General features: G+C 36.4%; 2 protein-coding genes across 3 annotated transcripts; one reads left to right on the top strand and one right to left on the bottom strand.

The window, feature by feature from the left end:
* Nucleotides 1–14,403: 14,403 nt before the first annotated feature.
* On the bottom strand, nucleotides 14,404–52,689 carry LOC106874294 (dol-P-Man:Man(5)GlcNAc(2)-PP-Dol alpha-1,3-mannosyltransferase). Its single transcript, XM_052970613.2, has 9 exons — nucleotides 52,455–52,689; nucleotides 42,453–42,552; nucleotides 40,730–40,877; nucleotides 28,019–28,179; nucleotides 23,665–23,785; nucleotides 22,322–22,527; nucleotides 20,302–20,364; nucleotides 18,183–18,311; nucleotides 14,404–14,758 (listed from the first exon to the last, which is right to left on the bottom strand). Exons 1-9 carry the CDS (start codon nucleotides 52,663–52,665, stop codon nucleotides 14,563–14,565), a joined length of 1,335 nt encoding a protein of 444 aa, XP_052826573.1. The 5' UTR covers nucleotides 52,666–52,689; the 3' UTR covers nucleotides 14,404–14,562.
* A 240-nt stretch (nucleotides 52,690–52,929) lies between these two features.
* Nucleotides 52,930–99,059, top strand: LOC106874288 (uncharacterized). 2 transcript variants are annotated; one of them, XM_089357425.1, is made up of 8 exons: nucleotides 52,930–53,374; nucleotides 80,721–81,213; nucleotides 85,831–86,006; nucleotides 88,607–88,741; nucleotides 91,464–91,591; nucleotides 93,132–93,216; nucleotides 93,947–94,049; nucleotides 96,367–99,059. In XM_089357425.1, exons 1-8 carry the CDS (start codon nucleotides 53,267–53,269, stop codon nucleotides 97,053–97,055), a joined length of 1,917 nt encoding a protein of 638 aa, XP_089213551.1. In that variant the 5' UTR covers nucleotides 52,930–53,266; the 3' UTR covers nucleotides 97,056–99,059. The 2 variants fall into 2 exon arrangements, with proteins under 2 accessions (XP_089213551.1, XP_089213552.1); XM_089357426.1 differs by lacking the exon at nucleotides 52,930–53,374 and adding an exon at nucleotides 69,819–69,890.
* Nucleotides 99,060–113,238: the final 14,179 nt, after the last annotated feature.

Here is a 113,238-nt window from a genome sequence, read left to right on the forward strand (position 1 = left end):
TTGAGGGGGTCTTGTCTTGCAAATTGCTTAGTGACCTCAATAGGGTTAGTGCCATGAAAAAAGCACTCAGTAAACTGGTTGGCATTAAGAAGTGTATCCAACCATCGAAACCATACCAAAGCAGACATTAGAGCTCAGCACAGTCCTCTGGTTTATTAGATCCTCTTAAATCATTCAACTCTTGCTAACATAGAAAACAAGTGTTAAATGATGATGATGACTAAGCATTGTAAGAACAAGAAATACAAATTATATAGTTATACTTTCATGTGTTAATTAACAACTTAAAATTTAAAAACAACTTTAACGTAAAATATATTACACAAAATGTGAAGTGTAAATAATTGAGAAATATGAGTTTGGTATAGAAAAGAAACTGTTTGGATTCTACATGTGTGTTGATAACACCATTCTTAACTGGATTAATACACTGGAATCAGTTGCAGCTATTCTAATGGTCATGTATAAAGTTTCCTATTGAGAGGACCTCTACTTGGTGGCTTAACCTACAAGAAATCAGATGTGGTATGTGCCTATTCTGGAGGAAGTGATGAGTGTTACGGGATGAAACCTAAACCATCATTGCTGCCCATCCAGAAAAATTTGTATCAATGTCTCTTGTCCACAAGCAGTTTAGCTGAGGCCCCTCTCCATTGTTCCTCATGCACACAACACACATCTACATACCACTGCTCAAGCATTTCAACAATTTCACCAGATCTACTTTTCATTGTGGCAACACCAAGCTTGTGAACCTGGAAAGCCTGGGAGGGGATTTGGAGGATGTTATCAGCATCTAAATAGATCTTTGCAGTTACTTGTCTGGAGGCAGTGGATCCTTGTGCTTAGTGTAGGTAGGTACAGGTTGCAGCATGAATTACAATTTCAGTTTGAATTTCCTTCAGTCCAGTACTGGGGTGGGGTGGGGTGAGGGAATAGATAAGGTTGAAGGAGGAGTTTTTTTCAGTATTATCAAAACAACAATTAGTTTTTGGCAATGCAGAAGGAGCCAAGCACACTGTGATAATATAGCCTTTTAAATTATCATCATCATAGTGTAAACATATATACATAAACACACACACATACACATAAGCACATACTTGAACAATGCATCACATATAAAAACATGTATGTATGTCCCCACAAGATGCTTATATACATATAATTATGTGGTGTCATCTGCAATGACTATATATATATATATATATATATATATATATATATATATATATACACACATACATATGATTATGTGTACATAAGCACATTCTCATATGTGAGCAGATGTAAGCAAAATATACAAGCAGTCATATTTGTGCATGCACTTGAACTTCCTTCGCAAAGGTGGCAATAAGGAGTGGGAGAAGTAACAATAGAATTGAGATTATATAATTAGACAGCCCTCTGAAAATTTCTGACAGAAATTAAAGTTATTCCTTGTTGATAAGAAAGCCCCTATATTTAGTACCTGTAAGAAAGATAGACAGATCGGTAGATAAAGACATGTCCATATCACAGAAAGAGAGAGATGATATTATTACTATCCTTAAGAGAGACTTCAAACAGAGAAACTGAGGTGGAGAGAGGCTGTAGGGACTAAGGAAAATTTTAACGTAATTATACGGTCATGTATATAAAAGAGAGCAACAAATTTGGAAAGGCTGAATAAAATAAAATAAATTAGTTTGCTTAGCTTTAGTTCAGGTAGCAACTCAGTATGACAGCTCAACTGCTACAAAGTAAATTGAGACCATGTTTAAGGTTTTTTATGATATTCTGGGATCCCCCAAAACACAGGAAAATCTACAAGTGTTGGAAGAAACTATTATTTGCCATTTTACTGACAATATTATCACCATCATCATCATTGAGAATATGTAAGAGTGCTAGAAGAACTATTTAACCATTCACCACTGCCATCATCAACAAGATCACACATCTACCAAATATATCCTTTGTGATCTATATGGGAGTTTCTGACAAATTGAAAGTTCTTTGCCTATCAATATAGAACACCTATTATTTAGCACCTGTAAGTAAGATAGACAGATCACTAGATAGAGACATGTCCATAATACCACAAGGGGGAAAAGAGCAAGAAGTGAGAATGAAAGTGATGTTAGCCTTATACCCTAGTCTCAACCATTGTCTTTCTTGATAATAGAATACCAAGGGGAGAGCATACTATGGGCTGTTTGATTCTTTGTATCCCTTTTCCTATTGTTATATAATCATTTAACATCTGTTTTCCATGCTGGCATGGGCTGCACAGTTTGATAGGAGCTGACCAGCTGAAAGGCTGTTCAGGCTCCATGTCTGTTTTGGCATGGTTTCTACTGCTGGAGGCCCTTCCTTATGCCAACCACTTAATGTGTATATGCTTTTTATGTGGTACAATCACTTACGAGGCCCCAAGATTAGGGGTGCTCAGCTGGAGAGGGTTGCAAGTGATGAGCCTGTATGCAAGCGTAACTGTGCTTTTATGTAGCTTCAAGTGTCTTTTCAAGCACAGCAAACCGCTGGGAGTCTTGGTCCCCTGTCATCCCCTCTGTGAGTCCCAACATCTGTGTGTATATATATATATATATATATATATATATATATAGTTTTAGGGAAAAGAACCAAGGTTCATGAACTCATTGATGAAAATCCACTGTCACATATAGAAAAATTAATAAGTAAAAGCACAATAAATAAGTATAATATAATACAAAGTAAATATCATAAGATAATGATAATAAAACGACTACACGTGTTTCATAACCAATTTTCAAATAGAAAGAAAATTTAAATCAATTAAAACTATCAAAAATCAATTCTATTCAAAAATATAGCTAATCTTCAGGTGAAAATACTTGGTTATACTTGAGACTGCTCCAATCTGGCCAGCCCCAAGGAAAATCTAAGTTAAGAGCACTAGATTCCTTGGAAGAAAGCAGCAAATGTACATGAAATCAAGGACAGAAAAAAACAGAGAAATGGTACACAAATACAAATGCAAACAACAAGGCATTAACAACAGGTGTCTTTCAACTAAGGACGAATTAAATTAAAAGTATGTATATATAAAGTGAATCCAAACAAAAAAGAACAAACAAGAAAAAAACAATAATGCAAGAACGTGATACAAGTACTGTATTATCAGATGCTCAGGAAAGGAAAGAAAGAGGATTTAATGTTTCGAGCCTTGCTCTTCTTCAGAAATAGAGTAAAGTCCAAAGGAAGGAAAACGGAGGAAGAAAATCGCCAATGATACACATGCGGTTACATTTTGAAATAACCAGAAGGGAATGGGTGAAGAAAAAGTTCTTTCTGACAGGAGAGTGCAAGAGAAGGAGATATGTATGTGTATGTGTGGGTATGTGCGTGCGCAAAGGTTTGTGTGTGTGTGTAACAATAGCAAATGTATGTGTGCATGTGTATGCGTGTGTGGTTTTGGCTGTTTATATGTGTGTGAGTGGACTTTGTGTCGTTTAATGTAGGAAGAATTTACAGTGGGAATTTTAGGTAGGAGTGGCTGTCTTTTGTGTGTCTCCTTTCACATGTGCATAGGAGAATGGTCAGTAGAAATGTAGTTTGAAGTATGTGTATCTGTGCGTGTATGTATATGTTGTGTGTGTTTTGTGTGCAGTGTGTACCTGTGTATGTATCGGGTCGTGTGGGGTTGTGCGTTACTGTATATATGTTTGTGCGTGTACGTGTGTGCGTGTGTATATCCATGTATGTATAATTGTGTGCGTGTATGTATGTGTTGTGTGTGGGAGGTATGTGTGAGTTTATTTGCATATGTATGTGTATATGTATCTGCATGTGAGTGTATGTGTGTGTGTACATGTGTGTGTGCATGTGTATGTGTGTGTGTGAATGAGGGGTTGTGTGTAAAGGTATATGTGCACTTTTTTGTACATGTATGTGCATGCATGTGTGTGTGTGTATATGTACGTGTAGTTGTGTGCATGTATGTATTTATGTGTGTGCGTGTATGTTATATTGTGTGTGTATGTGTGTGCATGTGTGTGCGCATGTGTGTTTATGTATATATTGTGTGAGTGTGTGTATGTGTATGCATTGTGTGTATACGTGTGTATGTGAGGTTCTGTATGTGTGTGTTCGTGGGGTTGTGTGGGGGTATATGTGCGTTCTGTGTGCGTATGCTTACGTGCATGTATGTGCATGTGTATTTATGTCCATGTGTGTGTAATTGTGTGCATGTCTGTATGAGTGTGTTGTGTGTGTGGGTGGTATGTGTGTGTACATGTGCGAGTGTAAGTATGTGTGTGCGCGTATGCATATGTGCATGTGAATGTGTGTGTGTGCGGGTGTGTGTATATGCGCATGTGCACGTGTGTGTATGTGCATATGTGTGTGTGAACATGGAGATGTGTGTCGAGTTGTGTGCATTTTGTTGCATGTATGCATGTGTGTGTGTATGTGTGTACGTTTGTGTGCATGTGTTTGTGTATATAGGTGTGTGTCTGTGTGTGTGTGGGGTTGTATAGGTTAGGTATATGTGCATTTCTGTGTGTGTGCATGTGTGTATGTGGGTATATGTGTGTATGTATGCATGTGTGCACGTGTGTGTGTGCACATGTATGCGTGTGTATGTGCATGTATGTGTGTGGATGTATGTGTATGTATGTGCATGTATGTGTGTTGTATGTGTGTGGGAGGTATATGTGTGTGGGAGGTATATGTGTGTGCATGAGTGCATGTATTTTTTCGTATGTGTATATGTACGTGTGTGTGTGCATGCGTGCGTGTGTATAGAAATGAAATAAGATATAATAAATTATAATAAAAAAGGTTGATAGGGGATAAAGAAGTTAATACTATATAAAATGGCGCAATAAAAACAAAAAATGAATGATGAACAAAAAATGAAATTAAGTTTATTTGTTGTAGGAGGTTGTAGAGACAGTCATTAGGAGGAGAGGGTTGTGTTTAGTCTGAAGGGGATAGTTGTTCATAGATTAAAAATATAACATTGTTTCAGGTAAAGTCGTGAGTGTGTGGATCCGTGGTGTAGAGTGAGGCCAAAGATGGAGATGTTAGAGGTGGCCAAGCGTAAGTGATGAGCGACGGGGGTGTTCGAATATAGCTGAACATCCCTTAGATATTCAGTGAACCAGTTGGCCAGCCGGCGGCTGGTCTACCTACATAAAGTTTACCACAGAGGTTGCATCTAATACAATATATGAGGCTAGAAGAGGTGCAAGAGAAGGAATTTGTGATGTGAAGAGTGTGCTTGATGGAACCAGTGAGTGAGGTAGTGTTGGTGATGAAGGGGCAGGTGTGGCAGTGGGATCTGGGGCACGGGAAGGATCCAGGTGGGGCTGGGGGGAAGAGGAGAAGGTGTTACAGACTAGATCACGTAGGTTCTGGGCGCATTTAAAGGAGGATGAGTGGTTTGGGGAAAATGGGGCAGGTGGTGTAATTGAGCTGGAGACAACGGAAGGCGTGTAGGATCCTCTGATGAAGGGGTAGGGTGGAGGGGAAAGGGAGTGTGGTTAGGGGATTAGTGTGGGGAAGGAAAGAGGGCAGTGGTGTGATCGATTCGACGAGTGTGGGCAGGGGCGGTTTGGACAAGGGTTGAAGGGTAAGGAGGGTGCAGGAGGGAGGGGCAAATGTATATCTATAAATGTTTGTATGTGTGTATGTATATATATATATATATATATATATATATATATATATATACTTACGCTTGGCCACCTCTATATCACTTACGCTTGGCCACCTCTAACATCTCCGTCTTTGGCCTCACTCTACACCACGGATCCACACACTCACGACTTTACCTGAAACAATGTTATATTTTTAATCTATGAACAACTATCCCCTTCAGACTAAACACTACCCTCTCCTCCTAATGACTGTCTCTACAACCTCCTACAACAAATAAACTTAATTTCATTTTTTGTTCATCATTCATTTTTGGATGCCGAGGCTGAAGTCTGCTTCGGCTTCTCATCAGCTCTTAAGACAAATGCTATGAAAGGAATCGTTGAATAAAGGGAAATTACTCCAATAGGCTTGGGGAAAGTAATACTTCATTCATAGAATCTACATATGCACATATATACACACACACATACACGTACGTGCACACACACACACACACACACATACATGTATGTATATATATATATATATATATATATATATATATATGCATACTCACACAAGCATGCACATATATCTGTAGATATCTACAGATAGCATTTCTTTATTAGAGGAATTAGGCCTTGAATGATTATTATTATTAAACCTTGACGGTTTATGTATTGTACTAATAAGAGCTTTCCTACTTGTACGGATATTTCTAATTTATTCCTATTTTATTTTATTTGTATTATTTAAATAGTAGTATATGTTATTTGAATTTATAAAGACCTGAAGAGTGACTTCATTCTGAGTAGAATTTATCTTGATCGATTTATTGTGAATTGTACAGATTTTTCTGCTATTATGGGGCCACAAAACGCGCATAGTCTACAATTCACTTTCTTTTTTATCAGCTTACTAAACTGAATTAAATTTTTAGTCAAGTGTTTTATAGATTTTTATGGATTATAAACTTTTCTTTTAGATTTTATAGATTTTTAAATTAGTATTTTGTAGAGTACGTTTTTCTTGATGGTGCCATATCAATGTATAATTTACCAATAGCAGTTGTGGTTTTTACAATAGCTCCTAGAGATAATATAGTATAGATTTCCATTGTAATAGAGGATTGTTTATAACTTATCAATATCAATATTATTAATATTATTGATAGTATTATGAGGGGTTGTCTCCCTTAATGGACCTTTGTTTAAGAAGGAACTTATTTAATGAGTCATTTAACGGCAAATTTGAATATGGACTGGACTTAGAGAAGATGTCTTGGTATTTACCTCTTGTTCTTGATTTTTTGTTTGTTCTTAAATTTATTGATTTCCCTGAAGATGTGTAAGGCAAATTATATGTTTGACTTAAATTTGACAGTCAAATATAGCTTTATACAGAAATGTTGACATAGGAATAAATTTCAATAATAATGGATATTAGCATCAAAACTCTCTTTTAAATTTAAAACTTTGGATATATAACCAAGGAGAACGATCCTTAAAGCGTCTACTTTAGACTTTTTTGCGGTGAAATCTCTTGCTATATTGGTAACGATTACATGTTTTCTATGAACACACACACACATATATATATATATATATATATATATATATATATATATATATATATAAATCTATGTATATATATATATATGTGTATATATATATCATCATCATCATCATCATCATCATCGTTTAACGTCCGCTTTCCATGCTAGCATGGGTTGGACGATTTGACTGAGGACTGGTGAAACCGGATGGTAACACCAGGCTCCAGTCTGATTTGGCAGAGTTTCTACAGCTGGATGCCCTTCCTAACGCCAACCACTCAGAGAGTGTAGTGGGTGCTTTTACGTGTCACCCGCACGAAAACGGCCACACTCGAAATGGTGTCTTTTATGTGCCACCCGCACAAGCCAGTCCAGGGGCACTGGCAACGATCTCGCTCGAACATCCTACGGGAGCCAGTCAGGCGGTACTGGCAACGGCCACGCTCAAAATGGTGCATCTCATGTGCCACCCGCACAAGAACCAGTCCAGGGGCACTGGCAACGATCTCACTTGGCTTGCCAGGTCTTCTCACACACAGCACATTTCCAAAGGTCTCGGTCAGTAGTCATCGCCTCGGTGAGGCCCAATGTACGAAGGTCTTGCCTCACCACCTCAGCCCAGGTCTTCCTGGGCCTACCTCTTCCACGGGTTCCCTCAACTGTTAGGGTGTGGCACTTTTTCACGCAGCTATCCTCATCCATTCTCACCACATGTCCATACCAGCGCAATTGTCTCTCTTGCACGCCACAACTGATGCTTCTAATGTTCAGCTTTTCTCTCAAGATACTTACACTCTGACGGGTATTCACATTGACATTACACATCCAACGGAGCACACTGGCTTCATTCCTTGCGAGCATACGTATGTCCTCAGCAGTTACAGCCCATGTTTCACTGCCATGTAGCATTGCTGTTCGTACACATGCATCATACAGTCTGCCTTTTACTCTGAGTGAGAGTCCCTTTGTCGCCAGCAGGGGTAAGAGCTCTCTAAACTTTGCCCAGGCTATTCTTATTCTAGCAGCTACACTTTCAGCGCACCCACCCCCACTACTAACTTGGTCACCCAGATAGCGGAAGCTATCGACTACCTCTAGTTTTTCACCCTGGAATGAGATAGAAGTTGTTTCCTGTTTGTTTACAGTCTTTATTGCACCTGAACATCTGCCACAAACAAAAACTAACTTGCTAGTTAACCTGCCTTTGATGTTGCTGCACCTCTTATGTGTCCATAGCTTGCACCGGGTACATCTTATAGAGTTACTACCTACTCCTTTTCTACATACTGAGCAGGGCCATCTACCTGAAGGGGTTTGTGTTTTATCTACCTTCCTACTTATTAGGATTTTGGTTTTAGCTAGGTTGACTCTAAGGCCCTTCAATTCTAGACCTTGCTTCCACACCTGAAACTTCTCCTCTAGTTCTGATAGTGACTCCGCAATTAGGGCAAGGTCATCAGCATAGAGGAGCTCCCAGGGGCAACCTGTCTGGAACTCCTCTGTGATTGCCTGGAGGACTATGATAAATAAGAGGGGGCTGAGGACGGAACCTTGGTGGACCCCTACCTCTACCCGGAATTCATTGCTGTACTCATTTCCAACCCTCACCTTACTGGCAGCATCTCTGTACATGGCTCGCACAGCTCTCACTAACCATTCTTCTATCCCAAGTTTCCTCATTGACCACCAGATAAGGGATCGGGGGACCCTGTCAAAGGCTTTCTCCATGTCAACGAAAGCCAGGTACAGAGGTTTATCCTTAGCTAGGTATTTCTCCTGCAACTGTCTCACTAGAAATAAGGCATCAGTAGTGCTTTTACCTGGCACGAACCCAAACTGCATCTCATCTAAATTGATTCGCTCCCTAATTAGTTGGGCTATGACCCTCTCTGTAACTTTCATAACCTGATCTAACAGCTTGATGCCTCTCTCTCTATATATATATATATAAGGTTGAGGAGGGTATTGGATTTAACCAAACCCAGGAGGATACAACCTTACCTTTGCTCTCTTTATCTTTTTGTTTTTATATATTTACATATATATATATATACATATAAATGTATATATGTGTGCGTTTGAATCCCCACCACCACTTGACAACTCGTGTTGTTTGTTTATATTCCTGTAACTTAGCATTTCTGTAAAAGAAACCAATATTTTAAAGTACCAAAATGAAATATTAGGGTTGATCTGGTCAGTTAAACCCTTCAAGGCAGTATCCTAGTTTGGCCGCAGTCCAATGAGTGGAACAAGTAAAAACAAAAGATAAAAGATATTTCATTGTAAAACACTCTAGATATTGTACTCAAAATCTGAAAAATGCCTGATGTTCAGTAATTTAATGGTGCTATGTAGGAGCTATTTCTCATCAAACTATCAAAATATGTTATGGGAGGGAATGAAATAAATTGTTTCATACAAAACTGCTTTGCATGACTTTAAGATATATCATCACCACCATCGTCATTTTAACAATCACTTTTTCCATGCTTTAATGGGTTGGATGAAATTTTGTTGAGGTGAATCTTGTATGGCTGGATGCCTTTCCTGTTACCTGTCTCCAAGTAAGGTAATATTCTTCTATTAGCAGACATGTTATTGGAAACAAAGGACACTGCTTACATTGACTACGACACTGATTTACAACTGTCACATGATGTGAAGATAAGACAGTAACACACATGTATATATATATATATATATATATATATATACACACACACATACATGTAATGAGCTTCTCTCAGTTTCTGTCTACCAAATCCACTCACAAGGCTTTGTTCAGGTCAAGACCATAGTAGAAAAGACACATTCCCAATCACACAAGGGGACTAAATCTGGAATAATGTGGTTAGGAAGCAAACTGCTCCCCACTCAGCCAAGCTGGATTTCTACAGTTGGATGCCTTTCCCATTGCCAGCTATCACTTGTTTTCATGCAAGGCCATTTTTATATTCTAGTGTTGGATATATAATTTAATGAAGTAGGTGGAGAGAGAAAATATTTACATGACATGATACGCTCACAGTGAACTGCTTACCTGAACTACCAATTGCTCATAGTTCTTTATTTTATAACAATGAGTCTCCCCTTTTTAGAATTAGTATCCCGTAACTTCTCGCCTTTTGAGAATTAAACTCTGCTCAGAGTTTAATATCTCTTATGCTTAGTGTTCAATTCTAGTGTTTCCATTCTTTCTGGTTTTCTGGTGCTAGAATGTGTAGCTTCAAATTATTTGGGGATTTCATTTCTTGTGACTATTTTTCCCATCAATCTTTTTTTAAGTTGTTATGTTCAACATTTTTTCCTTTTACCAAGAATAACATTCTTCCAATTTGTTTAGTAATTACACCATCCTTCCAGTTTTCTTTACCATAGGTTTTTTCATAAAATGTAATGTCACTTATCAATTCACCCTTAAAATATAATTGTTTTCCTGAAACACCATGGGCAATTTTCGAAGTTTCTTTTAATCTAGGTCTCATGATTTTTTCCATGTCTCTGTGTTAATTATCAAGATATCACTGCCCATATCCAATTCTAACTTTATGTTTGTTATTAATTGTTACATACACAAATTTTCTTTGAGGCTCATTCATACTTCTTGTCATTGATAACCTGTCTACATGATTTTTTCTGTTGAACTGTTTTATAGGTTTTGTTTTAAAGTGTGATTTTTTATGACCTATCTTACCATACTTGAAGCATTTTATATTCTTATAGTTACTTTTAAAATGTAGATCACTGCACCCATAACATGGATTTGGTCTTGACATTTTTTCTCTTTTTTCTTATTTGTTACCGGTTGACGTGCCTGAATATGAGTGCAATCCTTTACATCAATTTTATTTGCATCATGTCTAAGATTATTAATCTGATATTCTTCAGTTACTGCCTGTAGAGTTAAATTTTGGAGCTGTTCTAATTTTGTTAATATCCGGGAACATATATCTGCATCTCTGCTTGCAGTAAGCCCTTGAACAAAAATTAAACACTTGAACATGTCTAGGGTAAACTCATTCAATTTGAATTTGTCACACTCTCTAGCATAAGTGACAAAATCTTCATCTTTTTTGACCAAATTTAAACATTACCAGTGAGTATTGAACAGGGAACTTCTTACACTGAAACTTTTCAATAAATTGTTTCATTGAAACAAATCTCACCTGGTTTCTTCAGCAGAATACAATTACTATATTTTTCATGTTCAGCAGGGAATAACTTTCTTAAAAGTAGTCATACTTTTTTCTCATCGGGCCAACTTTTACATTCTTCTTTAAAGATTTTTTGTATCTTTGAAAATATGCAGAGAAAGTAATCTCTTCTGGATTCTAACTTCAAGTGAGTTTGCTACACTGTATTTTCAAACTTCTTCAACATTAATTCCAGCAACTGTTGGTTTTGTTGTTGTAACTGCACCACAGAAGCCAATAAATATTCCATGTTAAAACGATTTTTTCTTTGGTTTCATACTAAAAAAAGATTTTAAATGTCCAGTACAAGCTTTGAACAACTCGTCGCCACTTTTATATCCTAGTGTTGGATATATAATTTAATGAAGCAGTGGGGAAAAGAAGTATTTACACGACACAATGCAATCACTATTACATGAAGCTCAACGCTCTCAATCACGGCTCACAGTGAACTGCTTACCAACCCTAACTGCTAATTGCTTGCAGTTCTTTATTTCATAACAATGAGTCAGTTCACCTTTAGTCACTTGTTGGAGTGGTCGGAATCCTTCCACAACAGTAATGTTACCCCAAGGCCAGATATGTTTCCATAGAAGACTGAAAATGAAAGATAATGGTTTAATACTGTTGATACTCATGATGCTAAGACAAGTAAACATGTACACACACACATACATACAGATGCGACAAGCTTCTTTTAGGTTTTTGTCTACCAAATCCACTTTCAAGGCTTTACTTGACCTGGGGCTGTAGTAGAAAACACTTGACCATAATGCTATGCCAACGTACTGGATCCGAAACCACATGGTTGAAAAGAGACCTTCTGAAACTACACAGCCATGCCTGCACCTACCAAAGCTAGCTAAAACCAAAGTCCTAACAAGTAGGAAGGTAGACAAGACACAAACCCCTTCAGGTAGATGGCCCTGCTTGATCTGTAGAAAAGGCATAGGTAGAAACTCCATAAGATGTACCCAGTGTAAGCTATGGACACATAAGAGGTGCAGCAATATCAAAGGAAGGCTAACTGAGAAGATAGTTTTTGTATGTGGCAGATGCTCAGGAGCAATAAACACTGAAAATGTGCAGAAAACAACCTTTGCCAACTCCAGGGAGAAAAACTAGAAGTACTTGATAGCTTCCGCTACCTAGGTGACCAAGTTTGTAGCGGGGGAGGGTACACTGAAAGTTAGCCTGGGCAAAGTTTAGAGAGCTCTTACCTCTGCTGCTGACAAAGGGCCTCTCACTCAGATTAAAAGGTAGACTGTCTGACGCATGTGTGTGAACAGCCATGCTACATGGCAGTGAAACATGGGCAGTGACTCCTGAGGACATGCGTATGCTCGCAAGAAATGAAGCCAGTATTCTCCGATGGATGTGTAATGTCAGTGTATATACTCCACAGAGTGTAAGTATCTTGAGAGAAAAGTTAGACCTAAGAAGCATCAGTTGTGGTGTGCAGGAGAGACGATTGCGCTGGTATGGATATGTGGCAAGAATGGATGAGGATAGTTGTGTGAAAATGTGTCACACCCTAGCAGTTGAGGTAACCTGTGGAAGAGGTAGACCCAGGAAGACCTGAGATGAGGTGGTGAGCATGACCTTCGAACTTTAGGCCTCACCGAGGCAATGACCAGTGACCGGGACCTTTGGAAATATGCAGTATGTGAGAAGACCCAGCAAGCCAAGTGAGAGCATAATCTGTGATTTCTGCCAGAAGTGTAGCCAGCTCACTTATTCGTATCTTTACTTCATTGAACACTAAAAACTCTGCTTGCAAAGACCTGTTGAGGCAAGTGAATTTGGAATTTGAAATTTGAAATCTGAAATCGAAATCGAACCGAATCCGACGACTGGCACCCATGCCAACCTCTCCTTCAGTGGACACTAAACTCTACTTGTGAAGACCTGTTGGAGCAAGTGAAATCGAAATCATAATTGAACCATACTCAATGACTGGCACCTGCGCCAGTGGAGCACTAACAGCACTGTCCGAGCGTGTTCATTGCCAGAGCAGCTGTCTGGCTTCCATGCTAGTGGCCCGTAAATAGCACCATTTGAGTGGAATCGTTACCAGTGTCGCCTTCTAGCACTTGTGCTGGTGGCACATTAGAAAATCATTTGAGCGAGGTCGTTGCCAGTGCTGCTGGACTGGCATGTAAAAAACACCTTTTTGAGCTAGGCTGTTGCCAGTACCGTGTGACTGGCCCTCGTGCCGGTGGCACGTAAAAACACCCACTACACTCTCGGAGTGGTTGGCGTTAGGAAGGACATCCAACTGTAGAAACTCTGCCAGATCAGATTGGAGCCTGGTGCAGCCTACTGGCTTGCTAGTCCTCAGTCAAACATCCAACCCATGCTAGCATGGAAAGCGGATGTTAAACGATGATGATGATGATGATGATGATGATGATAGAGATAGATATAGATATATATATCATCATTTTAACATCCACTTTTCCATGCTTGCATGATAGTAACGTTCATTTACAACTATCACATGAAGCCAAGGCAAGGAGACAGTAACACACACACACACACATGGCATGCTTCTTTCAGCTTCCATCTACAAATCTGTTTTTGCATGTATGTATGTATAAAGATGTGTGTAACATAAATAATTCTAGGAATATAAAAGCAAAGTTTGCTGATTTTTGTGTTACTGAAACCCAGTTAATAGCAAAGGTCAAAACACTATTGCAGAATAATATTCTCTATTTTGTAAAAAAATGAATATGTCATTGTAAGTAATACTTTTGCGAAGTTTAGTTTATCTCAAAGTCTAGTGTTGACAGATTCTGTGGCTGGGTACCACTGTTTATCATTAGTAATGTTAAGATTTCAGACAAGGCTGCTGAGATCAGTGAATCAACAAAAAAGTCTTTTGATATATTTTACAGCACTTAGCTTTGTTCCTTTTTAGTTAAAATCATTTTTTAGATTTTTCCAGAGCTAGAGTAGAAACAATAATTATTGGGCTTTGATTAGTCAATAATCAATATGAAAAATATCACTTTGGGTAGTGGTAATAAATACACTCAAACATATTTTTAATAAAATATATTTTACAAACAAATATTAGTACATAACAACTCACACTAAAATTTTCAAAAAATTAGTTTTGCTGTCACTGCAAATTTTCAACGGTTTAAAATGATTGTTGGAATTACAATATGGTTTTCTTTTACATATATTTTTTCTTTATTATTTTGATTTTTTGGACTGGTTCTCTTTCACACTGTTACAGTTACAGTTAATGTGGAAGCACATAGGGTAATAAATTGAACTCTGCCACATTTGATATAAAAGTATACAATGGCATAAATGAAGAAGACCACTACTCCAGTTAGTTGAAGGGTATGTATTCCAGCAGAGCTCAATGATTCCAAGAATAAGTAATCTGAAGTTAAAAAATTGAATTAAAAGAAAAATTGTATTGATATTTAATACATTAAAACATAAGGAGAAAAGAAATTTGACAGAATTTTATTTAACCCTTTAACACCAACTCACCTAAAACCACCTCTGGTTCTATGACAAACTTTCTGCTTTAAAGTGACCCTAAATTAACACCTTCCATCAAAATCTCATATCAATTTATGTTACAAACACCAGCTTAATAATGACAAAGTTATTTTTACTAAATTCTTCATTATTTTCAGAACTAATTAAAACAAAGGCAATGGTTTTCAACAGAAATATGGTAACAAAAGGGTTAAAGTTACAAAAAAAAATGTTTCTTTAATCAGACTGAAACTGAAATTGTAAAGGGACTTGAAAATTTATATTTAATCATCTCTTGCACACTAACAGATCTTGATGTGATATTTCTTAATTAGAAAAATCAAAGGAATGTTGTTTTAAATAAGATAGTTTAGATTGGTAATGAAAAGTGCAGTTTAGTCATCAAGATTACTTATTTTATGTAAAATGATTTTAAAAACATTGATATCTGTTACACTGGGAAAAAAAGTCTATTTGATCTTATTAATAGCAAATTTATTTTAGGTGAAATTAAAAACAAGCTTAAAACATGACAGATCTTATAAATTTCACTAAATTAGAATTCTAAGAGAGAGGTATGGCCATGTGGTTAAGAAGTTCACATAAAAACCATGTGATTCCATATTCATTCCCATTACACAAGTTCTTGGGTTATAGTGTGAAGTCGACCTTTGCCTTTTGAGTAAAATTTGGTAAAAGGAAACTCTTTTATTATCATAGTTCTGTTGAAACACACTCCTTTTATTTCAATTAATTTTTAAGATAATACCCTTTACTCTTTTACTTGTTTCAGTCATTTGACTGTGGCCATGCTGGAGCACCGCCTTTTAGTCGAATCAAATCGACCTTAGGACTTATTCTTTGTAAGCCTAGTACTTATTCTATCGGTCTCTTTTGCCGAACCGCTAAGGTACGGGGAGGTAAACATACCAGCATCGGTTGTCAAGCGATGTTGGGGGGACAAACACAGATACATACGCATACATATACATGACAGGCTTCTTTCAGTTTCTGTCTACCAAATCCACTCACAAGGTCGGCCCGAGGCTACAGTAGAAGACACTTGCCCAAGGTGCCACGCAGTGGGACTGAACCCGGAGCTATGTGGTTGGTAAGTAAGCTACTTACCACACAGCCACTCCTGCGCCTAATGAAGAATTTATTACAATAACTTCCTCATTATTGAGCTGGATGCCTTTCCTGTTACCAACTCAACATGAAATTTTGATTGAAGGCTTTAATTTATATAATTTTAAAACAGGGAATTCATGTTACAGTGGTGGTCTCAGGTAGGTTGGTATCAAAAGGGTTGAAGGTACTGCAGGTAATTTTGGGGAAATAGGTTAACTCAGCCAATCAACAAACAATGATGAATGAAAATGAATGCCATACTTTTGGGGTCAATATAAATTACTGACTAAAGGCAGTGCCCTAGCATGGCCATTGTCCAATAACAGAAAAACAGTAAAATAAGAAAAAAAAGCTGTTACAGGGTTCTAGATATGAAAAATGATATAAAAGCCTTAGTAATGTAAGTGCAGTGAAATCTGTGCATCAAGTTCAAAGGGGAGATTGCTCTACAAACTAGTCCTCATGCCATCCATATTTTAACAAAGAATGATTCATTCATGCAAGAGGAGGGAAGTAATACTCCACTCTCAGTTTGACCTCTTCAGCAAAAACGTAACTTTCACCATATTTGCTTAACCCTTTAGCATTTAAACCAGCCATATTTAGCCAAAATATGCTACTTGTTCTATGTTCAAACTGGCCAGATATGGCCTCTCACACCCACTCTACAATGTCATTCTAAAAATATACAATCACATCATCAAAATCTCGAAGCTATGAGATAATGTATGATTAATTCAAAACAGTGTGAATTAATAAGGATTACATTTGACAGAATAATCTGAATGCTAAAGGATTAAATAGTAATGAAAAAATTACTAAGTAAATATACAAGATGATGCATTGGTTGGTTTAGGAAAGTAGAATAGTTTAAAAATTTGATAATTCAGAGATGCCATTCACACAAAAAATAGCAGTTAAGTTCGTTTTAACATATTAAATGCAGAGTACTAAAAATTATATTAATCTATCACTAATATGATAGACAGGTGTGATGAAATTGTCAAACATAAAAGGTTTATTTTGATTAATCTTGTGGACTGTATATAGATTTTTTAGCCTTCATTGCTGTTTTAATGCGGTGGTTAATCATATATTCTTTACTGTTCACAATGTGAGGTAGATTCCATGTGTAAACAACGACCACACTAAAGTTAGAGTTTCCAAATACTTTTTTAACCTGTATTATTTTACAAATATATTTAATATAATTTAATGGAACAACGTTCAATGAACATAATAGTTAGGAATCTTCTGTATATAAGTTGCAAAATATTTTCAAAATAGTGAAAGGAATTTAAATCACTGTATATATAACTGATGTGCACTACTTGATACTTCAAGTTAAAGTTGGTACCTTTTGTTGAGTATGTTACATAAGGGAAATGAAAGACAGGGAGAAAGACCAACTCACTACAAGTAACATAGATTCCATGGTATGCCTTAATGGCTCTCTGGCCTGAGGTTGTATTTGTCAGCTTTTATAGCTGTAAGCCAGCTTCTAGAAACTTTTTAGCAGGAAAATCTGCATTACTTTGCACTTTATCGTGTTAACCATATTAAGTCCACCAGTACATATTCATCAAGCCATATTCTTGTATTTTTAATATCATTATTTAGAGATAAATTAATTCATGGTCTTAGACTGAGAAAATCTGAGCGCTATGGTTTAAATCTCAGATGGGGTCATGCTACATCGTCCTCCTTTACTTAATTTATTGTTCTTTTCTGTCTCCTCATTTATTCTTTTTTGACAAGTTGTAGGGCATCTGAAAACTGTATACAATAAGGTCATTATTATTACAAAAACTGAGATTCAGGATGAGAAAATACTAGTTTTAGTGTTTATACTCTTTGCAAGGATCTAACAGTTGCAAATAAAATAGCTACAACTGGGATTCAAAGCAGACTGGGAATGGAACACTACTACAAGAAATAATTCATTTATTAGTTCAGCCTATGCCCGTATGAGAACTGAACATTAAATGATGTTTTTCCCTATACTCACATCATCAGACATACTTCTAAATGCAGCATGAAACATGTAAGATGTCAATTATCAGTGATTAACTTTGCAATAAATTGTAATATGAGGAAGATCTATTCACAAGTTTATTTTCTTAGTTGTTGTTTTTAGTAATTAGATTGTTACTCAAGTTAAGGTGATTGAACAAAATGGAAGTACTTACTTGAATGGTAACTTAATGGCATAAAGTAAGTAATGGAGAGTATGGAAATACCAGACATAGAACTGGTAATGGAGAGATCGACTGAAACACATTCCTATGAAATTTGCAGAAAATAAAGGAAGAATGATCTGTGGGGCAAGTTAAGGTCATTTGGCAATGTAGAAAGTATCAATTTATAACAGTAAAACAGGATAAATATTTGCAGCAGGAGAGCCATTATGTGACATTCACGCCTTTCTCAATAGCTGTTGAAGATATTAAAATTAGATAAAGACTTCATGTCAAATTAGGATGTTAAATGATTTTAGACACATTTCAGTGTCTTCTTTTGTTATCTACATAGATTAATGCACACAAAAGTGGTGAGCTGGCAATCATTAGTATGTTGGAGAAAATGCTTAGCGGCATTTTGTCCATCTTTATGTTACTGAGTTCAAATGCCACTGAGGTCGACTTTGTCCATAAATTTTTTGCAATTAATGAAATAAGTACCAGTTAAGCACTGGGGCTGATGTAATCAACGACTTCCTCTCCTCAATATTTCAGGTCTTGTGTCTATAGTAGAAAGGATTATTTTTATCTAGACATATTGGAATCTAACATAAACTACTGCTGCTGTTATACCTATCTACATATATATTCTAATCCACACACAAACAACTGCTGCTATTATTCTTATCTATACATAAACTGCTGCTGTTGTTATTCCTGTGTACATATAAACCACTGTTATTATTACATGCAAATAAGGCAGTGAGCTGGCAGAACTGGATTAAATGCTTAGCAGCATTTTGTCCATCTTTACATTCTGAATTCAATTTCCGCCAAGGTCGACTTTGCCTTTTGTCCTTTCAGGTCACTGAAGAAAGTACCAAACAAGCACTAGGGTTGATGTAATCGACAATCCCCCTCCACAAAGTTTCAGATCTTGTGTCTATAGTACAAAGGATTATTACATGCAAATAATTCTTTTTTATTTCCAACACTCAGGTCACCAAACTTCCATCACTTTCTTATGTTCCTGAGATAATTCCCATCACTACAATATACAGCATAAAAATACTGATACTTGTAAATATATATATATATATATACATACAGGGTGCAGTGATTAAATTGTCATCTAAATTATGTAAAAGTGAAAATAACACTGACAACTCATTTCAACAGATATATTTACCAAAATTACATAAAAATATCTTGAAATACTAAAGAGTAAATTTATTCAATAAAATTACCATTGGCTTCAACCAATGATCTCCTTGTTTAAGTTGGTGAATGCTGCCACAATGGTTACTTTCAGTTAATCTTTGGTGCTGCAAAGAGTTTTGTTGGTTCTCACTCAACTGTGCCCTACACAAAATAATCAAAAAGGTTACAGTCTGGGGAGTTAGGTGGCCGGATGTTAGGGGTGATGTGGTTGCAGAAATTGTCCGCCAGCCATGAATTGGATTCTTCTACTTGTGTGGCATGGTGCAGAGTCCTGTTGCCAAAAATAGGGTCTACCAGCAGCCACCCTATTGACCCAGGACATGTTGTTGACTGGATGTTTGATTTTTATCATTCTCGGTACAGTTTTGGGGACACGGCAAACCAACATCTGATCCTGGCAGAAATTTTTCTCATCTGAGAAAAAACAAAACATGTTCAGTTGTAGGGGATGCTTGAGTCTGTTCAAAAGCTTTGTAGTTTGGTCTTTCATCTTGTCCTTGATGGCTTGGGATAAAAATTAGCACTTTCTCAGCAGTTTTGGTAAAAAAAAAAAAAAAAAATTGCTAATATTTTTAGAGGGAAAAGTGAGTGATTTAAGGGCGATTTGGCTGTTGTTTCTAGCACATCCAAAGTCAACCCTTCTCATTTATTTATCACTTTCGCATGTATTGATGTTTTTCAATATTTTCCCCCCATAAATACATTTGAGAAATTATGACTTTTTTGCAACCTCACTCCCCGCCTCTGATTGTTTCTGTTCTAGATACACTGTCAGAAAACAAAAGACGACATGGTTAGAGCTGGAAATACCTTTGATCGTAGTTCTGCTATATCAGAGCTAGACAACAATAATCATTATGTTGCTCAGTTTAAACCAAGTTTTCATTTAAAGAAAAGGAAAAGGATATGATTTGGTCCAAGATTTTTCTGTTTCTTTGAGGATAAAGTCCAGTTTATTGGTGGAATCATACTGAAATTAAAAACAATCTAATTAATTATAAGCAGCAAACAAGAACTGTAATAGGATATTTTCCCCAAAGTTATGAATTATATGTGGGGTAACTATGAAAGCTTTGAAGTGAAATGAATACTGTCTCTTCAATAAATTGTATTCCTTGGTAGTTCATCTAACAATAAACCATAAATGTTTTACATTCGTAAACAAAGTGAAACATGCTAGTCTTTTTTACATGAACACTTACATTTGAAGACACATGCTAATCTTTCTTATACAAGTACTTACATTTAAAAGGAGTACACATGCTTTGTTTAGAAATGTAAGTATCATACATGTTTCTGGAGGAAACAATGTGTTTGAAACCTGAATGTTCTTTCACTATTTGTTCCTGTTAATCAGCTTTATAAATATTTCTGCCTAAAGTCAAGTTGATTAGAAAAAAGACTGATTCTAGTTGATAGAAATCAGTGGTTCTTAACTGTGGTAGTAGCACACTCATAGGAGCAACATATGTCAAGGGGGAACAACTAGAGATGATGGCTGTTGAGAGGGGTCATGATTTTTCTTAGAAATATATTTATCCCTTTTGTTACCAAATTTCTTTTGAAATACACTGCATTTGTTTAAGTTAATTTTGAAAATAATACAGAATTTATTAAAATATCTTTGTCATTATTTAGCTAGTGTTTGGAACATAAATTAGAATGAAATTTTAGTTAAGCCCATTTTGAAACAGGAAGTTTGCATCATAGAAGCCTGAGCAGTTTCAGATAATTTGGCATCAAAAGGGTTATATTACATACAATACATTTTTCAAAAAAATCTTTGTTGTGATTAAAATGTAAACTGGACATTTCATTATCAATGAGCAGAAGGTCCAATATATTTTGTTTTTTAAAGTCTTTGCTTTCTCAGTAATTTCCATAAAAATTTAACATAGAGGAGAATTGGCTCATGAAGCCTCTAAAAAGGGGCTTGTGTTGGATGAATTAAAATAAGAAAATATAGATAATATAGGAAGGGCATCCAGCTGTAAAAACCTTACCAAAACAGACACAAAAATCTGGTAAAGGCTCCTGCTTGGCCAACTCCTGTCAAACCGTCCAACCCATGCCAGCATGGAAGGAGGACACTTAATGATGATGATGATGATGATGATGATGATGATACTGTGTAAAATTAGCTTGTTTGATTAAAATAACCCAAAGAAATACTTCTGTATTTGGAACAGTGTGTTCACTTTAGTCTTCAGCATCCAAGAACAAGATCTTTTATATAACTAGTGAATACTCCCTCACCTGTATACATCTTTTCTCTTCATGTAATTTCTACATGGGTTTTTCTGACCCTTTAAACTAGTTGCTTAACTCTAACATGTTTTTCTGACACTATACTGAGTGTCTCAGAATTAACTATCCCATTTCAATGAAATCGAGCAAATTTTTTTAAAAACTGACAGAATTTTATATTTATTACTTAATTATGATACCAAAACAAATAGACTTGTAAATCTTATATCAAAACTTTATTGAAAATTTTTAAGATATGCTCTGTCTGTATTGCAGCAAACTTCAAATGTATCCTTAGCATTGCAAAATACATTTTGAAGCATTTCAGGAGTTCTCTCCTGCACTGCTAACTGAATGCATTCTTTTAAGTTCAGCTAACTGAATGCATTCTTTTAAGTTCCTGGGGATGGAGGTAGAGAAAAAAGCTGGATCTAATAGGAATGAAAATAAAATTATTGAAAAAAATAAAATTATAAACAAAATTAATAATTCATACACTTTATACATATATTAAACATGATAAATATAAATAAAAATGAGTTTTAAAAATAAATTGTTCGATTTCACTGAAATAGATAGTTAATAATCCAAAATACAAAACCTCAGAATAAGTTCATTACTTCATGCTTTCTAAAGTAGACTTTCTTAATTAGATATAAACAATTAAAAGGATTAATTACCATTTCCAGCGATATTGTATAAAAAGAAGTAGGACACAAATGTGCAAGACAAGGAGACTTAAATGAAAATAACGATTCAGAAAGATATCCTCTGGTAGAAACCTCCAGTTGACAGTCCATTGAAAGAGAAATTGCCGACCAAGGTCAAAAGAACGCACAATGTACCCAACAGGATTTTTTATGAGGAATGGTAGCGCAAGTATGATCTGTAAAAAACAGAAATCAAAAATTCAAACAATTCAAGAGATGAAAGGTGTTTTTTTTTTTTTTTTTAAATAAAAAACTAGAAAGGTAAAAGTGCAAGTAATTTAAGAATGAAAAACAGGAAGAAAATAAATTTGTCCCTATTTCATCTTTAACAACTGCTGCTAAGCTTAAGCCAAACATTTGAAATGTAAAAAAAAAAATAAATAGATATAATATAATGTTAATATATACATATATAATATAATGTTCATATTTATAATATAATGATAACATATATATAATATAATGCTAACATATTATGTAATAAATTCAAATTACGATAAACGTAAACAAACAAACGAAGTTTGCTTTAGAAGCGTTGAGATGTCTTAGAAAGTTAAAGAAGTGACTTTAAATTCTCAAACGCAGGATAATGCAAATAATATAGCCTGAACAGGATAAGCTACCCCTATTTTGCAGAAAAAAGTGTTGGCAGCCAGCCAATAGGGGTAGCTTATCCTGTTCAGGCTATATTATTAGCATTATCCTGCGTTTGAGAATTTATATTATGTAATGTCTATATATAATATATAATATAATGTCATATATACTATAATGTTAATACAGAGATCATGCAGTCTATATAAACTTGCTACATTTCACCCATTCCATAGAGAACAATATCTAATCTCTGAATTATTTGTAGAAATAAATTAAACATTTTTTTTTTGTCACTTTCATTAGGCCTTTGTCTGTAATTTGGTATGGCATTTAATTAATGGAACATCACTTTAAGACTTCACCTTCAATACAAGTTAGTCTGACAGAGCTAATTACACTTTTAGGAGGATTTGGGGGTTTTTCTGCTTATGGTGGCAAGCTGTGTTGCTCTATTATACACATTTCTAACTCTGTGAAGCAACTATTTAGGAGTTAACTGTTTTAATCATGGACTTAATGTACATTAGAGTTAGAGCAATGATAAACCTAAAAAGAAGATATGAGCACCTGATGTGTCAAGTCTGCTACCTGGTTTAGATTTCCAGTTGTCACTCTTTCACAACACTAAAATAGGGCTTTTGTATAGCTAGTAACACAAAATGGGTAAAACATTGTCAAAAATGTGAAGAGATGAAAATGTAAGTAATATCACAAACCTGAGGAAGAGCACATATTATTAAATGGTAGATAGTTTTTAAAATGCCATGCCTCACCAATAATAGGAGAAGGAGAGCCGGTGAAAAGAGAAGTATGTTCATTTTGACTGAAACACCAAAACTACAATAAAATAATAAATATAATTAATAGAATATTGATAATTATTATGAAATGATAATAATTAGAGAGGCATAAATGAAATGTTTCCCCGACTTTGCTTCCTTTCCTTTTATTTCTTTCTTTTTTTTACTGACTGTTTTTCACAGTATTTCAGCCAAACCTCAGCCAGTTTCATTTTCTTTTCTCTCTGGAACACATTAATTCTTACCCAAACACAACTGAAGAGATCAACTTTTGCTTTGTACCCACTGCATCACTACCACTGCTGTTGTCACAGCTGCTACTACTGCCACTGCTGCTGCTTCCACCTCTGCCAGCATCATTTTACATCTGTTTCTTACTTTATAATGCTTGCATGTGTTTCACTGGTTTTCTCCAATACAGTGCCTTGTCACCTGTTGCAGTCTCTTCATTACATTTGTGAGTTTCAGCATTCTAAGATCATGTTTTCCTTTGTCTTCCTCTGTCTTACTTTTCCACAGGTCCCTTCCATTTGAATTAATTAACACTTCTTTATGCAACTGTCATCATTCATATGCTACACATATGTACTAGCATACACTCCTCTTTTGTATGCTACAGCCGATTCTTCTTATGTCCACATTTTCTTTCAGCTTATTGAAACTTCTATCAATCATGTACATAAACATTACATGTACAATGAAGCATGCTTGTATAATTTCTTTCCAGCCTTTACAGATCTTCCATATTCAGTATTTATGTTTCGTTACTCTGCAACATCATACCTTGAACACAAACATTATATAATCTGGCAGCAAGCTGGCAGAAACATTAGCGCGCCGAGCGAAATGCTTAGCGGTATTTTGCCTGCCGTTACGTTCTGAGTTCAAATTCAGCCGAGGTTGACTTTGCCTTTCATCCTTTTGGGGTTGATAAATTAAGTATCAGTTATGCACTGAGGTCGATGTAATCGACTTAATCCCTTTGTCTGTCCCCTCTATGTTTAGCCCCTTGTGGGTAATAAAGAAATAACATTATATAATCTACACTTCACATGGAAAGAGAATCCTTTTGTTTCCAGCAGATGTAATGCTTCACTGAATTTTTTACAACTTGTTCTGCAACTTGTTTTACAACTGGTTACTATACTTTTGGAATACCTACTTCCACTTTTGATCACATAGGAAACAAAAGCTGTTAACTATAGGGTCACCCCATAAATAATACATTTTTTTTCAATTGTATGAACTAAAAGTTGGAAGGGGATGGAATAAACTGCCTGCATCAACTTGCTATAAAAGCAGGTAGTAATTTTACCTTGTACTTATTCTTAGTGTAAGTTTTGAAGAGTGCAGTTCGATTTTAACAGTTATTTTTCAAAGCTGTAATGGAAGTGACAAAGGAGCATATTCGGCATATTTTGCTTTATGAGCATATTTGCTTTATTGCCGTCAATAAAGGCAATAGCGCAACAGAAAGTGCAAGGAATATTAATGCAGTATATGGTGATCGGACAATAAGTGTAAGCCAGTTTCAACAGTGATTCCAGAAATTTCAAGCCGGAAACTACAACCTGGAAGATCTGTAGAGCTTGATGAGGATGTCCTGCAAACCTTGGTGGAACAAACTTCCACTACAACTGTTGAGGAACTAGCAGAGAAGCTTAGATTTGGTCATTCAACCATTCATCAACACCTGTGTGCCATCAGAAAAGTCAGTAAATTGGATCAATGGGTTTTTTTGAGTCTAATTATGTGCAGAGAATGAATGTGTGTTCTTCTTTACTGTCAAGTCTCATGAATGAACCTTTTTTGGATTGAATAGTGACTGATGACGAGAAATAGGTTACCTATAAAAATGTGAAGCATCGAAGACAGTGGGTAGGAAAAGGAGAAACACTGGCACCCCAAGCTAAAGAAGGTCTTCAACCACGTAAGGTGTTGTTATCTGTTTGTGGGGTATGAAAGGTTTAGTCCACTTTGAACTTTTAAACCCAAACTAAATGATAACAAAGGAGATCTACTGCGAGCAACTTGACTGGCTTAAGTGAGCGTTAGAAGGAAAACGACCACCTTTCGTTTGAAGACGAAAAGTGTTCATCTATCAGGATAATGTTAGGTCACATACAGCGAGGATGACATTCTAAAGGCTGGAGCAGTTTGAATGGGAAACGATGCCCCACCCACCATATTCACTGGACATTGCCCCCATCTGATTATTATTTATTCCGCAGTCTTCAAAATCATTTAGGCAGAAAAAATACGAATTCTGTAGATGAGGTCAGAATATTACTGGAAGAGAATATTTCATTGTGGACAAATGGATTTTAGAAGAGGGGACTTGCAAGTCTACCAGATAGACAGAAGAGCATTGTAAACAATGAAGGAGAGTATATTTTAGATTAAAAAAGAACTTTGTTTATCTTAATTTTGAAAGATAAAAGCAGTATAAAAAAAACTGCATTATTTATGGGATGACCCAATACTTCAGTGGCACTTTCTGAGCATTTAAAAGAATTTATTTATTCTATGGGTATTATTGCTGCTAACTAGCGCTGTGCATCTGCTCCATACAAAGTCCTTTTTTTCTATCAATTTGCCTGTGATCTCACTTTATTATTTGTTCACATATAGATTTAATTCTTCCTGCATATATTATCAGTACTGTGAGGGAGGCTAACTGGGAAGATAGTTTTTGTATGTGGCAAATGCTCAGGTGCTATAAACACAGAAAATGTGCAGAGAACAGCTTCTGTCACATTCCAGGGAGAAAAACTAGAAGTAGTCGATAGCTTCCATTACCTAGGTAACCAAGTCAGTAGCAGGGGTGAAAGTGTAGCTGCTAGAATAAGAATAGCCTGGGCAAAGTCCAGAGAGCTCCTACCTCTGCTGGTGACAAAGGGCTCTCACTCAGAGTAAAAGGTAGACTGTATGAAGCATGTGTGCAAACAGTCATGCTACATGGTAGTGAAACATGGGCCGTGACTGCTGAGGACATGCGTAAGCTTGCAAGGAATGAAGCCAGTATCCTCCGCTGGATGTGAAATATCAGTGTGCATACACAACAGAGTGTAAGCACCCTGAGAGAAAAGCTGGATTTAAGAAGCATCAGATGTGGTGTGCAAGAGAGACGACTGCACTGGTATGGTTGTGTTGCGAATGAATGAGGACAGTTGTGTGAAAAAGTGTCACACCCTAGCAGTTGAGGGAACCTGTGGAAGAGGTAGACTCAGGAAATCCTGGGATAAGGTGGTGAAGCACGACCTTTGAACATTGGGCCTTACCGAGGCAATGAGTAGTGACCGAAACCTTTGGAGATATGCTGTGCTTGAGAAGACCCAACAAGCCAAGTGAGACCATAGCCCGTGGCCGATGCCAGTGGGTGTAACCAGCCCATTTATGAATACCCCTCATTCATTGGACAATAAACCTTGCCTGTGAAGACCTATTGAGACAAGTGAAATCAAAATCGAAATTGCTGATGTGGCCGACAACAGTACCACCTGATTGGCACTCATGCCAGTGGAACATTAAAAGCACATCCGGATGTGGGGTGTAACCGGTCCACTTATGAGTACCCCTCATTCATTGGACAATGAACTTTGCTTGCGAAGACCTATTGAGGCAAGTGTAAACAAATCAAAATCGCTGATGTGGCCGATGACAGTACCACCTGATTGGCACTTGTGCCAGTGGAACGTTAAAAGAAGCATATCTGAGCGTGATCATTGCTAGGGTCACGGATTGGCTCCTGTGCTGGTGACATGTGAAAAGCACCATTTGAGCATGATCATTACCAGCGTCGCCTTACTGGCACGTGAAAAACAACATTCGAGTGTGGTCGTTGCCAGTGCCGCTGGACTGGCTCCCTTGCACGTAGCACGTAAATACACCTTCTGAGTGTGGTCGCTGCACGAACCCTCATTCTGGTGGCATGTAAAAAGCACCCACTACACTCTCAGAGTGGTTGGTGTTTGGAAGGGCATCCAGCTGTAGAAACTTTGCCAGATCAGATTGAGCCTGGTGCAGCCTCTGGTTTACTAGTCCTCAGTCAAACCGTCCAACCCATGCCACCATGGAAAGCGGACGTTAACCGATGATGATGATGATGATGATGACGATGATGATGTAAAACATCAAGAAGTTGACAAAAAAGAATTTCATTGAATAAGAAAAATAGCTTCAACATCTTACTTTTACTTTATAATTAGTTTTCCCAAGCAAAACCAAAATTTGATGAGAACCAATGGGAAGATAATATAGTAATACAAACCTGTAGAATAAACATCCAAGACCCCAGTAGTCTCTGATGAAAAGGGAAACAGAGATAAAGAAAAGCAACATGGCAATTGGGTCATTGAAGAGACGAAGCACATAGATGGAGTGGATTCGATAGGATGCACAACACATGAAGAGGAAAAAGTAAGGAGCAATCTGTAGTAAAAAAATAATGAGAGAGAAAGAAATAAAGAATATAAGGAGATTCATAATTTTACCATCACAAACAATATTAGAAGAATGGGGGTATCTTCTACATGGTCATTTGACTTACTAGAAATAACAGCAAAATTTTTCTCAAATCACACTTATTGGACAATGTAGCTTTAGATACATAGTAACTTGATAACGATAACAACAGCCTAAAGTATCTGATAATAAATCTACTTAGTATAGGGAAACAATGCGATCATAGAATAGACTGGAACAAAAATATCCAAAGTACTGAACCAGTAAATGGTGGTTCCTAAACAGTTAACAGGTCACTTTAACTCTTTCATTACTATATTTCTGTTGAAATACAATGCTTTTGCTTCAATTAATTTTGAAAATAATGGAAAATTTTGTAAAATTATTTTATCATTATTAAGCTGGTACTTGAAACAAATTAACATAAAATTTTGATGGAAGGCTTCAATTTAGATTACCTTAATCCTTTTGTTACCATATTTCTGTTGAAACATACTAATTTTATTTGAATTACTTTTGAAAATAATGAAGAATTTAGTAAAATAATTTTGTTATTATTAAGCTGGTATTAAGAACAAATTAACATGAAAAACAAGTTTATATCATAGAACTAGGGACGGTTTCATGTGAGTTGGTAGCAAAAGAGTTATAAAGAGTGAGTCAAAAAGATTAATGATAGCAGAATTAACTTCTGTCCTCATACAAAATGTTTATTTGTAAACAAAATACAAACATTGGTACATTGATATACAAGTGTGGCTGTGTGGTAAGAAGCTTGCTTACCAACTATATGGTTCTGGGTTCAGTCACACTGCATGGCATCTTGAGCAAGTGTCTTCTTCCATAGCCCCAGGCTGACCAAAACCTTGTGAGTGGATTTAGTAGATGGAAACTGAAAGAAGCCCATTGTGTATCTGTATATATATATAATGTGTGTGTGTGTGAGTATATATATATATATCCACATGTGTGTGTGTGTCTTTATGTCTGTGTTTGTCCCCCATCACCTCTTGACAACCGGTATTGGTGTGTTTATGTTCTCATAACCTAGTGTTTTGGCAAAAGAGACCAACAGAATGAATACTAGATTTTCAAAGAATAAGTCCTGGGACTGATTTCTTCAACTAAAACTCTTTAAGGTGGTGCTCCAGCATGGCTGCAGTCAAATGTATTTCTGTTGAAATAAGCCCGTCGTATATATGTATATATATATATGTTTGTGTGTCTGTGTTTGTCCCCCCACCATCGCTTGACAACCGATGCTGGTGTGTTTACGTCCCCGTAACTTAGCGGTTCGGCAAAAGAGACCGATAGAATAGGCTTGCAAAGAATAAGTCCTGGGGGTCGATTTGCTTGACTAAAGGCGGTGCTCCAGCATGGCTGCAGTCAAATGACTGAAACAAGTAAAAGAGTAATATTTAGAAAATAGTTAAGGCAGCAAGCTGATAGAATCGTTAACATGCTAGGCAAAATGCTTAACAGTATTTCGTCCATGAGTTCAAATTCCACTGAGGTTGACTTTGCCTTTCATCCTTTCAAGGTTGATGTAATTGACTTAACCCCTCCACCAAAGTTGCTGGCTTTTTGCCAAAATTTGAAATGAAATTGATATTTAGAAAATAGTTAAGGTAGCAAGCTGGCCAAATTGTGGGCATGTTGAACCTGTCTTTATGTTTTGAGTTCAAATGCTGCCAAGGATAACTTTGTCTTTCATCCTTTCAGGGTTGATAAAATAAGTATCAGCTGAACACTCGGGTTGATGTAATCGACTTACCCCAATTCTCGAAACTGCTGGCCTTGTGCCAAAATTTGAAACCTATTTTTAGAATAGCTTTCAATATTCAAACATCCCCATTTTGACAATGCTTCACAATTTAAAGTTGCCTTGGCACCGTAGACAGGAGTCTTCTGCTATAGTCTCAGGTTAACTGAAGCCTTGAAAGTGGATTTAGTGAGTGGAAACTGAACAAAGTCCATTACATATATATATATATATATATATATATATATAGGTTCAAAAAACACAAAAAACAACAAAGTGAGGATGTGATACGGATAGTGTTATTGGACGCTCAGGAAAGGAAGGAGAGAGAGTATGATGTTTCGGGCGGAACCCTTCGTCGGAAAGACAGAAAGTTCGGAGAATGGAAAACCGGAGGAAGAGCAAAATGGCACCGATGCCCACGAGGTTACATTGTGAAAGGACCGGAAGAGGAGGTGGTGGGGGTAAAGTTCTTTCTAAGACAGGAGAGTGAAAAGGGAGGTGAATATCTGTGCGTGCGCGAGAGTCTGCGAGTGTGTGTGTGATAACAGAACGTGTGCGTGCGTATGTATGTGTGTGTGTGTGTGTGTACATGGTTTGGTGGTTTATCTGTTAGTGTGTATGTGTGTTTGTGTGTGTGTGACGTAGTGGAAGGAATTAGTAGCAGGAATAGTTAGTGGGTGCTTATGGACAATAATAGTTAGTGGTGGGTCAGCAGGCAGTTATTGAGTATGTGTGTTCGTGTGTGTGTTTGTGTGGGGTTGTAGGTGTTGGGTACGTGTGCGTGTGTGTGTGTATTTTGTACGTGCGCGTGTGTGTATGTGTATGTTTTTGTGTGTGTTTGTGTGTATGTGTATGTTGTGCATATGTGCGTTGCTGTGTACGTGTGTGCGAGCGTTTGCTATTGTATGTATGTGGGTGTGTGCGTGTGTGTGTGGGAGGGGTTGTGAGTGTTAGGTACGGGTGCGTGTGTGTGTATGCGCGTGTGTGTTTATGTGTGTCTGTATGTGTCCGTGTGTGTATATTTTTTGTGCGTGCGTGTCTGTGTATATTGTGTATGTTTTCGTGCGTGTGTGTGTGTTGTGTATGTGAGTGAGTATTGTGTATGTGAGAGGTGTGTGTGCGTGTGTGCATGTGTATGTGTGTGTGCGTGCGTATGTGTGTGAGAGCGTAAGGATGTGTGCCAGGTATGTGTGTTATTTTGTGTGTGTGTGTGTGCATGTGTATGCGACTGTGTATGTACGTGTATGTAGGCGTGCGCGTAGAGAGAGAGAGAAAGAGAGAGAGGAGGGAGGGGGAGAGAGAGAGAGAGAGAGAGAGAGAGAGAGAGAGAGAGAGAGTGGGAGAGAGAAAATATAAAAGGGATAAGTTATCCTGGTGGATACTGTATTGTCTCTCAAATTGGTTCAGATGCTGGTTATCCACAATAGTCCATTATATAGTACTAAAACTTAGAAAAAGATACTTGACAAAATTGCAATGACTAGAATGCATAATTGCATACAATGCAATGTGCAGTCACTGCAGTCGAAACACATGTAGGTTAGATGTATATGCTGTAGAAAACATTTAAATAAAGAAGTTTTGGGATGTGAATAAAATCTCCACTCTCCTCTTTGTTATCAATGTTATCAGTGGTGGGTAAACTTTTCAGAGTAAGGGCCACATCAGTGGACCATGAAAATCAAAGGGCCACACCTTTTAAAATCATGTGGTGCACTTTAGAATAATGAAACATACAGACATCATGGTTAATAAAAACAAACAAATTCATAATCCAGCACAAGCAATTTGATGGGGTAAATGTTTCTGGTCACAATTCTGCTTTACAATTCTTTTGAAGTCTGGCACAAGGTCACTGGTAGAAACTCTCATTACAGCATTTGAGTTTGTGTCTGACACCATGGACCTGTTCTTGGACTTATTTATCTTCATGCAGGAAAAACTCTGTTCACAGATGTAAGGGAAACCAAAAATAAAGAATAATCTGGCACCAGAATTTCTTAAACACAGAAAGCATTGAAAAGAGAGTGACTTGTAAAACTCTACTAATGGTAGGGAGTGAAAGAGTTCCTTCAATGAATGATCTGATTGAAATGTCTATCAATTCAAGCTGTAATTCATCAGGTGCTGCATCAATATCAGCAGAAAAAGAAGTTAATAAGTTGAATTTAAGTTCAATCTGTCTGAAATCCTCAAACCTTATTTGAAACTCTTCAGTCAAACTTCTCAATTGATCTTTAATTTTTGAACACACATTTGCAGGCACTTTCTCCTTTCCCAACAATGAAAAATGGGTGAACTTGTCCTCACTTGCTTGCCTTGAAAACAAGGATAATTTTGCTTGAAAAGATTTGATATGCTTAAATATTTCATGAGTCAAATGTTCCTTTCTCTGCAATTTCACATTTAGCTAATTCAACTTTTCAAAAACATCAGCTGCTAATGAATAACATACAAAATCTATACTTGCATCCCCCAGCTGTTGAGTCAATTCCTCACTGATTATTTCTGTGTCACATGACAGTCCTCCTTGATAATGAAATGTGTTTGAATCTACCTTTCATTTCTGGGTATACAACACTTGCACAATCCATTATGCATTGTTTTATTAACTCGCCATCTGAGAATGGTTTGTTATGTCTTGAAATTTGGTATGCCACCATAAAACTTGCCTTCAACGCAGTATTGTAAATTGATGATTGCTTCTTAAATAGAGTTTGTTGCTTGTTCAATTTTGCAACATATTCCACAGCCTTTTTCTTCTGTTCTTCATTGGTTATGTTATGTCCAAGATCCCCATGTTTTGTTTGATAGTGCCACTTCAAATTGTACACCTTTAACACAGCAGTTGTCTCTGCTTTATTCTTAGAACTGATGAAGAAATACTTGTGTATCCATTCTTCATTAAATGCATGGCACTCATCCTCAATTTTACATTTTTTAGGAGGCATTATTTGTAGGGTGGAGAGATCACGTTGTTGTGCAGGTGACTATCAACAATAACTGCACATGCACAATATCATATGCATGCGCAAAAAGTATGTAACCAGTGGAAAATGGGGTGGCACTGAAAAAATTAGCCTAGGTTCAAGCACAAACATGTTGACTTTCACAAAAATTTATTGATTTTTTTTCCTAATTTGCTGCAGGCTTCCGCTGGTCACACAGAACCCCACAAAGGGCTACAGTTTGCCCTGTTCTATATCTATAAATTTCCTCTATGCATGGCCAAACCGCTGGATCAATCTGTAACAAATTTGGCATGAAGGTTTTACATTACTCAGGGAAGGTTCTGGAGCGGGGACAAATTTTAGCCCTTGCCCATATAGGAGGCTATAAACCCCCACCCCACGACCCTTCTGCATGTTCTCACCCGGCCACCAAATTTTAAATTTTTAACTTTTTCTCAAATTTTTATTTTCAATCTATGGGGAAAAATATTGAGATTAAGAATATGGAAAAAACAATTTTTAATTTCAAATTTTCAATGAAGAACTCCAAAACTGATCCATACACCCCTTGCCACCCCATCCTGTTATCTAAAACTGAAAATGAACTAGTAAAATTCACAGCTAAATGTCTGGAAAATTTCTGTGTTTGTGTGTGCGCATGCACAACTTCTACAGCTTATGCAAATGAACAGAGAAAGTATATGTCAGTTTTGTTTTTTTGCTTTAAAGGTAAATGATTCTGATAGAAGCAAACATGATATTGAATAATTCTCCGTCATACATCTATGACACCACCTCTTTTTTTTTAATTAAAGGTAAATGCTTTTTAATTGTGATAATGAAACAAGAGGTTTAGTCCTTACCACCAAAATTAATTTCTCTTGCAAAAGAGAGGGTGGCATTTTCTGTTTCAATATTTAATTAGAAGAGAGAATAAGTTGTTACCAAAAAAGCTTAAAACTTTACTAACTTCACCGATCTGTCACTGAACCAGGATTTTAATTTCATTTGATACACACTTTCCTTTCATTTATATGGAGAATTGCAAACATGGCATATAAAGATAACTTATTTTAATAGAATTTTTATGAGTACATTTCCGTAAATAGTTTTTTTGCGCACTACCCATCCCCCTGACACCTACACATATATGCACATGGACGAAGTCCCATATTGGAAGTATGTATTTTTTTATTTTGGAATGAAGAACACAAACATAGGTGCTGAGCCAGTGACTAAACTTGTGTGATATAATATTGTTTCACTTTTATTCTTTCACTTTTAATTCTAATGTGATAACACTAAGATCATCTCATTTTACACATTTACCGTTCAATTACCAGTTAATAATTATTGCAGCAGTTGCAAGGCTGTAAGATATTTACAGTTACATATTAATCTTTAAATTAATATTTAATATATGTGCTTAATATATATATATATATATTAAGAAATTTATCTATAACTAGCATAAATACCCGGCATTGCCCGAGTTAAAGAGAATAATGAAATCTAAAAACGCTGTCTAGACTACGCAACCTTCAACTGTTAGTAGCTACGATACAATATTTCTACATTAATAACTCTCCAATCCATGCCAGCATGGAACATAGACATTAAGTGGAATGCTAGAAGAAAGTTTTCAACTCATATGTATATAAAGTAAATACACGTAATTCAGAAACACGTTTTGTGTATTTTATTTCGTAACCACACAAACAGGTACAGATTATAAATAATGAAAGGCCAATTTTGGTGATTCATTTGACAGAGGTAGTAGAGAGACAATGCGATGATAAATCTGAGGTTGGATCTTGAAAGTTTGGATGAATGCTGCCTCAGTTAAATCTCTTGTGGTTCCAAATGATGTCATCTGTAGTACAGCGTCGTATTGTCTAATTTTGTTTTGCAAATGTTAGGAGTCTTGGTCAGTTGATGATAACAGTTTCTTCAATAGCTCTGGAGGTTGGGGATTGTGGAATTGTTGGGAATGTTTTTAACTTTGGTGTTATATGTATTGCTTGAATTTCTTTGACATATGAAATATATGCATTTTCACTGGGTTTGTAAAAGAGGGTTGTGTAGTTCTCGAGTTTTAGGGATTCACACAGACACACATTCTCATCTTTATATATAGATATATATATACACACCCAAACACACGTATATATATGTATATCAATATAAATATATGAAAGTCAATGAAGTTTCGTAAAAGAAGGTGATCATGTACATACTTTCTTGCTGTTGTGATTATAACACCTCGTTGTAAACAATGTTCCTTGTTTTCCCTTGTGGAGCATATGCAAATAGGTTTTTTTTGCTGCCCACTCTTGAGCAGCTAACATACAGTTGTCCATGTGAGAAGCAGGGCTCTTCCAAGAGAAGACCAGCTACAGACAGTGCTCATCTGTTATGTTCGGGTTAAAATTTCATCAACATCAAAAATATATGAATTTTCATGGGAGTTATGGCCGTTATGCATAGAATATAATTTCCAAATTGCAGACAAAATTTACAATCGATAAATGTCTTAGAACAACCAGTCTCTCATCTGGGAAGGCCTTGAAATCAATGTTACCAACTGGGGACTATGTGTGTCGCAATGATAATAAAAAGACTCAAAGGAGGTTTGCAACGAAATAATTTTACTCAACACTTTGCAAGTGAATCAGTGGAGACAAAGATGCGTCTCATTTACTTGACAATTTATGCACCACATTGCAAAATCACAATGTAAGTATATCTGAAAGGGTAGTCTTACACTGTTGTACCGTTGAATTACAAATAATGCTCATCTGTTATGTTCGGGTTAAAATTTCATCAACATCAAAAATATATGAATTTTCATGGGAGTTATGGCCGTTATGCATAGAATATAATTTCCAAATTTCATAAAGATCCATTCAGTACTTTTGACGTAGTTTTGGATAAGAAAACAAATTACTAATGTGTGTGTTTGTGTGCATGTGTATGTGTGTGATGGGTGTATATATGTATAGATATCTGTATGCATGTATATATATGTATATATGTGTACATATTACATGTACATCTATATATATATACATCTACACATATGTATATATATATATATATATATATATATATATATATATATATATATATACATGTATGCATATAGATCTATATGTATATATATATCTATACATATACGTGTACATATACATCTATATATATACATATACATCTCTCTCTCTCTCTCTGAAAGTATCTGTCATTACAGTATCGAAATGTGATTGTTTCAGTTGGTGGAATAGTTTCATTTTGAAAGTGAAAATATTTGACATGAGTGTATTTGTTTCACTTTTGACACGTAATACTTAAATAGTGGAGGAGATATTATGTTGCCGTGGGCTCGAACTCTGCAAGAAGTTAAAAATTTTTTTGGACTAAAACACAACTGGAACCCTAAGTAAGGCATCTGTAAAATTTGAATGAAATTGGTTGCGTAGTTCTCGAGTTTTAGGGATTCACACACACACACACAGACAGACACACATTCTCATTTTTATATATATAGATAATTATTGTGGCATTTATCATTAAACTAGCAGTTCGTACATGTGCTTCTAGTTTGTTAATTTGCTTATATTTGGTTCATTTACACTGCATACAATAATAAAGACATGCAACTGTTTACAAAATAGAGATTAATGTATAATTTTTTTAACTCACTTTTATTTATGTTTATCCTATTTGATATGTGTTAAAAGTGTATAAATTTTGAATTTAGTTTATAACTGTATAATTTTTGTCTGTTTTTTTAAAATTTGCTCAATTTCATTGAAACAGATAGTTCATTCTGGAATACCCTGTATGGTGTAGCATTGTTAGTTGTTGTGTTGGTCGAGTAAATATTAAAATCAAAGGTCTTCTCACTGTAAACATCCCACCTTTTGGTTAAGCATATTGTATCAAGGAGTATATTATCCAAAATGTATCTGTCCTTTATGGGCATGGCTATGTGGTTGAGAAGTTTGCTTTCCAACCATGTCGCCTTGGGTTCAGTCCCATTGTGTGACACATTGGGCAATTCTCTTTCATTACAGCTCTGTGCCAACCAAAGCCTTGTGTATTACATAATTGCCATTACTGTATTGATATATAAAATAACACATGCAACTCACTTATTATTGTCATCTATACATATAAAATTCTTTGTCTCTCTGTTTGTCTGTTTCCAATGCATTCTCAAATGGCTCCACCATATCAAATCAAATTTTACAAGGTAATAGTATCACACCCGAGTGTCAAAATGTAATTTGTTTTCATTTCCATTAAAACAACATAACCTTTTATAGAGATAATCTTTCTATAGTCAAATATAGTACAGGATATTTTATACCATGACCATGACATCACATTCTACATATGAGTATGTATGTGTCTGTCAGTGTATGAGTGCGAGTGTATGAGCGTGCATGTGTGTTTCCGTGTTTGACGACAACATCACCTTTTGTATATGAGTGTTTATGTGCTAGTATATAAGTGTGTATGTGTCTGAGTGTGTGTGTGTGTTTAATATGTATGAGATAGTAAAGGACATTTTATACCACGATGACATCACATTTTGTATATGAGTGTGTATGTGCCTGTGAGTATATGTGTGTGGGTGTATGAATGTGTATGTCTCTGACTATGTGTGTGTGTTTCTGTGTTAGGTACGTCATTAAACAGACAGCTACATCTACACATACATATACACATGTGACGACTGACATGTGTGAATGTATGTCTTTTTGTGTCTCTCTTACTATATGTGACTGTATGTGAGAGTGTATGTGTGTGTATCATTACATTTTGTATGTGTGTGTGTGTGATTGCAGCCATGCTGGAGCACCGCCTTTTTTTAGTCGAGCTAACTGACCCCAGGACTTATTCTTTGTAAGCCTAGTACTTATTCTATCAGTCTCTTTTGCCAAACCGTTAAGTTACGGGACGTAAACACACCAGCATCGGTTGTCAAGCGATGTTGGAGGGACAAACACAGACACACAAACATATACATAAACAAATACACACACACACACACATATATATATATATATATATATATACATATATACGATGGGCGGATCTTTTTTAAAACGGGGGCCACATTTTTCATTAACGAAACACTTTGAAACTTGGAACACTGGTAGAATGTGTCATATAAAACATCTTTTTCTCTTAGTCTTCTTAAAAAAAACAGAAATCCATAAGTTATTCCATGTGAAAGTTGTCGTATTTCTGTAATTTCAACCAATCACTGACGTCCATTCAGCCGATATACATTAAGTGCCGACTACATAAACAAACGATTCTGAAACAATTAACCCTAACCCTAACCCTAACCCTAGGGTTAGGGTTAGGGTTAGGGTTAAAGCAAATTTAAAATGAAAAAAGCAAATAAAACGAAGGTATGGAGATTACGCTTTACGTTGTTTAATCACCCAAAAGAGTAAATATAAACAACTGAATACTTGTCAGTGATTGGTTGAAATTATCGAAATAAGACAATTTTTTACATGAAATAAATTCGAATACAAAAATATTTTTCTGTTCTATAACACAAAATAGATAAGTATACGAAGTTTGAAAGTCTTTCCGTACCAAAAACACTACGTAAAACATTAATGAAAAATGTGGCCCCCGTTTTAAAATAGATCTCAATGGGCTTCTTTCAGTTTCTGTCTACCAAATCCACTCACAAGGCTTTGGTCAGCCTGAGGCTATAGTAGAAGACATTTGCCTAAGGTGCCATGCAGTGGGACTGAACCCGGAACCTTGTGGTTGGTAAGCAAGCTACTTACCACACAGCCACTCCTACGCCTATGTATGTTATTAAACACACACATACATATACATGTGACAAGAATGGCTGGAGGTGAAACTTTTGACAAAAAACAATTAGGTGGCAGGTCCAAGGTATATCAAAATACACATCTACCATTCAATTAACAGTTCATAATTATTGCAGCAGTTGCAAAGTTGCAAGGAAGTTACAATTTGCTTATATTTGGTTAATTTACACTGCATACAAAAATACAGACATACTACATACATACAACTGCTTACAAAATAGAGATTAATGTATACTTTTTCTATGTTCAAAATTTTGAAAAAATTATGCCACCAAAGAAAAAATGTAATCTCTCCAGAAACACCTATAGAGCAAGGAGGAGTGCAGAAAACCAAAGGCAAGAGTCTCAAGAGATACAGAACATGAGACTTTCTCAAGATCAGCAAAGGCATGCTGCAGCACGTCTGATGGAGTCTCAAGGAGAGAAGGGACATGACACTTTCCAAACACATGCTGCAGCATGTCAAATACAGTCTCAAGAGAGAAGGGAGAGGAGACTTTCTCAACATCAGCAAAGGCATGCTGCAGCATGTCTGATGGAGTCTCAAGGAGAGAAGGGAAATCAGGCTTTCCTCAAGATCAGCAAAGGCATGCTGCAACACTTAATGCTGAATAATTAAAACAACATTTAGCATGCCAGATTACACAGAGGTCCAATAGAAAAGCTCTCAGAAACAGATCATGTACAAATTTGTTCTTCATAACACATAGTGCTTCTTTCAGATATGATCCATCCCATTCTTGTAAAAATGATAATTCTGTCCAAATTGGTGTGCTAAACTCAAATTGTCGTTTATGCAAAGCTTTAAAATTTACTCCACAAATGTTTTGTCATTAATGCTGCACTTTCCTGTATCACCTGTTTCGACATAACTGTAATATATATTTTATTTTATTTTACTTGTTTCAGTCTTTTGACTGTGGCCATGCTGGAGCACCACCTTTTAGTCGAGCAAATCGACCCCAGGACTTATTCTTTAGAAGCCTAGTACTTATTCTATCGGTCTCTTTTGCCGAACCGCTAAGTTACGGGGACATAAACACACCAGCATCGGTTGTCAAGCGATGTTGGGGGGACAAAGACAGACACACAAACACATACATATATATATACATACATACGACAGGCTTCTTTCAGTTTCCGTCTACCAAATCCACTCACAAGGCTTTGGTCGGCCCAAGGCTATAGTAGAAGACTCTTGCCCAAGATGCCACGCAGTGGGATTGAACCCGGGACCATGTGGTTGGTAAGCAAGCTACTTACCACACAGCCACACCTACGCCTATATATATATATATATATATACAAACTATGCCATTATTAATCCTAAGCAATGCCGGGTATCTCTGCCAGTTATATATATATATGTGTGTGTGTGTGTGTGTGTGTGTGTGTATGCATGAATGTGTGTGTGAGCTTTACTGTCACCTTGTCTTGACATCAAATGATAGTTGTAAATGAGCATCAGTGTCATACAAGCAGCATCCTTCATTTCCAATTTTCTTTGAAAATGTGTCTGGCTATAGTGAAATATTAACTGACTTGGAAACAGGTGAGGGTTGGCGACAGGAAGGGTATCCAGTCACAGAAAATCTGCCTCGACAAATTCTGTCTGACCCATGTTAGCATGGAAAAGTGGATGTTAAAACAATGATGATGATGATGATGATATGATGATAATAATGATATGATGATGATGATGAAGATGATGATTGGTTGAGGTAAAAGTGAAATGTTTTACTATATTTAGTTTTCTTTAGCCTTCAAATTTTATACTAGGGCAATTCAGTTGTTCTTCTCTCATATAAATGGTTGTTAATTTAAGCTAGTCTTAGAAATTCTATGTCCGAATAATTTTACTGTAAAAAAACTCCAATAAATTGGGTAGAAAAGCTACACACATACAAAAACATTTATATAAAATCTTTACTCACTCGTTTTGATTGCCTGTAGATATCAAAGACAACAAGTAGTGTAACTAGATAAATAGCAGCAAATATATACTGTGCCAGACGGATGTTAGTCCCCTTCTCTGTGAGGTGATATAACCCTAAGAATATATAAACAAATCCAGCAGGGTATCTGAAACACAGATAAACATTTCTATGTTAAAAGCTATACAAAATACAAAATAAGAAATGAAAGATAATTATATACAGAATACTAAAAAAGTTAAAGGATGGACTGACTTAGAGGAAGAGAAGGTGACAATGACTCATACTAGGTTTACTGGCAACATTCTTAGCTATTATGTAGAATAGTGTTGTTGCATAAACTTTTTCTGTCATTTTGGCCGTTGATAAAACTTTTTGATGATCTCAACTTCATCAACTCTAACAAGATCCTGAGAATTTTCTTTGGGATTAAATTAAGTTGGCTAAGTTTACTATCTGTGGCCTTCATTCAGGAGGATCCAGTCATATTTCATGGTGCTTCTGACTTGTACTTCTTAGGCAAATGCTCTACTTTTTGGTATCTAGATTGTTTGCAACTTTGCATAGCAATCCAAACCTCTGCACAGCTCTATTTCAGATGGCAAGGATACATCCTGTCCACACCAGTTTGTGTCCATGGTAACACCCAAAATTTTAAGTTGCTTCTTCATAGACAGTTTAGAATTGCAAGGGTTAAATTTAAAGCTGAATGAACTTTTTATTGCTAGCTTACACTTTGACGGTTCAAATGTCTTAGATATAGTATGCCTTAAAATATATTGTGTTGAGATGTAAGTAACCTAGCATTCAATGTAGAGGCCATCAAGTTGCACTGTCTGAAGCCATCTATCTGCCAGTTCTTTGATCCCATGTTGATACCAGTTCTTGTCCTTTGTAGCAAAGAACTCTTTCACTGAAACCTCCACCTGCTCTTGGTTGATGAAGCATTGTGAATGCAAGCAGTGAGCTATGGATCAGAACAAGTAATAATCCAAGGGAAATATTTTTCCACAATCCTAATGTGCATAAGCAGTGGTTAAGCAAGGACCAGCTTCCAGAATCTGTTGCCAAGCACGGGTGTTTTGAATACATGGTGAAGCTTTGCATCTGGTGGAATTATGAAGGGATAATTCACTATGAGTTCATTCTGGATGGTCAAACTATCAATGCCAACCTGTGCTCCAAACAACTGGAACAGATGTATGCCACTGTGTGGCAAAAATACCTGGCATTGGTTAACAGAGAGCAAGTTCTTCTGCAGCAAAACACAACCTCTCATAACTCTTGAACAACCCAGAATAAACTCCAGGAATTTGAGGGAATGGAAATGATACCACACCCAGCATATAACCAGGACCCGGCTCCCTCAGATTATTACTCATTCCGATCCATAGCTCACTGTGTTTGCAATGCTTCATCAACTAAGAAGTGGAAACTTTAGTGAAGGAGTTCTTTGCCACAAAAGACAAGAACTAGTATCAATATGGTATCAAAGAACTGGCAGAAAGTGGTGCAACATGATGACCTCTACATTGAATGCTAGGCTGCTTTTTGTTGTAAAATAATGAATAAAGCAAATAAGTTATCAAAATATTGCTAAACTTTTGACTCAACACAATAAGATGAAATGAGCACAGGTTTGATCTAGATTTACTTGAGCAGTTTTGACCTGGGGCTAAGCAACAACAAAATAGATATCAGTAACATTTAGTAAAGAACTTACACCAGAGGTCCAGTGTCCCCTTTTAATTTTGTATAGTCATATGTGCCATTTACAACACCTTCAACTTCTTGCATATATGCTCGCCAGTCAATTTCTGTATCTGAAGTAAATTAGAAATAAATGAATAAATACTTCATATTTTGCCAAAATTGTAATTATGCTAAGTCATTTTTGAATAATAGCCCAAATTGAATACTCATACATAAACCAAAATTATCCACCATATTTCTAACAACAACTTTATCATGCTTTCAATTCAATATCTCAAACACTCAACATGTTTATAAAACTAAAAAACAAAACAAAAGAAAAAACAGCACAGTGCCCATGAGTGTTGGAAGTTTTTCTCATGCTTGGAAATGTTGAACCATGGAATAAGCTACCTGTGTTTGTTGTTAACTGAGAAAACGGCATCCATTACGAATTCCATGCTTCCTGAAATTCACCGACATTACTACCGATATGCCTATGCACCCTTGTTCTTTATGACTCTTTTATGTTCGCTTTTCTCCATTTTAGTATTTTATTCTGTGTACTCTGCTTTCTAGCTTTTATTGTTGTCTTTCTCTACTTGAATTAGGCTAAATCTTCCAAGTTCTTTTACAGGGCTTAGAAAAACTGAAGAACCGCTGCAATAAATATCTGTGAATCTGAGAAGGGAATATGTTGGACAAAATCTTAATTAAGTGATCCTTGTGTATTTTCTTTTACTCAAAGCCAGGAACTTTTCAGTACCCCCTCATAAAGGCAACAAACTTTAATGGAAGTATGCAAGCTACCTGCCAAACAGTTGGGGGGAACATTCTAGGATGGTTAAAAGCTATAGAATGGTTGGCAAATTGAACCAAGTCATCTGCTAAGTCATCTAGGAGAATCTATGTTGTTTGTCTCAGTGAGTTGTTCTCTCCTACTCTTTTACTTTTAAGTAACACGTTTATGTCATACTTGACAAAAGGCACTCACCTTAACTTGTAATGTCAAGTAAAGCACATTAATTATATAGCCTCGGGCCGACCAAAGCCTTGTGAGTGGATTTGGTAGATGGAAACTGAAAAGAAGCCCATCGTATATATGTATATATATATATATATATATATGTATATATATGTGTGTTTGTTCCCCCACCATCGCTTGACAACCAGTGCTGGTGTGTTTACGTCCCCATAACTTAGCGGTTCGGCAAAAGAGACTGATAGAATAAGTACTAGGCTTACAAAGAATAAGTCCTGGGGTTGATCTGCTTGACTAAAGGCGGTGCTCCAGCATGGCCACAGTCAAATGACTGAAACAAGTAAAAGAGTAAAAGAGAATGATTTAAATTCTTTACACTACTTTCATATTATCCACTTTATATATAAAGTTATATACAGAAGATTACTAACTGTTAGTTTGTTGAAAATAATTCCATTTATTTATTGGATCATCATCATTGTTTAATGTCCGCTTTCCATGCTAGCATGGGTTGGACGATTTGACTGAGGACTGGTGAAACCGGATGGCAACACCAGGCTCCAATCTGATTTGGCAGAGTTTCTACAGCTGGATGCCCTTCCTAACGCCAACCACTCAGAGAGTGTAGTGGGTGCTTTTACGTGTCACCCGCACAAAGGCCAGTCAGGCGGTACTGGCAACGGCCACGCTCAAAATGTTGCATTTTATGTGCCACCCGCACAAGAGCCAGTTCAGGGGCACTGGCAACGATCTCGCTCGAAAATCCTATGAAGGCCAGTCAGGCGGTACTGACAATAAACTATTAGCAAACTTAATCAAACTCTAGTGTGGTCATTGTTTACATGTACAACCTACCTCACATTGTGAATAACCTAAGAAGAATATATGATTAGCCATCATACCAAATCAGTAAAGTGGACTGAACACGTGAAAGTAATTATTTTGACTGAGAATACAGCACAGCCCCAATACCTCATTGAATCAACCAGCTATGATTCTCATTAAATTTCATTTCATATTTTATTTTCTGTCTTTTATCTCCTAAATATAATTAAGTGTAGGCATAGTTCAGTAGTTAAGAAGTTCATTTTGCAATCAAATGCTTTTGGGTTTAGTATCATCAAGTGGCACATTGAGCAACAGTCTACTTTTATATCCCCAGATTGTGAGAGTATCTGATAGACAAAAACTGTAAGGAAGCCTGTTATATGTATATACGTTCATCCATACATATGTACATACACAATGTGTGTGTTTGTGTGCATGTGCATCTTTGTCTCTCACTGCTCTCATTGGCTTTGGTATATTTATGTCCCTGTGACTCAGAGGTTTAGCAAAATAAAACTGATACAATAAGTACAAGACTTAAAAATAAGCACTAAAATTGATATGATTGAACTCTTCGAGATAGTGGCCTGCAATCCAGTAACAATATGGTCACAGCCCAATAACTGAAACAAGTAAAAGAATAACAATAATTTTATTTGAAAAATTTTGTATATAAATCTTATTCAGCTATTTAAATTCAGTTTGCGTATTATCACTCATTTGCATAATGAGTGATTTAGGTCATGGATCAATAATATAGTGGAACCTTATTGGGATAACAGTGGCAACACAAGAGAACAACAGAAGTAGTTACATGATTATGACAATTCACAAATGATTATAAAATAACGAAAAAAATTAATATAATTGATTCTATTTGATGCTGATGATGATGGTGGCAGCAGTGGTGGTGACAGTGATGATGATGAAGACAATTATGATTTAAAAAATTGCTCATTATCATAATTAAAGCACTTTGTAAATTGGGCAACAGTTGATAAAAAACTTCATTCTTTTGCTTTGCAACAATATCAGGGGCTTTGTGGAAGCCTTCTTACATAGTCTGTAAATAGTTGTTTTACTTTTTATTTTGAGATATAATCAACAAGGTGTTCAATATTTTAAAATTTGCAAAAGAAAAATCAATAGCAATTAGATGTTACCCATTTTATGATGCATCTGCCATATTTTCTAAATATATGAATGAATTTACTTACAATTTCTGACTTAGTAAACACAGTTTTAAACAAATGAACAAAACTGATTGGTTAAGGTGCAGGCTTGGCTGTATGGTCAAGAAGCTTGCTTTGCAACCATGTGGATTTGGGTTCAGTCCCACTACATAACACCCTGCGCAAGTATCTTGTGAGTGAATTTGACAGTGGAAGCCCATCATATATGTGTGTGTGTGTGTTAGTGTTTGTATTTGCTATCCTCCACCCTAGCTAAATAATCAGTGTTGGTTTGTTTCTGTTGTCATAACTTGGCACTTCAGCAAAAGTACCAGGCTTAAAAAATGAGTACTGGGGTTCATTTGTTTGACTAACCCTTCAAAGCAATCAGTACCCTAGGATGGTTGCAGTACAATAAGTAAAACAGGTAAAAGATGAAAAACATTTTTTTAATTTAAGGGTTTCCAACAGAGCAGGACAACTTTAACACTTTAGCATTTAAATGGCCATATTCAGTCTCTCACACCTACCCATATTCAGTCTCTCACAACCTATCCCGAGAGGATGTAAAACGATTGTAATTGACAGCATACATGTGGATGGTAGAATTGACAGCCAGAAGTGTCACCTTGTGATTGATCTGGCCTCGGAGCAGACTTTTGTGAGATCCGAGATGTTACAGCATCAAGACCTACCAGAGTCATCACAGCAGTTGTGTGGTGCTACCAGGCATTGTACTGAACTGAGAGAACCGGTTGATGTCCTGATTGAAATTGCAGAACAAAAGGTCATACTTCCAGCATATGTGGTGGAGATGGAGTATCCTTGTCTCTTAGGTATGGACTATTTGGCGTCTACAGGGTGTCAACTGGACTTCTGCTCAATGAAGCTTTGGGTGAAAGGAAGATTAATCCCTGTCAAGGAGGTAGAGTGGACTATTGCTGCTGGTGAAATGAAAGTGTTACGAATGACAATGATCCCACTGAAATTGGAACTGCTGCTCCAGTGTAGTGTGAAGCACTGTATTGACACAAGAGATCATTGCCCAATCGAGCAACCAGCTCGGAGGATGGCACCAGTGCAGCACAAAGAAACGGAACATTCTGAAAGAGAAGTCAATACAGAAAGATGTCTGTGAGATAAAAGAAACAAGTCAGAATTGCAAACTGTTCGCCAAAACTTTGTAGGGGAGACCAAATCTTTCCACAAAGTCAGAGAAAAGTATACACAGCAGTTTCAGGAACATGATAGGAAAAAACTTGAACCAGAAAATTGATCTTTTAATGAAATAAAATGGGAAACTAAAAGAACAAGTGTTCTCACTGAACAGTGACAACAATCGACTGTCAGAAAGTAAATTTCAGCTGATCTGGGAAATTAATGAACTAAAGGCAAATATGTTACAAAAAAGAAAAAAAGACCCAAGAAATTAACAAACTAAAGGCGAATATCTTACAAAAAAAAAAAAGAGAGACCTGGAAAATAAATGAACTAAAGATGAATATCTTCCAAAAAAAGAATGAACAGGATGCAAATTTGAACACTGCTCTGTGGTTTTGCAAGCAAAGATGAAAAAGATAATTATTTGTGATCACATAACTGTTTATAAAGCATAGGCAGTATAATTTTCGTGTGCTTCTTACTGTGTGAGTGAACTATAAATACTACTATTGAACATGTGAGTTTAGCTTTTATGTAGCCAAAGAAATGGTAAGTAAGCCCGAAGATTGACTTTAACCCAAAATATCTCAGTTTTTTGAAAAGCAAACTATACTTTATTTGTGTTCAAATGAAAGATCTCCACCAGATATATCTTTTCTTGCTGACCCCATAAATATATATTAAAGAGAAAACAAGTTATGCAGCTTTCAATAATTGTCAGTTGTAAATATGTCATGCAATTACAAAGATACTTAAATGATAATTTGTCAATACAAGGCAAACAGAAAATCCAGCCTATAATTGTTTTGTTTCTTAGTTGACCTTTTCTCCTAATTCATTTGGTTCCTCATTGCTCATAGTTAGTGCTTTATATTTTTTTTTATTATTGCGCTCTTTAAAAAAAAAAATTTTTCTGATAAATGTTAATTAAAAAATTATTTCTACATAGGCAGATTTCATAATACTCAATGTAAAGAAAGTGCCATTCAATTTACAATTTCTAACGAAAATGAATAGGCATCAATTATTGATCAATAAGAAATGAAATATAAAAAAAGTAAGCAAAATTTATTAGAATAAAAAGTGCAAGCAAGGAATAACATTATTCTTAAGTATTTAATAAACCTGGCAAAATACAGGATAAGAAGCAAGCCTAAAATAAAAGAAAAGAACTTAAAATATTGCCGCTAAAATAGAATTTGAATGGGTTGCCAATTAAATAAAGTATTCAAATAAGCAAGCCATTCAATATTGATCAATCATCTTTCATCCAAATTATTTCATTATTGCTAAGCTTGACTGTAAATAAATTTTAAATTATTTCAATATATGAAAATAAAGTGATAACTGCCATAATATTTTGTAACATTAGTAGTTAAAATCTTTTTTATATTTACTAAAATTTTTTACAAATGTAAAGAAAGTAGGTAACTAAATTGTCTGACTATAGTAAAATTTAAGCCTGTTTAAGTAATTGAATGTTTTCTTTGTTTATTTTTGGCAAATTATTTTACTTTACTTTAAAAATTTTAATTTTTAGTTAGTTAACTGTTTGTCAGTTCATTTTCCTGTTAGGTAAGTCGAAGTTTCCCTCAAATAAATGCAGATGTCATAGAGTTAATCATAATGAAAGAAAATAAAGATCATCTTTATAATATTGTATAAATAATAAGCAAAAATAAATCTCAATGTATCAAAAATCTTAAAGCAATTTTTGATACATGGGAATTTATGATAATACATCAGATTATTTTCATTGAATTTTACATTTACCTGCAGTATTTTAAAGCTCTTTTCTTTTATTTTAGGCTTACTTCTTGGGTGAAAGATGGTTGATCAGTATTGAATGGCTTCGCTTATTTGAATATTTTATTTAATTGGTAACCCATTCAAATTTTATTTTAGCTGCAATATTTTAAGCCCTTTTCTTTTATTCTGGTTACATATGTGAGACTCTACCATATATGTATTTCACATGCAGAATGATCCAGAGTTATTTTTCTTCTGCCATATTATTGGCATACATAATCAATGTTACTACATTCCTGCTATTTCTCTCTCTGTATATATATATTCCCCGATTCAGCAAGATACCTGCTCCTGTCCCCCTATCATACTTTCATATCCTTCATTACTATACTCGACTCAGTTGAGTAGTCTTGTTTTGTGAACACTTGGTGACCTCACCAGTGCTGGCTCATGGAATAAAGCACCCAGTATACTCTGTAAAGTAGTTGGCATTATGAAGGGCATTCAGCCATAGAAACCATGCCAAAGCAGACATTGGAGGTCAGCACAGTCCTCTGGCTTGTCGGTTCCTGTTGACCTATCAAACTGTCCGACCAATGCCAGTATGAAAAGGACATTAAATGATGATAATATCAAGTTATAAAAACAGTTTAACGTTAAACTGAAAAATTGCTCAATACATTTTAGTATTTATTAACTTTTGAAGTAAAAGGCTGACAGTAACTGTAAATTTTCAAGTTGCTCACTTTCATCAGACAGTTTGATAAAGACAAACTGAAACTTCAATGTCACTGTCAACTTTTTCCTTGTAAAATGAATACGTTTGTATATATATGTAAAAAGTAGGTCAAATAAACTAGAAGCATCACATTTGCCAGTTGACTCAAAAGATGAGATTCACTTCCACCTACACTGTCTTATTTTATGAAAATTTTGATCTTATTTGAATCATTTCAATGAAATTTAATTGATTTAATCTACTGTGACAGCTTTGTAGAATATAGTTATATCCAGAGCTGGATGTAAGTCTGTTAATCTGTTAATTAACAAAGCTGACATTTTTGTTAACAATTTAACTTTTAAGTGAACTTTTGAAAATCATTATCTGTTACATTTAACCCAAAAATTTCATAAAAAACAGTAAACATTTAAGAGTTTCTATTGCTTCCAGATTGTCTTAGTATATTGTATGTGTCGTTCTTTCAGCCTTTTTTAGGCTCTTTAAAATTTAAAACTATAAAATAAAAGACAAAAAACCCCATAGCTTTTGGGTTCTAAAGCCCTCAAAAAGGTCAAAAAAGCTGATTTTATAGTTTTGGCACTTTTTAACCCTTTAGTGTTTAAATTGGCCCAAACCTGTTTTATCTAATTCCTCTATGAAATCTTTAGAAGAATAAACGAATCCTGTTAGTGAATTCTCGTAGCTTTGAGATAATGTGAGGGCTATTCTTCCAGAAAGCACAGAACTGGAAGAAAAGCAAAATTAACTGGGGTAGATGTCAACAGAGAAAATATTGACTTCCATAAAGTGGAAAAAATAAATGGAGGGAAAAAATTTGTAAATATTTCAGTGTGAACACAAATAGCTGTTACGTGGTAGCAGGGCATGCTAGAAATAACAGCCAAATCTTTCCTTTTCTGGAAAAAGGAGCTGTTTATGTGTGATTTCGACATCAAATTTGATGAACACATGTAAAATAATCTGGAAAAGAAAAAAAGACCTGTTAAACAAAACCCACTTGATGGGAAAATTCGAGGTCCTCACCACCCTTCCCACCTTTCTTGTCCAGAAAAAAGTGGCTTGCATTGGGTTTAAAGGTCAGATACATTGAATGCACCTGAAAAAACTGTGGAAAAAAAATTATTCCACACCGAGGAATAAGATCTTGTATTGATTATACCTGTATTTCAATTAGTTCAAATTAAATTACCTCATCTTGAAAAGTGCAAAATTTTTGTTTGTTGCCATCTGGAATAATTTCAATAACAAATCAAACAGATAAGATGCATTAAGAATGTCAATTTTAGTGTTTATCCATAATGCACCTGTTAATTAAATTTATATGCCCATAAAAATCAAATTTACTCTACAAGATCAGCTAAAATTACATAACTACAAACCAGTGGTATATAAAGCACCCACTGACAAAATTTCAAATCTGTATGTAAAAAATTTTCAAAGTTACAAATATTGTGGACACCCCTCTTGAACCTGAATAATTCAAAATAACATGAACAAATAAGCATTACATTTGACAGATTAATATGAACACTACAGATGTTTTTAGGTGTCTTTTTTCTTACACACATAACATGGCTTTTGCTTGGTTGAGACGACACGTGTGTTACTTTGACATCATCATTTGATAAAATTTGTATATGGGGAGAAAAATATCAAAAAATGTGAGAGTGAGAACGAAACGAGGAGGGAAGTTTTGGGATGTGCTAGAAGCAACAGCCAGGTCTCCCTTCGATCAGACATTTTCCTCTGAAATTAACAATTTTTTTTTAAAACCGAAAATGTTTCTCACGGGTTTTAAGTGCGTAGTGAAAAAAACCGTCAAAATCATTTTGGACTGGGGTGGTAGGGGATTGGCAGGAGTGAAAAAAAAATATTTATAATTTTTTCCTTTTTTTTTTCATACAAAGATGCTTTCTGAAGACTGGTGAAAAACACTGGAAAAAATCCCCATCAAAATAGAGAAACTCCAACTTATGTGGGCCGTCTGGTCCGAAACTCCGCCCCTTCCAAAAAAGTTTGCCTACAAATTTCTTTTTAATCGTAATCTACACCGTTTGAAAAGTATTTCTATAAAATTTCATTAAACAATACCTATTTTCGAGAAAGTTACGAAGGGGAAAATGTTTTTCAACAAATCTTCATATACACTCAAGCTACAGGATATAAGCGATTATTTGGTGGAAGTTTCGTTAAAAAGGGTAATATTGTAAACATTAACCCATAATATCCATTTTTCTGGAAGTTATGAGGCAACAAAGTAAATGGGGTATTAAACTGTAGTTATGCCTTTTTTCAATAAAAGTTAACGTTAACTTCGGTTACATTTTCAAAGAATTAACGGATTAACAAAATCAACTTTTCGATTAACGGTGCCCATCTCTGGTGATATCCCTCTACATTCAGCTTTCAAATCCCACTGGAATCAACTTTGCATTTCATCAATCCAGTGTAGATAAGACTAATTATATGCTGGGAGTGATTTCCAATAAATATGAGACAAGGTAAGAAATTACTATTAGCAATAGTAATTTTGCATCGTTGAAGCCAGCATCTTTAAATAGGCATGTGATGCCTTTTGAAATGAAGCGCCCCATTTCTACCAAGAGTTCTAAACTTCCCTTTAAAGGTATATGGCTCAGAGAGAGAGAGAGAGAGAGAGAGAGAGAGAGTTCTGTTGGAGTATAAAAAGGGCACCGTGCAACAGGATTTTTAAACGTCAGTTAGTCAACATAACTCATCATTGAAATGAATTAAACGTTTAATTTTTTTTTCCTGCTATTATGTGGGAGCAGGTAAAACCGGATCGAGCACACCTATGATGAAAGAAAGTACTCAAGCGCCACTATCCCATCCTATATTAAGGCATGTTGCATGTAGGACAACACTGAAGTGTACACGTCTTTTTCCTTAAAGTAGGGTGATGATATTTGAGAGCGATTTGGCTGCTATTTCCAGCAGGTCGAGCTATCTTGTTTTCTCTTTGTAAGTGAGAGAGGTTACCCCTTTTTGGGGCACTTTGATGTCTCAAACAGAATTTTCGAACGAATTCTCGATTACCAATTTTCTATATTTCTTTTGCCGAAAACTTGAAACACAATTCCCCAACATCCTTCAAACTCTTGAATTGTTATTGATAGCACTCAACCTTTTTATGTGGGGTGTAGAATTAAAGAATTCGCCAAGCATATTTACAGATAAATGTTATCACTACCCTTCAGCTCTATTTCAACATAAAACAGAATGGTATTATTCTGGGTTCACTTTATTATCATCTGTGGTATCTCATCATGTTAAAGACAGTGAATGCACATCGCATAACTAGGAAGCAAAACAGTTAAAAAGTACACAAACCATATTTACTGTTCCACACAATCAAGAGAGAGGAGGCAAGCAACTTACATTTTATTCGGTTTATAATAAAGTAATTAACGACGATTTCTGCCAGGATAAGACAAAACATGATTGGCAATGGAAAATGTGGATCATAGAGAATTCTTTCCACAAGGGCCGGCAGTCGAGCCACGTGGGATCGAACTTTCACCCACTGCGATTGTAGCATGACGATAAAACTTCTGAAAGAAGGAGAGAACGGAAGAACATTTATCGACATCTGGCGGCCACTAATTGCAAGCGAAGAGGAAATAACTCTAAGTTATCGCATAGCAACCAAACCCATTGGGATCGCTTTTTAATGAAATAAGTCTATAAATACATTTATAAACATGTCTATAAATAAATCCCTTAATAATCTTCGCTAATAAAGATTTTCCGTTTACTAAATCTACCTTATCTATCGGACAAATATAAGTTTGAAGTATTTTCATCAATCACCTTTGGTGACTACGTAGTTAACGAGATTTGTTAAGGAAGAGCCACGTCATCGTCAATCTTGCTGACAGTTGCTGATGTGTCACAACACTGTCTCTTGTTATTGTTGTTCAGATCAACACAACTCTTCACGATGAAATGATGAACACACAATGAGTTCACAAATAGTAAACATTTACTAATTTACAATGGTACTCTTACGAAAACACTTTTTCTTGCTAAAACTAAACAGATTTCAAAATACTTCGTAACACCTCAGACCATATCAGAAAACTAAAACTTCATCTCATCCGGACTTTTCAATATTGTTCACTCCCACGGTTACATTGTTTATCTGTCAGTTTATGTAATATTTTGAAGTAACCCATCATTGCTGTCACAAGATGAACGAAGGTCCAGAAAACGAGCGGCTTTTGGACATGTTATTTAATACGAACGACGGAATTCTTAAAGACGAATTTCGTTCTGATCCTTTCGATAACATGGATTGGGTGAGTAACTTTTATTTTGTCTGTTGATAACTGTGTGAACAATGGACAAGTAGTCGATGTTTTGCTTGACCCAATCTGTCATATTTTCACTTGGCGGAAATGTTGCATCATCCAGCTTAGTCATGTAATTTGTTAGCCAGGCACATGATACTCCCCGGCTGTCATCAACGAAGCCAATCTGTTCTTTTGTTTTAATGCCACCAAACATTAACAATTTATTTTACTTTTATCACTATCACGCTGTTTTTTTCTCACGTTTTCAATCACACGGATATGAAATTATTGTTTCAGTTTCACTTGTCTAAAGAGATGGACTTCAAGTATTTCATCATTTCCCTATCGGACTCTTCATAGTTAGTGACATTACTAATGTCATATGCAGCCAAACTTAAAATATGTTGTTTATTCTTTTAAAAAATTATACAAATTCAATCTGTTTATATTTAAGATTGTATTTTCATTTCAGTTTGTCTTAAAACTTTTTTGTAAAGTATTCATATCAAAGCGTTGTTAGAACTTTTTATCCACCTCTAACTTTTGTTGTTTTAGCCCCAGGTCACCTCCAAGCCATGTCATGGTACACCATTTATGTCGAGGCAGTGTATATCCAGTATCATATAATCCAATGTGTCCTTCCTAGTAGGATGTAATCTTTGGTAGATTCGACTACTATTTCTAGCATATTGGGCTGGCGTGTTAAGATTTCTGCCTTGAACTTTCATCTAATTTTTCTAAATCTTTCTGTTAAAATTGTATTGAAACCATTTGTGGGGAATTAGTACACATTGGATGTTAGAATATAGGATATTACTTCAGACCTGAAATATGATTATATGCTGCATGATTATAATCAACATCATTTGACGCCCGTTTTTCTAGCCTTTCATGTGTTGAACCTATCATTACAACTATGTAATGTTTAGGGGTTGTATTCCGGTTATATAAGATGTAAACTTTTGAAAATGTTTATAACTTAAGTCCATGCTAAACTTGACGATTCCACACAAATCTCAAGTTCTTGTTAAAACGTATTGACTATCTTGAATGAGTATAATGTACTTTTACTGAAAGGTTATTTTGTTTTGGAGAAGTTTTTTTTTTTTTCAAGTCTGAGTATTTTTAAACTTGAAAAGAATGTAAAAAAAGACCCATATTTTCTCTTTCAAAATTCTAAAAAGACATTTGTTCAACGTGCCAGATCACAGTAAGTCCCTCTTTGGAACTGAATCCCACCCAGTATGAAATAAACTTTGGTAACATCTGTTAAGGTACAATAGTGTTTTTCAAATGCTAACTATGCCTTCCTTTTTTACACACACAGTTCGAGTGGGCGGGGATTGTATTGTTTATTAATCATTATTTATGTGAGCATGTTTATTCCGTATTTGGGACTTCTTGCTTATTTTATGTCATACTCAATAGTTTTGAATATTAATAAAATTTTATCAATTCGTTTCTATTGAAATTTGATGAGGTTTTCGTTCTAAAGTAATGTTTACATGCAATCCTATACACACGCACACTGTGTGTGTGTCCGTCCGTCCGATGTGATTATGTTTCTGCTAAGACCGGCGACATGTAAAGAGGAATATTGTTAAACTACACGCCACATTAAATCAGCATACCTTAAATTATATCCAGTACATTAGATAGAAATATACAATGTTTTATTTAGAAATAATATCTGCGGAACTTTTCTTCTCTTCAGGAGAGTATGTGTATAGATATTTGAATTAATACGCCTCCCATTACCTTTACATAAAGACCTTTCTTAAAATCGCATGCCATCAATCTTTATTTACACGGCTACACGTGTCTATTTCCATATGTAAGTATTTGTATATACGCACGGTAGCATGTTCTGAGAACAAATTACAAAATCATGTTGTGTGCGTGTGTTGAATACACACCAACATACATGCACGCACGGCTAGCTAGATATTCATGCTAAGAGATGTTACGACAGGGTCCATATGGAATGTCAGTGTATGTCTGTAAGGACTTAATACTATTGTTGTTCTCTCGATTTTTACAATTAACGATGTAGGAACAATAATTTCTGATGATCTGAAATTTGATATTTATTGTCAAGAAGTGTTTTAAAAAGCTAATTCTATATCTGCAATGATTTTCTAAGTTTTTTTTAATAAAAATACACAATCCTACTTTACAAAACTTATGCCAGACTTATAGAACTTATGTATATGTGTCTGTGTATATATACATATATATATATATACACACACACACACACAGAGTAATCCCTCGACTATCGCGGGTGTTACGTTCCGAACCCCACCGCGATAGGTGAAAATCCGCGAAGTAGAAACTACTGTACTGTATATTTTTAAAAATTATTTTATTATTTGTATATATGTATTTCATTATGAATGCAAAACAACGCCACAGAGGAATCGACGTAAGCTCAAATAATAAACCGCGATATGGCGAGGGATTACTGTAATGTGTGTGTGCGCGCGCACACACACACACATACATGACAGGCCATAAATAATGGTCATATTTTTCATTTATTGGAGTAAATTTGGCTTACAGCTGTTTCCAGCAGTATTTATAGATTCGTTACTGATAGCTTTCCCAATTGGTTTATTGATCAATTGAGAAAAGCTGAACAAACTTAAAAATTAATGCTACTTTCGTCAGAGCTATTTCTGTTTATAACAAAGCATATACATTCATATACATGCATATACACGCACACTAAAGCATATTATGGAAGTCTTTAACTTTTTCTGTTTGAAGGGTCGTTTAACCCAATACAAGGTGGTATCAAAAAGTTCCCGGACTACTTCTGTAGTGCGCCAACAGATGGCACCACATGGTTGCGTGCTCAGTGAGAACTAGCAGTGACCTTTATGAGGTAGTCTGCTGTGTTTACTTCGCAAGATGTGAAATTTGTGTTTTTGTGATCACGTGTATGTTGTAGTCTGCAAGGATCCTTCTGATTTGGCGGGCGCCACTTGTTTTCTTAACGAAACACTTTCAAACTTGGGACACTGGTAGAATGTGTCATATAAAACATCTTTTACTCTTAGTGTTATTGATAAAATTTTATCTTTTTAAAGTTATTTCGTGTTAAAATTCTCGTATTTCGGTAATTTCAACCAATCACTGACGTCTATTGAGGTGAAAACAATTACTGCTGTGGATTGTCAACAACACGTTGTGACGGTGTAATGAGATCTTTTCCCTTGAATAAAATTAGTACCGTTGTTTGTCTACAACAACTATCAGTGGTACTGTTATTTATGACATCGTTCGTGCGTTTGTACTGGTTTTAGCTTTAGGGTTTTAGGGTTCGGGTTATGAGTATTTTTGCAAAAATACTCATGACCCCAACCCTAAAGCCCTAGTGATTGGTTGAAATTTTTTCTCTGTTCTATAAGACAAAATATACAAGTATATGAAGTTTTAAAGTGTTTCGGTAGAAAACACACTAAATAAAACAAATAAAAAGTGGCGCCTGCCAAATCCGAAAGATCCGTCTGCGATTTTGTCATGGACAGGAACAAAGAGCTAACATGAAATTTTGCGTTGGAAACACAGGTTGTATGTATTTACCTACTCCATTTCCTACACCCAATGATATATATGCGTGTGTGTGTGCACGCGCATAGGCACACAAACAAGATATATTGGGTTCCTGTGATGCCAAATCTCAGGATCGTCTGACTGAACACCAACTCTTGAAGAGTGCTGAGCAATTTATGAGTTGATCTTCATGTATAAAATCCTGATATGATAACAGTATGATATCACATCCATTTTCTAATGTCTTTACTTATCTCCCACACATCTAATCAATGTATCATCTTTTTCTAATGTAGGTGTAATAAAGATATTTAACAACATTTTCCTCTTAATATCAATTCTTCTCATCTAAAACTGACTTATTCTCCTCAATTTTTGAAACTCATTCTTTTTCGGTCACTTTCTTAAGATCTGCCAACAGAAAGATCCTAGTTGGCCAACTAACTTTGCTGTTCCTTTTTTAATTAAGATTATAGCACACACGTGTTTGTGTGCTTGGGCTACTTTCAATTGTGTCCATCCAAGAGTTGTTTTAACCTAACATTCTACACTTATAGTGTTATTTACCTTTAGTTCCAGCATAAAAGAAATTATATGATATATATATATATATATGTATGTCTTCTACTATAGTCTCATATATATATATATGTGTGTGTCTTTATGTTTGTCCCCTACCACCACTTGACAACTAGTGGTGCTGTGTTTATGTTCCCTGTAACTTAGCAGTTCAGAAAAACAGATCAATAGACTAAGTACTAGGCATACAAAAGAAAAAAATAATGAGGTCAATTTATTTGACTAAAACCCTTCAAGGCAGTGCCCTAGCATGGCCACAGTCAAATGACTGAAAGAAGTTGCAGATGTTGGTGAGAGGGATAACTTCCCTTGGCAAACAGGACACAGTCGTGTGTCGATAAACCAGCTGGAGGAGATGTCCTCCTGGGGCTAAAAGCAACAGTAACATCCACCCCTAGGGGTCAGCCACACTTAAGTGGCAATATACTACACTTTATCGTGCAGTTACTGTTAATACTTCATTTAGAGAATTAACATTGCTTGTTTTCACCTTTTCGACATCAGTGAAGAATTTCACTTGAAAAGAAGATATAAGTTTGCCAGGTTTTTTGTCTCTCTCACCAAGGTCAGCGGCTATCGGACGCCGACGAAGGGAAATAACCCTGAAATCCGGATCCGTTCGTGCTGCAGATGTTGGTGAGAGGGATAACTTCCCTTGGCAAACAGGACACAGTCGTGTGTCGATAAACCAGCTGGAGGAGATGTCCTCCTGGGGCTAAAAGCAACAGTAACATCCACCCCTAGGGGTCAGCCACACTTAAGTGGCAATATACTACACTTTATCGTGCAGTTACTGTTAATACTTCATTTAGAGAATTAACATATATATATATATTATATAACCAGTATATATATATAGAGAGAGCTGTAATATTTAGAAGGTTGTTTGTTATAGCTGGCCAGAGAGTGACCATTGGTTTTGCACCTATAAAGCACTTAGCCATATTGATGAATCACCAGATTCAAATGGATGTGTCTCTGGCCATTTGAGTCTGATGAGCTGCCTATATGGCTAAGTGCTTCATCAGTGTGAAACCAATGGTCACTCTCTCCAGCCACAACAAACAACCTTCCAAATCTATCTGTCTGTCTGTCTCCAAATGTTAATGTTCAACCATATGACATTTTTTAAAACCCAGCACAAGTTTTAAATTAAAGAAAAATATCAAAATTAGAGAAAAAAATTAAAAAATTTACATACCATTCACACACATATATATAGCTTTAAAAATAGAATATAAATTTCACAAAATTATATAGTAATCAAATATATATATATGTTTATATGTTTTAATTTTTTGAAATTTTATATTTTGTGTATGTGTATATGAAATGTCATTTAAATTTTTTGACTTTTTCTCTAATTTTCACCTTTTCCTTTAACTTAAAACCTGTACTGGGTTTTAAAAGAATTATACATTTGAACATTTGCTAGATATAAATAATTAATAGAGCACTGTTTTAAATGAATTACTGTATTTAGTCACCTTTAGCCCTTATCAAGAATCCTCATCTATAGTCAAATCTCTCAACATTCTGAGGGGATTGAGTTTTCTTTTTATGCAACATAAATCGATGAAATAAATTCATTAAAAAAAAAATGGACTGGCTTGTGCGGGTGGCACATAAAAGACACCATTTCGAGCGTGGCCGTTTTCGTGCGGGTGACACGTAAAAGCACCCACTACACTCTCTGAGTGGTTGGCGTTAGGAAGGGCATCCAGCTGTAGAAACTCTGCCAAATCAGACTGGAGCCTGGTGTTGCCATCCGGTTTCACCAGTCCTCAGTCAAATCGTCCAACCCATGCTAGCATGGAAAGCGGACGTTAAACGATGATGATGATGATGATGATATAATCTTTTGTCTTGTTTAACATCACCAGCTGGTCTCTGAGTGAATAGCATTTACTAATTTGAAAGCATCCAATCTAAGTCTCCTGATTGTGTACTGGTAGTCCCGATGGATTTAAGTTGTTCAGGAAATCTTGCAGATATTGATGGTAATTTTCATCGTCTACAGTGTCTGAATTTAGATATTCCTGACTTTTGAATTTTCCGAAGTCTTCTCCCTCCCACCCCCCATTGCTTTGCGCACATTTTTTTTCATATTCGTTTCCTATACATTGTTTTACACCTATTCCAATATTTTTTTTGACTTTCATTTCCTGGTCAAGATGTAAACATTAACCAAATTTTGGGTTACATTCTAATTAACGTGCAATATAATGCACGCATATCATGTCATTCACTGTTTTATACATCGTAGTATGATACAAAGTAGGAAAAGTTACCAGAGCAAAAATCCTAAGTGTTGACTGTAGACGTGCTCCTTCGCAAATGATGAGCCATTATTTTGTAAACAATGTTTCGAAATTGTTCATGTGTTCAAAAGAGAGATCTGACTCTCACACTCAGTATAAGAGGCCCAGATTGCCAAAGTTACTTCATTCAACAATATTACTCAATGGAGGGAGAAGGGGTTGGGTGGGCGGGGGCAGGAGGTTGGACTGATCTCTGTGGGAGAAGGTAGGCCTCTCTATTCCTCTTTCAAAACTTACCTTCAGGTGCCAAATTTGTCTCAATTGATGGTATTACTTGGGCAGGGTTGGTGGTGGGACAGGGACAAGGGCAGGGGTAGAAGGAGGAGGTCAAGCATGTCGCTTTAGGAGGGTATAGGCCACCCTATTCCTTCTGCCAAAGTTATCTCCGAGTGCCAAAGTTATCTCCGAGTGCCAAAATTACCTCAATTGATGGAATTTCTCTGAAAATAGGGGGTGGGGAGGGACTAAACCTATATATAAACCACCCTAGAAACCCCCCGAACACCCCTACAAAGTTTCATGCCGATTGGCCCTACCGTTTGGCCGTGATGTGAGTACAGACAGATGAACGGACATTACACCCATTATAGTATGATACGCAGTGAAAGCCAAACAAATATCTATGAAACAGCTGCAATGAGAACAAATATTGCTCAGTTAATGATGATGTTTTACCATTTTCTGTATGGTTACACCTCTCAATAATTGAAGGAATATTTAATTATTTCTAGCTTGTTTAGATCTCCAGCTATGAAGAAGGCGGCAGGTTAGCTGGTGAGACTTACACACCTACAGTAACTACATCTCTGGTTATCTGACCACCTAGAAATTGCGGCCAAATCTCTCTCAAATCACAGCTTACTATATTAAAAAGGGGAGGAGACATTGCATAATGAAGTTGTTGATAAATAAGGTGAAATGATCACTGCCTGTCTATGGACATTACTTCACAATGGATAGCACCAGTAGTTCTACTTGAGAAGATTGATTCTTTGAGCATTGAGCATCACTGGAGTGATGATACAAACTTGAGGAAAAACAAAAGGGTTATGTGAATATTCATCAACTAGAACTAAAAGATATTTGTTTTGAGATACTGATTCTTGAAGTACCATAACATCATACCACTCTTGGAACCATTGCAAGTTGTAAAATTTTAGTTTTAGTTTGGAGTATCATCATCATCATTGTTTAACGTCCGCTTTCCATGCTAGCATGGGTTAAACGATTTGACTGAGGACTGGCGAACCAGACAGCAGAGTTTCTACAGCTGGATGCCCTTCCTAACACCAACCACTCCGAGAGAGTAGCAGGTGCTTTTACGTGCCACCGGCACAAGGGCCAATCAGGTGGTACTGACAATGGCCACTCTCAAAATGGTGTTTTTTACATGCCACCTGCACAGGAGCCAGTCCAGCAGCACTGGCAATGACCTCATTTGAATGTTTTTTCATGTGCCACCAGCACAAGTGCCAGTAAGACAACACTGGTAAAGATCCCACTCAAATGGTGCTATTTATGTGCCACTAGCACGGAAGCCAGACAGCTACTCTGGCAATGATCATGCTCGGACGGTGCTGTTAGCGCTCCACTGGCACAGGTGCCAGTCATCGAATTTGGTTCAATTACGATTTCGATTTCGATTTCACTTGCCTCAACAGGTCTTCGCAAGCAGAGTTTAGTGTCCAATGAAGTAAAGGTACGAATAAGTGGGCTGGCTACACCTCTGGCAGAGGCCACGGATTATTGTCTCACTTGGCTTGCTGGGTCTTCTCAAGCACAGCATATTTCCAAAGGACTTGGTCACTAGTCATTGTCTCGGTGAGGCCTAATGTTCGAAGGTCATGCTTCACCACCTCATCCAGGTCTTCCTGGCTCTACCTCTTCCACAGGTTCCCTCAACCGCAAAGGTGTGGCACTTTTTCACGCAGCTATCCTCATCCATTCTCGCCACATGACCATACCAGCGCAATTGTCTCTCTTGCACACCACAACTGATGCTTCTTAGGTTCAACTTTTCTCTCAAGGTACTTACACTCTGTCGAGTATGCACACTGACATTACACATCCATTGGAGCATACTGGCTTCATTTCTTGCAAGCTTATGCATGTCCTCAGCAGTCATGGCCCATGTTTCACTGCCATGTAGCATGGCTGTTCGTACACATGCTTCATACAGTCTGCCTTTTACTCTGAGCAAGTATGTTTATGAATAATCTTCACTACAAATGAAAGTCACATAATTCGACAATTTTCTCAGAGCTGGTTGATGCAATTTATTGAGAATATATGGGAAAACATTGTGATTTGGCTTAGCAGAAAACATCAAAAATTATAAGATCAGTCACTTCTAACATTTTGCCATTCTTTATTTTACATTTATGGGATTCATCAAATGTTAATTAGTGTTTAACCCTTTCTGTACCAACCTGCCTCAGACCATCACTGTTTCTGATACAAACTTCCTATTCTAAAGTGATCTAAATTGACACCTTTCATCAAAATTTCATGTTAATTTATATCCCAGCTTAATAATGACAGTTATTTTACTAAATTCTTTATTAGTTGAAATGAATTGAAACAAAAGCAATGTCTTTCCACACACATGATAACAAAAGGGTTAATGAAGGTAAAGCATTGAGGCAAGTGTGGGCATCTATGTAAGCACTTACCAATTGCAGTTGCTTCTTTCTCTGCAGAAGAATAAGGGACTTTAAGAAGGAGCATCAGAAGATGCTCTCCCTGTCAGATAGTTACACCTAGAGCAGTGATAACTTGATCTCAACTAAGGATGGAGTTGTCAATAGCTTGGAGACAAGCATTTTCTATCATCATCATCATCATCGTTTAACGTCCGCTTTCCATGCTAGCATGGGTTGGACGATTTCTATGTGAACTTTAATATTTTTGAAAGCAGTAACTACTTTTTGGAATAGGAAACATGGTACATTTCATTCAGGTCTTTTATTTTATCAGAAAAATGTACCAATCATTTTCTGTAATAAACTAGCAACCTGTAATTATCTTTCATTTTTCATTTTAGAAGTAGGAACTTTAAGGTATTTAAGATGAACTAACCTATTAGGATCAGGTCTTGTTTTGCGATTTTAATATAATAATCAAATAAATTGTTGCTTGTTTTACTAAAAATGCATATTTTACTAAAATATGTTATATTGAGATCTGTTACACCCTAACAGATATTATTGTCATCATCACCATTTTTTAATGTCTATCTTCCACATTGGTTTGGGATGACTGGTCTAACATGTCCAAGGACTGCATTGTGTTCCACTGTCTGTTTTAGCTTGGTTTCTATTGTTGGTTACCCTTCCTAACACCAACCACTTTACTGACAGTACTGGGTGCTTTGTCCATAGCACTAGCTCTAGTGATATCTCCATGCTGGTTACAAGACTTTGACTGAATGAGGCTACAGTAGCGAGGTGGGTGTCTCTGGTCTTCAGTGGAGTTACTGTGTACAATAATAACATTTAAATAAGATTAGGTAGATTCAAAATTCTGCAAAATAATCTTGTTCATCACTCGTCACAGCATTCATTAATAGAGATAGAAGCTCTGTATAATGCTGCAATTTTATGACTTTAATTGTCAGTGGGTGGTTGTTGATAATAAGTTTCTTACCAAGTTTGCTAAAATACCAATTTTGATATATAGTTTTTCTTAACTCATCAATGACAGGCACTAGAATAAGTGTTGAAGTGATTCTGAAATCAGTGACACAGTACCATTTGTGATTTTCTTTTGTTACAACAGCCTTAGACCTCTATGGTCAGTTACTTGGTTCTATGACACCTTTGATAAGGTAGCTTATGTCTTACAGTTGTCCACAGAATACCTTCACGTCAATGCAGTAATAAAGGGAGTAACAGGTGGAATCTTCAGGCAAGCAAAATTGAATAACACTAGAGCTGTTCAAGGGCCATTGCCTCTTTTGATATCAAACTGCCCAAGGTTGCCATGGTACTATGATACAAACTTCCTGCTTTAAAATCATCTAAATTAAAACTTTTCATCAAAATTTCATATTAAATTATATTTCAAATACTGGCTTAATATTGACTGTTATTTCACTAAATTCTTCATTATCTTCAAAATTGATTGAAATAAAAGTAGTGTATTTCAACAAAAGTATAGTAACAAAGGAGTTAAGCTTAAATACCACTTAAGAATGCTGAAATCTGAAATTTTATACTTGTATTATGTCCAAATAGAGATAACTTTGCTTAACTAATAGTGTGGCTGTTGTTTGCACACCTTTCCAGTATACCAAATGTCATCATTGTATATTCCTATATTCAGGAAACTAAGCTGTGTTGACTTAGCCAGTACAACATTACCTCTGAATAGTTTTATGAGTAAACCTTTTGCCGAGGGGTATTGGATGAGATAAAATGGTCAGTGCTTTCACTGTCTACTAAAATTTTCATTGATCTATGGTTAATTACAATATTAACAAGTGTATAAGACAAAAGATGTTTTAATGAAGCTGATAAACTTTAAGTTGTTTTATTATATGTGTTACTTAACCTTGTGATATCATCACATGGTATCTCTTGATAGATATTTGTGTAGTCGTGGATGTATTCCCACTTTCCCAAAAAGTTATTTCTAAGAAATAGCTGTTGAAATAACTTCCTGCTCAGTGACCTCCTGTAACAGTAGTAATAGTATTGGTGGTAGGAGAAGTAGTAATATTTATGAGGATATCCTGGTTACAAAAGCTAGCTTTCTTTTGGCCTGTGTCTAATGCTTTGGTTTGTGGGACTGTTGCTTCTAACTCAGCATTTCATTTTCCGGTTGTCTGAATCCTAAGCTAGTTGAGATTATTCCAGAAATAAAAGTAATCTCTTTCAAATTTTTCATATACAGTTAAGTTAACACTGCCTTGAAGTTGCATCCTTTAGCCAAGAGTTTTAAGACTTGGAATAACTGATCCAAGGATTACCTTGGGTGGTTGTGACTGATGAGATGATGTCCCACATGAACCTTAGTCATTAGTTTAATCATCATTATCATCATCATCATTATCATCATCATCATTATTTCCATACTCACTTTTCCACACTTCCATGGATCAAACAAAATTCATTGAGGTAGATTTTCAATGGCCAGATGCTCTCTTTGTTGCCTAGCTTCACTTGTTACCAAGTAAGGTAATTGTTCCTCATGGCCAGACATATTTTCATAGAAGTTTAGAAATGAAGAACACTTGTTTGTCAGTGGCATTCATTTACAGCTACCACACGATATGAAGACAAGTAGATATCAACACACACACACACACACGTGCATGCACACATGCACATGCACATATATATACAAAACGGGCTTCCTTGAGTTTCTGTCTACCAAATCCACTTGTAGGTCTAGAAAACACTTTCCCAAGGTGCCATGCAGTGAGACTTAACCCAAAGCCATGAGGTTACGACACAAATGTCTCAACCACTCAGCCATTCCTGTTTATATAATGTACATATTAAGTATTTTATGGCATAGCTCTAGTGGTCACAATGTGTTGTTCCATTTTAAGGTAGTATTTAGATTTAGCTGCTATTTCTAGCAAATTGAGTAGTTTTGTAGATGCACTCTCATTGGCTTATGAACAATTAGTAGATAACGAAGTAACTCAATTATAGAACATATTTGATGAGCCAAAATAGAGTTTCAAATTTAAAACACAAGGCACCAAACATATGGTACCATTAAAACACATTTTTTGGCTGTTAACAGTTTGTCTCAATCCTATATCCTTATACTCAAGCACACACACACACTGTACATGTTGTATGCATGTATATATGCCTGTTTGTATGTATAAGCACTCAGATGTGTATGCTTATATATAGATTTTATGTTCCCTGCATGTGTGTAGTTTGACCTAATACTTCTGCTGTTAAGAAAATCTACCAGACTCTACATCTGTAATTTATTTCTTGGTCAGCATTATTTTATACTAACTTGATGACCATGCAAAATTTCGAAGCATCCACTTAAACAAAAATGTTGTTTCCTTCCTCCTCCCATTCACTCTTTCTCTTTCTGTCTCCTTTCTCTATTTATATATTTAGCTGCTTAGTTTTCTCATTGAAACATTTATACCATTCTTTTATCAGCAGAAATGATCTTACTGACTTTCTTCATCAGTAAGCAGGTTAGCAATTGCAAAAATGCTTATGAGATATTATTTCTCACTGTTAAAGCACTAACTTTGAGATTTCCCATCTAATTCTGTTTGTCTGTTTAATCATCATAGAGCAGCTGTACTGATATCTACAGTGGTACCATTGAAATTGAACAGGGACAAGGGAGCTTCTACATTGTTGCTCAAGCTGCTAGAAATAGGAGTTAAGTCTTCCTCAAATCACAAATTAACTCTTAAAAAGAGAACACATTGAACTATATAATATTTGAATAAACAAAAAGGAATGTCTTTCTTCTAGGATTTGCTCAATTAGGGCTGACCTGGGGCTAAACAATAATAGGGAGACTGCTGCATGACTGCTCAAACTGCAAGATTAGCCAAATCTTAAAAAGCAAAATATACATTTAGTAATGTATTTGTAGATTCACCATGCCTGAAATATACAGGATGACCACATCTGGAATACTTTTGATAAGACTGATTTGAGGTTAAACAACAACAACAGGTGTATCAATACTTAGTCAATGTCTACTGGCTGTATTTATCTCGTTGTGTTATATCCTGATAATGCCGTTCCCCAGTTGACACAGCAAACCGCTGACAACCTCTGTAGATGTTACATAAGCTTCAGTAGAAGCTTATGTAACATCTATAATTGATGCCTAGATTAAATTTTTCTGCTAAACCATTACATGTTGTGTTTTTGCAAGACAGACATCTGTGAAGAATATTAATTTTATTTGCTAAATTAATTTCTGAGATGTGAGATTACTGAATATTTTATTCAGTTTCAGCTTATTTGTAGTGTTCTGTACTTCTTTAAAAATATCCTGACACCCACTTAACTATATTTTATCTGGCAGATTTGGCATCCCAGTAGTATTAAATTTCTAAATAATATTTAAAAAAATTTTTTCACTATAAAAAAAAGAACAACATTCTGTACACAATTTCTTTATTCTTCCTTTTCAGCAAGATTCAGTGAGTTTATATATTGCCGAAACAAATCTACAGTTCTGTTATGTATTAGTCAGATAAGGATGGGGAAATCTAATAGCAGTCATTGCTTTCTAATATTTGTTTACTCATTACATATTTTACTTTATATTGTTAATGCTCTATGCATCCATCATCATCATCATCATCATCGTTTAACGTCCGCTTTCCATGCTAGCATGGGTTGGACGATTTGACTGAGGACTGGTGAAACCGGATGGCAACACCAGGCTCCAGTCTGATTTGGCAGAGTTTCTACAGCTGGATGCCCTTCCTAACGCCAACCACTCAGAGAGTGTAGTGGGTGCTTTTACGTGTCACCCGCACGAAAACGGCCACGCTCGAAATGGTGTCTTTTATGTGCCACCCGCACAAGCCAGTCCAGGGGCACTGGCAACGATCTCGCTCGAAAATCCTACAGGAGCCAGTCAGGCGGTACTGGCAACGGCCACGCTCAAAATGGTGCATCTCATGTGCCACCCGCACAAGAACCAGTCCAGGGGCACTGGCAACGATCTTACTTGGCTTGCCGGGTCTTCTCACGCACAGCCCATTTCCAAAGGTCTCGGTCCGTAGTCATCGCCTCGGTGAGGCCCAATGTACGAAGGTCTTGCCTCACCACCTCAGCCCAGGTCTTCCTGGGCCTACCTCTTCCAGGGGTTCCCTCAACTGTTAGGGTGTGGCACTTTTTCACGCAGCTATCCTCCTCCATTCTCACCACATGTCCATACCAGCGCAATCGTCTCTCTTGCACGCCACAACTGATGCTTCTAATGTTCAGCTTTTCTCTCAAGATACTTACACTCTGACGGGTATTCACATTGACATTACACATCCAACGGAGCATACTGGCTTCATTCCTTGCGAGCTTACGTATGTCCTCAGCAGTTACAGCCCATGTTTCACTGCCATGTAGCATGGTTGTTCGTACGCATGCGTCATACAGTCTGCCTTTTACTCTGAGTGAGAGTCCCTTTGTCGCCAGCAGGGGTAAGAGCTCTCTAAACTTTGCCCAGGCTATTCTTATTCTAGCAGCTACACTTTCAGCGCACCCACCCCCACTACTAACTTGGTCGCCCAGATAGCGGAAGCTATCGACTACCTCTAGTTTTTCACCCTGGAATGAGATAGAAGTTGTTTCCTGTTTGTTTGCAGTCTTTATTGCACCTGAACATCTGCCACAAACAAAAACTAACTTGCTAGTTAACCTGCCTTTGATGTTGCTGCACCTCTTATGTGTCCATAGCTTGCACCGGGTACATCTTATAGAGTTACTACCTACTCCTTTTCTACATACTGAGCAGGGCCATCTACCTGAAGGGGTTTGTGTTTTATCTACCTTCCTACTTATTAGGATTTTGGTTTTAGCTAGGTTGACTCTAAGGCCCTTCAATTCTAGACCTTGCTTCCACACCTGAAACTTCTCCTCTAGTTCTGATAGTGACTCCGCAATTAGGGCAAGGTCATCAGCATAGAGGAGCTCCCAGGGGCAACCTGTCTTGAACTCCTCTGTGATTGCCTGGAGGACTATGGTAAATAATAGGGGGCTGAGGACGGAACCTTGGTGGACCCCTACCTCTACCCGGAATTCATTGCTGTACTCATTTCCAACCCTCACCTTACTGGCCGCATCTCTGTACATGGCTCGCACAGCTCTCACTAGCCATTCTTCTATCCCAAGTTTCCTCATTGACCACCAGATAAGGGATCGGGGGACCCTATATGCTACAAATGCTGTTGAGGTTAACTTTGTCTTTCATCCTTTCAGGTCAATAAAATAATATACCAGTCAAGTACTGGAGGTTTATTAACCAAATTGCTCCCCTCCCCTCAAAATTGCTGCCTTGTGCCAAAAATTAAAAAGAGTTATTTCTTTATTCTTTGTTGAGTTATAAATAGAATTTAAATTTTTGAAAACCTATTTTAAAGCATATCATTTCAGGTTTAGATTTTACACCTTTTATATTTTGTATCAAAATTTGAGGGCAAACTTCAACATTTGATGACTTCATAAATGATATTGAATTTAATAGAAATAGTTCACTTGGCTAGGAACTTTAAGAAATAGCCATTTTAGATATCTTCCCCCAATTCTATAAATTGTAAAGTCTAATCATCATCATCAACATAATCATCACCATCATCATGAGAAAGCATGATTCAGAGTAAAACAAGAAGTTTGTATAGATTAGAAAAGTTAGAAAATACAGCTACCATTTTGATGATATTTTAAAATTTATTCCTGGTCTAACCACCTAACCACATAATATCTTGTAGATGATTGATACATTATATGATTTTCTGTAAATAATAAATTAAAGTATTTTTTTGTTTTCTAACGAGAAGATGTATCTCGATCTATTTGAAAATAATGACATCTCCAAGAAGAATAATTTGCAAATAGTCTGAAGTTGTAAATTTTTACACTGCCAATAGATTCTTGAAAATGAATTTATAAAAAACAAAAATGTAATTCTTGTTATTTTTGGATGCTATTAAAGTAACCTAGCATTTTTATTGTAACTATAGCTTCAGTTAATGACAGCTGACAGTAGGGATTACGACAGTATTCAGGAAATTAAACATTTGATAGCATGAATTCATTTGAATGTTTTATTAGGAACTCATTGATAATTAGTTGTATTGGTCATCAGCTACACACAGAGTGGAGTTTGTTTTCACTGTCTACTCTAGCTGACATATTTGGATCACAAGAAGGCCAGCAAAGCTTATTGAAATACTTTCACTTAGATAGAGATCTGACCACAACATAAAGTGAGAAAGTTGATAACTATATTGTTTTCTTATTTATTATTTTTTAATAGGTAAAGGTATGATTGGTTAAGAACCTCACTTTACAACTGTGTGGTTTAGGGTTCAGTCCTGTTGCATGGCACCTTGGGCAAGTATCTTATGCTATAGCCCCAGACCAACCACTGCCGTGTGAGAGAATTTGGTAGACAGAAACAGTGTGGAAAACTATTGTGTGTGTGTGTGTGTCTTTTTCGTCCATTTCCCTTGCTTTCAGCCCGTGTCTATGTGATAAATAATTTTAGTCATTTGACATTTAGCATGTAGCTCTACCATGTAGTTTGCCCCTATTATGATTATTATAAAAAATTATATACTCTGTATTAATTTATACCCAAAAGGTTTTACATGCTAGCTACTTGATAAAATCCTATATAGATTTTATCCTTGATTATAATAATAATGTATATATATATATATATATATATAAAAGATATTTTTGCCCTTCTGTTCATGATGGGACATGGTTATCTCTTCCTACACTTGATAGCCTCACTGATAGCAAAACTTGATTCATGTTATGGCCTTACTTTCTTTGTCTTCTCTTACTTTCTCTTCCTCTCCTTCTTTCTTTACCTTCTTCCTCACTACTGTGACACAACAAACAATGCAGGGAATTATTTCTGAAAGAATCAATTATTGATTGACCCTATTTTGAGCCTGGCTTATCAACATTTTGCTAAGACATGTTTGTTTATTATTATTATTATTATTATTTGTAAATTAATCTTCTTATTGTCTATGACCTTCTGCTTTTTTTTTTTAAGTTGTCTCCTTTCTAGCAAATATTAGCTTATTAACACCCATTAAGCACTGATGTAACTTAAACTATACTAATGTTAGTGCTTGTTATTATTATTATCATTTTCATTATCATCTTTCAATTCTGTTCCCATTTCTTGCCAAGTGTCTTCTTGACACGTAGAGAAATGCACTGTATACATTGGTAGGCCATTCAAATAAACACACCAGATTGTTCATTTATAAACTCATGTGATAGAGAACAAGGGGAAGACAGTGAGAAAAAGGAAAAAATAAAAAAGTAAACAATTATTATTATTATTGATAATAATAATAATAATTATTAGTATTATTTTCTCAAAATCGCTCAATGTCCACATCAAAAGTCAACCAATCAATAATTTACTTATCTCATGCAATTGCTTGATCTCTCCTAATCAGAGATGTTAATCATTGGTAGATTAGTTATGTTTGAGGGTAATATCTATTTCTCCTTCAGGAGTTTATAGAAGAATTGAAACTAAAAACAGTGTAATGAACTAACAAATCTCTTTACAAACCAACAATCAATATTCCTTGTGAACTAACCAACTGACACCTTCTGACTTCACTGTGAACTAACACGAACTTCTCTGAACTCTGAACCTTTGAACTCAGATTGTTACTATCTATACTTTACTTGGACCAGTCCATCTCTCACAAGGAGGCATTGTAACTCTCATCACATCTCTCCTTTTGAGATTTTGACTACTGTGAGAAAGTGGAATTTCTTTAATTCTTTCCTCTTTCCAGCACCTTTCCTTTTCTTTTTTAACTGTTGTGTCTTAATTGCCCAACTTTTAAGGTAGTATTATTCATTGCACACACCACTTTTTCTTTCTGTTTTACTGAGCACACACCACTTTTTCAAGCACCTTGATGGTTTCCTGCAAGAGAAGGAGTTCAAAAATCAAACCGATGCTGAAAGTGCATTCAAAGAGTTCATCAGTTCCAGAAATCCAGATTTTTATGTTAACAGAATAAACAAACATGTAACTCGTTGGCAAAAATGTGTTGATTGTAATGGTACTTATTTTGATGAATAGAATTTCTGCATTGGTGAAATATATTGTGATGAATTTCATGTTTCAAAATGTAGCTTACTTTTTACTCAGCCTGATACATCTGTGTATCTCTGGCTACTTTATATAGCCATCCACAACGATTAGATAGTATGTACCATTCACTGGTCCAGTGTAAATATGTATCCTGGACCATGGGCACTTAGTCTCTGGCCATGATTGGTATTTTACTGTTCGTGTTTTGGTTGCCAACACGCTACCTCTACATGCTTTCATCAATTTCTTATTTCTTAATGTCCCTGTCCATAGTTGATCAGTATACAAAGCTCTTCATTAAAGCATTCATTCTAGACATCCCTGGGTGCCCACAGTGGAATTGATGCAACACTTATTTCTGTGGTGCATTTGGTACTACTACTCTCTGTGCATACATTGAGACATCATTGCATAGTGAGAAATTATTTGAATTTATATTTCTTTTATTCTTATTTTTCAATGTTTCTTTCATTCTTGTAATGTAACTATCCTCTACGGATTTCATTTTTATACTATGTGCTGTTTTTATATCATGCTGTCACTAGCAGTTCCTAGATTACATTACACACAATACTTCTTACTTCATTTTCTGACTGCAATAACATTATCACTGTCTCTTCTAGCAGTTCCATGCTCTTGGGAATTAACCTCAATAAGCAGTTTGCATGGCCAATTTTCTTCGATGGAATATACTGTGTCTTAAAATTGTAGTTCAGCAATATTGTACTCCAACATTGTAGTCGGCTTGCTGTATGGGTAGGCAATCCATTCTTTGATCCAAAAATTGACAGTAATGGTCTATGGTCAGTTTGTAAGAAAAACTTCTACTACATAGAAATTTGTGAAATTTTTTTACCACAAAAATAATCGATAGAGCCTCCTTTTTTATCTGACTATACTTTTTTTCTGCTGCTACCAGCAAACATGAAGTATGAACTACTGGCTTCATATTTCCATCTTTATTCTTGTGTAGCAAAACTGCTCCTATTCCATATTCTGAAGCATCAGACGCTACAATAATGTCCATTCTAGGATCGAAATGTGCTAGTTACAAGTCAGAAATTAGTATTTTCTTTATGTCTTCAAATATGTTTTGGCACTTTACTGATCAATTCCATTTTACTTCTTTTTTAGTAAATCATTTAATGGTGCTCTCAATTTATGTATATTTGGAATGTACTGTTGATAGTAATTTACTAGGCTAAGGAAAGTTTGTAATGTTATACTTGTTGGAGGAGGTATCTTCTTGACTGCGCTGCCCTCAATGGGTCAGGACGTCTTCTATTCTTATCTGATTTGATTTTAGGCGAAAAAATTCACAATTCTCTTCACTGAGTGTGAAACCATAATCCTTAATTTTTTTAAAGACATACTTCACATGTTTGATATGCTCACTCCGGGCAAGGGGGCATCATGACTCTCATCACAACAGATTAGTAAACTAGCACTTTAACATTACTTCATATTACATATTTCATACCTCAAAATTCCGAAAATTTCAGTGGGTCTATCCATTGTTCATTGCATCTCAGATATATCTAAAATACATGTGGTGGAGATGATAGTAAGTAGTAGTCCTTGTAGAAAGCATCTCTGGGCTGTGATGGTTTGAACTGTGTTTGAATACAGTCCACTTGGCTAGGAAATATAAACAATCAGCATCTTAAAAACTCCATGATTATTCAGTCAGTTCAAGGTCTCTAAATTATGTTGACCTACTTTGTATGCAACATTCCAAGTTGGTAAACTGAAAAAAGTAATGTGTCATTGTAAATATGATACAATACACTATTCATAACTCATAAATTAAGTGTATGGTATTCTATCTATTTGGTCATTACAATTAAATAGTAGAACTCTTGATGTAAGGGTGTGTCCATGAATGAATATGGGTGTGTGCATGTAAATATACATATGTACATACATATATATACACACACCTTCATTGTCAGATAAAACATATCACACCCTGCTTCTCCTTTTTCTAATAAAGCATAACAAAATTTTTCTCTTTATATTGTCATGGATCATGGCATACAATTAAATCTTTCAGGATAAAGTAGTAAAGAGATTTTGATTTGTTTTTTTAATGGTTTACAGCGCACAAGGTGCATTCCAGAATTTTGAGACTTTTTCAGGAGAGACATTAAGTTCAGAGACATTTATTAAGTTCAAATTGCTTTTAAAGAAGGATTCTATGACCTCAATGCACTTGTTATAGTACTCCATCCACTTTGTGAATATCCCATGGAAGTCCTCCAAAGTGAAGGTGTCCAGGACCCTCGTCACAGCCTCCTTCATTTCCTCAATGTCTTCAAAATGACTGCTGCTGAGGTTCTCCTTCAGCTTAGGGAACAACCAAAAGTCGAATGGGACTGTAAGGAGAGTGAGGGACAGTTTTGATGTCCATCTTTGTCAAATAGTTTATTACCAGGATGGAACTGTGGCCTGATGCACTGTCCTGGTAGAGGTATCAATGATTCAAGTGGAAGAGCTCTGGCCTTTTGTGACAAAATCTCTGTATGAAAACCTTCACAATGTACTCTTTGTTGACTATCTGACTAGTGGGAACTCAGTAGATGTAGATGATGCTCTTGTTGTTGAAAAAAGGTATCATCATGAGCTTCTGGGTGGACTTGCTTTGCCTGGCCTCTCATGCCAGCAAAATCAGATGTCCAGCTTATACAGGTTAATCCATAAACAGTGTGGAGCATTTCATAAATTTCTGTCGTATTTTTGCCCAGTTTAACATAGAACTTTATTGCATTGTGAGCTTTCAAATAGTTTTCACGTTCTGACTGCATTGCGACAAGTAGTGTCAGCTGTGACAAGTAGTGTCTAATAATAGGTGTTCAAAGTGCTGTTACAGCCATCTCCTTCAAGCTGGAATAACAAAAGTCGGCAGGTCAGCATATTAGATGTATAGAAATAATATACTAAAATTATGATAACCTCGAACAGTTATAACTGCCTCTCCTAAAAAAATCTCAAAACTTATGGAATGCACCTTGTATCTATACTGATGTATATTTATATTGTGTTTATATTTATTATGGAGATCTGTAGCCATGGGAATTACTGCTGGACAGTGTGATTGATAGATCATTTATTAAAGATAGTCTTGTGTAATATCTGAGAAAACAATAACTTTCCTGTGGTTGGTCAGACTGATTGTAATTAATGTATACTATCTCAAGGTTCTTTTTAGAACATATATCTACAGACACATCTGGACTAATCATTATATATTAGCCTTGATCTGACAGACCTTATGATGTATGATCAAAAGGACTATCCTATATTTTTAGGAGTATCTAGAACTACAGGACTACTTTTTATTTTGTCTTTTTCTTTTCTTTTTTTTAAAGATGGTAAGATGTGGTGGTGGTGGTGGTGGTTTAACATTCGTTTTCCATGCAGGCATGGATTGGATGGTTTGACTGGGGACTGGCAAGTCAGGAGGCTGCACCAGGCTCCAATCTGATCTGGCAATGCTTCTACAGCAGGATGCCCTTCCTAACGCCAACCGTTCCAAGAGTGTAGTGGGTGCTTTTTACATGCCACCGGCATAGGAGCCAGTCAGGTGACACTGGCATTGGCCATGTTTGGATGGTACTATTTACGTGCTATTGGCACAGGAGCCAGTCGGGGCAGGGCGGGGGGGGGGGGGCTGGCATCAACCATGTTCAGATGGTACTTTTTACATACCACCAGTATGGGGAACCAATCAAGCGGCACTGGCAATGACCCATGCATGAATAATGCTTATTGCATGCCACTAGCATGGGAGCCAATCAGGCGGCACTGGCATTGGCCACAACTACAATTTCCATTTGATTGTGATTTGATTTGGTTTGATTTTGATTTTGATTTTACTTGACTCAATAGGTCTCCTCAAGCACAGCATGTTGCCTGACGATTCAAAGGTACTTTTTAAATGGACTGGTCATGCGACACTGGTGTAGGCTATGGCTGTGATCTCACTTTACTTGCCAGGTTTTCTCAATCACAGCATATCTCCAGAGGTCTTGGTTTTTTGTCATTCATTGCCTCTGTGAGGCCCAACATTCAAAGTTCATGCTTCACCACTTCATCTCATGTCTTCCTGGGTCTCCCTCTTCCACAAATTTCTTCCACTGTTAGGGACTGACACTTCTTCACACAGCTCTCCTCATCCATATGCAGTACATGACCATACCAGCGCAGTCGTCTCTATTGCATGCCACATCTAATGCTTCTTATGTCCAACATTTCTCTCAGGGCACTTACACTCTGTCGTGTGTGCACACTGACGTTACACATCATACTAGTTTCATTTCTTTCAAGCCTACGCATGTCTTCAGCAGTAATGACCCATATTTCACTGCTGTGTAGCATGGCAGTTCGCACACATGCATCACACAATCTACCTTTCACTCTGAGCAAGATGCCCTTTGTCACCAGTAGAGGTAGGAGCTTTCTGAACTTTGCCCCAGGCTATTCTTATTCTAGTGGCAACGCTCTCCAAGCACCCACCCCTACTACAGACTTAGTCATCTAGGTAGCAGAAGCTATCAACTACCTCTAGTTTCTCCCCTTGGCATGTGATGGAATCAGAGCATCTGCGGTGTTTATTGTCCCTGTGCATCTGCCGCACACAAAAGCTATCTTCCTGGTTAACCTTCCCTTGATGTTACTGCACCTCTTACGCATCCATAGCTTACATTGGGTACATCTTATGGAGTTTCTACCTACACCTTTTCTGAAGATTGAGCAGGGCCATCTACATGAAGGGGTTTGTGATGTGTTCGCCTTCCTACTTACTGGGACTTTGGTTTTTGCAGCATTGACTCTAAGGCTCTTTGATTCTAAACCTTGCTTCCACACCTGAAATTTCTTCTAGTTCTGGTAGTGATTCCGCTATGAGAACAAGGTCATCAGCATAAAGGAGCTCCCAGGGGGCAACCTGTCTTGAATTCCTCTGTTATTGCCTGGAAGGCTATGATGGATAGGGGGGGGTGAAGTCTGATCCTTGGTGAACCCCCTACTTCTACCCGGAATTCTTCACTATACTAATTGCTGACCCTTACCTTACTAACGGCATCCCTGTACAGCTCTTATTAACCACTCGTCAATCCTCAGTTTCTGCATTGCCCACCAGATAAGAGATCGGGGAACCCTGTCAGGGCTTTCTCCAAGTCAACAAAAGCCAAGTATAGGATTTCTCTTTGGCTAGGTATTTCTGCTGCAGTTGTACCAGGAATATAGCATCAGTGGTGCTTCTATCTGGCACAAAACCGAACTGCATCTCATCTAAGCATACTCTCTTCCAAATTAGTTGGGCTATGACCCTCTCCATGACCTTTGTCACCTGATAAAGCAGTTTCATACCCCTGTAGTTATTTCTATCTAAAGCATCACCTTTACCTTTGTGGCAGTTGACTATGGTGCTGCTACGCTAGTCATTGGGAATGACACCTTTGTGAACTACATGGTTTACAATACAGGTGACTAAGCCATAACCTACACCACCAGATATTTTAAGCATCTCAGCAGTGATTTCTGACAGGCCGGGGGCTTTTCCTGATTTCATATCCTTAGTTGTTTTATCTACCAGGGTGCTATCTATTCAGGTAGCTGGTCCCTCTACTGGGTCAACATTTAGAAGGCTCTCCTCCTCCTATTCATTCTCTACATTCAGCAGTCTTTCATAATGGCTTCTCCAAGCCTCTTTCTTTGCAGAATCATTAAAAGCAAGTGCATCATCATCCATGCGGACACATTTCTCTCCTGTGACATCACAATTTTCTCTCATACACTGTCTTGCAATCCAAAATACTTCAGTTCTTTGATCCTTACTTCACTGAACATTGGCAAACTTCTTTTTTGTTTCTTCCTTGGTTATGTATACCTGTCGCCCAGCCTCCCTTCTGGCTATCTAGTACATTTCCCTGCTAACCCCACTCCACTCTTCCAGGCTTTTCAGACCTGTTTCTTTGCTCTAATGGCCTTATCTACCGTATTATTCCACCACCATGTTACTCTAGGTCTGGAAGGGATTTTGCACAAGCTGTAGATTTGGTCTGTGGCTCTTGGTAAGCTGTCCCATAGGAATTTCCAAGTCTGTAGCTCCTCGTCCCTCTCATCAAATTTCTCAATGAGGATGTCCCTAAATCTCTGACCATGTGAAGGGTTCTTTAGCTTCCAAAACCTTCTTTTCTGGATTGGTCTGCTTCTTGACATCCTTCTGGCCTCGAGTCTAAAGTCACTAATAACTAGTCTATACTGGGGAGTACATTCTTCACCAAAGAGGGTCTTTTTATTTAAGAGTAACCTTGCATCCTGCTGTCTGGTGAGGATGAAATCAATCTGGCTAGCAGAGTCACCCGATTGATAGGTTATCAGGTGGCTGTCTGGCTTCCTGAAGTTAGTGTTGCAGATTAATTGGTTGCATGCATCACAGAACTCCAGTATCCTAGTTCTCTCTTCGTTTCGGGAACCAGTTCCATGGTCCCTGTGAGCACCATGGAGGATACTGGATTGCCGTCTGACATGCCCATTAAAATCTCCAGCTGCAAAAATAAGGTCATTGCCACTTGCCTTTGAGGTAGCCTGTAGAAGGGTGTCATAAAAGTGGTTCTTCTGATCATTTGGTAGGTCTGCTTGTGGGGCGTAGGCAGAGATAATTGTAGCTATACTATTCTGCAGGACTAGCTTGAGCTTAAGTACTCTATCGCATACCCTGACTACCTCTATGACCTTATTCACCCATTTCTCCGCAAGGAGTATGTCTACATCCCCTACTCCATCACTGTTACCTTCCCAGAAGATTTTATACCTGTACCTTGCCTGTGAGGACCCTGGCTGATGCTCCTCTCCACCTTACCTCTTGTATGCAGCATACATCAACACGTCACCATTCAAGCATCTCTACAATCTCACTAGACCTACCTTTCAATGTGCCTACATTGACAGTGCCAACTCTAAAAACTGGGAAAGGAATGTGGGAGGAGGCATGAGGAGGGGTGATGTTATTCAGTCCCTGAAAAGAAGGTTTCATGTTTGTTTGATAGACATGCTACACCTGTTCTCATCATTCAAACATTCTGGCGTGTTAAGATTCTTGCCTCTACTAGGGGTAGGAGTAGATGTTAGTGGCGTTGTAAGTATAAGCATTATGGACATTGTAAAAACGTAAATTTAAGCATTACTGGTGTTGCAGATATAAGTAAGTAAATCAATAGAGATAGATAAAGCAGAATATGAATATCAATATGCCAAGGTTAGATTAAGAAGGTGGGCAGCTAAACTAGTTGCATTTGTCCCAGGAAAGAGAGAGAGAGAGAGAAGAAATTGCAGGTATGATAGAAGATATCACCAGTGAGGGAGGGAGTTTCTGGTGAGAGAAGAGAGGAACAAGCACGCCCATACACACACACACAAGAGCAAACACATGCATGCACACGTGCACACACACACACACGCATACAAGACAAGCACGCACACAGACAAGAATAAGCACACACACAGAGGAACAAGCACACATGTACAGCCCATTAGCTTTCTCTTTCTACTTCGATACATCCATGGAAATTACCAAGTAGTTGACAAATTTCGATTCGAAATGATAGATAGCCAATTAAGTAGGTGGGCAGCTAAACTAGTTGCATTTGTCCTGGGAGAGGAGATTGCAGGTATGATAGAGAATACCACCAGTGAAGGAGGGGGTTTCCTGTGAGAGAAGAGAGATATCTGGTGATGGTGGTGGGAGAAAAGAGACATCCGGTAATGGTGGTGGAAGAAGAGAGAGATATTCGGTATTGGTGGTGGGGGTGGGAATGGGTGTACGCACTGCGAACAAGCAAGGGTTAATTTAGAGAGATGGTACAAAAAAATATGTAACCAACTTGAGAACACAGGAGGGAAGGAGAGATTTCATTTAGAAAATTGCATGAAGAATTAAGGTGAAACACAGGCTGAGAAAGAGAGATTAGAAAGTTTCAATAATTAGCTTACGAAAGTAGATATTAGTAAATAATACATATTAAAGCGAATGGCGAATGAATGCGTGAAAAGATTGGAAAATGAAAGAATATCTTAGCTTAGCAATGCATAATTGGGCATCCAAGAACCATCTATGTTGGAATGAGTTGCATGAAAAACAGGAGGGATATTTGGCTGCTATTTTCAGTTTGAAGATTTCTTCATTAGCATTACCATATACAAACAATGAAGACGGTATGAACAAGTCCTGTGGAAGTGGGATGTGATGATGTAAAGTTATTGTGAGGCATGGTCCAGACATATGTGCTGTTTGTTATTGTTAATCGGTTATACAAATATTAGTACAAATGGAATGATTGGATCTTCACTTCAACTAGACTGTAGATATTTTATTGTTGTGTGGGACACTTAATTCTCTTGTCTCAGTTCACCTTTATCTGCCATACCTCTTTGGAATGTTACCATCACATACCAACATGTTTCAGCAACTAGCTAAAGCATGTGCTGCATCCTCTCCAGCCATCTTCTACTGCAGCTACAACAATCCCTGCTCCTCTGAATATCCTAACTGCATACCACTTCCACTCATGGCCATCTGGTAACATATCTGACTTGTTGAGTATAGAGCTCCTCCCTTGAGACACATAATCTTGCAAGCCGTGTGGTAACATCACTAGTGCTGGTGGCACAAAGAAAAAGCACCCCAGTAAGCTCTGTAAAATGGTTGATGTTAGGAAAAAACATCCAGCTGTAAAACCATGCCAAAGCAGACATTGGGCATGATGCAGACATTGAAACCATTGGATTCTGGCAAACTGTCCAACCCATGCCAGCATGGAATATGAACATTAGATGATGATGATGTGAAAACTATATTTTTAATGACCTTGTTTATACCTTTTCTTTTAATTTCGTTGAAGAGAATTTCTAAAATATATACCTACCAATTTGTATTTGCGTACTGAATGCTCTCATTTTTAACATCCTTACAATCAAGCTGTGGTAAATAATAGCTGTAAAATGATATTTGTATTAAATAGCAAATACATCCTGTATTTTTCATACATGTTACTTATTTTTTCCATTTTATATCTTTCTAGCCTACTTTGGATATCAATGACAATTTAACATTTGATACAGAGTTTGAAGATCTGTTCAGTGAAATCATGGAGATTGCCATTCCATCAGTATCCAGTAATCCAGTTGACTCATCACCAGATTCATGTTCTCTCTCTCCTATTCCATTGGCCACAACCATCACATCTAAAGAAATTGAGATGCAGACAAACCAGGAAATCACAGAAGCCATCTACTCTGACCATGACTATGTACAACGTTCACCATCTTCTAGTGACTGCAGCATCTCTCAAAAATCATGCTCATCACCAGTTCCACAGTCAGTGGAGAGTGAAGAACTCAGTCCCACTTCTTACATTAGCAATGCCGGAGAAGGAGAGGAAGAGGAGAAAGAAGAAAATGAAGAGGAGTTAGATGCAGAGCTTGCAAACCCAGAAAGCAAAGACTCATTCTCTCAGAGCTACAGCAATATAAACTTGAATGACATCAGTAATTTAGGATTATCCATAGAATTAGGTATGTTCACATTTCAAAATATTTCCAATAAAATAGTTCTTAAAACAAATAAAAAAAAAATACTGATTGCAGTTAATGTTATTGTATTCTAGAACTCATAAGGCCAGGGCTTAATCTGGTTTCCATGATGTACAAGTAATTGAAGTTACAACATTCCCCACTGAATAGGATGCCAGTCCATCATATGGTTAACTTTATTGTTGGAACTCATTTTCAGCTGAATAGACTGAAGTAACATAAAATAGAAGTGTTTTGCTCAAGAGCACAATGCACCACCTGGTCTGGGAATTGAAACCACAATCTTATGATCACAAATGCAACACCCTAATTACTGAGCCACAGTGATGAAAATATTAAAAAAAATTGAATGACCTAGAGTAAATGAAAAGTAAAGGAAAAAACTACAAAAGAATATTCACCTAACACATAATTAAAACAGACATTAATTTTGACAGGCAGAATGCACGAGTTTACTATGAATATTTGTAATATGTTACACCTGTTGACAATCATCAGCTGTCACTATTCATTTAGCATTATACTAACAATAGTTGCTAACCATTACCCTCTAACCATTACCAATGTGTAACTGAGCTGTTAGCAAGCAGCACAGCAAGAGGCTGTTGGCAAAGTTTAGAAAGTAAAACCAACAGACTACTACTACTATTACATCATCATATAGGTTGTACACTATTTACAATACGGTGGCACTCATTTACAACAATCACAGAAAATCAAAGCAAGGATACACTAACACACCCACATGTGCACACACACACACACACACACACACACACACACGTATATACATACATACATACATATATATATATATATATATATATATATATATATATATATATAAAATTTCTTTAGTTTCTGTCTTACAATGTTTTGGCTGGTGTGGAGCTATAATAGAAAACACTTGCCCAAAGTGCTATGCAGTGGGACTGAACCTGCAACCAGTAAGCGCAAAAACTAACCAGTGAACAAGCACAAACACTATACCAAAAGATCTAAAATACACTGTCAGTTCTGATTAGTAACAGTTCTTGCCTGAAGATTGCAATGGCATGAAACTCAAGTTGCCAGACAAATTCTTAGTTTTAATTTCAATAAAAAAAAAACTACACCAAGACTTGTTTCTATCTCTCTGTCATACTCTAACTTCTCAACACCTTCTACAAAGCCATCTTCTTCAGTACTACACCCCTTAAGTTATGTGACCCCTGTACACACTGACATTAGGAAGGGCTCTAAAAACTATACTTAAGCAGACAATAGAGGTTGGCATAGTTCTCTTGTTCATTGTTAAACCATTCAACCCATGCCAACATAAAAACAGATGTTAAATTGTGATGATGATAAGGATGATTTTACATATATATATATATATATATATATATATATATATATATATATATATATATATATATATATATAATATCATCCAGTTAATAACCTTATAATGTGCATTTCAAAGTTCTACAGTTATCAGCTACCATATGCTATCATACAGCAGGAATACTCCTTTTACTGGACATACATGTGGAAATCCATTAGTGTATGCAGAATTCATCTTAAACAATATATAATTCAAGGAAATAGAATGAACAGGCTTTAATCCACATCATAACAATTGTTTCTGTGCATTAGCAACAGGTGTTAGTTGCTGAGTGTTTCATATATTATACATATTATTATATAAGTATTATATAAATATGATCCAGCAATAACTGTGTGCTCAGTATTTATATATATATATATATATAATATATTGAGCTCACTTCAATGGTTGTGTGGTTAAAGCTATAAATTATGGCAACGAATAAAAATCTGACTCTGTCATTGAGCAAAATAATTAGGTCTGCTTTATCCATTCTTCCTGACTGATATACCCTCCAGCCTTCATCAGGTGTCTTGGGGAAATTTTGAACCTGGGTTCTCATTCCTAAGGTATTTTTTGATGTTATTATTATTATTATTCAGGTCACTGCCTGGAATCGAACTCGGAATCTTGGGGTTAGTAGTCTGCGCTCTTAACCACTACGCCATATGCCTGTGGGCAATTATGGAGTGAATTTTAGCGCTTATAAATCTAATATTTTCCTATCCTTCTGTAATACTGGTTCCCATATACTATTCGTATCTGCACTTGATCTGCTTAGGACACAACAACCTCCTAAGCAGACCGAGTGCAGATATGAATAGCATATGCGAACCGGTATTAAGGAAGGATAGGAAAATATTAGATTTATAAGCCCTAAAATTCACTCCATAATTGCCCATGAGCATATGGCGTAGTGGTTAAGAGCGCAGGCTGCTAACCCCAAAATTTCGAGTTCGATTCCAGGCAGTGATCTGAATAATAATAATAATAATAACATTGAAAAATACCTTAGGAATGAGAACCCAGGTTCAAAATTTCCCCAAGACACCTGATGAAGGCTGGAGGGTATATCAGCCGAAACGTTGTGTTAACAACAAACAAGATGACAAATATCCATCAAATGTAAATAATGAATGAATGAATGAATGTATGTATGTAATCAAACCAAATTTTCATCATTTTGAGCCTCTCAGCCATTTTCCAGTAATTTTGCAAATACACAGACAAACAAATAAATATGAGTGATTACAATACCCTACTTTTGCTTACGCATGCAGGATACTAAATAAGAATTTCATTTGACAGAGTAACCTGAATGTTAAAGGGTTAAACTAGATATTTATAATCATAATGTAATAACATTTTTTCTTGTTATATTTACCATGTTTATTTCTTGTTATTACTGCTTAAGAAATGAATCATTTCTTGTTTTTATGTTTATATGAAACTAAATTTTGTCTTATGTTTTAGTATTGACAATGAGACATTTATGCTGTGATTGTGTTTATGAAATATATTTTATTAATGTAAACACCTATTACATCTTCCTAAACTTATTTATATGTCAGTATTACAGAAAATATTAGCTAAATGCTCTCTCTCACCCTCTCTCTCCCCTCTTTCTCTCTCTCTCACCCTCTCTCTCTCACCCTCTCTCTCTCACCCTCTCTCTCTCACCCTCTCTCTCTCACCCTCTCTCTCTCTCACCCTCTCTCTCCCTCTCCCTCTTTCTCTCTCTCCGCTCTTTCTCTCTCTCCGCTCTTTCTCTCTCTCCCCTCTTTCTCTGTCTCCCTTCTTTCTCCCCCCCCACATGTATATATAATTACAGCTGTAAAATTTGGGATAGAATTTTAAAACCTTTTTATTCATTTCCTACAAAAGATGGAATATAAAATTTCCTCTGAGATGTGTACATTCACATACAAGCAGTACATAAACAATCAAACAGTACTTGTTGCACTCATTGCCATGCTCTGCTTGTTGCATAAATAACAATGCAGTACCTGTTGCATACATGGCCATGTAGTACTTGTTGGATACACAGCTAAGCAATACATAAACAGCCACACTTTAACCTATTACATAGACAACCATGGAGTTGCTGTTGCTTGCATAGCAATGTTCTACCTGTTTGCACACAGCTTTGTAGTACTCATTTCATGTGAACCCATGCAGTACCTGTTGCTTACTTAGCTATGCAGTACCTGTGTTGCACACAGTCATGCAATGTTTGTCATATATATATATATATATATATATATATATATATATATATATATATATAGTCATGCAATATCTGTTGCTTACATTGCTATGCAGTACTTGTATGCATAACAAAGCAATATGTGTTGTATGCATAGCCACTCAGTGTCCAGTGCATGTCCTGACACTCAAAGACACTATCACCGTCAATGAAGTTGCACTAACAAATGTGTTTTTTGTTGTTATTGAAATGAATCATTTGCATGAAATTTGAAAGCTTATATGTAAAGTGTGCAAACTACTGGTGCTACCTACTGGCCTAAGGTTCTTTTAGTCAACTCACTTATTACTCATTTCATTCATGACTTGGTATATTGGCTTTTCTGGCTTAGAGAGAATGTTGATCATGAATCAAAAACAGATAATTTATTTGTTGTTTTTTTTTTTTTTTGAATTTCCCTTTTATTGAACAGAGCTTGCTGAAATAGAAATAACCAAATATCATGTAATCAACTACATTAAAGTAGTTAAGTAGTTAAGATCTTGCCAACTAGTGATTAAACCCTTTGACTATACAGTGTACAAAAATAGGAGTTATGAAATTAAATACCTTTTCCAAGAAAGATAGACAAGTAAAATGAAAGTGAGAATATAATCTCAGTCATGGGTTGTATTTGCTGCAAGCTTGCTGCTATTTTACAATTGTTATCCAATTGTTCGCAAAGTAGAATAAGGTAGTTTGGGTTCATTGGAAAAGAGAAATTATTACTATTATTGACTATATATAATTTAGTATAGTTATTATTTCTTACTTTTCTGAGGAAGGGTCCCACTTGAAATGCCTAATCTCTCTCTTTTTTTCCCTCACAGCAAACTAACTTATATTCACTTTATTCATTTTTTAAGTTAGTTTATACAGGACTAACTGTTTCATTTATCAACTTGTGTTTTTATTTCTATTGTATAGATTATATATAACCTTTTGAAAAATATTCTCCTTTTATTTTCTTAACTGTTTTATAAAGGTTCTGGTGGTGAAAGTATCTCAACTAACAATGCCTGGGTGCTTAACGATAATGTTGTTAGCACTGAACCTACGCAGACAATCAAAGTTATTCGCTTACCTTCCGAAAAAACGTCTGATTCTCTGTCATACACCATTAAACATGATTCTCAGTCAACATTAACAGCCAAAAATAATGTGAGTACTTCTTTTTACTGCATGGCTATTATTATTATAGGGCAGAAAGGGTGTGTGTATTATTGCCTCAAGTCAGCCTTGTTTAAGCATACCTATGATAAAAGGCTTTCTAGCCATGACCCATATGTTTAAAATTATTATAGCTAAGGGTGCAGGCATGACTGTGTGGTGAGAAGTTTGCTTCTCAACCACATAGGTTTGGGTTCAGTTGTACTGCATGACCTTTTGGGCAAGTGTTTTCTGCTATTGCTCTGGATCAACTAAAACCTTGTGAGTGGATTTGGTAGACAAAAATTGAGAGAAGCCTGTCATATATGCTAGTGTGTGTGTTACTGTCTCCCTTCCTTGACATTGCTTCATATTTGTAAGCAAGTTTCACCCTCATGCAAGTGGTGTCCTTCATTTCCAATATTCTGAGACATGTCTAGTTATGGGAAAACATTAGCTTGTTTGGAAACAGGTAAGGGTTGGTGATAGGAAGGGCATTCAGCCATAAAAATTCTGCCTCAAGAAAATTCCATCTGACCCATGCAGGTGTGGAAAAGTGAATGTTAAAATAATGGTGATGATGATGGAAGCATTGAGCTGGAACTGGCATTTTTCCTAGCTTTACCTTCTGAGTTCAAATTCCTCTGAGGTTGACTTTGCCTTTCATCTTTTCGGAGAAGATAACATAAGTACCAGTCAAGCACTGGAGTTGATGTAATTGACTAGCACCCCCCCCCCCCCCCAAAAATGTTCAGGCTTTGTGCCTATAGTAGAAAGGATTATTGGTTGTATTAATTGAATTGCATTACAAAAGGCCCCTATTGTACATCATATCTATAATTAATTTTTTTATAAATATAAAAGTAGAATTATTTACTACTTGTAGATATTTTGCTTTTCTTTTTGACTTGTTAAAGAGAGAATTGCATTTGCATGTTTGACATTTTACAATGAGAACTGCATATGTATGAAACACTTTGATGTTGACTGGAAGGGGAAAAGATGTGAATTTGGATAAAGATAGGGAGTAGTTGTTGCTGTGAATGAGAGTATGTTTCTGAGAGAAACTGACAAGTGAAGAGACATTGAAAATGGACCATAAAAGCCAAATTTTTTTGAAAACCTTAAATTGGAATTAAACTGGATTTTAAAGAATTTGGTATTAATTCAAGATAAATCAAAAAGAAAAAAATATTGCCTGTGTTAAATTTACAGAGACATATTTATTAATTCTGTTTTACTCCATTAAAAAATAGAGAGATTATAGTAAGGACATGTATGAATTTACAGGAGATTTTTATCACGACTAAAGAATGCCTATCGCCTTATAAATTGAATCTTCATGTAAATTTTACTAAGATATAAAAAAAAAAAAAATCTAGTGAGACTGAAGGCAAATTAGTAGCTGTAAGTATTTAACCTTTCTTCTTCTTTATACATCCAGTAGTGAGGGCACATGGCTTAGTGGTTAGGGTATTTGGTTTATGATTGTAAGGCCATCAGTTCAATTCCTGGCTACACAAAACACTTTATTTCACATTGCTTCAGTTCACTCAACTGGCAAAAATGCATAGTACCTGTATTTCAAAGGGCTTGCCTTGTCACATTCTGTGTCATGCTGAATCTCTCTGAGGACTATGTTAAGAGTACATGTGTCTGTGGAGTGCTCAGCCACAAGCATGCTGTTCTGTTGATTGGATCAACTGGAACCCTCTTCATCATAACTGATGGAGTGCTAGTATACACCTTATATCTATGTTTCAATTCAGTATATATATTTGATGATGACCTCAGATTATATTCAACATTCATCCACCTTAATACATAACAATTGTGAGATCCTAACTGAGATTTGCACTATAGTTTTCAGATTTTCCCGGTCAAGAGTCATTACCTAATATATGTTTTATACAAAGAAGAGTCACCATAAAAGTTATTAATGCCTGTGTGAATATGGTTTGGCCAATCAGCACTGGGTTACTTATTTATGGCTGGTGTAACTTTGCTCTAAGTTGAATTTTCTCACCTTTAAATAACTGTTGACCCAGAAGGTTCTAGAATCCATTTGGTGGGAAAACATTGCATACTTCCTAGGAGCTACACCCAGTCTGTATATATATATATATATATATATATATATATATATATATATATGTCATTATTCAGTTATATGTCAAGATTTCTTGCCAATAGAGGAAGAGCCAGTTTCTAACTTAGATCCAAGGCTCCTTCATTGGAATTTCAGCATCAACAAGGTATTTTTGCATGTATGTGTATGTATGTATAGTATTTGGAGTCAATGCACGTGCAGATTTGTATGCTTTATTTTATGTATGCATTCTCAAGCATATAGTTGCATGTCTAGATGTGCACATATGTACTTAAATGATGTGAATTACGATAAAGATAGGGAATAGTTGTCATTGTGAATGAGAGTAAGTCTCTGAGAAAGTAACTGACAAAATGAGAGACATGTTTGAGAATGGACTGTAAATGCCAAGTTTGTGTGTGTATGGGGGGGGGGTATGTTTTAAACAATGAACACTCCTAATGTGATAATAAACTAATTAAACTGTTAATCTTAAATTACTATTCACTTTCTTTAATCTTAGAAACTGCCAATAATTTTAACGGACGAAGAAAAGACATTATTAACTCGTGAAGGCTACGTCTTACCAACCAACATGCCACTTACAAAAGAAGAAGAACGTGCATTAAAATCTGTAAGAAGGAAAATAAGAAATAAGGTTTGTTGTTTTTTACTTACCTCCGCCAAGGAAGGAGGTTATGTTTACATCGGTGTTGGTTTGTCTGTCTGTCTGTCTGTGTACAAAATAACTCAAGAAGTTGTGAATGGTATTTGATGAAGCTTGCAGGAAAAGTTGGTAATAACACAAGGAACAGATGATGAAATTTTGGTAGTGATCCGTGAATTTTTATGGATTCTTGAAGGATTTTTCATTTGTTATATTTACTTTACATGAAGTATTACAATGTTACATTCTTTGATTATCTCCCTTGAAAACACGTTCATTGTTTCCATGTAACCTATGGTGGCGTTGCTGTTTCCAAAATTTATTTTCGTTTCTCTATTAGTAATTTTACTTGCGTATCTATCTTAAAATGAGCCGCTTAGTGGAGGTCTGCAGAGGATAACTTGACATGCCTTGACTATTGGGATTGACTCAAAAAGCTCAGGCTTTGCTCCCTCCGCTGCTGTGAGCTCTATATCATCTGTATGATGTGGAAAATATTCCATCAACATTGCCCATCTTTAAAATTCGTCTGAGGCTTGGCCCCAGTGCCATCCATCCACTACAGAAATGTTTGTGTCATATCACAACACTATGACAGAACTATTTCACCTCAATTGGCCCTCCTCTCTTCAACATTGTGCTATACACACATAAAAGAGGAAAGTGACTTCATGACATTCAAATGATCCCTAGATGATTACCCCAACAAATACCAGATAAACCACCCACACCCAGATATGTCTCTGAAAACAATAACCCTCTGCTTGAATGGGCTACGGTTCCCCAGAGTTGACTGTGTATCTCTTTCAGGTGGTTGCTATTAAATTAGACATGGCCTGAGTCAACTTCGGCCGAAACTTATCTAAGTAATCTAATCTATGCTGTAACTTAATCAAAGCATAACAACATGGGTAGAGGCTGATATCTTAACATTTCTGATGGTCTAAGTAAAAAAAAAAAAAAAAATTAAAGATTTATATAGAACTACATTCAGAGTATGTCTATAACCTATTGTGTTTAGACCTGGTTCCGTTTTGTAGATGCAATTTTTTTTTTTTTAAAGCACCCCGAAATTAGAAAAATCAAAAATCTGCAACAATCACGGTCCCATGAGTATCGGATAATGTAAAGAAACCGATTGTGGTGATTGTAGTTTTGACGGTGATTGTTGTGATCGTAGTTTTGACGGTGATTGTGGTGAAAGCAGAGACAGTATTGAGGATGACGATGGTTGAGATAAGTATGGGAAAAGGATAAAATAGTATCGGTGGTTATAATGGCGACAGGAGCGGTATGATGCTGAGGTGATCATGGTAATGGTGGGCGATTTTTAGCATGCATCTTTTTGGGTGGAAATGAGCTGCTTGGCGGAGGCCTGCGCTCTCTGAGTGGTTTTCTAGTTCCTTCATATTTTACTTTACAAAATGGTTTTTCATTTTCATTTATTTCTTTTGCCTCTCATCCAGTATAAAAGGTAAAAAGTAAAAAGAAACAAAAAACAGATTAACAAGGTTTAGTAGTGTGGTTAAGAAGCAACCATATGATTTCAGATTCAGTCCTGCTGCATGACACCTTAGACAAGTGTCTTCTATAGCCCTGGATTGACCAATGCTTTGTGAGTGAATTTAGTAGATGGAAACTGTGTGGAGGCCCATTATATATATATATATATATATATATATATATATATATATATATATATATTCTTTTATTCTTTTACTTATTTCAGTCATTTGACTGTGGCCTTGCTGGAGCGCCACCTTTAGTCGAACAAATTAACCCCAGGACATATTCTGTTGGTCTCTTTTGCTGAACCACTAGGCTACAGCGGATATAAACACACCAACATTGGTTGTCAAGCGATGGAGGTGGGACAAACACAGATACACACACACCAATATATATACGACGTGCTTCTTTCAGTTTCAGTCTATCATATCTACTCACAAGGCTTTGGTCAGCCCGAGGCTATAGCAGAAGACATTTGCCCAAGGTGCCACGCAGTGGGACTGGACCCAGAGCTTATATACAATGACCATAATGGACTTCTACCTCCACAGTTTGAAGAGGTATATGACTAAGGGAATTCTACTTTCATAGTTTGAAGGGGTATATGACTTTTATACTGAATAATGGCAAGTGAAATCTTTTTCATTTTTGTTTAGGTGTGCGCAGGGATGTATTATAGGCACATTTATGGCTGAGTGGTTAAGAAGTTTGCTTCCACTGCTTGGCCAAGTGTTTTTCTACTGTAGCCCTCGGTTGACCAAAGCCTTGTGTGGAGATTTGGTGGATGGAAACTAAAAGGAGCCCATTGTGTATGTGTGTGTGTGTGTGTGAATGTCTACCCCTCTCTAGACATTGCTGTCATACAAGTAATGTTGTTTGTTTCCTGTCTTCCATGGAAAATATGTCTGGCCATGGGAAATATTACCTTGCTTGGGAACAAGTGAGGGCAGGCTGGCAACAAGAAGGGCATCCAGTTGTAGAAAATCTGCCCCTTGCAAATATGGCAAAGGGAATGTTAAATGATGACAATGATGTGGACTTGTCTAGATCTTAACACAGCAACACACACACAAAAAAAAAAAACTGGTTTCAGTTAGATCACCTAATGATATATTGTTTTGACAATTTTGTTTGTTTCAAAAATAAAATTCTACTAAAAGTTGGCAATAGGTTATAACCTGGTTTTATAATTGTCTGTTTATAGATTTCTGCAAAAGAGAGTCGAAAACGTCGTCAAGAATATGTCGATGGATTAGAAAAACGAGTTAAATTTTGCACAGTTGAAAACCAACAATTACACAAAAAGATTATGAATTTGGAGAAACAGAATATGTAAGTTTTAACTTGATCTTAATAAACAGTTTTGGCTTCTTGTTACTGTTATTTAAGAATACAGGATGGAAGAATTGGTGCATAGTCTTGCAGTACTTAGTTATGTCTCTATAAATTGAGGTCAACCCTTTTTTTTTTTTGTCTTTCAAATCTTCCATGATTGATAAAAAAGTACAACTTTTTATACTGGGGTTTTCTGACTTAGAAATCATTCACATTTTGCCCAAATCAGCCTTCATGAAGAAAGTTCATATATTACCAGCAATAGTGTATCTTGGACTACATTATTTAATGTAAATCATTTATAACAGTGGAACTCAAGGTACATAAAACTATATAATAGTTTGAAGAATATTGGGTTAAAACCCCCATGGAAAGTTGCCCTTAGGACTTGAACCCACATTTTCTCTAAATATGACATATGTTCTACAATTACATCAAAGTAACCCTTCAAATTTTTGCCATCCATTTTAGAAGCTTTGTTCTTAGCAACAAGAATTGCGTATTGTCTACATCATTAGAATTTAGAAACTTCAAGAGTTATGAAATAAATTGTTATTAATGGTCGAACATGAAGAAGATAAAGCTGTAAATAATAGCATTTAGACTATTGGGTTACAAAAACCTTTTGGAAAGAAAAAGTCAAGGCTTTTATGAGACCTATTTTTAGAGGATAGGGTGTGGTTTGAGAGGGATTGGAATTGCAAAGTAATTGACTTCATAGCAGCTTGCTTATTGAGTTGTTAAAGAAATCTTTATTTCTTTATATGTCCCTTGTGTTTTCTTTTCTTTATATGTCCCTTGTGTGTGTGTGTGTGTGTGTGTGTGTGTGTGTGTGTGCGCGCACGTGCATTCCTTTCCATTCTTTCATCCCTCTGTGGTTGAAATAATTTGTAGAATTTGAGGCATTGGCCTATTATTAGTGTTATTGTGCTTATTATTATTGGATTCCTTTGGTGGTGCACCAGCATGACCGCAGCCACTTGGCTGAAACACATAAATAAATAAATAAATATGAAGTAAAAGTAGAAGCTATGATTGTTGTCAAAATAATTCTACTATTTCTTAGTTGTTATTGATCTCGTTGCTATTGTCAGCAACAATAGCTACTACTACTACTGCTATAGCTACTGTTTATAGTATTTTAATGCTAATTTTACTTCATTACTATGGTTCCACACTTATTCTCTTGTCATGAATTTAGCTGAAAGCCAAAACCTCAGAATATTTGCTTTTGTTATTTAATCCTAGGTCAGCTCTGGTTCAACAGTCTTATGATCAAAGATGTCCCTATTGTGACTATCTATTATTTCTAACGGATCAAACAACTTCATAGAAGCTCCCTAATTGGCTTAAATAAAGACATATTTAATTTGGTTCTGTCAATTGATTAAGTTTGAATTGTTGACCTCATACTGTAAATTCCACGAATCTATGGAATTTATTGTGTGAGGTCAGACTGATACAAACCCTATCAAGAGGTTTGATAAGATGTTAAGTCTGATGCAGATAACTTCATTTTTGTTTTTTCTATTTGTAGTTCCCTAGTAACACAAATGAAAAAGTTGCAATCTTTGATTATGTCTTCAACTAATAAACCAGTTCAGACAAGCACATGTCTTATGGTAAGTTTATGTCATTGTTTTGTTATATGGTATCCCCGGGCTTTATATTGTTTGATTGGTTTGAAGAGAGGCTGCGTGAATGTGATAAGATTAAATTGATGCAAGTTGACGACTGCAAGAAAGGTTTGTGCAAGGAGGCAATTCCAAGGGATTGGCATTCTGGGAAGAATGGACTGGGTGTATACGGTTAATACAGGTCCTGAAGAGTTTGATATATGAATTATTAGTAGAGGAAAGATGAATGTGTTGAGAGTAGCTGAGTGCAAGTAGCACATGGCCAAACAGCTTCAATCAGCAAAAACCATTGCATTTGCATTAGAAAATGGCAGAAGACAGTACATCTGTGGGTTTTAGTTTGGAGTGGGTGAATGAGCTTTCTCTGCAAGCAGTTACAGTATAGCTGTAGCACATATGGGAACAGTATTCCAGTGTGGATCTCTGGGTCTCACTTGAACTTTGTTGAAGACTAAAGTATTTTCCAGCCCTGAAGAGAAAAGTTTTTACAGTGCCATTTTTGCTGTGAAGGTCAGATGGGTGTGTGTGCATGTGTATGTATGTGTGTGTGTGCATGCGTCTCTCTCTCATATATATATCACAATTTCATTAAAACATTTTAAAACATTCCTTTGAAATTCCCAACTTTCATGATTCTGTAAAAAACAATCATGAAGAAGTCCTTATCAGTATATAAGAATCATTATTAACACTGTTAATTATTTTCTCAACATAGGTATTATTGTTATCTTTTGCCTTGATTGTGGTGCCAGCTGTTAACCCATTTCGGTCAAAGTCTAACACTTCTACTCAAATTGTCTCACAAGGACGGATGCCAGGTAATTATTTTTTTATGTAGTTTTTTTTTTTTAATTTTCATGATATAGTTAATTCAACAACTGAAATTTTTTTTGTCCAGTCAGACCATATTTCAATATTTGGCCATTGGGATATGACTTGGAGACCTGTCAACTTTCTCTAAGACATTTCTGCTATTTGCAAATATCTTGATTTCTCTGAATGTGAAGTATGAAAAGTTAAACTGCATATAGGCTTTCAACTTCTTCCTTGGATGATGCTAAGTTATTTGTTTTGTTTTTTGGGGTGGGGATGCACCAAGGACTTATGAAATGCTTGCTTTTTTTCTCTCCATTTCCTGCAGTTATTCTCTGCTTGTGAATCAACAAATTCACATCAAGTAGGAATATAATAGATTCTCTTTAACAAATGCACATATTTTTACATTACATACACACACACACACACACACACAAATACACACACACACACAAATACACACACACACACACTTATCAAACATAACTTATCTTACATAAATAGAGAAAACCTATACCATTTATGCATTGCAGACAAATACCGTATAATTACTGAGGAATTCAAATAAAGTTAAGCAAGAGGATAGAGATAACATCAAAGTATTGTCATGGAAACAAATCTCACTTGTCAAATTACAACAGCAAAATAGAATGTGATTAATTGAACACATAAACAAAAAAAATAGAGCCAATCATAAGTTTACGACACACTGGGCCCATGGCGATTAATAGTAACGATGTCATTGATATTGCAAGACTCTTTCAATGATATACTTGAAGTAATAGATGAGTAATCAATGGTGATTATGATATGTTTCTGTTAGAATTAGTAAGTGCATATATATGTATTTATATATATATGCATCGTCATCGTCGTTTAACGTCCGCTTTCCATGCTAGCATGGGTTGGACGATTTGACTGAGGACTGGTGAAACCACTTCTCTTTCTTCAGGCTCCAATCTGATTTGGCAGAGTTTCTACAGCTGGATGCCCTTCATATATATATATATATATATATCATCATCATCATCGTCATCATCATCATCATATATATATATATATATATATATGGTTGGCATTAGTAAGGGCATCCAGCTGTAGAAACATTGCCAGATCAGATTGGAGCTTAGTGCAGCCACTGGCTCTCTGGACCTCAGTCAAATTATCCAACCCATATATGTATGTGTGTGTGTATGTATGTGTGTATATATATGTGTGTATATATGCATGTTTGTATATATATATATATATATATGTATGTGTATATATGTATGTATGTATATACATATATATATACATATATATGCATGTATATACATATTTATATGTATGTATATGTATATATGCATGTTTATACATATTTATATGGATGTGTGTATATATATATATATATATATATATATATATATATATATATATATATATATATGCATGTATATACATACGTATGTGTGGAGGTGCAATGGCCCAGTGGTTAGGGCAGCGGACTCGCGGTCATAGGATTGCGGTTTCGATTCCCAGACCGGGCGTTGTGAGTGTTTATTGAGCGAAAACACCTAAAGCTCCACGAGGCTCCTGCAGGGGATGGTGGCGAACCCTGCTGTACTCTTTCACCACAACTTTCTCTCACTCGTACTTCTTGTTTTTGTTGTGCCTGTAATTTAAAGGGTCAGCCTTGTCACACTGTGTCACACTGAATATCCCCAAGAACTACGCTAAGGGTACACGTGTCTGTGGAGTGCTCAGCCACTAGCACGTTAATTTCACGAGCAGGCTGTTCCGTTGATCAGATCAACTGGAACCCTTGACGTCGTAAGCAACGGAGTGCCAACAACAACAAACATACATATGTATATATATATGCATGTTTATACATATTTATATATATATATATGCATGTATATACATATGTATATATATATGCATGTATATTCATATGTTTGTATATATATATATATAAGTGTGTATGTATGTATATATATATGTATGTGTATATATATATGTGTGTGTGTGTTTGTATGCATGTATATATGTATGTATGTATACATCTATATATATATATATATATATATATATATATATATATCATTATCATCATTATCATTTAATGTCTGTCTTCCATGCTGGCATGGGTTGGATGGTTTGACGTTTACCAGCCTTGTAGAAGACTACACAAGGCTACTGTGTCTGTTTTGGTTGGCATGGTTTTTATGGCTGGATACTCTTCCTAACAGCAACCACCCTGTATATATATATATCTATATATACACACACACACACTTGTATGTATGTTTATATTTTTCTGGTGTCTCTTTTTAGGAAATTCGCGAAGTTTGCTGCAGAAAATGGACGACCGATGTTCTTCAAATGATGACAGTTATCCAATGTTTTTACAAAGGAATCGTTTTCAAAATCAACTACAATCGCCAGCTGTTTGTTCATTGACACAACCACTTAAATCTGATATACCTGATTCAGATATTGATAAAGAATATGGTCCAGAACTTTACAAAGTCCATGATCAACAGATTTTCAAAGAAAATGATCATAAATCTTACAAAGGCTATTATCCAGATGTTTTCAAAGAACATGATCCAGAGTTGTACAAAGCATATGGTCCTACATTTTATAAAGAACAAACTCCAGAAATATATAATATGCTGGATCAAGAAATTTACAAAGAACAATATGAAGAAATCTATGAAAACCATGATGAGGAAACTTACAAAGTGCTAAATGATAAATATACTGGACAGGATCAAGAATTTTACAAAATATTGGATGAACAATTTGTGAAAGAACCCAACCAAGAAATTTTTAAAGAAATGGATAATAATATTTACAAAGAACAGCCAATGTCATTTGATGAAGTTGATGGTCTTGATTTACCTGAACATATTTTAAAACCAAATGCATCTATACGTGTTGTAGCTTCTATCCAACCTGGAACAGGTTCAATATCTGGAGATATTAAACGTTCACTTCAAACATCAGGTGCTACAGATTAGACTAAAGACAATTGTTGAATGCATTTCTTATTGACTCTCATAAAATAAAATAAGCTGGAGTTGTATTATTTTTAACTGGCAGAGCTTTTTACTACATCCAATGGCTTTGGTTTCTCTGCTTGCTAAAAATATTTGCAATAAGAATAATCTATATTAAAGATTATTTCTATTGTGTATGTGTGCGCGTGTGCATGTGTGTGTGTGTGTGTGCGTGCACGCGCGCGTGTGTGTGTGTATATATATGCATGCATGTGTATGTATATATGGGAGTAAAGGCATATATATATATGTATGGGTGTGTAGGTATGTATGTATGGATGTGCATAAACAGGATGTATAGTTTATTTATATTTAAAAAAAATATTTGGACAAATTTTTTTGTTTGATATAGGACATATTGAACACTATAAAAAGTTCAAGTAGTTATGCCAAGAACTAAATTTGATAAAAACACAGTGTGTTTGCTGTAATATATAATTCAATATATAATTCAATATTTTTACTGGTCAAAATATTTCACAAATATTGATGATGATGATGATGACGATAATGGTGTCAACACCAATGATAATAATGATGAAGAATTTTTATTGTGCAGCTGTTGCTCTGTTTTTCCAGTCAGAGAGTAGATTCCGTATGCAATTTTAGTAAATATTCCAAACGTTTTATCCCTGCTTCAGAAAATAATATTTTGACTCAGTGAAAGCAAATATATTAACTGTAATCAATAATTAACTAAATAAAGGTATTTTTATAAATCAATAAAATTAATTTAGGTTAGATTAATTTTGAAAATTAGTGGTAAATTACATTATATTGCACTTAATGTCTAGACTGGTTTAATTTACTTGTATATATGTGAGAACTATCTAAAAGCAACATTATAATTTTCCTTTGTTTATTTCTTGTTTTAATTTTGTATAATATAAAAACAGGTTTAAAGGACTCTAATGAGGATTTGGTTTTTAATTTTAGTATGAAACATTAGTGGTATATTGTGGGCATAAAATACAGACTGTGCTGAATAATTAAAACATAAGCATATTAGTAATATTATTCCACACTTTAGTATGTTAAGAAGCAGGGCATACACTGAATTGATAAGAACTGTGTAAGAGTGTGTATGTATCATGCAATGAGTACACTTGTTAAGAAGATAAGAAGCCTGGTCTGAAAAATAAATGAAGAAACTCGTTTCTGATATTGAAGAAGACTTGGACATCTCCTAATTCTACACAAGAATGTACAAAAGAAGTTTTATTTATGTATAGATTTCATATAAAAATTATATTGGTAAATGATATAATTACACACACACATGCTTACACATGTGTATATCAAAATTTGCTGATTCATTCATAATATCCCTGTCTCTGTATGTATGTACATGCATTTGTGATTATATATGCATGTGTGTGTGTTTGTGTGTGTGTGCGTGTGTGCGTGTGCACATTTTGCATGTGTTTGTGGTGTACATAAAAATATATATAAAAATATATTCCATATACACTGAATTGCTAATGTTTTAGTTATGTACACTGGATGTGAAGTAGCACATGTATGCATAAATGTTATATGCTTACATATTATAACATAATATTGTGATATATGCAAATCAGACTAAAATATTTTAACTGCTAAAATGTATTTTAGTCTCTAATATTACTTTTAAAAAAAAGAAAAAAACAGAGGAAAATAGAGGATATTTTTACATAACCAGATATAAATATAATTTGAATATAATTGAACAAAAAGCTGTGATTATATATGTATAATAATTTAGAATCTGTGTTGCTTGAAGTTTCATCAGTTCATTGAAATGCTTTGATATTTGAAGACATTTTTATCATTGCACTTTATTTGCATTTTATTTGGCATCTGTATCAAATAATTTACAGACTGATTTTTATCATCTTTTATTCAAATCAAGTGGTGAACATTGGTTTTTCTTTACCTTACAAAGTTGAATCAATACATATTTTCTTCTTTTATATCTCATTAAAACTGTCTTTTGTTTTTGTCTATCCTTTTAACCCAATCTCTGGAAACATGGAAGAAAGGACTTTCATTGTTTATTTATAAACATATTGACTTGACCCTTTTAATAGCAACCCACTTGAGACTGCCCCTGGCTTTTTTCTACAAACTTTCTGTTTTCAAGTGATCTAAATTAAATTTCATATTAATTTATATTCCAAACATCAGCTTAACAAAGTTATTTTACTGAATTATTCATTATTTTTTAAATTACTTGAAATAAAGGGGGTGCTTTCAATAGAAATATGGTAAGGAAAAAGTTAAAAACACTTATCAAGTTGTTATCAGAGAACAGAGAAACACAGTGTGTGTTCTTCTATCCATTTCTTTTCCTATCACTATTAGATATATGTGTCTGAGATAGTTGGACTTCAGAGAAGTTATTAAGAACAGGAAGTTTGGGAAAATTGTCTGGGCAATCCAGTGCCAGTAATAGTTCAACCCCTTGAATAACTCCTTGTAGTTTCAATTTTATCTCTCATTTTGCTGAGCTGAGATCCTGCTGAGTACGAATTTGCCTTTCATTTTTTTTTTAGTGTCAGAAAAATACCAGTAATACATCTGAGTTGAATCAGCACATTACTCTACAAAACTGACTCTATGTCTGCTCAAAAGAAACCTGTATTAGATATGAATGTTTAATGACTTTAGGGAACATGCAGCAAGCTTTTGACATATTCTGTGTCGAATCATGATTTTGAATTTAATCTTATTTGCATTGAATTTTAAGCTTATTTGGTCTTAAGAAAAGCACATCTTCTACAATCTCATTTCTCCAGCTGTATAAATCTATGATGACCTTCGGTTTATATAGGAATATAAATGTCTGAAGTGTTGAAGAATGATAATTAGTCATTATCATTTCACACCCACTTTTCCATGCTTGCAGGGTTACACAGCATTTGTTGATGCAGATTTTTCAATGCTATTTTTGCTGGCACCCCTCACTGGTTTCCAAGTAACGTAATATTTCCTATGGCCAGACATGTTTTCCAAGGAAGAATAGAAATAGACAATAATGATAGTAATGCTTGTTTATAGACACATATCAAGACTAGAGTACTCACAAACACTTATGTATCTCTCTGTACATTATATATATATATATATATATATATATATATATATATCATATCAAAGGGAAATGGAAATTAATTAAATTTTCACCTCCAAGTAGCCTAGCATATAAAAGTTTAGTCCAAAGACTATGAATTACTCATAAGGTACAGTGTATATTTAAATACATAAGAAGAATCCACTCATGGGATTCCTTACGCTAGAAAGAAACTGCTAATGGTGTATCTTACATGCCACCTGCACAGGAGCCGGTCCAGCGGCACTGGCAACGATCTCGCTCGAATGTCTTTACATGTGCCACCATCACAAGTGCCTGGAAGGCGACGCTGAGCACAGGTGCCATCACGATTTCACTTTCACTTGCTCCAAAGGTCTTCGCAAGCCGAGTTTCATGTCCAGCGAAGGAGATGACGTTGGCATGGGTGCCAGTTGTAGAATTTAGTTTGATTTCGATTTCATTTGCCTCAACAGGTCTTTGCAAGCGGAGTTTAGTGTCCAATGAAGTAAAGGTACGCATAAGTGGGCTGGCTACACCCCTGGCAGAGGCCTTGGATTTAGGTCTCACTTGGCTTGCTGGGTCTTCTCATGCACAGCATGTTTCCAAAGGTCTCGGTCAGAAGTCATCGCCTCAGTGAGGCCCAATGTTCGAAGGTCATGCCTCACCACCTCATCCCAGGTCTTCCTAAGCCTACCTCTTCCACAGGCTCCCTCAACTGCTAGGGTGTGGCATTTTTTCACAGCTATCCTCATCCATTCTCACCACATGTCCATACCAGCGCAATCGTCTTTCTTGCACACCACAGCTGATGCTTCTTAGGTTCAACTTTTCTCTCAAGGTACTTACACTCTGTCTAGTATGCACACTGATATTACACATCCATCGGAGCATACTAGCTTCATTCCTTGCAAGCCTACGAATGTCTTCAGCAGTCGTGGCCCAATTTGACTGAGGACTGGTGAACCCGGATGGCTACACCAGGCTCTAATCTGATTTGGCAGAGTTTCTACAGCTAGATGCCCTTCCTAACGCCAACCACTCCGAGAGTTAAACGATGATGATGATGATGATGACAATGATGATATATAGTTAGAAGTATTGCTATCTGTTGGAGTTTTAGCACTTTAACTGCTATTTCTGAACTTCGGTATGTGATGAAGCAACTGTTGCAGATCCCTTAATTATGTTTATAAATGTATAAGAACTTTTAGATAATTTCTTCACCGATAATGGTGCTTACATACCTTTACACTTTTATTTGTAATAATTATTCACTCCCTGATAGTAAACCGCAGATTTTCTGCGGTATTGCTTGTGACGCACATGGTAATTCTTGAGGAGGGATAAGAACTGGCTGGGCTATGTAAGTTTGGAGATGCTGTTCATATTGTGCTGATGCACGATGTTGCTGTTCATATTGTGCTGATGCACGATGTTGCTGTTCATATTGTGCTGATGCACGATGTTGCTCGGTTGTGCATGCACAATTGCCAGCATCGTCAAATTTGCAAACTGGAATATCATACTGATGAGGAAATGAAGTTTTCACTTTTCTGATCCAGAAACGCGTCTATGATTAATTAAGACTGGTTAGTTTTGTTGTTTTTTCTTCTTGTTTTGCCTTTGTGAGTTACAAGTATTGCTGTCTGTTGGAGATTTAGCACTTTAGCTGCTATTTCTGAACTTCGGTATGTGGTGAAGCAACTGTTGCTGATCCCTTAATTATGTTTATATATATACATATATATCATCATCATCATCATTTAACGTCTGCTTTCCATGCTGGCATGGGTTGAACGGTTTGACTGAGGACTGGTATGCCAGAGGCTGTACCAGGCTCAATCTGATCTGGCAAAGTTTCTACAGCTAGATGCCCTTCCTAACACCAACCATTCTGAGACTGTAGTGGGTGCTTTTATGTGACACTGGCATGAGGGCCAGTCAGGCGGTTCTGGCAACAACTACACTCAAAAGGTGTTTTTTATGTGCTACCTGCCACAGGAGCCAGTCTGGCAACACTGGCAACGGTCACGCTTGAATGTTGTTTTTCACATGCCACTGGCACATGTGCTGGTAAGGCGACACTAGCAGCGACCATGCTCAATTGGTGCTTTTCACACACCACTGGCATAGGAGCCAATCCGTGGCCCTAGCAACGATCATGCTCGGATGTGCTCTTAACGTTCCACTGGCACGAGTGCCAATCAGGTGGTACTGTCATCAGCCATGTCAGCGATTTTGTTTTTTTTTCACTTGCCTCAATAGGTCTTCGCAAGCAAAGTTCATTGTCCAATGAATGAGGAGTACTCATGAGTGGGCCGGTTACACCCCACGTTCGGATATATATACATACACACATACATATATATATATATATATATATATATATGTGTGTGTGTGTGTGTATATATATATAGATACACACACACATATATATCTTTGTATACATACATACATACGGGCTGAGGTGGTGAGGCAAGACCTTCGAACATTGGGCCTCACCGAGGCGATGACTACTGACCGAGACCTTTGGAAATGTGCTGTACGTGAGAAGACCCGGCAAGCCAAGTGAGATCGTTGCCAGTGCCCCTGGACTGGCTCTTGTGCGGGTGGCACATAAGATGTACCATTTTGAGCGTGACCGTTGCCAGTACCGTCTGACTGGCCTTTGTAGGGTTTTCGAGCGAGATCGTTGCCAGTGCTCCTGGACTGGCTCTTGTGCGGGTGGCACATAAAAGACACCATTTCGAGCGTGGCCGTTGCCAGTACCGCCTGACTGGCCTTCATGCGGGTGACACGAAAAAGCACCCACTACACTCCCTGAGTGGTTGGCGTTAGGAAGGGTATCCAGCTGTAGAAACTCTGCCAAATTAGATTGAAGCCTGGTTGTTGCCATCCGGTTTCACCAGTCCTCAGTCAAATCGTCCAATCCATGCTAGCATGGAAAGCGGATGTTAAACGATGATGATGATATACAGGAGTTGGACAAAATAATGGAAACACCTTAAAATTTCAAACAAATTTATTTTAATATGAAGCAGGACCACCCCTGGCAGTAATTACAGCTTGAATTCTATAAGGTATGGACTCATACAACATTTGAATTGTTTCTAAAGGAATTTTTGTTCATTCTTCAGCTAAAACAGTCTCCAGTTCTTGTAGTGATGATGGCGGAGGGTATCAACTCCTTACTTGTTTTTCTAAAATGCACCATAAATGTTCAATAATATTGAGATCTGGGGACTGTGGTGGCCAGATAAGATGTTCAACTTCACTAGAATGTTCCTTATTCCATTCAGTAACAACTTTAGCCGTGTGAATTGGTGCATTATCATCCTGAAAGATTGCGTTTCCCCCCAGAAACAGTTCTGCAACCATAGGATGAATTTGATCAGATAAAATGCTTAAATAGTCTTGACTATTAATTCTGCCATGAAGGGAAACCATTGGGCCAGTGGATTTTCAAGATATAGCCCCCCCCCCCCCCCCCGGATCATCACAGATCCTCCTCCATGTTTAACAGTTAGAAGAAGGCAGTCTGGGTCAAATTCTTTTGGCTGTCTCCACACGTATACTTGGCTAGTGGTTGGAAATAAGGTAAAGGATAACTTGTCCAAGAAAATATAACATTCTTTCACTGCTTTAGGGACCAATTCTGTAGGTTTTTACTCCAGTCTAAATGCTTTGCAATGTTTGTTTTTGAAAATAGTGGTTTTCTGATTGTAGCTCACTCATGAAATCTGGCTTTGTGCAGCTTCTGGTGAACAGTTTTTGTGGAAACTGGGTTCTCGAGGTTGTCATTAAGCTCTGCAGTAGTTTTGGGAGCTGTACTTTTGTGATCCTTTCTAATAATTCACGTAAGAGTCCAACGGTCCCTATCTGAAAGTTTTGGTTTTCTTCCTGAGTTTTATTTCAATGAGGAGGTTTTTCCCTCTTTCTCAAACACTGTCATTACTTTTGAGACAGTACTTCTTGGTACACCAAACATTTCAACTGTTTTCATTATGCTACCGCCTGGCATACGAGCACCAACAATTTGACCTCTTTGAAAGTTCGATAGATTTGTCATTTTAATGAATTTTAATTTCCTTTTTCTGATGATATCTGAAAAGAAACAGCAATTTAGCAAAACATATTAATCAACACTAATAATGAATAAAAAAAACATAAAAATAAACAGGCTTTTGATGGTTTTATAGATATTTCAAAATTGTGATGCTATGATGCTAGGTGTTTCCATTATTTTGTCCAGCCCCTATATATTTAAGGATAAAGAATTAAGGTTAAGAAAATATGTGTTAAACACAGTATTGAAACCTTATTTCAGAAAATGTTATTTTTGCAGAGCACATTCACCACTCATGGCTACCAGGCATCATCAGTGATACTTAGCAAACATCATTGTAATAATTCCAGGAATTCTGGGATGGACATTGGGTGTATTTCAAAGATAAAAAGAGAAGATGGAATGTACCAACAAAAAAATTTATACTACCACAACAATTGTTTCATCTTCAAGATGCACTGCTCCCTTGTGGGCATGGAACGATGCAATAACCTCAGATGCAATGCATAGTGCATATAAGACTCCTCGGGTGCGACAATAAGGTTCTAAGCTGGGAGATTTACATTTGAGCTTCACTGTATTGAGATATCTTAACAGACAGATGCACAGACAAACAGACATGCACATTCTGACGTTTAAATCAATGCAAAGACACTCAGATACACACATTAATAATTATACTCATGAGTACATGCCAGCGTACACCACATGTATGTATGCCAGTCAATCACACATGCACACAGCTATACACACATACAGAAACACACCTACACATACGGATACATCCCTCAGGGCACAGGTTCACCCACCCAGACACATACAGAGATCACATCAACACTGCCACCATGGAGCACACACACACGTGCACGCACACAGGTACACCTACAGACACATTCAGATAAGCACACTCACACCCTCACACAATGCTCAAAGGCCACCTACACACACACACACATACACACACCCCATCACACCCACACCACAGGACATACAAATCCAGATGTCTGCAGGCAAGTTCACTTAAACACTCACACACTCACATTCATATGCAGATGTACACATCAGTACACACAAGAAACTTCCACTCAGCACATATATACTCACATAAGCATATAGAAACATGTCAACTCTGCACATACATGTGCACACAGATTACACACACACACACACACACACACACACACACACACACACACACACACACACACACACACACACACACACACACAAGACTTCTCAGACATACATTGCAGATACAGAACAATAAACAGCACATGGGCAAAAGCAATGTATGGAATGATAGTTTTGGCACATAGCAATGTATGGAATGATAGCATAGTGTTCACTGTTCAATGTGGATTATGGCAGTTTGGTGCTGTGTTTACAGGGTGGCAATATTTGAAGGTGGCTGTTATGGCATATAAACAACATGTAATGCATTCAGTTAATTTATTAATGACCTTTTCCCAAGTAAGCAAGATTGATAGGGATTCTTCAGCGCACAATCCACAGGTCCTAGAATGTGTGTTGTAGGGTTTTGCATATTTTATAATTGACCACGAAATCTCATATCTAATCCTGTCAGTTTTCAGTTGCCACAGAAAATCTGCCAATGATATCATGTGTCTCTTGTTCATTCTTTTAAAACTAGAAACATGATTTCTATATTGATTCTTGAAAGAATCAGCTGTGACACAAATGTACATATAAGGGTCTCCCCTCATGAGCACAGTACATTTATAGACGATGTTACGAATCATGCAAAGGTTATCCAATGAGCAATTAAATCTATTCCTGAAGGAGCACCTATTTGTGGCCATTTTTGGTGACTGGGGGATGTGTAGTGGTTGTCCTATCATTCCAGTTATAAGTGGTTGTGGATTCATCATGCTGTTGGTGTGCAGGTTCTGTAGGTTAATTGTTACAGGTATATTATTAACTCTGGATGTTTCAGGGCTATCATTTTCTGTAGTTAACTGTTGTTGGTTGTCAATCATGCAAGTATTGAATGTAAATTCATTATTTGAGCTTTCAGTGATGATGTTTTTCAAGGCCTTTTAAGTTTAACATTATTTATTCTGTGCATATGTTGCCACAAGTTAGAAGAGGTTGCATATGACATTTTTACATTATGTCTGTTAAATATTGAGTGATATTTATGAGATTTCGGGAAGCATCTATCAAAGGCTGCCAAAAATCGTCTGGCGATTTTAGAAGTTACATTTGAGGCATAGATCGGGTTGTGCCAAAGAACAGTGTGGTTTCTTTTTTGGTGTTAGGTTTATTTATTGTTAGTGTTTCGTGTTTGTTTAGTGGAATAAATTGTGTCGGGTGTTTCTATATGCCTGTATGTTTAAATAAGTACTGAGTGGAAGTCTCTGGTGTATACTGATGTGTATATGTGTATATCTGTGTATGAATGTGTGTGTGCATAATTGTGCGAGTGTTTGAGTGTACTTGCCTGCAGCCATGTGAGACTGTGGGGGTTAATGTACATTTGGATTTGTATGTCCTGTGGCGTGGGTGTAATGGGGTGCTTGTGTGTGTGATAGGGTGCTTGTGTGTGTGATGGGGTGCACATGTGTGTGTGTGGGTCTGTGAGCATTGCATGAGGGTGTGAGTTTGCCTCTGTGTGTGTGTGTGTGTTGTGTGTGTGTGTGTGTGTGTGTGTGTGTGTATGCTCTATGGTGGCAGTGTTGATGTGATCTCTGTATGTGTCTGGGTAGGTGAATCTTTGTGCTCTGAGGGATGTGTCCGTGTGTAGGTGTGTTTCTGTATGTATGTATAGCTGTGTGTGTGATTGATTGACAAACTGAGTGTCTGTGTGTGCATGAATGCGACATAATAAATAATAACACAATATATATGACAGGCTGTTGTGTGAACAAGAGTGTGTGTGTTATACAAATATGTGTATGTGTGTGAATGAGAAATACAGAGCATGGAAAAGAGTTTGTAATATGGACGATCAGCGTCCTGAACACAAAGATAAGAAAATACCAGTTCATAGTTGGGGTACACAGTAGATTGAAAGTCTGTATATAAGAGGCTGTGGCTTCAAGGCAGAGCTAAGTCACGTGACGTGAAGATGAGGCTTCCATGCCGAGCTGGTTACTTGAATACAGGAGATTCTCACAGGTTGATCTGGCTGTTATTTCGTGGTGGAAACAGTTCACACAAACAGTGTTAAGAGAAGCTGTGGTTGCTGTTGGCGGTGTGTACGATGTCGACGAAGAAGCTGTAGTAAACAGTTGAACGGTGGTGTTGACGTTGTTGCTGGAAACTGGTTCTGTGTGTGGTCAACGACCAGACCTCAGAGAGGTCTGAAGCCGAAGACAAACCGGCAATGATAAAGCAGACTATTTATAGGGAAAAAGGGGCTCCAGAAACATCAGACAAACACTCTCTCACGTGACCTTATTAGAAGGCCATGATTGGTTGGTGTGCACCCTGGCACGAAACAGAACTGGAGACAAATGCCACGCAAATAAGAGCCAATCAGGGTGATAGACACAGCAGAGCCGAAGGCTAGATGTTACCTGCTACATTCGCATTTGAGAATATATAACCAAGAGAGTAGGTTTCACTACATCATCATCAGTGATTCCCTAAAACACAATTTACAAATGCCAAAGTTTGTGTTGTATGGGAGAACCTTACATACAATGGACCAGGATAGGGTATAGGGAACATTTTGGGATCTGAGGTTGTGTATATAAGTTGCTAATGAGATAGATGATTTAGGATTTGGTTGGAGAAAGAGTTCTTGAAATCAACAGTGCCACTGATATAGACCCTTGCTCGGTGTGAGCATAGTGTTGTAACTCAGCACTTGTAGACTACATTCTTGAACAGAGAGAAACCTCTAAGAGGGCAGAGATAAGACACCTGACAATTGCAAGTTTTCCTACCTGATCTGTGGCTGGAGTTTACCACTGGAGAGGTCAGTTTTCTATGGTCTGTTGTCAGTAGAGAAGAACTAGAGATATAATTGTTATCGGTGTTTGAGTGGGAATTTTCCACTGGTATATGTGGTCATATGGGTAGTATTGTGGGGAGATGCCTTGAGGTTGGTATTATTGAGTTGAGTTGGGTCACTAAGGGTTGTATTATTGCCATTAGGTGGGGTGCAGTGGGATAGATTGTAGGTTCTAAAGACTAGTGTTGTAGTTTGCATCTGTTAGAGGAGGCAATTATGGATCCTAAATTAGGTGTGGTGGAATAGGAGATTTTAATAGATGATTTATTGAAGATAGGGTAGTATTTATGCTGCGGTGGGAAGTTAGAGTTTAGGATTTTAAAGAAAAGTTTGGGTAGAGATTTACCTTGGAGGGAGAAAGGTGGTACAAAATGTAGGATCTCACGCTTCCTGTACTTAGGAGGTTTCTACATACCTTAGTAATTTCCTTCTATTACCAAATTAGACACTTTCCCTCCTTCAAATAATTGCTATCCCGTTTTTCACTATCTCAACTTCTAATAATTCTATAGCTATCATCCCTAAACTTTGAAACCTATACACAGATCCAACAACAACTAACCACCCTTCAATTACTATCTATCCCCCCCACTCATCTCCCAATTCTCCACCTCTCTTAATACCCTCATTATTAACCCCTGCCCTCTTCTTGCTCCCTTATCTCCTCTCACCATTCTCAGTCTTAACACCCCTCATAACCCCATTGGCCCTCCTACGTTCTGCCTCTCATATGGCTTGCTCTCCCTATTTAATCATTCCACCTTTGAACTTCTCTGCATTATGATCTAAAATGTAAGAGCTTTTCTACCCTGATGACAGAGGCTTGATTTATTCAATGTTGATTGCTTTCATTACTGATGAACTAAATCTACCAACATAATGATGGATCTGTGAGCCCCTAGAAACAGCTGTTGGACTTATAACACCTTTCTTCCTCCCCTTTAATTTTCTCTGTCGTTTGTACTCTGTATATCCATTAAGATAAATATCTATATATGTATACATAAGTATTCATTGTCTGAAAGTCTCCACTTTTTGCTTTCTCTTGTTTTGAATGTATGCATATATACATATTTTGTATTTCATACCAAACCTGTTATAGTTAATATATCTAATTTGTTTATCCACATAATTGCCTCCATATCTACTCAGCTAGATCCATCTTATAGCCAATCTTTACCCTGTGGAACTGATCCACTGCAAAGACATCGGAATCTAAGTTTGAATCATTTAAGCACTACTTAGTATCTTCTATACTGAGAATCTTTGGATCTGTCAACTGTATGTGTGTGTGTGTGTGTGTGTGCGTGTCTGTGTATTGGCTCTTGTGCGGGTGGCACATAAGATGTACCATCTTGAGCGTGACCGTTGCCAGTACCGCCTGACTGGCCTTTGTAGGGTTTTCGAGCGAGATCGTTGCCAGTGCCCCTGGACTGGCTCTTGTGCGGGTGGCACATAAAAGACACCATTTCGAGCATGGCCGTTTTTGTGCGGGTGACACGTAAAAGCACCCACTACACTCTCTGAGTGGTTGGCGTTAGGAAGGGCATCCAGCTGTAGAAACTCTGCCAAATTAGATTGGAGCCTGGTGTTGCCATCCGGTTTCACCAGTCCTCAATCAAATCGTCCAACCCATGCTAGCATGGAAAGCGGACGTTAAACGATGATGATGATGATGATGATATATATAGATAGATAACAACTGGTGTTGATTTGTTTACATCCCTGTAACTTAGTAGTTTGGCAAAAGAGATCAGTAAATACTAGGTCTGATTTGTTTGACTAACTCCTTCAAAGCAATGCCCCAGCATGGCTGCAGTTGAATGAATGAAAAAAGTAGAAGATAAAAGATATTAAAACCTTTTATATCTCTAACATCAGAAAAGAAACCTCAAAATTGAAATGTTGAGTAACAGCTGGTTACTTCTTTTTTCCTTTCTACTCTTCAAAAATGATTTGTAATAGAGTGGATGTTTGCAAAAAGAGATTGATTCTGTGGTATGAAACGTCAGCAATACATGTACACATGCATGCATGCCCATATGCACACAAACACATACACAAAGGTCTATTGACAAAAGAGAAAGCAAAGAAAATATACTTACGTAATCAAAGATAAGAAAAGCAAACAAATTTATAGATTTTTTCCTGTTTATTCAGCTGAACATTAAAATGAAAAAAGTGAGTTTCTTAAATGATATTCTCTAAACATGAAACACAGGAAATAACAAAGGAAGGTGATGGGGGATTTGATAAGTTGGCAGCCTACTAGCTAGAATTTTGATAGACTTGTGCTCTATAGGTGCCAGTGCCACATAAAATGCACTTGTGCTAGTGCTGCATAAACACACAATGCTAGTGATATGGAAAAAGCACCCAACACACTCTGTAAAGTGGTTGGCATTAGGAAGGGCATCCAGCTGTGGAGACCATGTCAAAATAGACAATTGGAGCCTGGACAGCTCTACGGCTGGCCAGCTCCATGTCAGATCTTCCAACCCACGTCAGAATGGAAAACGGACATTAAATGATGATGATTAATCACCATAATAGTGATGTATTTGATTAACAATTTATAGTTGAAATCACACATGTAAATAGTTACAAGAAATAGTTGTGGCACTAGCTTGTGGCACTGCTTGGTGTAACCTCATCCACTACCTGACCCTTGGCTATCTTCAGTGAAGTCTACTCAACTGGATCAAAACTATGGTCTCAGGATGATGTGTACCTTTTTACCTGCCAGAAATGGGGACCATGAAAAAATCATAAGGCTGCCTTTTCTACTCTGATTAAGTCAGAAAAAGCTACAGGAAATCACTCTGTCATCTCTACATGGTTCCTGTTTGCTCAAACTTTCCTGCAATTCCATACAATGATTTGATCCAGTCACAAGAGGCATTTTTCTATGACACTTGCATAAGTATGTAAACATTTCTACTTGGCGTTGTTTACCATCCACTAAACAGCCATCAAGACACAGCTTTTTGACATCCTAAGGCCTGCATCTGGGTAAACAATCACTTATGTTTTCAGTTCTGACAATTTCACTTATCCAGAAATTGATTGCAAAACCTTTCATCTAGGTATTGTATAGGATGAACCAAATTTCTAAAACATGAAAAAGGCTGAAGGAGTCTTAGCATCAGTCAATAAGACCTTTGTCAGCAGCTCACTAGTTATCTATTTAATGCTACATATGGCTATAGTGTGTCTGAACTTACACTTTGCATCTCCAGTCTTGAACCTCATCTTGTTCAGAGACATGCAACCAGAAGAATACCTTGTTAGTTCCTTACCATATCTTGCTTCTCTGGTCAATGATACACTAAAGCTTCAACATCTAGTGGTTGACTTGGTAGAAGTCCAAGAGATTATACACAATCTTTTCAATAATTTTGGCCACCTTTTTAAATTCAATACCTCTACCATTGTGGATATGCTTATAAATAAATTTAAAAAAAGAATAAAAAAACACTGCCTCACCTATCACTTTCAGAAATTTTTGGCATTCAGAATTATTGAAGCATGGAATAAACTACCTATGTCAGTTGTTGGTTGTTAGGACACTTAACATACAAAATTCTATGCTTCCTGAAATTCACCAACACCACTCCTGCTGTATGTATGCACCCATTCTTTTTTATGGCCCTTTTACTGTTCACATTCTGTCTTTTTTTTAATTTTATCATGTGTACTATGCATGTAGTTTTAACTATCATTACTGTCTTGACTTATTGGCTGCATTCTGCCATCTCTTTTATCCTTTTCTGATGAATTGTAGTGCCCTTGAACTCTGTATACAATAAGTTCATAATTATTATTATTATTGACACAAGTAGTGAAAGTAGTACAGATATTATTTTGTGTAGTAACTAACATATGTACTGTGTCTTCTCTCTTTGCTTTTTCCACTGCAACTACAATGGCCTCTCCTCAGAGCTGACTGGTTTCATGTTACATTCTCTTAGGAACTTACTTGTTTCTCTCTCTCCTCCTATTGTACCTCTTGTTGTGTCAATTAGCCACTGCCACTAATGACATCCACTCCTTCCTACCCCAGAATGTCACCCTTCTGGAATTTTATCTTTGCACTTTTTTCTTGTAGCTGTCATCTTGAATTTGCTCAAGAGAAATAATTATATTGATCATAAGAGTCTTAAAGTTGGGAAGACCATGGGCACCACCCTTTCCTCCAGATTAATCCAATGAGAAAAAAATACATAACTGATAGTAAAGAACAGAAAGTATCTTCCTTTCATCATTAAGAAATCATCAATTAATCATATTTGGATGACAATTTAATGATTTATCCATTGTCAGAAATGACAGCTGTTTACAGATTTTAGCTGGGTCGATAGCAACCAAATATTTTTATTCTCTTTGTTACCATTTGTGCTCCTACACAAAGTTCTTATCACTACATAATAAATAAAACAAGTATAGGAAAGAGTAATGAAAGATAATAGCATGTAAAATAAGAAATATACATATTTCTCAAAATTGTTCTATATATATATATTTATATACATACATGTTGTGTAGTAGATGTATGTATGTGTGTGTGTGTGTGTGTGCGATGTAGGTCAAAGGAAACAATACTAAATATTTATGGCTATGACACAAAGGGCCATGGAAAGAACTTGTTAGGAATGTCATTAAGAGAGCACATTTGAAGTGAGATAATTTGAGAACAGAGCAGAGTGAACAATGTGATTGCAGAGTGCTGAAAGCACAAGTTCTACTGGGCTGGACATGTTGCATGGTTCACAGACAACAGGTGGACCTGTGCAGTTGCTGAGTGGTATCTAAGAGATTGGAAAAGATCGCTTGGAAGACATCCACAGCAATGGAAGACAATCTTCAGATATCGTATATAAAGAACTACAATATCCAGTGTGTCCTGACATTTAAAGATGGTAGAGTGCAATATAAAGAAAATTTAGCAACTATTTCTAGCAGTTTGGGCAACTATGTAGAGGCCCTGCATTATTGCATGAATCATCATCATAATCATCGTTTAACT

The sequence above is a fragment of the Octopus bimaculoides genome, chromosome 9 (assembly GCF_046866305.1).
Source record: "Octopus bimaculoides isolate indiv1 chromosome 9, ASM4686630v1, whole genome shotgun sequence".
NCBI lineage: Eukaryota > Metazoa > Mollusca > Cephalopoda > Octopoda > Octopodidae > Octopus > Octopus bimaculoides.

Excerpts from the sequence above, each read along its gene's own strand:
- LOC106874294 (XM_052970613.2), bottom strand. The coding sequence starts at position 52,665 with ATGTCGATAAATGTTCTTCCGTTCTCTCCTTCTTTCAGAAGTTTTATC. Across the intron at positions 28,180-40,729 it reads TCTACAGGCAATCAAAACGA|ATTGCTCCTTACTTTTTCCT; the intron begins GTGAGTAAAGAT and ends TTTTTACTACAG. Across the intron at positions 22,528-23,664 it reads TAATATGTGCTCTTCCTCAG|ATCATACTTGCGCTACCATT; the intron begins GTTTGTGATATT and ends TGTTTTTTACAG.
- LOC106874288 (XM_089357425.1), top strand. The coding sequence starts at position 53,267 with ATGAACGAAGGTCCAGAAAACGAGCGGCTTTTGGACATGTTATTTAAT. Across the intron at positions 81,214-85,830 it reads AGGATTATCCATAGAATTAG|GTTCTGGTGGTGAAAGTATC; the intron begins GTATGTTCACAT and ends TGTTTTATAAAG. Across the intron at positions 91,592-93,131 it reads AATTTGGAGAAACAGAATAT|TTCCCTAGTAACACAAATGA; the intron begins GTAAGTTTTAAC and ends TTCTATTTGTAG.